The sequence below is a fragment of the Mercenaria mercenaria genome, chromosome 9 (assembly GCF_021730395.1).
Source record: "Mercenaria mercenaria strain notata chromosome 9, MADL_Memer_1, whole genome shotgun sequence".
Lineage (NCBI taxonomy): Eukaryota > Metazoa > Mollusca > Bivalvia > Venerida > Veneridae > Mercenaria > Mercenaria mercenaria.
The window spans coordinates 27,836,254-27,941,842 of NC_069369.1; the positions used below are offsets into that span (position 1 = coordinate 27,836,254).

General features: G+C 36.1%; 3 protein-coding genes across 4 annotated transcripts; all 3 read right to left on the reverse strand.

The window, feature by feature from the left end:
* Nucleotides 1-6,600: 6,600 nt before the first annotated feature.
* Nucleotides 6,601-51,491, reverse strand: LOC123546789 (zinc finger protein Xfin-like). Of its 2 annotated transcripts, none has more exons than XM_045333349.2 (5): nucleotides 51,392-51,491; nucleotides 30,580-34,285; nucleotides 25,316-25,477; nucleotides 21,760-21,958; nucleotides 6,601-9,014 (listed from the first exon to the last, which is right to left on the reverse strand). In XM_045333349.2, exons 2-5 carry the CDS (start codon nucleotides 34,169-34,171, stop codon nucleotides 7,202-7,204), a joined length of 5,766 nt encoding a protein of 1,921 aa, XP_045189284.2. In that variant the 5' UTR covers nucleotides 34,172-34,285; nucleotides 51,392-51,491; the 3' UTR covers nucleotides 6,601-7,201. The 2 variants fall into 2 exon arrangements, with proteins under 2 accessions (XP_045189284.2, XP_045189283.2); XM_045333348.2 differs by lacking the exon at nucleotides 51,392-51,491 and adding an exon at nucleotides 47,295-47,454.
* Nucleotides 51,492-58,103: 6,612 nt separating this feature from the next.
* On the reverse strand, nucleotides 58,104-80,860 carry LOC123546791 (zinc finger protein 521-like). The gene is made up of 5 exons (XM_045333351.2): nucleotides 80,827-80,860; nucleotides 71,915-75,109; nucleotides 70,083-70,229; nucleotides 65,424-65,631; nucleotides 58,104-63,759 (listed from the first exon to the last, which is right to left on the reverse strand). Exons 2-5 carry the CDS (start codon nucleotides 74,925-74,927, stop codon nucleotides 61,962-61,964), a joined length of 5,166 nt encoding a protein of 1,721 aa, XP_045189286.2. The 5' UTR covers nucleotides 74,928-75,109; nucleotides 80,827-80,860; the 3' UTR covers nucleotides 58,104-61,961.
* An 11,307-nt stretch (nucleotides 80,861-92,167) lies between these two features.
* LOC128559442 (uncharacterized) lies at nucleotides 92,168-100,182 on the reverse strand. The gene is made up of 3 exons (XM_053551102.1): nucleotides 100,084-100,182; nucleotides 94,735-94,998; nucleotides 92,168-92,354 (listed from the first exon to the last, which is right to left on the reverse strand). Exons 2-3 carry the CDS (start codon nucleotides 94,983-94,985, stop codon nucleotides 92,195-92,197), a joined length of 411 nt encoding a protein of 136 aa, XP_053407077.1. The 5' UTR covers nucleotides 94,986-94,998; nucleotides 100,084-100,182; the 3' UTR covers nucleotides 92,168-92,194.
* Nucleotides 100,183-105,589: the final 5,407 nt, after the last annotated feature.

Below are 105,589 nucleotides of genomic sequence, written 5' to 3' on the forward strand. Positions count from 1 at the left end.
AACCTATTTATTTAACAAAGATTGCAGAAAATATGCAAATATTCTTACAACATAGGTTAAGTATGTTCGATATAGCGCTTCAATAACTTCATACCAGTACTTGCGATTACATGGATTAGTGAAGGCTCCGATACTGCTATTACATGGATTAGCAAAGGCTTCCCGGACTTCATGCCGCTATTCGCGATTACATGTTGTAGTAAGTTTTCCTGGACTTCATACCAGTACTCGCAATTACATGGATTAGCAAAGTCTTCCTGAACTCCTGACCAGTACTTGCGATTACAAGGATTATCATAGGCTTTCATGACTCCTGACCAGTACTCTCGATTACATGGACTATCAAAGGCTTCCAGGACTCCTGACTAGTACTTTGGATTACATGGATTATCAAAGACTTCCAGGATTTCTGACTAGTACTTGCAATAACATGGATTAGCAAAGGCTTCTAGGATCCTGACCAGTACTTGCAATTACATGGATTAGCAAAGGCATCCATGACTCCTGACCAGTACTCTCGATTACATGGATTATCAAAAGCTTCCAGGACTCCTGGCCAGTATTTGCAATTACTTGGATAAGCAAAGGCTTCCAGGACTCCTGACCAGTACTTGCGATTACATGGATTATCAAAGGCTTCCAAGACTCCTGGCCAGTACGTGCATAAGCAAAGGCTTCCAGGACTCCTGACCAGTACTTGCGATTACATGGATTATCAAAAGCTTCCAGGACTCCTGGCCAGTATTTGCAGTTACTTGGATAAGCAACGGCTTCCAAGACGTCTGACCAGTACTTGCGATTACATGGATTATCAAAAGCTTCCAGGACTCATGGCCAGTACTTGCAATTACTTGGATAAGCAAAGGCTTCCAGGACTCCTGACTAGCACTTGCAATTACACGGATTAACAAAGGCTTCCAGGACTCCTGGCCAGTACTTGCGATTACATGGATTAGCAAAGGCTTTCAGGACTCCTGACCAGTACTCTCGATTACATGGATTAGCAAACTTTAAGGCTTCCGGGACTCCTTGCCAGCACTTGCGATTACATGGATTAGTATAGGCTTCCAGGACTGCATACCGGCACTCACATTTATTCGCGATTAGTTGGACTGCGGTCAAATTCCACTCTCAGTGCGATCTCGGGCTCGAGCTTCACGCGCGCTGTCACTTTACCACCGTGCCGTGTCGTAATTAATTATATAAAATTATTGTCTTAAAACAACTTGGTACTTAGATTTTAGCAATTTATAATACTCAGATCTTTTTAAAGTATGCCGGAACTTTCTTTGGTGTGTCCTTCGTAAAAAATGGATCACCAATTTGTGAATTTCTGTTCTGAGAAAAAGAAGAAATTGTATTATGAACTAAACTCTTAGGCATCTCATTCATAACAGATTGAACTTCTTTATTTTTTTCTGTTCTTCATTAATGTATTATCTGGTTGACAGCTATACATTCACAAATAAATTAAGCTTCTTGACCACGAAAATTGGTTATGTTTATCTGGAGAAAATAACCCTGTAATTCGGGTTACATCAACCAAAACACCCAAAAGCCTTGGATAACCATATTAGAATTATCCAGAGACTAAATTGGTGGCCTGGCTTTCTTATTAGAAGTGTTACGACAAACACGTGTCATATAAAATTCATCAAATAGACGTTTTATATTTGGACTTTTAAATTATTTTTGGCATCTGATATAGCTTACAACTTTAAATAAAAAATGTAAAATGTAAAATGTTTCAGTTTCCTTACCAAGGTTTTTCTGATTTTTTTTAAACCAAGTGGAATTAACATAGTTACGAACGTCCTAGATTTTAAACAAACATTCAAAGCTCTAAGAAGATAGAGACAGAAAATTAGACTTTTCCGAGTGTCAACAATTGGCATCAGACTACGCAGTTCCCATTGAGGAAAAATATTTTCAAAAAGTGTAATGAAGAAAAGGTAAAAAAGTGGCCTCTACAGTGTTTAACAATGTTTCTCTACGATTTTACCTAGTTATTTATATATATAACCCTGGTGTAAACTCGTTCGTGATTTATAGGGCTGGACATTCTGACCAAGTTTTATGCACAAGTTATGACCTCGTGTTAAGACGCCAACCAGAACTTCTCACCATAAACGCGTTTTGTTCAGGCGAGTTTATTTGTCGAAAGTTGGTTGTTTACATATTTATCCACATATCCAACAGTGTCCGAAACGGACATGCACTTCTTGCACTAATATCTGAAGTAAAGTTTTGCTTATTCGTGTTTCACTTCTATGTAAATCCCGTCTTATCCAGAGGCCAATACCGATTTTTCCCAGGAAAAACGGCTTCGCAAGTATCGGTTCTGTTTAAAAAGGCAGGTTATAAAGAACCAAAGAGCTAGACTAAGTTAGCTAGACATGTCTGTGCTAAAAGACTATGGGGTCTTTCTCTCGTTTTCCACCCCCACCCTGTGTCTGCTCTGGTAGATGAACTGGCGCCCCGAGTGGCTGCCTCTGTATGTAAAGCCGATTTGAACGCGTTTGTCTTGATTAGGGATAAATAACTTTAATCAAGATTTCATGAAAGGTTTGCTTGACGAGAGCAGTCAAATGTCATTTCAAGTGACATACTGGGTTTCTAGGAAAAGATCAACCCGAATTGCGGTTAACACCAAGACCAAACTATTTAGAGATACACCGCATGTCACGAGTTTGCAACAGGACGCTACCGGGAACTGATAGAGAACTTGTGATAGGCTGTTGTCAGAATCAACCTGGATTGTGTTTGGAATTTACCTGATGAGTGTACCTTCTTTACCTATATATTTCTACTATTTATTTATTATGTACACATCCATACAGGTTTCCTTAAGTGGCAACGTCCTTGACAGGCAATTGTTACGGATCATTGTCCTTTTCTCGTCGTATTCTTTAATATTTGCAAAGAAAGCTACTCTTATAATTAAAACATTTTCCTCATGCCGAAATATGCAAACAAGTCACACCGAACATTGTATTTAGATTTACTGGTGAAGTAAGCTTTCAGTAGTTTTTCAAAAATTGCATGTAGGTCCATAGAACTCGATGGCCTACTTGCATAAACTTTAGGTAATTATCAGCGATGAGGTTAGCTTTCCATCTTAATCATACATGTACGTGTAGCCACAACCCTTTGTACAGGACAGTACATTATCGTATTATAGACGATAGTCCAAGAGCACCACCTGCTGCATATACGCTTGTCTGCAAGAGCTTGACATTTGGCAATAGGAACGTTCCTACTAAAATGTAGTATTTTAACTGTAGCAGACCTTAAAAGGGACAAAGAACCTCCATCTGAACAGACCTTACAATGATGCTTTAGACAAAGTTTTATGAAGATCTATCAAGCGGTTCATAATAGGACATTTAAAGACATTTCTGTTTTAGCTCAAGTGGTCCCTAAAAGCCGCTACGTGACTCCATTTGAACTATTTGGGAGTAGATCTTAAAATGATACTACAGTCTAAATATGATGAAGATCCACGAAGTTGTTCATGAAGTTGTTAAAGGCCTCTACAAGGGGCCATGCATGCCTTTAAAAACAAGAGCTTTCCATAAGACAGAAAATGCTCGACTATTCGAATTGTTGTCCCAGAAGCAGGAATATTACCCTTAATGTTAAAGTATCTATAGAGTTTCAATCCAGTATCTGCATTAGTTTTGGAGATAGTAAATTGCATGCAAAACTTTAACCAGAAGTTTTAAGTTCACAGAGGACATAATTTGGCCAAAATGCATGTCAGAGTTATGGGACTTGATGTTATAACCTATTTTTTTTATTGCCCTGAAGATACAGTCAAGTTTCAATTCAATATCTGCATTTGATTTGGAAACAGCAACTTGCATGCAAACTTTAACCAGGATTTTCTAAGTCCAGAAGGAGGCATAATTTGCCAAAAATGCATGTCAGAGTTATGGGACTTGACCCAGTTGGTAACTGACCTAGAAAAGAAAATATAAGTTACAGAGCTATATGCCTTTAAGTAACAGCTATATGTACTTGAATGTAAAACTTTAACTAGGTTTTTGTAAGTCCAAAAAAGGGCATAATTTGGCCAAAATATATGTCAGAGTTATAGAACTTGACCCAGTGAGGTTGTTAATTGACCTAGAAAAAGAAACAATGAGTTTTAAAGCCATATGCCTTTAAATGATAGCCATATGTACTTGCACGCAAAACTTTAACCTATGTGTGACGCCGACGCTGAAGCCAAGGTGAGTAAAATAGCTAACAAGAGGGACACAGACCCTAAAGCGCTCACCTGTGTACAAGGCTTCAAGTGTGTTTGTATAACATAATGGGACAAGTACAGAGTTAGGTTTCTTTTATGTTAGCCTATATTATATACATGTCACATACTTTTTTGAACCTAGGGCAATAATTACTACTTATGGATTCAGAGAAAAGATTTTCAAAGTTTTTTATATATAAGTCTGTAGTAAGTACATGTCATACACAGGGGCGTGGCCATTTTTGACCTTTGGGCAATAATTTGGACAATTATGGTAGAAAGTCAAACCCTTATATCACATGCCAAATAACATGCGAAATCACAGGACAAATATCAAAGCTCTAGAGAAAAAGATTTTTAAAGTCTGATAGCTGAAAACCTATTTCTAACCAAAAAGACCAATATGCTGGATGAACCGGAACCATTTGAACAACATTAAAAAAGGGCTACCCAGAGATCATTTGTGTAAAGTTTCATCAAAATCCATTCAGTGGTTTTGGAGATGTTGTTTAAAGAAATTGTTCATCAAAAGTAACCACGCCTTCTGGCGGCCATGCTTTTTGACTAATCCGAAAAATTTGAACACAATTTGTAGAAGGTTACACAAAGACAATTTGTGTGAAATTAGTTCAAGTTTCTACAATATACATATAGGGAAAAGTGACCATGCCCCCTAGCAGCCATGTTTTTTGACGAATCAGAATAATTTGAACAATCTTGGTAGAGGGTCACACAAGGACCATTAATTTTGTGTAAAATTATTTTAAAATTGTGCTAGCAGTTTCACACAAGAAGATTTTTAAAGTTTCCACTATATACATATAGGGAAAAGTGACCACACCCCCTGGCTGCCATTTTTTTTCACGAATCAAAATAATCTGAACAACCTTGGTAGAGGGTGACACAAGGATCATTTGTGTAACATTACTTTAAAATCAGGCCAGCATTTTCACACAAGAAGATTTTTAAAGTTTCTTCTATATACATACAGGAAAAAGTGACCACACCACCTGGCGGCCATGTTTTTTGAAAAATCTGTATAATTTTAATAATTTTGGTAGAGGGTGACATAAGAACTATTTTTGTGAAAATATTTCTAAATTGGACCATCGGTTTAGGAGGAGATGTCGCTTGAAGATTTTTCTATTTTTAGCTCTAACTGCCCCTATGTGCAACCAAGCAGAACCGTTTGAACAATTTTGGTAGAGGACCACCCAAGAAACATCCAGGCCAAGTTTCATCAAAATCCATTCAGTGGTTTTGGGGGAGATGTTGTTTAAACATAATTGTTGACGACGGACGACGGACACAGCGTGATCACAATACCTCACCATGAGCACTTGGTGCTCAGTAGAGCTAAAAATGAGAGACCTTATAAGTGTGCTACAGGCCAAGTTTGATGAAGATCCATGAAGTATTTATGAGAAAAAGCTATTTAAGGATTTTTTTCTATTTTTAACTCTAGTAGCCTCTATATTAGGCCAAATTCTACCATCTGAAGAAGTTAGGGAAAGGACATTATAATGGTGCAATAGACCAAGTTTGATGAAAATTACTAGTAATCAAACATTTCATGAGAAGTGGTTCTTGAAAGGTTTTTCTATTCTTAGCTCTAGTGGCATCTAAAAGCGGCCATGCACACCCATTTGAACAAACTTGGGAGAGAACCTTATAATGGTGCTGCAGATCAAAGACACCGCCATCTGAATGAAGTTAGGGGAAGTGTTATATAATAATCCTACAGACCAAGTCTAATGAAGATCCACCAAGAAGTTCATGAGAAAGCTGTTTAAAGGGTTTTCTATTGTTAGTTTTAGTAACATCGAAAAGTGGCCATGCACCCCTCAAACCCACCATTAAAAAAAATTGGGGAGAACCTTAAATGATGAAAACCTATCAAGTGGTTCATGAAATGATGTCTGAAGCCTTTTTTTCTATTTTAAGTTCAACCTGGCCCTTTTTATTTGAACAATTTTGACAAAATTGATTTTGGATCATGCCTGCAAGATACTGACCAAGCTTGGTGTTATTCTGACAAGTAGTTTCAGAGAAGATGTTAAAGTTAAAATGTTGACACAGGATGATGGATGCAGGATAACAGACCACACACCTATACTTTTAGCTCACCCCGAACAAAGTTCAAGTCCAACTCTTCATGGCAACAAGAATTCTGCAATAAATGGAATTCTTTGAACAAGTTTGGTAGAGGATCATCGGACAAGATTCATCAATCTCCAACAAATGCTTTTAGAAGATATATGTTTGAAGAAAAGTGTTTCACCATCCCTAATATAGGTACATGTAAGAAGCAGTCTTAATTGTTTATGAAATACAACAATACATAAAAAAATATTTCTTAGAATTGTAAACATTTTTTACATAATAATATACATAGATTCATTAAAATCAAACCAATTTTAACATCTTTTTCAGTTACTTGCGTCAGAACGCTTTAGAATATGTCAGGTATATCAATGAAAATCAAAAACAAAACTAAAATTTAATACATTTAACATTAACATAACAATACTATACAAAACAGATAAAGTACAGTAACAAGTCTAGATACATCACCCTAATCAAAGTCAATACCTGACCACAAGCTGGTACTTGAAAATGTATCCAGAAGAAGTTAGAATTTTAAGCAATTCCTGGTGCAGCAATTAATACTGATATCCAAATTACCTAAGCAACTTGTTTATGAGATCATATATGTATGCATACCTCAAGTATGCACATGTTTAGGTAGCTTCACACAAACTGATAAAAGAACAAGCTGTAATTTGCACTGTTTAAATCATCTAACATATATCAGTATTTCTTGAAACAACAGGAAGGAGAATTTCCTTGTAATTTTCTGTCACTCCAAATACTACTAACTGAATTTGAACTGACAAGGAATTTGTCATTTAGCTGTTTATCATACCAGTTGAACTTTGCCCTGTGTTACTATTTGGTTGGTTTTATTACACAGACATGGATAAGAGACCCATCAGCAGTCTGGTATGTTTGTGTTTTACCCATTTCTTGACTCTGAACATTTTGAGCCACTAATGAAGCTAGTTCGTCAAGATCAGTTTCTGTCTCCCTGCGAGTTGTTACATTCTCCGTCTCGATTGCTTCAACATTTTTGGAACCCACAACAGTTGTAACTGGCACATCTGACTGTGCATTTAAATCGGCCAATTCAACGACATACTCCACTTGGTTCTGTTGCCCATAATCATATACTTGTTCTTTTTCCTCCTTATCAGAATCATGTTCCTCTTCAACAATGTCCATCATGCTCTGAATCACATTATTTTGAAACAATGAAAGCGCATCCTTTGCAGATTCATCTTGACTATCTAACAAATTGTTTGGTATCTCAATTTCAACACAACCTTCTTCTTCAAAAACCACTTTTTCAGACTGCTGATCATTTTCTCCAGGTGCTTTGTCTAAACTTGCAGTGGCAAGAGCAGTTTCTCTGTTTATATCCTTGGCTTTTGTAGCTTTACTTCTTCTGTTAAATTTCCCTCTAAACATTCGTCCTGGAGTTAGCAAATCATTATTAGCCTCTTTGAATTCAGACTCAGTGAAATGCTTGTTCTGGTCTTTGTGTGTGTACATCTCACGAAATGATGAAAATTTCTTTTGACAAATAGTGCAATGAAACGGGTCTTTAATGAAATGGGTTTGAAAATGCTTCAATAGATAATGAATATTTGGAAACGGCTGTTTACAGTAACTGCATATTAATCCCTTTTTTTCAATGTTTTTATCATACTTGTCCATATGTCGTTTCAGATCACCAGTAGTTGTGTAACCTCTCTGACAGAAAGGACACTTATACGGTCGAAGCTTATCATGATGAATAACATGTGCCATTAGGGCGCCATTTTGAAGAAATTTGTTTCCACAGTATCCACAAGTGTACTGTGGTGCCTCTCCATCTGTATGAATACGAGTATGTTCCTTCAAGTGAGATGTCGTTTTAAACGCCTTTTTACAAATGTTGCACTGATGGGGCCGTATTCCAATGTGACGTTTACAATGCTGTTTCAGTGAACTTGATCTATTAAAAGTCATTTTACAAACTTTACAACGAAAGCGTTTGCTTTCAGCACTTGCATGTTTTCTTCGAACATGTTCGTACATATACTTCGGGACCCTGAAGGATCTACGACAGATAAGACAAGTGTACGGAAGGTTAGAGCTGCTATTATATTCTAAAAAGTTTTCTTTTATGTCCTCTGCACTAATATTTGCTGATAGCAACACTTTATCATTCATATCAAACTCACTCTCCGACATTTCTGTCCGTTTCCCATCCTCTTCAAGTTTTAGGGTTCTATGGCTTTTATCACAGTGATGACTATGCAACTGTAGACTGCTTTGACTTTCAAATATCATATCACATCCAATACACTTGAATTCTTCACTGCCTTTCTCTCCATCACTGTTGTGTTTATCTTGTTTAGTATTATTTTGCATACCATGTTCCTTTTTCTGATGTGCAGTCAGAAAGAAGTTTGTACAAAATACTCTACTGCAGAGATTACACATCAAAGGTGTAACTCCAGCTGGAGCTTTCTGTGTGGTACATATATCACACTCACATGTGATATGGTTGGCATGGTAACGAAGAAGATGTCTTCTAAAGCTTTGTCTTCTGATTTCAGTTCCACAATGTTGACACAGCATTCTTGCACCTTTTGTGCCATCTGCACCCGGCTCGTGCCCACGCATATGCCTGAGAAAATCTTTGTGAGACCAAAACCTGAAATTGAATGTACTTATCCATTGAGTTCCTTTCTATTTTGGTTTCTATTCATCTTTAATGTCCCAATCTGATAGATTTAACATTCACAGCTGTCAGCAAGAAAATATCTGACTATATTCCGGAGAAAAAAGTTTAAGCTTATAGGATACGGAACCTCTACATCTACAGGTCACTCCAAAACAATGTTTCGAATTATGTCTGGGAGGTGCTAGTCTAGAATATAGATTAATTTAATACAAGCCCTTATAAGGAGCCTATAGGGAGACCAAGTGTTGAAGCAAAAAGAGAAAACTGGGCTCATCTTAAACTTAAGTAACTGAAACTAAGTAACAATAAACAGAAGAAACTAAATGTAAACTAGATGTGTGTCAAAAGGACACTGGTACACCCCACTTCATGTAAATGTTTTGTCTTATAAATGTTACTTGTTGACAATGCAAGACTTTATAAACTTCTTTATTTCTTTGGGATGGGATGGGATGCTAAGAGATAATATCAAGAAACGTAAGAAATTCAAACAAGAGGGTCATGATGACTCTCTATCAAGGGCCATAACTCCGGAACCTATGACTGGATCTGATGGATCTATCATGGAATCCAAGATCTATAGTCGTTTAAGATATTTTGCACGTCTGTATCCAATCAAACCATAAATGAAGTCTCTATATGGCTGCAAACGCTAAAATAGCAATTTTTGGATCTTTAAGGGGCCATAACTCTGAAACCCATCATGGAATCTGGCCAATGGGCGATCACAAAAGCTCGCCTTGTCACTACGTGGCAGGTGAGCTAAAAATACTGGAATTATGTTATTGCCCAAAATCATCCAGTTTTGGCCAGAATTGGTACATTTGAATTTTGCCATTATTGATCGATGATTAAGCATTTTTGAACTGATTTATAAATATGGAAATTTTTACTAATTCCCGACAGTAGTAAATAACAAAATTTATTCAAGTAAGACAAAAGAAACAGAAGCTTGAAATTTATATTTTTACAAAAACATGGTAATGTACAACAAGAGGCCCAAATGGGCCGAAGTCGCTCACCTGAAGAAAACCTTAATCATCTGACTTTACTTCTAACTAGGTTTGGTGAAAATCCTTTAAGCTGTTCTTTAAACAAGTTATTTCTAAAAAAAATTCTTTATTTTGCTGTCAAACAAAGACCGCATAACCATCAGAAGAAATCATTTAAAGGTATTTCTATTTCAACTTTAGTGGCCCCAAATAGGGTCCAAGCGCCCAAATTTGAAATAAAACCTTATAATGATGTTACAGACCAAGTTTGATGAAGATCCATCAAACAGTTTATGAGAAGAAGTACTTTACTGGTTTTTCTATTTTTAAGGTAGTTCTGCACGTTTGGATCAAAATTTTTTCTACAATGTAGAATTTGATTAAACTCCAATTTTTCAAAACTTCAAAGTATACCTAGAAAATTCAGCAAATAAAAAAGATAGGGTCGTGTGCTTGATTATTTGCTAGGCTGGTTTGAAAAATTTGGACCTCACGCAATATTTCATAATGGGAGTCTATGGGAAAATCATAACTTTCATAACATTTTCGCGAATAGAATTTTTTCTACAATGTAGATTTTGATGAAACTTCTCACAATTGTAAATAAACACATGGCCTATAATTTGGTGAAATAAAATGTATAGGTCCGTGTGCTTACTTTTGAGATATTTTACCATGATTAAAGGGAACTGGGCATTTCACGTTAATTTTAGGAAATTATTTTGATTTTTTTAACGTGCCATATGTTTTAATATCATATTTTGACTTTAGAAATATAGCAACAGTGCCATTATAACAAATTTACTGACAGGTTTCGATTAATTCATAAATTGATTTTCATTTCCGTACGCCGAATCCAGGCTTTATTCTACGTTTACCGGATAAATGACGTTACGCCATCACTTCCGGTTTTTCAAACGTGCAGAACTACCTTAAATTATGCTCTAGAGGCCCCTAAAAGGGGGCAAGTGCCCTCAAACAAATATGGTTTAATAAAGAACAATCCAGGAGTTAATGAGAAGTTACCGAAAGGTATCTCTGCTTTTAACTCTTAACTACTCGTAAAAGGGACCAAGTGTCTTTAATTTAACAAATTTGTTAAAGGACCTTATAATAATGCTACAAATCAAGTTTAATGAAAATCCATCAAGCAGTTCATGAGAAGAAGTCATTTAAAGGCATTTCAAGTTTTAACTTTAGTGGTCCCTAAAAGGGGCCAAATGTCTTCAATTTAAACAAGGATCTGGGTTTAATGAACGCTTGATGCCCCCGGTGGCATCCTTGTTGATAGATTTTGCAACCCAAGTCCAAAACGAGGTCAAGGTCAAACTGAGGTCAGGTGATGTTTGAAGATGAGGAATGGTCACAGTTTACATCTGTATTAGTATCAATTTATTCTTGTAAGGGGTATTGATGCTAGACGAAACGCTCCCATTTGGCTAACCAAGATATGGCCCATATAAAGCAACTTTAGTCCAAAATGATGTCAAGGTCAAGGTCAAACTGAGGTCAGGTGATGTCTGAAGATGAGGAATGGTCACAGGTTACATCTGCATTAGTATCAAGTCATTCTAGTAAGGGGTATTGATGCTAGACGAAATGGTCCCATTTGGTTAACCTTGTATGGACGGATGGACGAACGGACGGATGGACAAGACAATCACAGGGGTGTAAAATTCTTTTTCACACCACTCGCCCTGCAGGACTAGTAGCTAGTAAAATCTACTCGCCCTTAGTGGACAGTCACTCGCCCCAATAATTGACATTTTTAATACTGTCACGTTTTATGGAAGGAGTATTATGTACAAGACAACAAGCAAATTCCAGACATAACACATAGCTCGTACACTACGTTTCCTTTTTGATTATTCATTTTTGTTTCTTTTTAATTTTTTATTTTTAACCCCTACGTAGTTTCCCAAAGTGTCAGGAAAGTATTAAACATCAGTTATTTTCATTTTCTCAAAACTTACTTCCCGAAAAATAATTATTTTGAAAAGTGCCCTAAAAATATGGAAACAATAATCATCATCCACCTACCCGTCTTGAAAGCGAAAAAAAAATGTTGACGATCATCGGTAACTATTCTGTTGATAAACTACGTAATTGGCCTGTTTTCATCATCAATTAACATCCTCTCAAAGAGCTAAAAGAAGTGTGTCGGTATCATGACCTCTGAAGCGGAGATCAAAGCGGTATTGTTGCACGAGATTGTCATGGCATTACGTCATATTACAGTTTTCGCGTCATGTGACCTATTTGCCCTCAAAGAATTTACATTATCGTTTAAGAAGAATATTAAAAAAAAACACATGTACAAAGATTCATTTGAAACTTATTAAAAACTGCAACAACATCATTTTGCTTTATTTTAAAACCACATTTCTATTTACGTCCACGAGGTCACGTAACGTATTCCGCCGCACTAACAGAAACCTTTTTACCAAAAGAAATCGTTTGACTCAATGTATTTAAATTACTGCCGCTTTTTCATTATTTAAGATTTTTTAATTCTGTTTTTTGTTCTTTCTGATCAAAAGTCCTAACTTTATGCCCATAGTATGTATCACTTATTTTCTCTTAGAAAGAAATCAGTAATTAAGATCGCGCTGTTTGAAATTTAACAAATGATTATATGAAAATTCGACCGTTTTCATACAAATTTGCTTACATTTCCGTCGATATTTTATTAAAATCTTAGTAGAACTCAAATTATATTACTTCTCAAGCGATGTTGAAAAACTGAAGCGATAATGTTAAAAAATGAATGCACTACGCGCGTTTTTTTTTGTGTGTGTGTACGTGTCGATAAACAAAAGTAACGGAGATGTAAATTTGATATTACGATAGGTCGCACGTGCTCTCGGAATGGAAAATTACCGGCATGACGTTTTGATATCTTTACGATTCGCGGGTAAATTCCAGTCAATCAAAGTAGCAACTGAACTATCTCAAAGTTTGTTGACGTTTTTCAAGATGTAATTTCTGAATTTCATTAAAGCTACGACGTAAAAACCACTCGCCCGATCGGTCGAGTATACAGCGAGATCCACTCGTCCTACCAAGACTTAAACTCGCCAATGCGAGCGGGCGAGTGGAATTTTACACCCCTGCAATCACTATATGCCTCCCGCATCAGTAGATGCCGGGGGAATAAAAATTTGTTAAAGGACCTTATAATGATGCTACAAATCAAGTTTAATGAAAACCCATCAAGCGATTCATGAGAAGAAGTCATTTAAAGGCATTTCTAGTTTTATCTCGAATGGTCCCTAAAAGTGGTTAAGCATCCCCCCACCACCATTGAATAATTTTTTGAGAGGGCCTTACAATGATGCTACAGGCCAAGTTTGATGAAAATCTATTGAGCAGGTCATGATAAGTAGTTGTTGAAGGGTATTTTTATTTTAAGCCCTAGTGGCCCCTAAAAGGGGCGAAGTGCCCCCATTTGAAAAAACAAGAGCTGTCGGAGGACAGCAATGTTCGACTTTTCAACAGCCTTGTCAACTGAATGAATATGAAAGTTGAAAAAGGGGCATAATTTTGTAAAAATGCGAATCATGGTTATGGAATCTGCACAGTGCTTATCAGCTCATGACAGTGGACAAATGTGTGAAGTTTCAATCCATTCCCATAAGCTTACATATAAGAATTTAACCAAAAACTGCGAAGTTGAAAAAGGGGCATAATTTTGTAAAAATGCAAAGTAGATTTATTAAACCTTTGCAATATCATGACAGTGAACAAGTGTGTAAAGTTTCAATCCTTTCCCATAAGTGGATATTAAGATACCAGCTTACATACAAAAACTTAATCAGTAACTGCCAAGTCGAACAAGAGCACCGCCTTGCGGGTGCTGATGCTCATCTGATTTTTTTTTTGTATAACAGAAAATTGTCCTACCCATGATTTTCCAAAAAGGGCCATAATTCTTGCAAAAAGCAGGATGGAGTTATGTTTCTTGATGTACATAGTCAGCTTATGATGGTGAACAAGTGTTGCAAGTTTCAAAGCAATAGCTTGAATAGTTTAGGAGAAAAGCTGACCTAAACATAACACTTAACCAATAAATCTGATAATTTCTAAGTCCAAAAGGGGCCATAAGTCTTGCAAAAAGCAGGACAGAGTTATGTTTCTTGCTGTACATGGTCAGCTTATGATGGTGAACAAGTGTAGCAAGTTTTAAAGCAATAGCTTTGATAGTTTAGGAGAAAAGCTGACTTAAACGTATTACTCAACCAAGAAAACTGATTTTCTAAGTCCAAAAGGGGAAAAATTCTTGAGAAAAGCAGGATGGAGTTATGCTTCTTGATGTACAGGGTCAGCTTATGATGGTGAACAAGTGTTGCAAGTTTCAAAGCAATAGCTTGAATAGTTTAAAAGAAAAGCTGACCTAAACATAAAACTTAACCAATAAATCTGATATTTTCTAAGTCCAAAAGGGGCCATAAGTCTTGCAAAAAGCAGGACAGAGTTATGTTTCTTGCTGTACATGGTCAGCTTATGATGGTGAACAAGTGTTGCAAGTTTTAAAGCAATAGCTTTGATAGTTTAGGAGAAAAGCTGACAAACATATTACTCAACCAAGGAAACTGATTTTCTTAGTCCAAAAGGGGCCATAATTCTTGCAAAAAGCAGGATGGAGTTATGTTTCTTGATGTACAGGGTCAGCTTATGATGGTGAACAAGTGTTGCAAGTTTCAAAGCAATAGCTTTGACAGTTTAGGAGAAAAGTTGACCTAAACATAAAACTTAACCAAGAAATCTGATATTTTCTAAGTCCAAAAGGGGCCATAATTCTTGCAGAAAGCAGGATGGAGTTATGTTTCTTGCTGTACAGTGTCAGCTTATGATGGTGAACAAGTGTTGCAAGTTTTAAAGCAATATCTTTGATAGTTTAGGAGAAAAGCTGACCTAAATATAAAACTTAACCAAGCAACGCCGACACCAATCAAGTGATGACAATAACTCTTTTTTTCCCCAAAAATCAGATGAGCTATAAAGGGGCATAATTTTGTAAAAATGCAAAGCAGAGTTATGGGACCTGTGCATTACATGTCAGATATGACAGTGAGCAAGTATGTGAAGTTTCAATCTATTATGGAGTTATGGAACCAGTGCAATGTAAGTCAGTTTATCACAGTGAATAAGTGTATGAAATATGCGTATAGGGAAAAGTGACTATGCCCCTGGCGGCCATGTTTTTTGATCAATCAGTATTATTTGATCAATCTTGGTAGAGGGTCACACAAGGACCATTTGTGTAAAATTATTCTAAAATTGGACCAGCAGTTTTCACACAAGATTTTTAAAGTTTCCACTATATACATAATTATAAGGAAAAGTGACCACGCCCTCTGGCGGCCACGTTTTTTTGACAAATCAGTATAATTTGAATAATTTTGGTAAAAGGTGACATAAGGACCATTTGTGTAAAATTTCAAAATCGGACCATCGATTTAGCAAGAGATGTTGTTTGAAGGTTTTTCTATTTTTAGCTCTGGCACCCCTATGTGCAACCAAGCAGAACCGTTTGAACAACTTTGGTAGAGGACCATCCTAGGAACATCCATGCCAAGTTTCATAACAAGAGCTGTCAGAGGACAGCAATGCTTGACTATTAAATAGCCTTGTCAATTGAATGAAGACAAAAGTCAAAAAAGGGGGAATAATCTTGTAAAAATGCAAAACATGGTTATGGAACGTACACAGTGCATGTCAGTTGAAAAAGGGGCATACTTTTGTAAAAATGCAAAGTAGAGTTATGGGACCTGCGCATTACATGTCAGATCATGACAGTGAACAAGTGTGTAAAGTTTCAATCCATTCTCATTAGAGAATACTGAGATACCAGCTTACATACAAAAAACTTAACCAAACAAGAGGGCCAAAATGGCCCTATATCGCTCACCTGTTATCATTGCACTTAAGGCGAGAAAGGTCAAAAAATCATAATCAAGATCAATCAAAAGAATTATGAGAAAATATAGTTGAAATTTTCTTAAAGTTACTTCAAATAAAATTATTTTCAAATCAGGCCAGTAGTTTCATGCCTGAAGGATTACATCAGAGGAGGTTAGGAGCAAAATTTTGATTGATGAAGCCCAAAGGACAGGAACAACAAAGGGAAGAAATTAAAAATAAATCTAAGTCCTCAGAAAAAAATCTAAGTCCAAAGGTCAGGAACAACAAAGGGAAGAATTTAACCAAAATTTAAAAAAATTCTTACAAGGTACAGATATGTCAAAATACACCTAAAAATTGGAGGTATACAGTAACCATCCATGTTGTACCACAGAAAAGTAGTCTCGGTTTTTCCCTACGGCCAATAATAAAAAAATTCTTAAATAAGCTATTTATAGTAACATAAAAGGGAAGTAATTAAAATTTTTTATTGTAAGTGAACAAAAGAAGGATCTGCCAAATAAAAACAAGAGCACTGCAATCGACGCAAATGCAGAGCAATATACACACAAAACAAAGTCATATGACCTTTGGCCCCTAAGTTTGACCTTGACCTTGAAGTGAGCCATCCAATACATGCGCTCTGCACATTGTTTCGATGAGGTGAACATTTGTGTCAGGTTTCTTTGAAATCCTTCAAGGGGTTCAAGAGTTAAAGAGCGGAAGGGAAATTGCTAACCGGCAGACATACAGACAGACGGACACCGAGGCGATAACATAATATGTCCCTTCAGGCGAATAAAAAGGAATCGAGATCTTATGGTGATACAAGTTGTGTGCAAGTTTGGTTAAAATCAAATCATAAATGAAGCTGCTATTGTGCAGACAAGGTCAAAATAGCTAATTTTGGCCCTTTCAGGGGCCATAACTCTGGAACCCATAATGGAATCTGGTTCAAGAGAGGAACCCAGACCTTATGGTGACATAAGTTTTGTACAAGTTTGATTAAATTCAAATCATAAATGAAGCTGCTATTGTGCAGACAAGGTCAAAATAGCTAATTCTGGTCCTATCAGGGGCCATAACTCTGGAGCCTATAAAGGAATCTGGCTAGTTGAAGAAAGAAACCAAGATCTTGTGGTGATACAAGTTGTGTGCAGGTTTGGTTAAAATCAAATCATAAATTAAGCTGCTATTGTGCAGACAAGGTCAAAAAAGCTAATTTTGGCCCTTTTAGGGGCCATAACTCTGGAACCCATTATGGGATCTGATTGTTTAAATAAAGGAATCAAGATCTTATGGTGACACAAGTTTTGTGCAAGTTTGGTTAAATTTAAATCATAAATGAAGCTGGTATTGTGCAGACAAGGTCAAAATAGCTAATTCTGGCCCTTTCAGGGGCCATAACTCTGGAACCTGTACTGGAATCTGGCCAGTTCAAGAAAGGAACTAAGATCTTATGGTGATACAAGTTGTGTGCAAGTTTGGTAAAAATCATGTCATAAATAAAACTGCTATTGTGCAGACAAGGTCAAAATAGCTCATTTTGGCTCTTCAGGGGCTATAACTCTGGAACCCATAACGAGATATGGCCAGTTCAAGAAAGGAACCAAGATATTATGGTGATACAAGTTGTGTGTAAGTTTGGTTAAAATAAAATCATAAATGAAACCACTATCGTGCAGACAAGAAATTGTTGACGCACAAAAATAGCAAATTCTGGCCCTTTAAGGGGCAATAACTCTAGAACCCATGATGGGATCTGGCCAGTTTTCGACAGGAACTGACAAATCATGCCAATACAAGTTTTATACAAGTCTGATCAAAATTGCTTGCAAAATGTGGTCTCTATCTTGTTCACAAGAAATTGTGGACGGACGAAGGGCGATCACAAAAGCTCACCCTGTCACTATGTGACAGGTGAGCTAAAAATGCTAAGTGGAAAAAGGGGCATAATTTTGAAAAAAAGTAGAGTTATGGGACCTGCTTAGTGCATGTCAATTCATGACAGTCAACAAGTGTGTAAAGTTTAAATCCATTCCCATTAGCAAGTACTGAGATACCAGCTTACATAAAATTTCTAAGTCAAAAAAGGGGCATAATTTTGTAAAAAAGCAAAACAGAGTTATGGAACCTGTGCAATGTAAGTCAGTTTATCACAGGGAATAAGTGTGTGAAGTTTCAATTCATTCCCACAAATGGTTACTTAGAAACCAGCTTACATACAAAAACTAAACCAAATCGGGACGCGGATGCGGATGCAGATGCGGACGCATGGACGAGTCCAATTGCTCTACTATTCTTTGAATAGTCAAGCTAAAAATCCATTCAGTGGTTTTGGAGGAGATGCCATTTAAACACAATTGTTGTTGACGGATGGGAGGATGCATGCATTCAACACGGACACAAGTGTGATCAAAATAGCTCAGGTGAGTTAATGATGCTACAAATCACGTTTGGTAATGATCTATCCAGCAGGTCATGAGAAGAAGTTGTTTAAAGTGGAATTATGCACATTTTTCAAGTAAAAATCTAGTTGGAATAGATGTATGAGTGAAAAGGGTGGAGGAATTATAGCTTTTAACCCAATATATCAAACTCTTTCTGTTACCGGTACGAAATAAAAACTTTCCAAATACTGTGAAATGATTTAAATTTGCTAGCATGAAATTTCGTGCAAACGGCAAAAAAGACAGTTTCGCGCAGCCTTTAATATGCACATTTTCAATTTAAGATAAGATTTTTTTAAGAAATCGTCAACACTGCACATGTCACTATCATGTACTGCCTGTTAATCTGTTCTGTGCTGAATGGCGTTCATCCATTTACTCTAAAAACAATGGCAAGTACAAATAATTACAAAGCTGTGCCGTTACATTCAATAACAGGGTGACAAACTTGAAATTTGTGGACAACGAATGGATTTGTACACATATGAATTCAAATACTTACATAGTTTTCTGTCAAGGATTATATGATAAATATTTCATAGCATTTTCAAGACGATGACAATGATATAAAACTAGGGTAAGTAACAGAAGCATTCGTAAAGAATAACCAATTAATACAAATACTTTAATTAGATTTCATAATCCATTTTGGTAGAAACAAATAAATTCCTATCAAGACAAGCTTTAACTAACCGACGGTTTATGAAAAATTTGAAATACACGGGTCTTATAACATACCTATATTTCGGACAAGAAATCAGTTTGGATAACTATATACTAAATGGTTAAATAATAGCGCAGTCTTAAACTTGCGCATCATTTATAGCGCGAAATACGCGAAAATTCATCCTGTACGAACAAAAATGATGTCACAGTATGACTTTTCTTATTTTGACTGGGGCAGTCTTTTTGAGAAAACTCGAACTGCACACAGGAGTTTCTCCCCTTCAACCTAAGAAATCTCTAAAAATAGGTAAGGGAGGTCACTGCATAGAAGACTGAAAAAAAGAACTATTATTTTATTAGTCTGATTTTTTTATTTCTAGCATCAACTTCAAATACTTATGCAGCATTATCGTTAATTTAACCATTTAAATGCAAAGCAACCGAAAATTGCTTTTAAAAAACATTCTCTAAAAACATAATTTATGTGCAGTAAGATGCGCATAATACCACTTTAAAGGTATTTTTAACTAAAGCTCTAGCGGCCCCTAAAAGGGGCCAAGACTCCCCATATGTATAAGATTGGAAAAGGACCTTTAAATAATGCTACAGACCAAGTTTGATGAAGATCTATTGAGCAGTTCTGTAGAAGAAATCTTTTACAGGTTTTTCTATCTTCAGCTCTAGTGGCCCTTAAATGGGGCCAAGTGCCTCCATATGAAAAGAATTGGGAGAGGACCTGATAATGATACTAAAGACCAAGTTTGATAAAGATCCATCAAGTGGTTCATGAGAAGTTCTTTAAAGACTTTCTATTTTTAGCTCTGGCAGCCCCTAAAAGGGACCAAGGTGAACTATTTGATCAAATTTGTGAGAGGACCTTATACTGATGCTATAGACCAAATCTGATGCAGATCCATCAAGCAGTTTGTGAGAAGAAGTCATTTAATGGTAAGTACATCTCCTATTACGCTATGCTTAGGATCTGAACACGAGCTATTGATAGCCTTGTTCTGACGACCCTTCCGCCAGCCAATCAAAAGCTAACTTACAACATTCTGCAAGCTTAAAAAAGCCTTGGTTTTTGATATCTACAATTCTTATGTCGTAATATGTCAGATTGCCGGTTAGCTCAGTCGGTAGGGCACTTGCTCTGTAAGCGAGGGGTCTCAGGTTTGAACCCTGGATTGACTGCAAATTTTTCTTACTCTTTGACATTCGAACAAGTCGTCTGATTGGTTCAAATAAAAATAGATTTGTGAAAATTAAAATAGCAATATTGGAAATCCAAAATATACAGAAGACGAATGTGAATGGGTCATTCTCAGATCTTCATTTAGAAGATCATGTACATTAGTCAGATTGCCTTAAAAGGGACCCCCATTTGAATAAAATTGGGATAAGACCTTATAATGATGCTAGGGTCCAAGTTTGATGAAGATCCATCCAGCAGTTCATTAGAATAATTCTGTAAAGGTTTTTCTATTTTTAGCTCTGGCAGCCCCAAAAAGGGGCCAAGGTGAACCATTTGAACAAATTTGAAAGAGGTCCATTGCCAGAATGCTACTGACCAAGTTTGGTGTTATTCTGACCAGTAGATTCAGAGGAGAAGATGTTTAAGTAAAAATGTTGAGGCAGGACAATGGACAACAGACCATCCACCTATACCAATAGCTCACCCTGAAGAAAGTTCAATAAAGTGGTATTATGATGGAAAAGCATGTATGAAGTTTCATTCTGTTGTGATGAGTAATTACTGAGATGCGAGCTTGCTGAGAATCATTCAAGACGTTTTCCAGTTCTAATTATGGTTTATTGAAAAACAGGGAACCATGCCTTAGATATTACTCTGGACAGACAAAAGGAATATAACTCTACAATATACCTGATATAATTACATAGTAAAATGGTAAAAGAATGGTAAAGAAATTTTTAACCTATGGCAGCTTCTTATGCAGCAAAGTGGAATATACTAAACACTTCAGAGAGGTCCACACAACAGTGATACTTTTAAGATCAGTAACCATCTTTCAACTGATCCATGAGAAGTTTTTAACCCTTGCCCTGCTAAATTTCTACAATGAACTTGTCTGTCTTTCAATTTGGACAGTACCATTTACTGCTGAAAGGGGTGCATACCAAAAAGATACTGACCTAATGGTGAACAGTGTAGATTATTATGATTTACACTGGTCACAAGACAGAATCAACTGTGTCCAGCATGAGATTTTTTAAGAAAAAGTTTGATGATAATGGCTGACAAACCATCCATCCATACCATTATTTTATCTTGAAAGATTTGCTGAGCTAAAAAAAAAAGAAGTGAAATGAAACCATCAATGTGGATATTGGCAAAGTTACATTCCTTGCTGTTTTAAGGACATTATAAGTGCCATTTTCAATAGCATTTCAGTTTGCAATGGTGTGCAGATAACCTGTGTTCCTGAACTGTTCCAGTAATAACAGTTCTTTGCATGTGGGGAGGAATGATACAAGGCAAAATGTCTTTAGTCAAACTGTCATGGAGAAAATAATTATGCCCCTCTCGGACATTGAACTCGCAGTCTGAGGACCTGTGCTCTCCATATTGAGCAAAGCAGACCAGCTACAATGTTACCTTGGCTGTGACAATTAGGCAAGCTCTCTTTAAATTTTACAAAGTTCATCTAAAATGCCTGATCGATAACTTAATGTTACTCAACTTACAATTTTCCACAAATATTACACATTTCAGTAGATTTTGAATGTACTCCAGCAATATGTGTGGCCACCTCTTCTTTCGTATGAAAAAGTATGCCACATGTTGGGCAGTGGATCTTGAACTTGTTAAGATGCAGCAGAAGATGCCTCCTCAATGCGAAATCATCACTGAAACCTGCGTCGCATATCTCACACTCACTCTCAGCTGTTAAAAAACAAAATGAGATAGCTAGTTAGTGTAAAATTCAGATATTTTTGCAAAGGCTATAAGTTTTCTGTATGATACCTATTGCAGAACACTTGCCATAATTTGATAACCTTGTGAGACATTAAGGGCTATATGTAAAAATAGTAACACTTTCCCAAACATTAGTGAACAAGAGATTTTGTAAAACACATATGCCCCCCCCCCCCCCACCCCCACCCATGATGGTCTGTTAAAAGACAAATGGGTATATAACTGTGAATGTCATCTTGACCTTTGTCCAAAACATGAGTACCATGATGGCCCTAGACCACTCACCTAAGTTTCACAACTAGCTTGAACAGTTTTGGTAGAGGGTCAGGCAAGGAAATGAGCTACGATACCTGTGTGGAATTATAGGATTTTGTCTAGAATCAGCCAGGATACCTGTGTGGAATTATTTTGAAATCAGGCCGACAGTTTCAGAGAAAATTTTTTAATTTCCCATAGCATAATAATACTGTAAAAGCAGAAATTTTCACAAGGGTTTAATTTTCGCTATATTCATGAAGCCCTACATCTTGTGAAAATTAATCCTCGCATAAATATTCCCCATTAGTATAATTTAAATTCAAGCATGATACAGTTTTTACAATTACGCGAATATTAAACATCGCGAACATACCATACTCAAACTTTAAAATTCACAAAATTTTGACACAGCGAAAATATGTGCTTTTAAAAGTTATACAGAAACTAGAATGTGTCTTTAGGACACAGTGTGTGCCCACACTGGTACATTTGTCACAAATAAGGGGCAATAATTCAAATGTTTGAAGTCTCAAGGGGGTAAAGCCTCAGTAAACATTTTATAAATTTAAGGATTCATTACTCTAGGCCATATACTTTTTGAGCTATGAGCATTACAAACAAAATATCCACTATTTTGGCTATTTCAAGGGTCATAACTCTGTAATAAGCACTAAGATTCTCAAGAAGAATGCCAAGCGTGCGAGGTCACATAATAATAAAGACTCATGCAAGGTTTTATGAATTTACATCAAATACTTTTTGAGCTAGGCACATTATTAGGTGAAAATGTGCTTTTTTGACTATTTCACGGGCCATAACTTTAAAAATACGGGGTGGAGCCAGCCAAAAAATAAGAGGTGTGCATATCATGATATAAACTCATGGAAGTTTTCATCAATTTATATCAAATACTTTTTGAGCCAGTGAAAATGTGCATTTTTGACTATTTCAGGGGCAATCACTCTGAAAATAGGTCGAAGGCAGACGAAAAATAGGAGATTCACAAGTTGATATCATGACAAAGACTCATGCAAGGTTTTATCAATTTATTTGAAATTACTTTTTGAGCTAGGCATGTCACAAGGTGAAAATGTGCATTTTTGACTATTTCAGGGGCCACAACTCTGGAAATAGGGGGTGGAGCCAGATGAAAAATAGGAGGTGTGCAAGTTCATATCATGATAAAGACTAATGCAAGGTTTAATCTATTTATATTAAACACTTTTTGAGCTAGGCGCGTTACAAGGTGAAAATGTGTATTTTTGACTATTTCAGGGGCAATAACTCTGGAAATAGGGGGCGGAGCCAGATGAAAAAATAGGAGGTGCGCAAGTTCATATCATGATTAAGACTTATGGAAGGTCTCATCTATTTAATATATCAAATACTTTTTGAGCTAGGCGTGTCACAAGGTGAAAATGTGCTTTTTTTACTATTCCTGGGGACATAACTCTAAAAATAGGGAGCGGAGCCAGACGTAAAATAGGAAGTGCACAAGTTCAAATCATGATAAAGACTCAGCAAGGTTTCATCAATTTATATCAAATACTTTTTGAGCTAGGCGTGTCACGAACTTCAAACGGACAGACAAGACCAAATTTATATGCCCCCACCACTCATCAGGGGGGAGGACGTATGGTGGTATGCTGTAAGGATTAAGTGAGCAGAATGTATAGCTGTAACAACAAGAGCTGTCCGTAAGACAGCCAAGCTCGACTATTCGAAAAATTGTCCCAGAATGAGGAAAATATTACCCAAAAAGGTTAAATATCAAAAGAGTTTTAAGTTCAAAAGGGGGAATAATTTGACCAAAATGCATATCAGTTATGGGACTTGCTGCTATCAACTAGTTTTATAGCCCCGAAGGCACATGTGAAGTTTCAATTCAATATCTGCATTAGTTTTAGAGATAGAAACTTGCATGTAAAACTTTAACCAGAATTTTCAAAGTCCAAAAGGGGGCATAATTTGCCCAAAATACATGTCAGAGTTATGGGACTTGACCCAGTGAGGTTGGAATGAAGAGAAAAATAATTACCCTTAAAAACGGTTTAAAATTAACAGATTTTTAAGTCCAAAAGGGGAATAATTTGACCAAAATGAAGTCAGTTATGGGACTTGCTGCTATCAACTAGATTTATAGCCCCGAAGCACATGTGAAGTTTCAATTCAATATCTGCATTAGTTTTGGAGATAGTAACTTGCATGTAAAACTTTAACCAAAATTTTCAAAGTCCAAAAGGGGGCATAATTTGCCCAAAATACATGTCAGAGTTATGGGACTTGACCCAGTGAGGTTGGTAATTGATCTAGAAAAAGAAAAAATAAGTTTCAAATCTATATGCCTTTTAGAAATAGCTGTATGTACTTGCACGCAAAACTTTAACCAGAATTTTCTAAGTCCAAAAAGGGGCATAATTTGGCCAAAATGAAAGTCAGAGTTATGGGACTTGCTGCTATCAACTAGTTTTATAACCCCGAAGACACATGTGAAGTTTCAAAACAATATCTGCATTAGTTTTGGAGATAGTTACTTGCATGTAAAACTTTAACCAAAATTTTCTAAGTCCAAAAGGGGGCATAATTTGCTCAAAATACATGTCAGAGTTATGGAACTTGTCCCAGAGAGGTTGGTAATTGACCTAGAAAAAGAAAAAATAAGTTTCAAAGCTATAGGCCTTTAATTGATGGCTGTATGTACTTGCATGCAAAAACTTAACCAAGGTGTGACGCCGACGCCGACGCCGACGCCAGGGTGAGTAGAATAGCTAGACTATTCTTCGAATAGTCGAGCTAAAAATGGCAGAAAATACACTTTGCAGACATATTTTTGACAGGTAAGTGGGTTTTTGCTTCACATTTCACAAAATAAATATGCCAATGCTGTGGCACAAAGCCTGTTCTTTAGCTATAAAGTCTTTACAGTCGGATAAGTATAAAGACACAAAAGTTTTACACAAGGTTTTGCGCTTGGGTGTAATGTTTACAAATTAATGTCTTTAATGATTTAGGTCAACAGACAAGACTGACAAGCACACATTTCTGAGGAGGCAAGAAAGTACAAACCTGTCAAATTTTGCTTATTTTTCATATTTGGCTTATTATTCAACTGACCAATCAGCTCACTGACTTTATCTGGATATCTAGCCTTGAAGTGGTCTACCAGATCTTGTTCACTTTCCATTGTTTCACTACACATTAGGCATAAATATCTCTTACTTTCTTTATCTGAAATCATATAAACAGAACATAACAAGCAAACTGGATGAAATGACTATGAGGGAAAATTCCTGACTTAAGTTATTTAGCTAAAACAGTTCACTTATAGAATTTAATAACTGCTAACTGAAATTATGATGACCCTATATCACTCATCTGTTAACAGTGGCCTTGGAATCATCAAGATAAACATTCTAAAAAGTTTCATGAAGATAGGGTCAATGACTCATAAATGTGGCCTCTATAGTGTTAACAAGCTTTTCCTTTGATTTGAGCAGGTGACCTCGTTTTTCACCCACGTGACTAAGTTTCGAACTTGGCCTAGGAATCATCAAGATGAACATTCTGACTTAATTTCATGAGGATAGGATCATAAAGCTTTCCCTTTGATTTGACCTGGTGAGCTAGTGTTTGAACCCACATGACCCAGTTTAAATCTTGGCCTAGGGATATGAATTCTGTGCAGGATGTATCAAATCAAAGCATAAATGAAATTTCTATACGGCTGAAAGGGCAAGAATAGAAAATTCTGCCCCTGAACCCATGAAGCAATCTAGCCGGTTTTCAAATATCTTATTGCGACTTAATTTGTGTGCAAGTGTGGTTTAAATGAAATGTAAAATGTCACTTCTATTGTGTTCACAAGATCAAAATTAATAAATTTTGGCTCATTCAGGAATCAATCAGGGGCAATAACTCTGGAACCTATGATTGGATCTGATGGATTCATCTTGGAATCCAAGATGTATTATTGTTAAAGATATTTTGCAACTTTGTATCAAATCAAACCATAAATGAAGTTTCTATATGGCTGCAAAACCAAAATAGCAAATATTGGCTCTTTAATGGGCCATAACTCTGGAACCCATGAAGGAATCTTGCCAGTTTTTGATAGGATTCGAGATGTTATGCCAATATAAGTTGTGTGTAAGTTTGATTAAAATCTATTGCAAAATGTGGTCTCCATTGTGTTCAGAAGCCAAAATAGCAAATTTTGGCCCTTTAAGGGACCATAACTCTGGAACCAATGACAGGATCTGGCCAGTTTTCCAGAGGAACCAAGATATTACGCCAGTACAAGTTGTTTGCAAGTTTGTTTAAGATCGGTTGCAAAATGTTGTCTCTATCATGTCCACAAGAAATTGTGAACAGACGGACAAAGGGTGATCACAAAAGCTCGCCTTGTCACTACGTGACAGGTGAGCTAAAAAGCGTTATTATGATTTATTTATTTATTTGGGTTTTACGGCGCACCAACACAGTATAGGTTATATGGCGCCAAACAGGACTACAAATTTTGGTTCCACATCTCATTTACATCGAAATAAAAACAAGAGGTATGGAATCAAAATTTGCATACCTGCTGGAATCACAGAGTTACTGCAAAACCAAGTGTTAAGACCCTATTAGTCGCCTCTTACGATCATGCAAGGGTAAGGCAGTGGTTCCAATTCTTTTCATACACAGATCGTCCCAGAACCACATGGGGCGACTTTGACTAAAAGTTATGTAAAAAGGTCAACATGTCTCATTCCTTAGTGAAGATTATATATTGCAAGAAATTTTTTTCTGTTCTTAATAAGGTGACCTACACCTTGACCAAAGCATTCACCAAGGGGGTCATGATGGCCCTAGATAGGTCACCTGAGTGAACTATTTTGGTAGAGGGTCAAACATGTGAAATTATTTTGAAATTAGGCCAGTGTTTTCTGACAAGAAGATTATTTTATTAAAGTATCTATTTCATGCACGAAATACTGTATACTGTTATTACATATACATGCATAAGTAACCATTCATGTTGGCAGTTATGTTTTCAACAAACTGGCATAATTTGAACAAACTTAGTATACTTTTTCAATGATTTAACCTAATGACCTAAATTTTGATTTCAGGCATCTCACTTTTCAACTTTATATAGTAGATTTAATGGCAACAAACATTCTGAAAAAAAGATTTATGATGATCAAGCAGAAAATGTGGCCTCTAGAATGTAAACAAGATTTTTCTATGGTTTGACCTAGTGACCTTGTATACATTCTAGCAAAGTTTTGTGAACATATAAAATAACAAAATGTGTTCTCTAGAGTGTATGTAATTGTAAACCAGGTGATCTGACATAGCAAATTTAAGATCTCAGATTCCCCAGTTTTGCGCTTGACCTAAACATTTTATGAAGATCAATTATTAGACAATGTGGCCTCTAAATTGTTATCAAAAGTTTTCCATGACCTAAGTACCTAGCTCCAGACATTAGGCAACTCAGTTTTAAAACTGACCTATGTTTTTTTTTTTTTTGAGACAAACATGATAAAAAATAATGATGATCAAGTAGAAAATGTGACCCCAGCTACTAAGGTCCATTCAGGGCTTTTCAGCCTTATATAACAGAGGCCTATAAAAGGCCTCTTCCCAATCCCAATATATACTATTTTTTCCCAACTGTGACAGAGATATTTCCCAAAATTAATGCAAGGTAAAATTTCCCCAAATCATGCAACAGATGGTTAAGATTTTGTTTACATTTTAGTATTTCCAGAGGAAGCGTTTGTCTGGTATCGATTTTTTGTCTTACAGTTTAATACATTATGTTCCATGGCCTGGATTTTAATCCAAGTTTCAGGGGAGATAAATTTGCTTCGTCTTTCGATGTTTACTTCCGGTTAATAATTTTTCCCAAAATGAACAAGAAGCCTAAAAAAAAATTCTTTGTTTCCCGTAACATGCTAAAAACAAGAGCTGTCCCCATAGGATGACACATGCCCCAGATGGCACTTTGAATGAATATATAGTTATAGCCAATGTTAGAGTTTAGGACCTTTGACCTATGGAACTGGGTCTTACGCTCAACATGTCGTCTTACCGTGTCACACATTCATGCGTAGTTATTTTAAAATCCATGCATGAATGACAAAGATATGGACCGGACACGCCCATCAATGCACTATCATGAAAAATGACCTTTAACATTTAAGTGTGACCTTGACCTTTGAGCTACGGACCTGGGTCTTGCGTGCTACACATCGTCTTACTGTGGTACACATTTGTGCCAAGTTATTTGAAAATCCATCCATGGATGACAAAGATATGGACCGGACATGCCCATCAATGCACTATCTTTTAACGTCTAAGTGTGACCTTGACCTTTGAGCTACGGACCTGGGTCTTGCGCACGACACGTCGTCTTACTGTGGTACACATTCAAGCCAAGTTATTTGAAAATCCATCCATTGATGACAAAGATATGGACCCGACACGCCCATCAATGCACTATCCTTTAACGTCTAAGTGTGACCTTGACCTTTGAGCTACGGACCTGGGTTTTGCGCACGACATGTCGTCTTACTGTGGTACACATTCATGCCAAGTTATTTGAAAATCCATCCATCGATGACAAAGATATGAACCGGACACGCCCATCAATGCACTATCCTTTAATGTCTAAGTGTGACCTTGACCTTTGAGCTACGGACCTGGGTCTTGCGCGTGACACGTCGTCTTACTGTGGTACACATTCATGCCAAACTACTTGAAAATCCATCCATCGATGACAAAGATATAGACCAGACACGAAAATTGCGGACAGACCGACAGACGGTTCAAAAACTATATGCCTCCCTTCGGGGGCATAAAAAATAGGGTAGGTAGGTCGGAAAATTTTTTTATTAAGGGAGACTTTTCAGAAATTTTTTTTTTGTCAAAAAAATGATTACAAATAAGGGGGTTACGCCTTTAGAGCATCAGTAAGTTGATTTCTAACATCACTGGCCATGTTTAAAGCATAAAAAGTGCAGTTTTGCATCTTTTTGTTAAAAAGTTGAAAAAAATATTCTCCAAGGCCATAACAACATTTAGGGTCGGGCCAAAAATTTAGGGTAGGTCGGGATACCGGAAACAATTTTTTTTACGCCTTATCGCACATAAATTTCCCAATGTGAAAGGCTAAGGCCTCTTCCCAATTTCCTGATGAAAAGCTCTGCCATTGATTTCTAACATTTATAATTCACATTGCTTCCATTCGCTCCAGCATCTGCTTCCTAACATAATTTACATAAATTCCATTAACTCATCATCTGCTTTTTAACATAATTTACATACCTTCCATTAGCTCCAGCATCTGCTTCCTTACATAATTTACATACCTTCCATTAACTCTAGCATCTGCTTCCTAACATTATTTACATACCTTCCATGAGCACCAGCATCTGCTTCCTGGCATAATTTACATACCTTCCATGAGCTCCAGCATCTGCTTTCTGATAATTTACATACTTTCCATGAGCTCATGCATCTGCTTTCTGACATAATTTACATACCTACCATAAGCTCCAGCATCTGCTTTCTGACATAATTTACATACCTTCCATGAGCTCCAGCATCTGCTTCCTGGCATAATTTACATACCTTCCATGAGCTCCAGCATCTGCTTTCTGACATAATTTACATACCTTCCATGAGCTCCAGCATCTGCTTTCTTAAATAATTTACATACCTTCCATGAGCTCCAGCATCTGCTTCCTGACATAATTTACATACCTTCCATGAGCTCCAGCATCTGCTTTCTGACATAATTTACATACCTTCCATGAGTTCCAGCATCTGCTTTCTGACATAATTTACATACCTTCCATGAGCACCCGCATCTGCTTCCTGACATAATTTACATACCTTCCATGAGTTCCAGCATCTGCTTTCTGACATAAATTACATATATTCCATGAGCTCCAGCATCTGCTTTCTAACATAATTTACATATATTCCATGAGCTCCAGCATCTGCTTTCTAACATAATTTACATGCATTCCATGAGCTCCAGCATCTGCTTTCTAACATAATTTACATACATTCCATGAGCTCCAGCATCTGCTTCCTAACATAATTTACATACCTTCCATGAGCTCCAGCATCTGCTTTCCAACATATTTACATATATTCTATGAGCTCCAGCATATACTTTCTAATATAATTGACATAATTATATTCCATGAGCTCCAGCATCTGCTTTCTAACATAATTTACATACCTTCCATTACCTCCAGCATCTACTTTCTAATATAATTTACATACATTCCATGAGCTCCAGCATCTGCTTCCATATATAATTAACATACCTTCCATTAGCTCTAGAATCTGATTCATAGCTTCCCCGACTTCACATAGAATGGCATCTTCATGTTGAGTTATCATGTGTTTCCTGTAGCCCTTCCTCGTCTTAAACAAATAGTAGGGATCACATGACCAACATTTATATAATGCATCACTATTTCCATATTCTGTACTTGGACATGAAACAATATCAAACAATGGATTAAGCTTTGGTTCTACTGTATCTGTATCCTGAACATCTTCCTGATTTGAAAATTCAATCCCATATTCCATGTTAGATTGAATGATTTCCAGGTTTGAATTTTCCATCCCATATTCAATGTCTTTTCCTATGTCAATTCTATGTTTTTTACTGTGTTTCACAGCATCAGTAATAATAACTGATGAAAAAGTACAAGATCTACATCCAAAGCTGAATGTTGTATTTTTATTAACAGTCATATCTGTTTTATTTCCCTCTAGAAAAATAAATGGCACAATATACATAATATCAATCTCTGATATTTTGCTTTTATGATTATCTTCAACATGTCTGACTGCAATCTCTTTGGAAAATGTTTTAAAGTGATCACATACTGGACAAATGTATGTACCAGCAACTAGTTTTGACTTATCATGAGAAATATTCACATTTGTGTCAACCTTAATCTCATTATGTTTTAGGTTCAAATAATTTTCTTTGCCTCTGATTTTAATATCAGTTGATAAAACTTTTCCAGTTTCGAATTCTGCATTTTCTTTTCCCTGAGCACTTTTTGTCTGCTCATGTGTCTTTCTAGCAGGGTCATTTGTAACATTCCCATTTTCTTCATTAGTATGCTTAGCATGTTCAGACCTTGTGGTTTTATTACTAAATGGTAATGCTGACTCTTGTTTGATCACAACACATTTTATTGATGGGGACTCACTTCGCTCTTTCATTCGTTCTTCATGAGTGTTCAGGTGAAAGTGGTAGCTATCTTTACGCTTGAAAACACAATCACAATATGGACAAAGGAAACATGTCAGTTTTTTAAATGGCTGTTTTCCCATTGTGTCGGGTTCAGGCAAAGAAGTATGGAATGAAATGTTCATACCCTTGCCTGACACGTGTTCCCTGAGATGCTTTTGTAAATTTTCCTTTCCTTCAGTAACAGCCTGACAAAGTGGACATAACAACTTAGCAGAAAGAGAATACCTATCGACCCAATTACCTGGTAATATACAAGGTATGTTATTTGGAAGATTTTCACCAGGATGATGGTAAATACAATGAGACTTCAAATCTGCCTTCCATCTACTAATAAAGTCACAATGTGGGCAATGGAAGCATTCCCTATTTATTTCACTTTTCTTTGTTGTAACTGGCTCTTTTACAATATCACCTAGTGTGAAGTGCAGAACTTCAGAATGAGCTCTCTCTATATGACTGAAAACATACTCTCTGTGGTGTAAAGAAAACGCACAAAATGGACATTTATACCTAAAACACAATTCATTATCTTTTCTTTTTGTATAATACTTTTTCTCCTCCTTAGTATTCACCTGCATAATACCTGGATGCTTTAGTTTTATGTGTCTAACTAGGGTTTTCCTTTGGGTATATTCTTTACCCTCACAGTGTTCACATTTAAACATTTTGAGCCTGGGAGATGTCTTCTCTTCTGAATCAGAAAGTTCAGAATTACTTTCTTCTTCTGGTTTATAATCATCATCAGAGTCACCTTCCAAATGTTCATCAATAGCTTCTGTCAAAAGAGTTTCTTTCATCTGGTTATCAGTTTCTGTCGTTAATGTTTCGTCCATTGGGTCATCAGTCTCGTTCATTATGGTTTCTTCCTTTTGGTAATCTGTTGCTGGACTTTTATATTGGTTTTGTTCATATATTTTTGCCTTGTCCTTAGCCGTTATTGTATCACAACCCGGATGTTTTTCTCTTATATGTCGATTGAGTGATTTCATTCGTGGATATTCTTTACCTTCACAGTATGGGCATTTGAACAACTCTCCTTCCTGACTTCCATTCTTTCCCAAATAAGAATTGTTTTCATCTTCTGGTCTGTAGTCATCATAAGACAAACCTGAAAAATTCTGGTCTGATTTTCTTTTGTTAAAGTCTTTAATCTTTAACAGTTCATCATCTGGATGCTTAACCTTAATATGTCGATTGAGTGATTTTAACCACGGATACTGTTTACTTTCACAGTATGGGCATTTGAATATTTCTGGTTCTGGAACTCTTCTTTGTTTCATTCCAGAATTGCTTTTGTCTTCAGGTCTATAACCACTATCAGAATTACAGTCCATGTGTTCATCTATATCTTCTGTTATAAGTGATTCTTCATTATAATCAGTTATTGTTAAACTTTTGTTCTGGTCAAGTGGGTCTTGCAATTTTTCACCTGCTTGTCTGGACATTCCATCTTTTATAAAATAATCATGATCCAATTCACTTGCTTCTTTTCTTTGACCTTCATTTTTGTCTGCATTTTGATTATGACTAAAGGAAGAAAAATTGCTATCTTGCACTGTTTTGTTAGAAAATTCAAGGGCACTTTGCACAGTTACATTTCTGTTTCCAGACGATCCACCATCTACATCAAATTCAATGTTTTCCAGAACAACTATAGGAGATAAATCCACAGGAAGGTTTTGAACGACTTTTTTCTTTGGGGAATTGTTTCTGCTGCGACTCTTCCTGCTATTTAAATCATTTCTTATCTTTTTAATTTGGCTTCTCTCATCTTCCTCGTACTCTTGAAGCCATTTTGGCAAGGTCCTTTTTCTTGTTTGTCTTTCGGTCATGTTATGTTTCTCCGATACATGTTGTATGATATCGTTTAGGGCATGAAAAGATTCATTACAGTATTTACATTTGAAAACTGCTATCACACATTTCTGTCCTTGGTTTTCTGCTTCGTCTTCTTCCTCAGTTTTTATCTTCATAACGTCTATCTGGCCGCAGTGCACATCTCCTACATGTTTATAAATCTGTTCAATTTCTTGAAATGAAGTAAAACAGTATGGACATGGCAGATTGCAAACATCTGTAATAATATCACTGTCACCCGAATCAAAACAATCCAACTGGGAAACACTTAAATTTTCTGTGTTATGTTTCTTGTTATGATTTACAAGTTCACCTAGGTTTTGACACAGACTATCACAATGGGTGCATTTGAAACATATTTTCATATTTCTGTGATCCTCTGTTGATAAATGCACAATATAGCTCATTAGATTATCAAACTTTTTCTTACAAAATGTGCATAAGATAGAATTTTCTTGAATCAGATTTCTTTTGTGAGAAGATTTGGAAATGTTTTTGTCCTTTTCAGTCTCTATATTTTTCTCTTTCTGAGGTAAATATGCAGGCTTCTGACTTCCACGTTTAAGATCTTTTAATGATCTCTTTTTGTCAAGTGACATTCCAATATGCCTTTCATATCTTCTGTCTATCCTCACTGGAATTACCACTTTTAGCCCCTTTTTGACAGGATGCTGTGCATGTTCATGTACTAAATGTGTTTTTACTGCTGAAGAGTACTTAGAAACAGCATGGCAGCATGAACACATGCTCATATACATGTACTTCTTCCTTTTTGCTTGAAGACACATTTTGGTAATTTAGATTAAAATCTTCTCATCTAGGGTTCTTTCAATGTGGGTTTTATGTGCGTTTTGGTCCACCTTCATATATCAGTCTTGAATTCTTTAATCTTAAACCATGATCTAAAAAAGAAGACGAAATTATAACGTTATAATACCATAAGCAGATTTTTCAAAATTCTGCTGATACAAACACATGAATTCTGATGCTAGTGTTTGCATGCTGTAATGTGTCTAACAGTGTTCTTGTGATATCATTGTAAATTGTTTCTTTCCATGAAAATGACAAGAAAAACCCACTCACTTGAACATCACCTTAGTAAGTAGATTCCACTTAAGTCTTGTAAGTTTGATCAAAGCTCAATCAGGTTTATTCTTACAAAATGATAACAACAGCAACAATGTCAGCCTTTTATATCAAATGATACAAAGTATCCATTAATCAGCCATTTTTATCAAATAATACAAAGTATCCATTAAGTCAATTGAAATTATCACTTTCTCATGTTTTTTTTATAAGTTCACATGTACTAAAATTAATGTTACTTGACGCCTAGTGTGTCCTCGTTTTGGAATAGTGTAATGAATAAATTTAATTAATCATTTTCTGTTTGCCTAAGAAAGCAAAATTTACCTGTAAACAAATCCTAGCTTGAATTCAAACCTTAATCACGTAGATGTCGACAGTCAAACAAAAATGGAAATGTGACACGGTTTATAAAGAAATAAATTAAACAAAGAAATAAGTTGCCAAAGTTTTAAAACTTTTCTGTAAAGTGAATGTTTTAGGTGTAACTGACATTTAAAAACACAAGTTTAATAATCATTTGTAGACACATGATGCCAAAATATTTTTGCATAATATATACTTTGAGGAAGTTTTGCACATTTGATTATACACTGACTAGATAAAGAAACGCCTCATTCAAACTCGGTATACAATTTTTCATTAACCGTGATTCAAAATTAGAAAAGAACAATTCCATTCGCAAATTAGATGCTTTACAAGAATTTATGGTCAATAAGAAATCATTTCATTGTCGCATTAAGCTTAAATCTTGAATTTTAATAGCCCGGTCGGAGAAATTGCATTAGAAAAATCAGTAGCGCGTGTGGCCACCTCTGCTAGCAACCACAGCAGCAAGGTGACGCCTCACAGAGCCGCATCAGTTGCGTAACAGATACCGTGGGATTCTGGCCCACTCCTGGTGCAACGCTGCTACCAGTTCCGGTATGTTTTCTGGCTGGGGTTGACGTTGGGGTAACCGCCGTCCGAGATAATCCCACGCGTGTTCAATCGGATTGCAGTCCGGTGAACACGCCTGCCAAGGTAAAACATTAATGTTTCTAGCCTGTAGAAAGTCCCTGATGATGCGTGCAACGTGAGGTCGCGCGTTGTCGTGCTGATAGACTAATCCTTGACGTTGACGGAATAAAGGGACAACTACATGACGTAATATCTGGTCGATGTAACGCCTGGCTGTGAGATTACCTTGGCAAACGACGAGTTGGGACTTAAACCTATGGTTGATTGCTGCCCACACCATTACTCCACCTCCACCGTAACCATTGTGCTCCAAAACGCAATTGTTTGCGTAGCGTTCATGGCGTCGTCTATAGACACGGATACGTCCGTCGGCGTTCCACAAGTTGAAACGCGACTCGTCACTGAACACTACGTTCTGCCAACGCTGGCCGCGATGGTTGCGGGCCCAAATAAGACGTTGGTGACGGTGGCGTAACCTTAGAATTAGACCGCGGTAGGGCCTACGACAGGTAATTCCGCATTCTCTGAGTCGATTTCTCACTGTTTGTCGACTAATTGGACGTCCACGGTTACCTACAACTATACGTGACGTAGATTGTGCCGTCACAAATCTGTCACTTAAATGACGTTGACGTATATAATTATCCTGTCGTATTGACGTTACACGCGGTCTACCTGAACGTGGTCTATCGATAGACGTTCCCGTGTCTCTAACACGTCGGGTAAGACGCACAATTGTCGAACGAGAGACGTTAAAACGTCTAGCAACTTGTTCCTGCGTTCGCCCACATTCAAGCATAGCCAAAACCTGAGCCCTCTCTTAGAATTCAGCCTCGGCATTACGAAAACTAATGTTTTTTTCAGAGAATAGCTGAAAATATGGTTGTGTGTCGTATTACACATGTACATGTGCAAAAATCGTTCAATCAAACCACATGGTTTACATGCACGGACTGCACGAGGAAATCATGACCAGGTACATGAAGTGAACAAATGGCTGAATGAAATCGCGCGAGTTTTTGTTCACTGTGTTTGTCGGTCAGAGTACATGTAGATTTACTACGTTTCACAACAATTAAAAGCATTAGGAAAAAAATAACGCCAAATTCAATGAGGCGTTTCTTTATCTCGTCATATATATATATATGAGCCACATCATGAGAAAACCAACATAGTGGGTTTGCGACTAGCATGGATCCAGACCAGCCTGCCCATCCGCGCAGTCTGGTCAGGATCCATGTTGTTCGCTAACGGTTTCTATAACTGCAATAGGCTTTGAAAGCGAACAGCAAGGATCCTGACCAGACTGCGCAGATGTGCAGGCTGGTCTGGATCCATGCTGGTCGCAAAGCCACTATGTTGGTTTTCTCATGGCATGGCTCATATATATTTTGCATATATGGAAATGAAAATCATTTAATGAACTAATGGCAGTCCTTGTGTAAATTTATCAATGCTAATAAAGTCAAGGGCCATAACTCTGGTCTGCCTGTGTGAGATCCAAATTAAAATCCCTGTGAGGAAACACTTTTTGGGATATATATGCATGAAACCAATTCTACAAGGGCAACTCCTTAGTTTCCCTCACCCCTTCCTCCAAACCCCAGCAAAAAATTTTGGGGGCACAAAAACTTACTTTAATTATCCTGTTTATGTTATAAGATTAGGCTGTTAAAAGAAGAGTTTTTAATATTTCTAAGAAAATTCTTATTACTTCCTGTGCAACATATCCTGTAACATAACATTTTATCTTTGCCCATCTTCTTTGTCAATTACTAATGTTTGTCTCAGCACAGCTACTGCGCACAACAACAAAATTTTAATCTGACAGCAACAGTAACTTCACAACTAGATAAGGAACAGCATTTTTAACACACATATTGATCAGATGTAGTTTATACCAACTTATTATGTAAAGTACAGTGTTTTAGGGTATAGAGGATAGGTAACTGACTTTTCCTGCATTATATTTCAAAGGAAGTAAGTTTACTATTTAGTAGTTTTTCCTTTTATATAGGAGAAGTAAAATGTCTGTCCTTTCTAAAACATTCAGCATTTCATGAAAATGAGTGTTTTTTCTCGCCTTGCCATTTTTTACATTCACGCTATTATATTGCGTACAGGTTAGCTTTCAAAGGCATGTTTGTCGTGTGTTGATTAAATCTATTAGGTAAACAGTACTGCCTTAATCGACCATGCGGTTATTGGAAAACAATGGTCTCTATACACGGCTACTAAACGCTAGCGCCACCACCAAATTGTGGTGATAAGGAAAAGAGCTATCGACATTTCCGTGGTGCAGCTATCGCCCGTTTGAAAATGTAAACACGTGAGTAAAATTTATATTTTATCTTATATTTTTATTGATAGAACTTTTTTTCAAAAATCGGAGAATGTAGTTCCGTGTAACAACACTTTAACTAGCGGTTGGCTGTGATTTCATTAAAATGATATGCAAATTGTGGTGTCAGGAGCTTTTCTCCCGAATCTGACAGTGGCACATTTTCATATCGGCCAGTATTCGAACACCATTCCGATGATAAGACACACTGTAAGAACATACCTGCGCATGCAAATGGTGTAGAAATGATAAATAACAATATAGGCACACACCATGAATAATAGAATCTCGGGTTAGAAGAAATATTCCAGGATTTTTAAAAGTGGTGGCGCTATAACTCTAGTGATGGCGCTATACAGTAGTGGTGGCGCTGTTACGGCATTCAGTAATACGAACTGCTGACGCATCCGGAACAAAACAAACACCAACATTCTCTAACTGATAATATTCCTGCAAGGAATCATGTTATTAAAGAAAGAAAAAAACACGATCATAGTTTATTTACCTTTATGAAACATTCTCTATCCAAGAAAAAAAAAAGAACAAAATACTCACAGACCCTTGGGACTCTTGTAGTCTTGAAGTAAATTTCCTTTGTTTAAAATGTTAATGTAGAATTATTTCTAACCTTTAAATATTCTACCTAAATACAAACGTAAGTGTACTTTAAATTCAGGTCATGAAAAATAGTAGCAATACTTTTATTTCAAACAAAGATTTAGTAGAATTTAAATAGAATTTAGAATTTATTTGTTATATTAAGATTCTGAAAGTTACTTGCCTTTGTATTTTTACGTCGTTTGCATGCATTGTAAACAAAAACCCTACTTTCATAATTCTTTCTGAAAAGTACAATACATTTTCAATTCCAATTGATTAAATATGATTAGTCAATACAGCTTAGATGCACAATCTGAATCCATATACATGTAGATTATTTTGCGATCATGTACAGGTTACTACATGTATTTTGTTGAGTAACTTAATTTGGGTGTAGTGTGGGATAGGTTGATAGCATCAATTATTGTAGAAATTTCCGTGGCTTGCAGTCAGACATTTTCATATTTTAAAATTGAATATATCAGCCACTAATCATATACAACAGCGCCACCACTACTGTATAGCGCCACCAGTTGGGTGATAGCGCCACCATTTTCAAAAATAGTCGTGTTTTAACTTTTTACTGTGTTTTTCGTAATTCTTTGGTGTATGGGAATACGTGTTATTCAGTTCTACACGATTTGCATGTGCAGATATGTTTTTACAGTGCGTCTTATCATCGGAATGGTGTTCGAATACTAGCCGATATGAAAATATGCCACTGTCAAATTCGGGAGAAAAGCTCCTGGCACCACAATTTGCATAATATTTTAATGAAATTACAGCCAACCTCTAGTAAAATTGTTGTTACACGGAACTACATTCTCCGATTTTCGAAAAAAGTTTTATCAATAAAAATATAAGATAAAATATAATTTTTACTCACGTGTTTACAAGTAGAAACGGGCGATAGCTGCACCACGGAAATGTCGATAGCTCTTTTCCTTATCACCACAATTTGGTGGTGGCGCTAGCATTTAGTAGCCGTGCTATAATTGGTTGAGAGCGCAAAGCAGCCACCGCAAACTACATGCATCTGATTGACCTTTTTTTCGCATCCTGTGGACTCGCGGTTGGAATATTTTGGCATCCAAAAATTTCCAAAAAGTATGCATACAAATACAGAATTAAGCATTCCCAGAGAAACCTGCTTTGGTCATTTTTTAATTATTAAATAGTGATATCAAGAGCTGTCTATTGACAGCGCGCTCAACTATTTGAAGAAATGATGGAAGTGTGGGGTCAATTTTAGTATTACCAGAGATTTTCAGACAAAAGAAGAACAAGTAGGCCAAGACGGCCCTAGGTCGCTCACCTGTGTAACACACCATAACAATGTAAACAGGTTTTACCTAGTGAATATATGGAAACAAATATTCTGACCAGTTTTCAGTAAGATTGGACCAAAAAAATGTGGCATCTTGAGTGTAAACAAACATTCTCTTTGATTTGACCTAGTGACCTAGTTTTTGACCCCACATGACCCAGACATGATCTTGTCCAAGACTTGATGATAGCAAACATTCTGACCAAAATTTATGAAGATAGAATAAAACAAGTGAATGAAGTATTGCCATGCAATACAAAGTCCCCTACTGGAAGGCACCTAATTTTCTCTACTGCAGTATAACATAATGAACTGATATCTGTCAATGATGTATAAACAATATTGTACTACATATACAATATGTTATAACAACACACTTGGATTAAAATGTGCATATATAAAAACCCACAGTTGTTTTCATATTGAATTTTTTTGGCTGATTATAAAAATGTTATCATGTAAGTTATTTATAGTAACAACAAGGGAAATTAATCTTTAAAAAAAAAAAAAAAAAAAAAAAAAAAAAAAAAAAAAAATAATATAAGTCCACAAGAAACTCTTTACCAGGTAGAGATAGGTCAAAATACACCTAAAATTGGATGTAACATGCATGCTGTACCACAGAAAAGTGGTCTCGATTTTTCTCTACCGCCAGTAATAAAAAAGTTACATTAAAATCTATTTATAGTAACAACAAAGGGACGTAATTCTAAAAACAAGGGTGCCTCATGGTGGTGAACATTTGGTCCAAGTTACATCAAAATCCCTCCATGCATGAAAAAGAAATGTTCCATACAAAGTCATTCTTGAATTTGACCTTTGACCTCTAAATATGACCTTGACCTTAGACCTAGGGACCTGGTTCTTGCGCATGACATGTTGTCTCATCCAGGGGAATATTTGTGCCAACTGATATCTAAATCCTGCTTTGCATGACAAAGTTATAGACCGGACAGGAAAAAAATCCTCTTGACCTTTGATCTCAAAGTGTGACCTTGACCTTTAAGCTAGGGTACTGGGTGTCGTCTCATCATGGGAAACATTTGTGCCAAGTAATATTAAAATCCCTTCATGGATGGCAGAGTTATGGACAGGACAGGAAAAAAAACTGTTGACCTTTGACCCCTAATTGTGACCTTGACCTTTGAGCTAGGGGTCCGGGATTTGCGCATGACACGTCGTCTCATCATGGGGAACACTTGTGCTAAGTGATATTAAAATCCCTTAATGAACGTCAGAGTTATGGACCGGACCCGAAACAGACCCTGTTCATGCTATGTTAACATTTGACTGCTAAGTGTGACCTTGACCTTTGAGCTAGGGGACTGAAAGTTGTGCATGACACATCGTCTTATTATAAGGTACATTTGTGCCAAGTAATATTAAAATCTCTTCATAGATGGGAGAGTTATGGACCGGACAGGAAAAAAGCCTTGTTGACCTTTGACCTCCAATTGTGACCTTGACCTTTAAGCTAGGGGTCCAGGTTTTGCGCAGGACACGTCGTCTCCTCATGGGGAACATTTGTGCCAAGTAATATTAAAATCTCTTCATGGATGGGAGAGTTATGGACCGGACAGGAAAAAAGCCCTGTTGACCTTTGACCTCCAATTGTGACCTTGACCTTTGAGCTAGGGGTCCGGGATTTGCGCATGACACATCATCTCATCATGGGGAACATTTGTGCCAAGTAATACTAAAATCCCTTCAAGGATGGGAGAGTTGTGGACCGGACAGGAAAAAAGCCCTGTTGACCTTTGACCTCCAACTGTGACCTTGACCTTTGAGCTAGGGGTCCGGGTTTTGCGCATGACACGTCGTCTCATCATGGGGAACATTTGTGCCAAGTAATATTAAAATCCCTTCATGGATGACAGAGTTATGGACCGGACACGAAATTGTGGACGGACGGAATGACAGAATGACGGAAAGACGGAATGACGGAAAAGTGCATTCCTATAGTCCCCGAAACTGGTTTTCAACCAGTAGGGGACTAAAAATGTGCCCCCTAGGGTGTAAACAAGCTTATTTTTTTATTAGCCCTGGTGACCTTGTTTTTGATCCCACATGACCCAGATAAAAATTCATACAATATTTCATGCAGACAAACAATCTGACCAAGTTTCATGCACATCAAATGAACAATAGTGTTAACACGCTTTTCCTTGGATTTGACTGGGTGACCTAGTTTCTGATCCCATATGACCCAGTTTCAAATTTGGCCTAGGAACAATTAAGATAAACATTCTGACCAAGTTTTATGAAGATAGGGTCATAAATGGGGCCTCTAGGTTCTTTACAAGCTTTTCCTTTGATTTGACCTGATGACCTAGTTTTTGATCCGACATGACCTAGTTTCGATCCAGGCCTAGAGATCATCAAGATAATCATTCTGTGCAAGTTTGTCTCAAACCAAAGCATAAATGAAACCTCTATATGGCTGAAAAGGCCAAAATAGGCAATAACTCTAGAACCCATGAGGAATCTAGCCGGTTTTCAAAAGGAACCGAGATCTTATTGTGACTTAAATTGTGTGTAAGTATGGTTAAAATCAAATACAAAATGTCACTTCTATCGTGTTCACAAGGTAACAAGAGCTGTCAGTGGACAGCGCGCTCGACTATTCTCAGTGCTTGATAGTATAATATAAGCAATGAGTAGAACTTTAACATTACAATAAGCATATTCTAAGTCGAAAAGGGGCCATAATTCAGTCAAAATGCTTGACAGAGTTGCCTCCTCCTTTTTACAGACTGGGGTCATGATGGTAAACAAGTATGCAAAATATGAAAGCAATATCTCAATGGACTTTGAAAATATTTGGGGTGGTACGCAAACTTTAACATTTATTCTAAGTCGAAAAGGGGCCATAATTCAGTCAAAATGCTTGATAAGAGTTGCCTCCTCCTTTTTACAGACTGGGGTCATGATGGGAAACAAGTATGCAAAATATGAAAGCAATATCTCAATGGACTTTGAAAATATTTGGGGTGGTACGCAAACTTTAACATTTGTGTGACGCTCACGCTCACGCCGACGCCGGGGCGAGTAGGATAGCTCCCCTATTCTTCGAATAGTCAAGCTAAAAATTACCAACTTTTGGCTCTTTTAGGGGTCAATCAGGGGCCGTAACTCTAGAATCTATGATTGGATCTGACAGATTCACCATGGAATCCAAAATTTATTGTTGTTGAAGACATTTTGTAAGTTTGTATCAAATCAAACCATAAAGTCTCTATATATGGCTGCAAAAGCCTAAATAGCAAAGTTTGGACTTTTAAGGGGCCATAACTCTGGAACTCATGAAGGGATCTGGCCAGTTTTTGAAAGGAACCGAGATATTATGCTAATACAAGTTGTGTACAAGTCTGATTAAAGTTGATTGCAAAATGTTGTCTCTATAGTGTTCACAAGCCAAAAATAGCATATTTTGACCCTTTAAGGGGCCATACCTCTGGAACCGATGATGGGATCTGGCCACTTTTCGAAAGGAACTGAGATATTATGCCAATACAGGTTGCGTGTTAGTTGATTAAAGTTGATTGCAAAATGTGGTATCTATCGTGTTCATAAGTAAACAAGAGGGCCATGATGGCCCTATATCGCTCACCTGTTATCATTGCACTTGAGGACAAGAAGGTCCTCAGAAAAAATATCTAAGTCCAAATGACAGTAACAACAAAAAGGGAAGAAATTTAACCAAAAAGAAAATAAAAATTCTTACAAGGTACAGATATGTCAAAATACACCTACAAATTGGAGGTACCATCCATGTTGTACCACAGAAAAGTGGTCTCGGTTTTTCCCTACCGCCAATAATAAAAAAGTTACTAAAAATAAGCTATTTATAGTAACATAAAAGGGAAGTAATTAAAAAAAAATATTGTAAGTGAAGAAAAGAAGGATCTGCCAAATAAATCTGTTGACATAAATGAAATTTCAGATCAGTATCTTCATTAGTTACAGAGATATACCCATTTTAATTTGAAATAAAGGGAGGTAATTTGACATAAAATCAGTCCATAGTTATCTACCCTGATTGGCTCAGTCCAACTAATGACAATAATGAAATTTCAAATAAGTACTATAAGTACTTACTGATATAAATCCATTTTGATTACAATCAGGGGAGGTAATCAGATATAAAATAACTCTGAACCTACGCTTGGATCTGATTTGTCATGGAATACAAGCATTATTGTTGTTGAAGTTATTTTGGAAGTTTGTATCAAATAAAACCATAAATGAAGTCTCAATATGGCTGCAAAATCCAAAATAGCCAATTTTGGACCTTTAAGGGGCCATAACTCTGGAACCCATGAAGAAATCTGGCCAGTTCAAGAAAGGAACCAAGATCTTATGGTGATACAAGTTGTATGCAAGTTTGGTTAAAATCGAATCATAAATGAAGCTGCTATTGTGCAGACAAGGTCAAAATAGCCAATTTTGGCCCTTTCAGGGGCCATAACTCTGGAACCCATAATGGGATCTGGCCAGTTCAAGAAAGGAACCGAGATCTTATGGTGATACAAGTTGTGTGCCAGTTTGGTAAAAATCAAGTCATAAATAAAGCTACTACTGTGCAGACAAGGTCAAAATAGCTAATTTTGGCCCTTTCAGGGGCCATAACTCTGGAACCCATAATGGAATCTCACCAGTTCAAGAAAGGAACCAAGATCTTATGGTGATACAAGTTGTATGCCAGTTTGGTTAAAATCAAATCATAAATGAAGCTGCTATTGTGCAGACAAGGTCAAAATAGCTAATTTTGACCCTTTCAGGGGCCATAACTCTTGAACCCATAATGGAATCTAGCCAGTTCAAGAAAGGAACCAAGATCTTATGGTGATACAAGTTGTGTGCCAGTTTGGTAAAAATCAAATCATAAATAAAGCTGCTACTGTGCAGACAAGGTCAAAATAGCTAATTTTGGCCCTTTCAGGGGCCACAACTCTGGAACCCATAATGGAATCTGGCCAGTTCAAGAAAGGAACCGAGATCTTATGGTGATACAAGTTGTGTGCAAGTTTGGTAAAAATTAAATCATAAAATAAAGTTGCTATTGTGCAGACAAGGTCAAAATAGCTAATTTTGGCCCTTTCAGGGGCCATAACTCTGGAACCCATAATGGGATCTGGTCAGTTCAAGAAAGGAACCAAGATCTTATGATGATACAAGTTGTGTGCCAGTTTGGTTAAAATAAAACATAAATGAAACCTCTATTGTGCAGACAAGAGATTGTGGACGGACGACGGACGAAGGGCGATCACAAAAGCTCACTCTGTCACTACTTGACAGGTGAGCCAAAAATAGCAAATTTTGGCCCTTTAAGGGGCCATAACTCTAGAACCCATGATGGGATCTGGCCAGTTTTCGAAAGGAACCGAGATATTATGCCAATACAGGTTTTGTGCAAGTTTTATTAAAACTGATTGCAAAATGTGGTCTCTATCATGTTCACAAGCCAAATATGGCAAATTTTGCCCCTTTATAACTCTAGAACCCATGATGGGATCTGGCCAGTTTTCGAAAGGAATTGAGATATTATGCCTATACAAGTTGTGTGCAAATTTGATTAAAATCAAATACAAAATGTGGTCTCTATCGTGTTCACAAGGAAATTGTGAACGGACGGACAAACGGACCACGGGTGATCACAAAAGCTCATCCTGTCACGTGAGCTAAAAATAAACAATGTACCTGTATTTGTGGATTTGAATAAGTCTTGCACTATATATATGGCAATGTGTTACGATGACGGTAAGCAAGTGTCCAAAGTTTCAAAGCCATAATATGATATATCAAACAGTTTAGACAAAATATGGAATGGTATGTGAAACTTAACTATATGTCAAACAAGAGCTGTCACTGTTAGTGACAAATGCCCCCGAAGCATGCCCAAGAATGCTAAAGTTGTCTGCGCAAAATATGCCAGAACAGTTTAGGTAAGAATTATTTTGTGACCTTGACCTCGATCTCAATACGTTTAACATGCCAAGTAATATTAAAATCCCTTGATAAATGGCAGAGTTATGGACCAGACAAGAAACAGACCATGTTGACCTTTGACTTCTAAGTGTGACCTTGACCTTGGAGCAAGGGGTCTGGGTCTTGTGCATGACACGTCATTTCATTATAAGAAACATTTATGCCAAAAAATTTTAAAATCCCTTCATGGATGGCAGAGTTATGGACTGGACAAGAAAAAGACCATGTTAACCTTTAACCTCTAAGTGTGACCTTGACCTTAGAGCTAGGGATTTGGATTTTGCACATGACACGTCGTCTCATTATGAAGAAAATTTATGTCAAGTAATTTCAAAATACATTGTTGAATGGCATGGCAGAGTTATGAACCGGGCACGAAACAGACTCTGTTAACCTTTGACTTCTAAATGTGATCTTGACCTTGGAGCTAGGGGTCTGGGTCTTGCATATGACTAATTATGGTAAAGTACATTTATGCCAAGTTATTTTAAAATCCCTTCATGGATGGCAGAGTATTGGATCGGACACGAAACATACCCTATTATTAACCTTTGACCTCTAAGTGTGACCTTGATGGATGTCAGAGTTACAGCCCGGACAAGAATATACATAAACGCACACATGGAGACGGACGGACAGTATTATAACTCAAGCTAAATTCCATGTCCTAGTTATACAGTCTTGCCTACATGTATACACCTGTAGACTGCTTTTGTTTTGTTTTGGGTTTAACGCCATTTTTCAACAGTATTTCAGTCATATAACGGCGCGCAGTTAACCTAACCAGTGTTCCTGGATTCTGTACCAGTACAAAACTGTTCTCCGCAAGTAACTGCCAACTTCTCTACATGAATCAGAGAACATGTAGACTGTGGTGGTAAACAAGAGCACTGCAATGCTTTAAAATCCTTCATGCAGTTCAAGAGTTACAGAGAGGACACAAAAACAAAGTCATGTGACCTTTGACCCCTAAGTGTGACCTTGACCTTGAAGTGAGCCATCCAAAACATGCGCTCTGCACGTCATTTCGATGTGGTGAACATATGTGTCAAGTTTCTTCGAAATCCTTCAAGCGGTTCAAGAGTTAAAGAGCAGACAAGAAATTGGTAACAGACGGACAGACAGACACCGGCGTCATAACATAATATATCCTGACCCGCATTCTTGTGAACCGTTTAGATATTTAAGTTTTAGGTGAATATAAATTAAATTGTATCTTAACAAATTTTAAGATGTATAAACATATGAATAACCCTGAATATCTTCGAAAAGTAGATTCGTACCTAAGGATGTAACGATATATCGAAATTCAACGTATCACGATACAGTTTTCTGGCGATACGCATATCGTATCATAGGCCTTTTCCACAATACAGAAACGATACAGTGAAAAGTAGAAACATTGAATGAAAACTTTTATACAGTCAGTGTTTAAGACAGTCACTAAACAAATGTATCAATTATATCAGTTTCTTAAACTTTAAAGCAAAATTTCAAGTACTTTCCAAGTGTAGGAATATTGATTTTTTTATTTTGTCACATGAATTTGCACTTATGGTACTGAATTTGTATCGTGATATGTATTGTATCCTTACACCCCTATTCGTACCCCTTGACACCTAACAGGCTTGTCTGGACATGCTGGAGGTATGAATCCGTGCCTCTAGAATCAGCTTCTCAGATGGAAGTGGCTAGGGGTCCGGTAACCAGACATCTAGACCCGGAGTTGGACCTCTTGACAACCCGTACAGGGCAGGCTAGAGGTCCAGTAATCAATATGAATACTGAGAATTACAAAGAGCAGGCTAAATTATTTTATCTATAAAAACGCGAGATGATTTCAAAAGTTTTTGTTTGTTTTGGGTTTAACGCTGTTTTCAACAGTACTTCAGTCATGTAACGGCGGGCAGTTAACCTAACCAGTGTTCCTGGATTCTGTACCAGGACAAACTTGTTCTCCACAGGTAACTGCCAACTTCCCCACATGAATCAAAGGTGGAGAACTAATGATTTCAGACACAATGTTGTTTATCAAATAGTCACGGAGAACATACGCCCTGCCCGAGGATCGAACTCACGACCCCGCAATCCGTAGACCAACGCTCTACCTACTGAGCAAAGGAGGCGGGCTTATTTCAAAAGTTTGTTTTCGTATTTTTGTCATTGTTTTGAGTTTTAGATATATGGTAAGTCACAGGAAACAGAAGTATTTATCCCGGGAAAATAGGATCGCATAGGATTCCTGGGACTTATAAATAAAAATAATAAACTCAAGCAGTAAAACGTAATTCAACAAATCATGAGCATAATACATGCCCATATAGCCCTTAGTTTTCATTTTTGCACTTTTGAAGAAAGTGACCAGGGGTTACTAAAAGGTACCAAGTGGTTACTAGGTTAATAGAAATATAACCATTATTTTTCAGTTTTGCTAGAGATATAACTACATGTTTAGTTGTTCAATATATATAATTGTAAACCATTGCTGAATAGCATGAGTAAAAAGATTAGTTACCAAAGTTACCATAGACACAGTGTGGTAACAAATACAGAGCTTTGCACGGAGGTGCTGTTTTTGGGCCATGTCTGAAATACTAAAGAAAAACAAGAGGGCCTTGAAGGCCCTGTATTGCTCACCTGACCTTTTGACTTAAAGATCATCAAGATTAACATTCTGACCAAGTTTCATTAAGATATGGTCATAAATGTGGCCTCTACAGTGTTAACTAATTTTTCCTTTAATTTGACCTAGTGACCTAGTTTTTGACCCCACATGACCCAGATTCAAACTTGACCTAATGATCATCAAGATTAACATTCTGACCAAGTTTCATGAACATAGTCATAAATGTGGCTTCTAGAGTGTTAACAAGCTTTACTTTTGATTTGACCTGGTGACCTAGTTTTTGACCCCACCTAACCCTGATTGGAACCTAATCTTGAGATCATTAAGATTAACATTCTGACCAAGTTTTATAAAGATATGGTCATAAATGTGGTCTCTAGGGTGTTCATTAGCTTTTCCTTTGATTTGACCTGGTGACCTAGTTTTTGAACCCCATGACCCAGATTCAAACTTGGGCTAAAACTCATCAACATTAACATTCTGACCAAGTTTCATGAAGATACAGTCCTAAATTTGACCTCTAGATTGTAAACAAGCTTTACCTTTGATTTGACCTTGTGACCTAGTTTCTGACCCCACCTGACCCAGATTCCAACCAGACGGAGACCTAGGGGTCATCAAGACAATCATTCTGATTAATTCCCATGAGTTTCAAATTTAAAATTAGGTCTGTAGAGTGTTAACAAGCTTTACCTTTGATTTGACCTGGTGACCTTGTTTTTGACCCCACCTGACCCAGATTGAAACTTGATCTAAAGATCTTCAATTAACATTCTGACCAAGTTTCATTAAGATATGGTCATAAATGTGGCCTCTAGAGTGTTAACACGCTTTTCCTTTGATTTGACCTGGTGACCTAGATTTTGACCCCAACTGACACAGATTTAAGCTTGACCTAAAGATCATCAAGATTAACATTCTGACCAAGTTTCATTATGATATGGTCATAAATGTGGCTTATATAGTGTTAACTAGCTTTTCCTTTGATTTGACCTGGTGACCTAGTTTTTAAACCCACCTGACCCAAATTAAAACTAGACCTAAAGATCATCAATGTTAACATTCTGACCAAGTTTCATTAAGATTTAGTCATAAATGTGGCCTCTAGAGGGTTAACAAGCTTTACCTTTGATTTGACCTGGTGACTTAGTTTCTTATTCCACTTGATCTAGATCTGAACCGGACCTAAAGCTCATCAAGATTAACATTCTGACCAAGTTTCATAGAGATATTGTCATAAATATGGCCTCTAGAGTGTTAACAAACTTTACATTTGATTTGACCTGATGATCTAGTTTTTGACCCCACCAGACCCAGATTTAAACTTGACCTAGAGATCATCAAGATTAACATTCTGACCATGTTTCATAGAGATATTATCATAAAAGTGGCCTCTAGAGTGTTAACAAGCTTTACATTTGATTTTACCTGGTGACTAGTTTTTGACCCCACCTGACCCAGATTTGACCTTGATCTAAAGATCATCAAGATTAACATTCTGACCAAGTTTCATTAAGATATGGTCATGAATGTGGCCTCTAGAGTGTTAACTAGCTTTTTCTTTTATTTGACCTGGTGACCTAGTTTTTTACCACACCTGACCAAGATTTAAAGTTGATCTAAAGATTATCAAGATTAACATTCTGACTAAGCTATTAAGATATGGTCATAAATGTGGCCTCTAGAGTGTTAACTAGCTTTTTCCTTGATTTAAGCTGGTAACCTAGTTTTTGACCCCACATGACACAGATTCAAACTTGGCCTTAAGATTTTCAAGATTAACATTCTGACTAAGTTTCATGAAGATACAGTCATAAATGTGGCCTCTAGAATGTTAACAAGCTTTACCTTTTATCTGACCTGGTGACCTAGATTTTGACCCCACCTGACCCAGATTGAAACTTGATCTAAAGATCATCAATATTAACATTCTGACCAAGTTTCATTAAGATATAGTCATCAATGTGGCCTCTAGAATGTTACAAAGCATTTCCTTTGATTTGACCTGGTGACCTAGTTTTTGACCCCACATGATCCAGATTTGAACTTGATAGATCTAAAGATCATCATGATTAACATTCTAAGTTTCATGAAGTTACAGTCATAAATGTGGCCTCTAGAGTGTTAACAAGCTTTTCCTTTGATTTGACCTGGTGACCTAGTTTTTGACCCCAGATGACCCAATATTGAACTCAAGTTTCATTAAGACTGGGCCAAAATTGTGACCTCTAGATCGAGTGTTAACAGTCAAATTGCCGACAACGACAGATGGACGGACACAGGGTGATCACAAAAGTTCACCTTGAACACTTTGTGCTCAGGTGAAAAAAAAATTGGATTCCAAAAACTAAGTGTATTATTTTAATTCATCAGTGACTGTCCCCGAGAAAAACAAGAAAAAAAAAAGCTTCCGATCACGGCGCACAAATTGCTATTAATTAATTGTCGAATTTACGATCGTATTTTTCCCGGGATTAAAAAGATATAAATACTTCTATTTCCTGTGACTTGTCATGTATGTTAAACAAGGAGAAAAATACGAAAATAAATTTTTGAAATAGCTAATTATCTCCCATTCTTACAGATAATATAGTCTCCTAGCTCTTTGCAAATACCGTTCTTAGTATTCATATTGATTACCGGACTTCTACGCTGCACTGTACGGGTTGTCTAGAGGTCCAGTACCTTGATCTTCGGGCCGTAATATTAGCTATACTATCCTGGCCCATAAGTGGACCTCTAGACTCCAGGTCTAAGGGTCCTGTCCGTTACCGGACCCCAGCCATTTTGATTTTCATGTATATGTAATGATAGTTTTGGTAAAACTTGTTGACGCAAGCTCAGCTTTTAAGGAGTCAAATTTCTATATTATTTACGAATGAACGAATGAATCTGCTGAGCCCCGGGGCTGGGTACCAATCTTAAGCACAACAAATTGACGTTCTGGTCCTCCAAAGGAATACACCGAACCGTCGCCGTCAAAATTTTCACAGACCAAGCAATGCTATGGCACTGACAATACTTCTGAACAATGTGTCATTAAAAAGAAATTAACTACATTGCTGAAAGGAAATATATACTTGATCGAATCGGTTCCAAATGAAATATCTTGGGCGGTTTTGTTTTCTTCCTCCTTCTTGCTCTAACGCTAGACGGCGCGTGTGTGAAGGAGAGTTTAAAATCCGTACGACAACGTTATCCGGTAGTCTGGCTACCGGCTCTAGCGCTCTAGCTCTCTGGTTGGTCGGTAGATGTCGACTTTTATACTGTATCGTCAACTTACCTGTTTTTAAACCTAATCTGTTTTCAAACCCTAAACTTATGCTGCCATGAATGATGCCATCATTGATAGTTGCAGATACTTGGTACCTGCTACAACTGTTGAAATAAAAATAAAAAATGTATAAAACAAATATTTTATTTTATTAATTTCCAGATGATACATGTGCAAAAATGGCGTTTTTCATGTAATGTCATTTTGCTTTTGTTTCAGTTAAGAAAATATGTTTCTAAGTAATTGGATACTTTTTGCTGATTAAAGTACCACTAAAAGATAATAGTTAAATTACGGCGTTACTCTTAAATTTCCTGTCATTTGTTATTTCATTTTGCTTTGAGAAAAAGACAGGCATTTCATTATTTATAAAAAAAAGTGTTGAATATCAAGAACTACATTAAAATACCAATAAAAGATAATAGTTTTACGACTTTAATCTTAAATTTTCTGTCATTTGTTAGTTCATATCAAGAACTACATTAAAACAAGAGGACCATGATGGCCCTATCGCTCATCTGAGTTAAGTTGCTTGCTTAAAAAAATTGGTAAAGCTTCAAAAACAATAACTGAGTAGGTCATGGTGAAGATCTAATTATTCAAGACAACTACTGAAATCTGTTAAAAAATTATACAGGTGGTCCATATTTCTTTGCTGTAGCTTCAAAAACAAGAAAGTAGGTCAGGAGGTCAATGTTAAGACTATTCTAGATACAAGATACAAGAAGATTTATTTAACGTCGGATAAGTATAAACATATAACACTAGCTTAAAGCTATTTTCCGACAAACACATGTAAATAAGCTCAACATAAGTAAAACAGCTGTAATAAAATGCATATATGTTAAAGCACATTAAAGCAAATAAAGCATCTGGCTCTAAGTAGATAAGAAACAAAACACAAATTATCACATACATGTTACAGCACATTAAAACAAAAAAGCACATAGGTACTAGCAAATAAAAGGAAAAAAGCAATTTACCACAAACAGATTGAAGCATATTCAAAGCAACATAAAAGAAGAAATCATATACATGCTAAAGGGAACATAAGAACTACTTAAAGCAGCTGAAGAAAACATTTGCATCACTAGCAAATAGCATTCTGTAACTAAAACTAAAAAAGAAAAAACAATGGTTACACACACAGACTAAAAGTACATTTAAAACCATTGGTATTATACAATACATGCATTACAGATGACAAAGCAAGCAAATTACAAAACAGAAACTAAAACAAAACAAACAAAAAAACTAAGACACACAGGGGAAGCAACTAAAGCAGAGCTAAAACACATGGCACATTTGCATTTGAGGCCAGTCCAGGTGCGGATCAGTCTGACAAATTCCTTGTAGTTATCAGTGGTCCTGATTTCATTTGGCAGACTGTTCCACACCCTGACAGCCTCAAACCTAAATGTATTTTGTCATACCTGACAGTCTTCACCCTGGGGACTTCTAACATATTTACATACCTGAAATTATAAGAAGAATCTTTAACATTTATTAGAGATCTTAAATTTTCTGGTGACATATCAATTTAAATGTTTCTGTGGCAATAGTTCTGAGCCTACATAAATGAAGTGATGTCATATTAACTTTGTTCAGTAATGTGTCGTATGAGGAAGAAAAATCATCAAAAACAATCCTAAGTGCTCTATATTGAATTTTTTCCATTTTTACTTTGTGTTACTTTTGCTACAGAAGTGCCAAATTATCAGACAGTTATTAAAGTTGGATTTGATAAAAAAACTTTGAAAATAACTAATTTAGTATCAAAATTTAAAAATTTACATAACCTTTGCAGGACATTAGTTGTTTTGCTGCCTTCTGAATAAATTAATAACTTGACTGTCAAAATTTAAGAGGTAATCAAGATATATTCCTGAAAGTTTAACTTCATCTTCACACATTATTTCATTTTGGTCAATTTGAAAGGATTTTATTAACTTATTTGTTTTGCTTTCTACACATATAGACTGAAATTTTTCTGGATTTGCCTGCATCTGGTTGATGTCAAACCAGTTTATTAAATATTTACTTTCTGTTTCTAAGGTGTATTTGAAGGTGTTTGGATCTGCATGACTGAAGGACAGAGTATTGTCATTTGCATAGTTATATAGAGTAGATTGCTGAACAAAATGAAAAATGTCATTTATAAAAATATTAAAAATAAGAGGTCCTAAAATCGATCCTTGGGGCACTCCTTTAATGATTTCTAACCAGTCACTTTTAACATTATTAAGACGAGTATTGAAGTCTATAAAAATTACACAGGTGGTCCAAATTTCTATGGTGTAACTTAAAAAAAAAACAAGAAAGTCGGTCAGCAGGTCATGATTAAGACTATTCAAGGTGAGTATTGAAATCTGTATTAAACATTATACATGTGGTCCAAATTTCTTTGCTGTAACTTCAAAAACAAGAAAGTAGGCCAGTAGGTCACAATTAAAACTATCAAAGATGAGTATTGAAATCTGTATCAAACAGTATATAGGTGGTCCAAATCTCTTTGCTGTTGCTTTAAAAACAAAAAAGGAGATCAGTAGCTCAGGGTTAGGAATATTAAAGATGAGCATTTAAATCTGTATTAAAATTACAAATGCGGTCCAAATCCTATGCTGTAACTTCAAAAACAAAAATGTAGGTCAGTAGGTCACGAATAAGACTATTCGAGACGAGTATATAAATTTGTATCAACCATACTTGTGGTCCAAATATCTTTGCCATTGCTTCAAAAAGAAAAAAGTCTATGTCATAGGTACCGTAGTTACGGCCAATGATGACCCATGAAAGAGCCAAAATTTACTTCTTTACCTTTGAACACAATAGAAGTAACATTTAACTTTCAATCTAAACACACACAACTTAAGTCACAATAAGATTTCGGTTTTTTTCGAAAACCGGCTATATATTCCATCATGGATTCCTGAGTTACTGCCCCTGAAAGGGGTAACATTTTCTATTTTGGCCGTTTCAGCCATATAGAGGTTTCATTTATGCTTTGATTTGATACAAACTTGCACAGCATGTTTATCTTGATGATCTCTAGGCCAAGTTCGAAATTTCAAATCATGACCATGTATCAATATATGCCACGTTCGGGTGGTCCCTTGTTTTACATTAGCTTATACACGGAAACCTTCAAGAAAATATCTTTTCTGAAACCATAAGGCCCAGAGCTAAGATATTTGGTAGGTGACATGCTCTAGTGGTTCTCTACCAATATTGTTCAAATCATGACCCTTGGGGTCATTATAGGCCACGCCCAGGTGGTCCCTTGTTTAACATAGACTTATTTGTTTTTGAAGCCATGGCAAAGAAATTTGAACCCCATTATACAGATTTTAATACTCATCTTGAATAGTCTTAATCTTGACCTACTAACCTACGTTTTTTGTTTTTAAAGTTACAGCAAAGAAATTTGGACCAAATGTATAATGTTTGATACAGAGTTCAACACTCATCTCGAATAGTCCTGATCGTGACCTACTTTAGTGTTTTTGAAGTAACAGCATAGAAATTTGGACCACCTGAATATTTTTTGATACAGATTTCAATACTCGTCTTTGATCTTTTTACAGATTTTATTGAATAGTCTTAATATTGACCTACTGACCTACTTTCTTGCTTTTGAAGGTACAGCATAGAAATTTGGACCACATGTATTATTTTTGTTACAGATTTCAATACTCATCTTTAATATTCTTAAACCTGATCTACTTTCTTGTTTTTGAAGCTACAGCAAAAAGGTTGGTACCACCTGCATAATATTTTAACAGATTTCAGTAGTTATCTTGAATAATCTTTACCATGACCTTCTTGTGTAGAATTTTGTTTTGTTGAAGCTTTAGGGAAGAAATTTGTTCAAGTAAGCAACTATACTCAGGTGAGCGATATAGCACCATCATGACCCTCTTATTTTCTATATTTAGCAGTGATGTCCCAAAATGCATGACCATTAGAACAAATAACCTTTATGATACAGTTTTTCTAATGTTAGGTATGATGTCCCAAATAATACAATGGTACAATGATACTACGGACAAAGTTTGATGAAGATCCATTAAGGGGTTTAGAAGTTGTCATTTAAAAGTTTTTGTTTCTAATCTCTAGTCGCCCCTAAAGGAGGCCAATTTAAGTGTCCCCATTTGAACAAACTAAGGAGAGGACCTTACACTGACACTACAATCCAAGTCCCATAAAGATCCATTCAGCAGTTCATCAGAAGAAGTCATTTACAGTTTTTTTTTAATATTTCAAACTTAAGAAGATCCTAAAAAGGCAAAATACTACCACTAACAAATTATGGCGAGGACCTTTCAATGATGCTACAAGTTTGATGAAGATCCACAAGATCCAAGTTGTTAATGAGAAGAAATCATTTTAAATTATCTTGATTCTTAGCTCTAGTGGCCCCCAGGTGGGACCAAGCATCCCCATTTAACAATACTGGTAAGAGACATACAATTATGCTACAGACCAAGCAGTTCATAGAGAAGTCATTTCAAGGCATTTCCTTCTTAGCTCTAGCGGTCTCTAAAAGGGGCCAATTGCTCCCACTTGAAAACAAGAGCTGTCAGTGGACAGCACGCTCGACTATTCTCAGTGCTTGATAGTATAATATAAGCTATGAGTAAAACTTTAACATTACAATCAGCATATTCTAAGTCGAAAAGGGGCCATAATTCAGTCAAAATGCTTGATAGAGTTGCCTCCTCTGTTTTACAGACTGGGGTCATGATGGTAAACAAGTATGCAAAATATGAAAGCAATATCTCAATGGACTTTGAAAATATTTGGGGTGGTACGCAAACTTTAACATTATTCTAAGTCCAAAAGGGGCCATAATTCAGTCAAAATGCTTGATAGAGATGCCTCCTCCTTTTTGCAGACTGGGGTCATGACGGTAAACAAGTATCCAAAATATGAAAGCAATATCTCAATGGACTTAGAAAATATTTGGGGTGGTACGCAAACTTTAACATTATTCTTAGTCGAAAAGGGGCCATAATTAAGTCAAAATGCTTGATAGAGTTGCCTCCTCCTTTGTACAGACTGGGGTCATGATGGTAAACAAGTATGCAAAATATGAAAGCAATATCTCAATGGACTTTGAAAATATTTGGGGTGGTACGCAAATTTTAACATTATTCTAAGTGGAATAGGGGCCATAATTCAGTCAAAATGCTTGATTGAGTTGCCTCCTCCTTTTTACAGACTGGGGTCATGATGGTTAACAAGTATGCAAAATATGAAAGCAATATCTCAATGGACTTTGAAAATGTTTGGGGTGGTACACAAACTAACATTTGTGTGATGCTCACGCTCACGCTGGGGCGAGTAGGATAGCTCCCCTATTCTTCGAATAGTCGAGCTAAAAATTAGGAGAGGACTTTATAATGATGTACAGACCAGGTTTGATGAAGATCCACCCAGCTGTTCATGATTAAAGACATTCAAAGGCATTCCTATACCTAACTCTAGCAGACCCTAAAAGGGACCAAGTGTCCACAATTTATTTATTTTGCTGGGTTTAATTTCGCACCAACACAATTATAGCTCATATGACAACTTTCCAGCTTTGATGGTGGAGGAAGACCCACCTTCCGTGCATTATTTCATCACAAGCGGGCACCTGGGTAGAACCAACAACCTTTTGTAAGCCAGCTGGATGGCTTCCTCACATGAAGAATTCAACGCCCCGAATGAGGCTCGAACCTACATCGATGAGGGGCAAGTGACTTGAAGTCAGTAACCTTAACCACTCGGCCACGGAGGCCCCAACCCACAATTAAACAAAGTTGGTAAAGGACCTTAAAATGATGTTACAAATCAAGTTTGACCCACCCAGTGGTTCATGAGAAAGATTCATTTAAAGGCATTTCTCTTTTTAACCCCAGCAGCCCGAAGACCCCCATCTGAACACATTTGAGAAAAGATTTTATAATGCTGCTATTGACAAAATTTGATGAAGTTTCATCCAAAGGTTCGCGAGTTGTGTTTTTAGTTATTTCTATTTTTAATTTGATTAAATATGGAAGAAGACCTTATAATGATGCTACAAACCAAGTTTGATGAAGATCCATCAAGTGGTTCATTAGAAGGAACTGTTAAAATGTATTTTCATTTTTATCTCTAACAGCTCCTAAAGGGTACAACTTACCCCATTTGAACAAAATTGAAAGCAGCTTATAATGATGCTACAGACCAAGTTTGATAAAGAACCATCAAGCTGTTCCAAGACGAAGTTATTCAAAGGTTTTTTTCTTTTTTCAGCTTTGGCAATCCCTAAAAGGAGCCGAGGTGAACCATTTGAAAAAAGCTTGATAGAGGTAAATGCAAGGATGCTACTGACCAAGTTCAATGTAATTCTGGCCAGTAAATTCAGAGGAGAAAATGTTTTAGTAGAAATGTTGATGCAGGATGCAGAACACAAGACAATGGACGTCAGACCATCCACCTATACTATTAGCTTACCCTGAACAAAGTTCAAGTGAGTTAAAACCAACAACATGTTTTTACTTAAACATTTATTTTCATAAACCTTAACAAAATGAAATTTAACATGCTATAAAATCAACATTATATACATCAATATAATAGTTACTTCTACTCACAAACAACAGGGAAATGATGGCCCTGTGTTGCTCAGCTGAGTAAACAAGATGGTCCACTTTTGCACCTGTTATAGATACCATAATGATAAACATCCAAACTAGGTTTCATGATGATCAGGGAGTTCCTGGAGTGTAAACAAGATTTTACCATAATTTGACCTTGTGAGCTGCTTTTTATTTCCACAAAATATAGTATGTTAGATCTACTACATAACCTAAATTTCATCTAGAAAAACATTTTGACCAAAATGTAAGTTTTGACCCTATAAAACCTCAACAAAATAAATAATCATATTCAACAGATAACAGGTTTCATCAACTCCAGTACAAAATTCAACCCTCTGGATTGTAAACAATTTTTTACATAATTTTACCAGGTGACCTTATTCCAGGTGACAAAGTTTCAATCTTGACCTAGATTCTATCAGGACATACATGCTCACTAGGTTTCAGGCAAATCAAACAGAAATTAACCCAATATCTGACTTGGACTTCAAGAAAAAGATTCTATACTCTAAGTAAATCAGGTACAAAATGCAGCCTCAAGTGTTAAAAGTTTTCTAGAAACTAAACTAGTGACCTAGTTTCTTAACAGGTGATCCAATTTTGAAACTGACCTAGATTACTTCAAGACAAACATTCTGATTAAATTGCATGTAGATAAGGTAGGAAATTAAACCTCCAGTAGATTTTTTTCCCCTGATCTGACCCACTGACAAAGTTTTAGTCACACGGTGACTTTCTAGCTTTTAATGGCTTGGGAAAACCCCTGCAAGTATTATTTCAGGCAAGAATAGGCACCTGGGTTACAACCACTGATATCCCGCTAGCCAGCTGGATGACTTCCTAACATGAAAGAATTCTGCACACTTAGGCTCGGTTTTAAACCCACACTGGTGAGGGGAAAATGATTTAAAATTAGAAACCTTAACCACTCGACCACAGAGACCCTCTCATCTGAGAAGGGCCTTTACCTTTTTACCTTCTAAGTCTTAACCTTTAGCCTGCTGGTAGCAATTGCTTTTGCCTTTGCGACCAGTGCAGACCAAGATCAGCCTGCACATCCGTCGCTTTCAAAGCCTATTGCAATTAAAAAAACTTTTAGCGAACAGCATGGCTCCTGACCAGTCTGCGCGGATGCGCAGGCTGGTCTGGATCCATGCTGGTCGCAAAGCCACTATGTTGGTTTTCTCATGGCGCTGCTCAAATTTAAAGCCTTATGGAACTAAGTTAAAATTAGAACAAAAAGTCAATTTAAGAAGTTAGCTGACTGGCTGTTTTTGGCAAGTGGCTGCCTACGTAAACTGGTGGTACAGGCAGGCTCAGCTGTAAATAAAAACACTTGAAAGAAATCAATACAATGTTGTTATTTTCATAAACAATCCTTTGGTAGACAGAATCATTTTCCAACTGGATTTAAAGGGACTCACCAACACATTTTAGGCCAACATTTTTTCTCTCAAAATCCATAAAAAGTGAGTATTCTAAAAGTGACTAGTGATACAAACATATTGACATACTATTTTTGCTAGATATCCTTTTAAATAACCAAAAATATTGTGCTGAAGGTAGTAAATCTTTGCATCCCTTTTAAAATTATGCAGAAATTTTACATTCTTCTTGCATTTTTACAAATATCTAACTCTTATTTTCACTCTCATCGTCATTTTTCAGTGTCACATATACATTCTATGACAAATTTGGTGGAAATGAACATGTTGAAAAATTTCATCCAATCTGTGGGCTAGTAGCCTTAATCAGTGCAGGTCAAAATGTACCCAAACCAAACAAGAGCTCCACCAAGTGGGGCAATATATGCCTGAAGGGTTACATCAGAGGGTGGCAGCAAAATTTAAAGAACTTGACTGTGGAAGCTCGAAGGACAGGAACAACAAAGCGCAGAAACTCCAAAAAACAATATTGCAAGTTCACAAAAAATCTTTACCAGGTACAGATATGTCAAAATACACCTAAAAATTGGAGGTACCATCCATGTTGTACAACAGGAAAGTGGTCTCAGTTTTCCCCTATGGCCAATAATAAAAAATTTCAAAATAATCTATTGATAGTAACATAAAAGGGAGATAATTCAAATTTTTTATATTGTAAGTGAACAAGAAAGGGATTTGCCAAAAAAAAAAAAAAAAAGAGCATTGCAATGCAGAGCAATATACACAAAGCAGTCATATATAACATTTGACCCCTTAGTGTGACCTTGACATTGAAGCGAGTCACCAAAACATGCGCTCTGCATGCCGTCTTGGTGTGGTGAACATTTGTGCCAAGTTTCTTTGAAATCCTTCAAGCAGTTCAAGAGTTACAGAATGGACACGAAACAAACTCATATGACCTTTGACCCCTTAGTGTGACCTTGACCTTGATCTTGAAGCAAGACATCCAAAACATGCGCTCGGCACGTCGTCTTGGTGTGGTGAACATTTGTGTCAAGTTTCTTTGAAATCCTTCAAGGGGTTCAAGAGTTACAGAGCGGACACGAAATTGCTAATTAACGGACAGACGGACACCGGGGGTATAGCATAATATGTCCCTTCGGGCGTATAAAAATATCCACATGTAAAGTCAAAATGTTTCCCCAAAAATGTCACAATGTACCCATTTTAAAAATATTTAATACATTGTATCTATGTATCCTGTTTAGTACTTATTAATATTTTCTAGTTTCAATTCATTGGTATAACTTTATAGATCAAAACAGAATCCTACTTAACAAGCTAAAATCTTAAGATTGCACATATAGAATTTTTACACAACTTGAACAAAAATCAGCACTCATGTGGAATGCCTGAATTTTTAATACTGAAAATGGTAAACTAATAGATAATATACCAAGATTTTATTTGAAAAACCTTGTTCCTTTTCTATTTTTGCAGGTCAAAATACAATAAAAATTTGACTTTTTTTTGGGCACATTTTGACTATTATATTTTGGGTATATTTTGTTTAAGGTATGTTTTGACCATTTTTTGATTTAATACACTTCTGAATATCATTTTTTTATAAAGTGAAACAACATTTTTTTGAAGACACAAAAATATGAAATTAATAATAACTGTTCTGTTTCAGCCTGATAAAATACGTCTGTTAAACAAGAATTGCAGTTTTATTCCGCAAGATCTAGATATAAATTATATACCATTTAAAAGGTCTACAACATTTATAGTTGAAACTTTTCAAATTTTTAAAGTACCTTTAATAATGTTAACTTTATGACCAAAAATGTTTTTCCCCACTGTAAAAAACAGGCAAAACCACAAACAAAATCTGAATTTTACAAAATGCTTGCATTGAAATATTGCTTTTATGCTAACAAAAATACATTGAAAGTTTCAGAACAAGCCATTCACAAATAACGGCAAAATTGATGTCACAAATGGCTGAAATTTATAATGGAAAATAGCATCAAAATCGTTTTTTTGATCATGAATTCATAACAGACATTTTGAAAATTAACCCTTACCATGCTGGACATGATTGATTCCGCCTTTGTGAACAGTGTAGATCACTATCAGCCTGCACATCTGTGCAGTCTGATCATGATCTGCACTGTTCGCTATTCAGTCAGTATCTTTTTAGTTGGTAAGCACCCCTTTAAACAGTTAATCGTAGTTACTTTGAAATGGGAAGATGGACAAGCTCATTATTGAAATTCAACAGGGTAAGGGCTATATAAGACTATTAGCTCACATAAAGGATATGACAAGTATTTTCTAAATCACCATTCTTTGTCTTATGGGTTTATTTATCTGGTTTTATGACACACACATGTATAATAGAACCATCTGAGGCTTGGAATGTTTGTGCTTTACCAGGAACAGTTTCTCCCTGCTGTATATTCTTTGCTACCATGCTAGCAAATTTGTCTGAGTTGTCAGCAGTTGTTTTGTTCGGTGACTGCGGATGAGTGTCTGCATAAGCATCACGTCTAACCGATACATACATATCTTGCATAGTTAATCCATCAGGGATGTAACTATTGTCCCCTTGTATTTCAAAGTTATAACCATCTTGTACTAAACTGTTATCACTGAAATTCTGTGACTGTTTTTCTTTCCCTACAGTAGCATTCATGTCCTGAAAGTCTACAGAGTTTAGAGTTTCAGGATCTGCATCTAACATACTTCTAATAACATCTCTTTCGAATTCCTCTATGACTGCTTTGGTTTTTTCATCATTTTCTGTAACAGAACTACCTATTTCAATTTCAATAATATTTTCCTCATCATTTATAATGCTAAGTGTACTCTCAGGAACAGCGTCTTCTACAAAGGTATTGCCTTTCCGAGTCATTTCAGATTTAGACTTGGAGACCTGATATTTCCGAAACCTATTACCTGGAGCCTGCAGATCATTTCTACCCTCTTCTATTTCAACATCTGTAAAATGCATTTTCTTAGATTTATGAGTGTACATCTGACGAAACGTTGAGAACATCTCATGGCAAACTGAACACTTGAAAGGGTTTATCGGAATATGAATTTGAAAATGTTTTACAAGGGCATTATGGTTTGGAAATTCTTTCGAACAATAGTTACAGAAAGTGAGCTTCTTTGCTCCAGAAATCTTTGAGCCTTTATTGTAAGAATTCATATGTCTTTGAAGATCACCATGTGTTGTGTGCCCTTTCCCGCAATATAAACATTTAAATGGCTTAACTTTGTCATGATGTACAACATGCGCTAACACTGCTCCACGCTGCCTGAATTCTAATCCACAGAAGCCACAAGTGTACGTTTGTGAGGTATGTATTTCACTATGTTCTTTTAGATGGGCTGCAGTTTTGTACCTTTTCTGACATATGTTACACTGGTGTTGACGCAGGCCTATATGGGTAGTATGGCAATGAACTCCGAACTCCTTCTTACCAACAAATCCCATTTTACAAACTTTACAGCGATAGCGTTTAGTTTCATCTTTTGTATGCATTCGTCTTAAATGATTACAAATGTAAATCATTTTAGAAAACGCTTTCCCACATAACTTACAACTGAACGATTTTTCAGCTCCTTTGTCAACAGAGATATACTCTTGCTTAACCCGCGCTAATCCTTGTTCAAAGTCAATGTTTGCCTCTTCCGATACTGTTACTTCAGTGACATTTCCTCCATTTACTGCTAAATCGCTGTCATCAAAATTAGTTCCTGCCAGCGGCTGCGTAACAAGTTGCCCACACTTGTGTGAGTGGACAGATTGATCTCTTTTATTTGAGAAAGTTTCACTGCAATTTCCACACTTGTACACAATGCCTTTTGCTAGGTTATGCTCATCATATTTATGTTTCCTTAAAACGTACCATGTACAGAAAACTGCATTACACTGATCACAGGAGACACTTTTCTTTGATTCAGGAGCTTCCTGGGTGGTACATATATCACATTCGCATGAGATAAGTTCAATATGTTTGTCCACAAGATGCTTTTTCATATTTTTCCCAATCACAGATGTTCCGCAATACTGACACAGCTGCTTTATTGAGTTTGCTTCACCTGCTTCATGTGACTTGACATGTCTATTAAGTTCTACAACGTTGGAGAACCTGTAATTATAATATAAAACAAATCTGCAGATCTTTGCACTATGAATAAAACCAGATGATCCACTTTTACATTTAGATTTTAAAACAACAACAACAACATCTGACCAGGTTTCATGCAGATCAGGTTGAAAATGTTGCTAAGGTTTTACTTTGATTAGACATAGAGTGGCCTAGTTTTGACCCCAGATGGCCCAGCTTGAAACTTAAGCTTGATTTCTTAAAACAAACAACGGTTTGACCTAGTGACCTAATTTTAGATTTTGATTTTTAACTTAAGATGACTAACCATCATAGAGATTTTTATTGAGGGGAACATTCTGACCTAGGTTGAAGAATGAAGATCAGAGGTTAACAAGAGCTCGTAGAACACAAAATGCCTCCGTTGATGCATTCAGGAACTGCACAAAGAACAGAATTTATTTGGTCACTGTGCACTGGATGTTTGAGGTACTGACCTTAAATCAATAATCATGGGTCATTTACCAGTCATAAGTGACCTCTGTATCAAATGTGATCTTAGACCAAAGCATTCTCTAGTGATCTCAAATCCAATAGGGGTCATCTGATGATCAACTTCCCTATTAAATTTTGTGATCCTTGGCCCAAGTGTTCTCAAGTTATCGTCCGGAAATGGTTTAACAATGTGACCTTGATCTTTGACCTACTGATCTCAAAATCAATAGGGGTCATTTACTGGTCATGATAAACCTCCCTATTAAGTTTTGTGATCCCAGGCCCAAACTTTCTCAAGTTATGTCCAAAATTGGTTTAACTGTTCCAGTTCACTGTGACCTTGACCTTTGACCTACTGATTTCAAAGTCTTTAGGGGTCAACTGCTGGATCAACCTCCCTTTCAAGTTTCGTGATCCTAGGCCCAAGTGTTCTTAAGTTATCGTCCGGAAATGGTTTAATAATGTGACCTTGACCTTTGACCTATTGACCTCAAAATCAATAGGGGTCACTTGCAGGTCATTATCAACCTCCCTATCAAGTTCTGTGATCCTAGACCCCAAGCTTTCTCAAGATAGTGTCCAAAAAACGTTTAACTTTTCCAGGTCACTGTGACCTTGCCCTTTGACATACTAATCTCAAAATCAAATTCAATAAAGGTCATCTGATGGACATGACCAACCTCCGTATCAACTTTCATGATCCTTGGCCCAAGTGTTCTTGAGTTATCATCCGGAAACCATAGACCTGTTCTGGGTCAATGTGACCTTGACCTTTGACATACTGACCTCAAAATCAATAGCAGTCATCTGCTGGTCATGATCAACCTCCCTATTACATTTTGTGATCCTAGGCCAAAGCATTTTCAAGTTATCTATCATCCAGAAACTGTTTAGCTGTTCCGAATCACTGTGACCTTGACCTTTGACCTACTGATCTCAAAATCAATAGGGGTCATCTGCTGGTCATGACCAATCTCCCTATCAACTTTCATGATCCTAGGCTGAAGCGTTCTTGAGTTATCATCCGGAAACCAATTGGTCTACATACCCACCGACCGACAAACATCTGCAAAACAATATACCCCTCCTTCTTCAAAGGGGGGCATAATAAATCAGTTCTTCTTTAATATGGAGAGCTAAATCATGCCACTTACAAGCAACAGTTTATATTGAGAAGCTACATCAAACAAACATGAGAAAGGTTGACTTACATTGCCCCACATTTATAACACATCTCGCCAGATTTGGAATGGACCTCCATGTTGTGACATTCCAGCTCTGCACTATTGGTGAAACACAAGTCACAGAGATAGCAAGTTGGTTTTAGTTTGTTCACATGGAGAATCAGGTGGTGTTTCAGACTCTTCTCATCCGTAAACTGCTTGCAGCAAACCTCACAGTTTGGTTGTGCACTACTTCCTGTAAATAAATGCAAGGCCTAATGATGGTTTGTGTGGCAGACAAATTTCACCTCTACCCAATCCATCTTTGTTTTGAAGCAATATTTTCAATACTTTAACTGGCAATTTTGCTTTAATGGAGCTATAATTTTGTATACTTCTGTTAACAAGATAGGCCTAAGCCATTCACATGAGGAAGACCTTGAGCATTTATCCCTGCTTCTGATCTAGTTTAGTGAACATTCTTTAACCTTTAACCTGATGGTGGCAAGTGATTCTGCCTTTGCGACCAGTGCAGACCAAGATCAGCCTGCATATCTGTGCAAGGTGATCATGGTCTGCACTGTTCACTATTCAGTCAGTAAATTTTTAGTGAACACCTCTTCGAATAATAAAATTTAATGGCATTACCCAAACTGAATGATGGACCAGTCCATTTTAGAAATTTAGCAGGCTAAAGGTTAAGCAGACAACCCTCCAGAAAGGAGTAACTATAAGAAACAGAGAGTCATAGTAGCCCTATGTAGCTCACCTGACACTGAATATATCATTATATATGTATGACACACTCTATCATGAATTGTAACAAGTGTGTTTAGAATAAATTACTGGAAACTAAAAGGGGCAAGTTACCCCCATTTGAACAAACTTGGGCAAGGACTTCATGAACAAATATGGGTGAGGTCCTTACAACCATGTTACAGGCCAAGTTTCGTGAAGATTTACCAAGCATTCCATGAAAGGAAGTAATTTGAAGATATTTCTATTTTTAGGTCAAGTGTAGTAGGAGAGGACATATGATAATTTGATAAAGATATATCTAGTGCTTCAGGAGAAGAAGTTTAAAGATATTCTATCTTAAATATCTCCAAATTAAATAAAAATAGTGAGAGGACATTATAATGATGCTAAAAACCAAGTCTGATGAATATTCATGAAGCACTTCATGAGGAGATGTCTTCTATTTTCAGCTTTAATGGCATCTAAACGGTAACTCCATTCAAACAAACAAGACAGAGGACCATATACTGATGCTATAGATCAAGTTTGATGAAAATCTATCCAGGTTGGTGAGTAGAAGTTATTTCAAGATTTTTCTATTTTTAGCTCTAGGTGCCCCTAAAGCAGCTAAGCTGAGCCTCTGAATAAACTTGACAGAGGTTCACGCAAGGATGACACTGACCAAGCTCGGTAAATTTCTGACGTAAACATGTTGATGCAGGATGAGAGACCATCCACCTATACCTCACCCCAAACAAAATCAAGGTGCACTGAAATTGAATAGGATAAGTGTGCCATTCATTTAGCATTCCATTTAACACTGTATCATATGTATTAAACATTTATTTTCCCATTACCGGTATATGACATTTTTTCTGGACTTTCCGCATTAACTTGTACGCTACAGTTCTTTGCATGATCAGACCGAGATTGTTTTTCTCACCACAAAGGTAATATGACAGAGAACATTTTCCATACAAGAGAAATGCAGTTTTTGTGGTCCATAGTTAAATTTTGAGCCATCAAATCAGCACAGTCAATTTACACAAACACAAAGTAAATTTATTTACTGTGTTGTTGCCATTTGATTTTACTGGCATACAACTTTGTGGCTACAGTCAAAATAGCATTGAAGTTAACCCTTATCATGCTGGACACGACTGATTCTGCCTTTGTAACCAGTGTAGATCATGATCAGCCTGCACATCCATGCAGTCTGATCATGATCTGCACTGTTTGCCATTCAGTCAGTATCTTTTTGGTAAGCATCCCTTTTAACAGTCTATGGTACTGTCCAAACTGAAAGATGGACAAGTTCATTACAGAAATTTAGCAGAATAAAGGATAAAACACATGTTTGTTGGGATTTACGTTTTTTGGACTGCTTCAATCAAGAAATCTAAAAAAATTAGTCCCTGAGGCCTAAAAAAAGAATTGTTTGTTTTCAGTAACATGCTAAAAAATTACGGTAGGTAGGTCGGTAATTTTTTTTATCATTAAGTGGGACTTTTCGGAAATTATTTTTGATTTTTGTGTCAGAAAACGAATACAAATAAGGGGGTTATGCCTTTAGAGCATCAGCAAGTTGATTTCTAAAATCACTGACTATGTTAAAAACAGAAAAAAAGTGCAGTTTTACAACTTTTTGTTAAAAAGTTGAAAACAAATTTCTTCAAGGCCATAAAAATATTTAGGGTCAGGCCTAAAATTTAGGGTACATCGGGCTACCGGAAACAATCTTTTTTTATGCCTTATGCATAATATTGGTTTCACAGAGTTACATTGATATTTTGTGTAGTGTGAATGTACAAACAAAGCTTTACTGTTGGGCAAGAACCCTCGATCATTCAAGAAAGGCACCATGGCAAGATGGTTCAAACAACATTTAGTGAGCCAAATGAATTGCTTCTTACCATGAAATTTTCTTTTGAATTTATTTATATTTTTGACACTGATACAGTTTAAAAACAATGATTTAAAAGAATGGTCTAAACCACTAGGCTACAGCTAATCTCAGTTAGAAATGCAAAACAGTGGAAACTCTTTCAACCAGAACATTTGAACAGCAGAAACCCTGTAAAACTGAACAATGTCAAGATTACTTCACAATTGTTTATGATCTATACCTAGAAGAGAGCCATTGTAACTAAATTTGACTGTTTGAACTTGAATATATATGTACGACACACTGAATCACAAATGCCGTAACAACTTTGTTTAGTGAAAGCTAGTGGCCCCTAATAGGGGCCATGTGCCACCACTTAACAAATTTTTGAGAGGATCTCAAAACAGACCAAGTTTCATGAAGATTCACCACGCAGTTCTGAGAAGAAGTAGTTTAAAAGTCTTTAATTTTTAGCCCTAGCGACCCCTAATAAGTCTTGATGAAGATCCATAAAGCGGTTCATGAAAAGAAGTTCTTTAAAGATATTTCTATGTTTAGCTCTAGTAACCCCTAAGAGGGGCCACTAAGCACCGTCATTTGAGCATTGTTGGAAAGAAACTTATAATTATGTTACAGACCAAGTTTGATGATGATCTATCAAGCCGTTCATGTGAAAAAGTTGTCTGAAGGTGTATCTATTTTTATAGCTATATGCCCTAAAAGGGGTCTGAGTGCTCCCATTTGAATAAAATTGGGAGAGACCGTTATAATGATACAGACCAAGTTTGATGAAGATCCATCAAGTGGTTCATAAGTTGTTTGGATAGCTGTAGCCTCTTGGCCTGCTGTTTCTGACAAGAATATTTTTTGCAATATATACATACAGGGAAAATGACCATGCCCCCTTGTGACCATGTTTTTTGACCAATTGAAATAATTTGAAAAATCTTTGTAGAGGTTCACACAAGGACAACACATTTAGAGAAAAGTGACTATGCCCTGTCGCAGCTATGTTTTTGGACAAATAGGAAACTGAACAAAGTTGGTAGAGGGTCACAAAAGGACCATTTGTGTAAAATTATTTCAAAATGTTTTGTTTTCACTATATACACACAGGGAAAAGTGACTACGCCCCGTGGTGGCCATGGTTGTTGTTTTTGTTTTCTTTGAGAAATTGGAAATTGAACAATCTTGGTAGAGGGTCACACAAGGACCATTTGAATGTGTGAAATTATTTTAAATTTGCGTTAGCAGTTTCATACTTGTCACGAAGATTTTTATAAGTTTCCACTATATACATATAGAGAAAAGTTACTATGTATTTTGATGAATTGAAATAATTTGCACAATCTTGGTAGAGGGCTATATAAGGACCATTAATTTTTGTGAAATTATTTCAAAACTGGACTAGCCGTTTAGGAGAAGATGTTGTTTAAAGACTTTTCTATTTTTAGGTCTTTGCAAACGAAGGGACCCGTTTGAAAAATTTTGGAAGAAGACCACCCGAGGAAAAGTTTCATCAACTTCTACCAAACGGTTTCAGAGGAGATGTTTTTAGAAGGCAAGAGGGCCATCATGGCTCTATATCGCTCTACTGAGTTACGCTGCTTGCTTAAACAGTTTTGGTAGATGGTTATGCAAGGAAAATTTCAGTGAAATTATTTAGAAGTAGTGCCAGTATTTTCTGACAAGAATATTTTACCACCATCCAATATTAAGACCACCCAAGGAACATCCAGGGCAAGTTGCATCAACTTCCATTTCATGGATTCAGAGATGTTGTTTGAAGAAAAGTGTGGAAAGATGGACGCCGGATTATTAGTGATCACAATAGCTCAGCCCAAGTACTTTGTGCTTAGGTGAGCTAACAAGTGTGGAGGAACAGACAGTCCCATCCTCACCCAAGCACTTTGTGGAACCTTAAGTACAATAATGTAACAGACCCTAGAGACATTAATGCTGACACCAAACTTAAAGAGTAGACTTTATAAGATAAAGCAGCTGGTATTTTTAGTGCTAGACAACCAGCATCATATAGCACGGGTTTCTTATTCAGAGAAGTAAGTCTGGAAAGGTTAATATACCGTCACTTCCGCCAAATAAAGTGTTTAGTTTGTGCATCATTTCATCATATTTTTCTGAGTGGTCAGCATTGAAGTGGCTAATCAGGTCCAGCTTGCTTGGTAATCCTTCTTTGCATATGCAGCAAAGATATATGTGCCGTGTGTCACCTACAATTACATAATGAGTTATAGGTTTCCAACATAAAATGCAAATATATATCAAATGCATCCATATTATCTGTCAATTTCAAAACTGAATTGACTTTTGAACATTACATATACTTTGAGGATAAATAACTTACAGGATGTGTTGTCTTAGTTATTAAACTGCCTAGTTTACCTTTACTAAGAATGTGTACTTGTCTTAGTATAAAGCCTTTAAACAGAAAGGTTTGACAACATGTTGCATTACTGATTTAATATCATATCATACAAAATTTATACAGCACCCTTTCATGATAAGTTGATAACACATTCAAAGGTGCTTTACAAACAGACAGACAAACAATGCCACGTCTAGTGGATGGGAAATTCATCCTCTACTAGTGCAGCTGCTAACTTAGCCTAGCTCTTAGTGAATAGATAGCCTGTTTCCGTGCCAGAACAACATAGATACACGCAACACTACTCCACCTCTGATTCTCTGACTGATGTGAAGAAGTTGTACTTTTTCTTGCAGAAATAATCAGTACTGCTTTAGAACACATGTACGGTGGTTCATGTGCTGTTACATGTAACACAACCATAATACTGTTTAACAAGATCACCGCCTTGCAGGTGCAGATGCTCATCTGGTTTTTGTTTGTCTCTGTTTATTGTCCTACCATGATTTTCTAAGTCCAAAAAGGACCATAATTCTTGTAAAAAGCAATGTAGAGTTATGGTACTTGTTGTACAGAGTCAGCTTTTAATGGCGAATAAGGCTGCTCCAAGTTTTAAAGCAACAGCTTTGACCATTAAGGAGAAAAGTTGACCTAAACATAAAACTTAACCATGAAATCTGATATTTTCTAAGTCCAAAAGGGGCCATAATTCTTGCAAAAAGCAGGATGAAGTTATGTTTCTTGCTGTACAGAGTCAGTTATTGATGGTGAACAAGTGTTGCAAGTTTTAAAGCAATAGCTTTGATAGTTTAGGAGAAAAGTTGACCAAAACATAAAACTTAACCAGGCAACACCAACGCCGATCAAGTGATAACAATAACTTATAATTTTTTTTTTCAAAAAAGCAAATGAGCTTAAAATGGCATTAAACCAAATCAACAAAGAAACATTCATAGGAGTGCTCAACACAGCACAATGATACTGAGGTAAATAGATGGTTACCTTAACCAATTTCCACACTGTTATTACGATTATGACAAAGTCAAAAGCAAACCTCAGTATTTGTTTGTCAATATACATGAAAGGTAAAAATAACCAAGTGCATGCTAATGCTTGTAAACATGTTTAAATAATACAGATAACATTTTCATAACGGGTAAGTGCAAAGGCAGAACCCTGTATGATTCTTTCACTGGTTGTAGGTGCAGATGGGAATATCCAGTACCAGGATAACTGTTTACATGGTAACGATGCTCTGAATTACATACAATCTCTATAAAATAATTTTTGCTGATATGAAAGTTTGTGGATTTTGGCAAAAATGGCTATTCTGCAGAGATATGAATTTGTACATTTCAAATTTCGAAAATAAAGTTGAAATTTCATTTGCTTTTTTTAAACTTAATTTCATAGACTGATCAATGCAACCACAGAAATTAGTTCAACAGTCCACAATAACTGGCAACCAGGCTATATGTGTAAGCAAAAAATAGCTTAATAATTAATACAATTTCATTTTCATATACTTACAAGAATCCGATACAAGGTCCAGCATCTTATACATCGTCTCATATACTGCAGGTGTTTCACTGTTGGTATGACGTGTTTTCATGTGCAGCTGAAGACCCTTCCTTGTTTTGAAGATATGACCAGGAGAACATGCTGTACACTTGTATTTCTGTCTCTCATACTTTTCTTTTACACCTTCAATCTGTAAATTCAATATCTCAAACAAAGGTCCAGAAATATCAGCACTCAATTCTTGCTCCTTGACTGTAATATCCTTGTGGCAATCAAGGACATGCCGGAATGCTAATGTTAAATTTACATCCTCAAAGTCACATAACTGACATTTAAAGCATTGTTTGCTGTCTTGTTCCATCTTGATCCAGGTATCTGGGATTGTGTAAATAGAATCTACGTCTTCATCAGTTTGACTGTTGTGTCCATTCATGTGTAACTTAATTTCTTTCTTTACGCAAGTCTTAAAATTATCACACAGTGGACATATGTACATTCCAACCGGTATAGGTGATTGAATATATACAGTTTCAGCTTGTTCTTTTTCTTCTGATATTTCTTTATTAGTATCATATTCCCTGTTTGTACCTGGAACCTTGGTACGGGAATTCTGTAAGAGAAATGTCTGTGAAGCACTTTCACAGTCTTTATCAGAACTGACTGATTCCGCTAACCCAGCTTCATCTGATCTCATTTTAAGCTCCTCATCACTAATCCCATCTCTCTCAGTCTCTGTTATTTTTTCATCATTCATATTTGTGACTGTGTCAGAGTTTCCAATTTTGTTCCAAATTAAGTTAGTTTGTTTTGTATCTCTAATTATCAATGTTGCCTTTTCTTTAACTGAACTTTGGTTTGTCAGAATACAGGTTATCACAGTATCAGTACCAATTTCATTTGAGTGAAAACGTTTAAAGTGTTTACTCAGCTGAGCCTTTTGTGTCGTTACAATTTCACAGTAAGGACACATAGTGCATTCTAATTCAGGACACTTATCTTTCTTTAATTGCAAGGTGGGCAAAGCGTTGTTGAGCTGAACTTCAAACGTTTTACCAGAATAATGCTCTTTCAAATGATTCTCAAAGTTAACTTTTCCTTGTTGAACTATATCACAATATGGACAGATCAAACTAACTGACATTTCAAGTTTATCCATCCAAGACATTGGCAAGGTACACATGATTTTCTCCTTTTTGAACTTTCCTTTTCCACAACCAGCAATGTGATCTATTACTGCTTGTTTCTTTTTACACAGAAAATCACAGTTTGGATTTGGACATTTAAATAATTCCCAGTCTTCTTCACACAAACTTTCTTTCACCATTTCTTTCGTGTTTATCCTAAAATTGGTAACTTCTGGATGTGACTGACAGATATGACTCCTTATATATTCATAGTGGTGTAGACGGAGCTCACAGAAAGGACACTTATATCTAGCTACAAATTTCTCACCTTCCTTTGATTCTTCAGCTTCAACTTCTAAAGTCTTTTTCTTAGGTCTATCTTTCTTTTCACTTTTTATGATATTTTTCTTAACACTAATGTCATTTTTTACCTTTGATTTGTGCTTCCTTCTGATATGTGTATTAAGAGACTTTTCTGATGTGAAGGAATGGTTACAGAACATACAACTGTTTGATTCCTTCAAGCTTTCTTCAGAATCACTACCACTGTAATCTGGTTCATAGTCGTCGTCAGAGTCTCCAAAATTTGCATTGTCGTTTTCACCGAGATCAAATTCAGTATCATTCATACCATTATTTGTTTCTTCTTCAACATCAAGATTTTCATTCTCAGCATTGCCCTTTTCTTTATCAACTTTTGACAAACCTTCTATAAAAGAATGGCCTATTTCAGGATTTGATTCCTTAACTTTCTTCTGTGCTCCCTCAGTTTCAGAAAAACTTTCTTTTATCTTTCTCTTTCTTTTTGTTGAACTTTTGTTTACGTCTTGTTTGGAATCAAAGTGTTTTGTTTTGATATGTCTGACTACAGCTAAATCAGTTTTGGCAATATAACCACAATAATCATATGAATTTTTCTTTCCTGTTAGTGTGTCATTTGTCATTTTTTCTTCATCTACCACCATCTTTTCAGCATTTCTACTTGAACTTGTGGTCTTTGTTTTTTTAACAGTCATAGTTTCAGTGTCATTTTCTAGCCATTTTGGTGGTTTTCGTTTCCTTGCAGGTTTACTATTTGCTATATTTTTTGCATGTTTTGCATGAACATGCTCCCCGAGGTCTTGTACGGTATGAAAAGATTTTTGACAAGATCGGCAATTGTATACAGGCAGAATAGTGTCTTCCTGCTTCTCAACATTTTCCGCATTAATAGTGATCATCTCAATATGATCAGAATGTGTTTCTCTTACATGATCATGAAGTTGCTGATGCTCTTCAGACTGTAAATTACAATAAGGACACTGCCGGCAGACTGGAGAAAAAGCTGAGGTTACATCTATATCAATGCACTCCAAGTAAGATAATGGTGAACTTGTTTCAATGTGGTCCTTTTCAAAGTGCTTTTGTATATCCTTAAGACATTGGAAGGCACAATCACAAAATGGGCATATGAAGCGTACTTTTACATTCAGGTTGCTATGTGAAGAGACTAAATGGTTTAGATATCTAAAATGGTCACTGAATTCATCATTACAGACAGAACATTTTACGGCCTTTATGACACAACTGCTATTTTTCCTTTCTTTTTTCCTTTCTGCCTCAACAACTGCTGACTTGTCCTTCAGAGAAAGAGGATTTTTCCTGTTTTCCAAAGAGAGATTTTTCTGCTTTCTTTTTAAACTTTGTAGAGAACTATCTCTATCAAGTGTTCGTCTAATCTTTTTCTCAAAACGGTTCTCAAGTCTGATGGGAATCACAAAAGACTCGGACTCTTTCAAAGACACTCCCTTATGTTGTCTTTGTAAATGTTTCTTTACTACTGAAGAGTATTTAGAAACTACATTACAGCATGAACACATACTTAAGTAGGTGTACTTCTTTTTCACTTGAACACACATTCTGTCTGTTTCTTTTCTGTACCAATGTTTTTTTTTAACTAAATGAACAGTAGCATAATCATTTCTCTAACAGTTTTTTATTATCCCATTATACAATCTTCTCTAATTTTTACTAGTTTTTAACCAACAATTAAAGAAACTGGAAATGCTGAGTGAATGCTTTCATTTCATGTTTGATGACTCTGAAATTAAAGAAAAAAAACTGATATAAAATTTAAAATATCAAAACTACTAAGCTTTTAAACAAGAGCTGTCTGATGACAGCGCGCTCGACTATTCAAAGAATTGATTGAAGAATGGTGTCAAAATATTTCCACGGATATTCAGACAAAAGAAATAAATAGATTAGACAAACAATGTTCCTGTATTACTTTGATTTTGATAAGTCTTGCACTAAACGGCAATATATGAGCCAATTTCAAAGTCCAAAAAGGGCCATAATTCAGTCAAAATAGTTATGTACTCTTGCCTACAGATGGAAATCATAATGATAAACAAGTGTTCAAAGTTTAAAAGCCATATGTCAAATAGTTTTGACAAAACATGGGCTTGTATGAAAACAGAACCAATTTCAAAGTCCAAAAAGGGCCATAATTCAGCCAAAATAGATGACAGAGTTATGTTCTCTTTCCTACAGATAGAGACTATTATACTAAACAAGTGATAAAAGTTTCAAAGCCATATGTCAAACACTTTACAAAAAATATGAACTGGTACGAAAAACTTAACCAAGATTTCTAAGTCAAAAGGGGCCATGGGGCCTCCGTGGCCGAGTGGTTAGAGTCGTTGACTTCAAACCATTTGCCCCTCATCGATGTGGGTTCGAAACCTCATTTGGGGCGTAGAATTCTTCACGTGAGGAAGCCATCCAGCTGGCTTACGGAAGGTCGGTGGTTCTACCCGGGTGCCCGCTCGTGATGAAATAGTGCACGGAGGGCATCTGGGGTCTTCCTCCACCATTAAAGCTGGAAAGTCGCCATATGACCTAAAATTGTGTCGGTGCGACGTTAAACTCTACAAAATAAAATAAATAAACAAAAGGGGCCATAATTCAGCCAAAATCCTTGATGGAGTTATACATGTACTCTTGCCTATAACTGGACATGGTGATGGTAAACAGGTGTTGAAAGTTTCAAAGCTTTACCTCAAAAGACTTTGTCAAAATATGAACTGGTATGAAATATTAACCCAGATTTGACTTAAGCTTTTTCTCAAAAGACTTTGTCTAAATATGAACTGGTACAAAAAACTTAACCAAGATTTCTAAGTCAGAAGGGGCCATAATTCAGCCAAAATCCCTGATGGAGTTATGTACTCTTGCCTATAACTGGCCATAGTGATGGTAAACAAGTGTTGAAAGTTTCAAAGCTTTATCTTAAAAGACTTTGTCAAAATATGAACTGGTACAAAAAACTTAACCATGATTTCTAACTCAAAAGGGGCCATAATTCAGCCAAAATCCTTGATGGAGTTATGTGCTCTTGCCTATAACTGGCCATGATGATGGTAAACAAGTGTTGAAAGTTTCAGAGCTTTATCTCAAAAACTTTGTCAAAATGTGGACTAGTACGAAAAACTTAACCAAGGTGTGACGCCGACACCGTGGTGAGTAGGATAGCTCTACTTATTCTTCGAATAGTCGAGCTAAAAAAATCAAATCCTTACTAAATGAAACACTGATTCTGCGTCACTTCAAACTAAAACCATTATCAATATTATAATAAACATATAGTTAAAAGTAAAAACAAAATTGTTCTTTAGGACTATGTTGAGAAGGGGGAATTACAAAAATTTAAAAGTAACCAGCTATAGGACACTTGTGGCCCACTTTCCTGTCACTGTACACTGTTCCATGACTCTCAGTGAAATAAGTTTTTAAATAAATGCAACATAAAATTTTTAAACGTTTCATGTTAATCTTTCACTAAATCAAGGACCATAACTCTAGTCTAGCTGAGTGACATGTCATCTCATCATGGGGAACATTTATGCCAAGTAATATTGTAATCCCTTGATGGCTGACAGAGTTATGGACTGTAAAGGAAAAATAACCTGTTGACCTTTGACCTCCAATTGTGACCTTGATCTTTGAGCCAGGGATCTGGGTTTTGCGCACGACATGTCGTCTCGTCATGGGGAATATTTGTGCCAAGTAATATTAAAATCCCTTAATGAATGACAGTTATAGACAGGACACGAAACAGACCATGTTCATGCCAGGTAAACATCTGACTGCCATGTGTGACCTTGACCTTTGAGCTAACGGTCTGAAAGTTGTGCATGACACATCATCTTATTATGAGGTACATTTGTGCCATGTAATTTTAAGATTCATGTAAAGCGTTTGAGAACACCCTTTGGGTAAATATTCATTTTGGAAATTATACCCGACAGACCCATAATATTTATAATGTATATATATATATACGGAGTTGTATAGAATAAGTAGAAAATACTTTCTATAGAAGTCACCTTGTTTGGGGATATGTATTTTGTCTTACAAAACATGTACTTCAACTGTCCAAATTATATTTTGTACAAAATATCAAACTTCTTTTTCAAACAAATTTTTTCTCTAAGTTTGTTTTTGTTGTGTCTTACATACTTATCTAGGTACTCTGGGAAATGAAAAATAGTTTACTTTTATATTTGTTGAAATACTGCATTTTTTTGTCAATTTGACAGCTCTACTTTCACTTTCATTTTGCAATGTTTGCATTTTTCTGAAATGCACATGGTTTGTAATACTTTCAACTCCCGGAGTACCTGGACAAGAATGTTAGACGCACAATGATAATAAAAGTAATGACAAAATACTTTTGAAAAAGAAGTTTGATATCTTCTACAAAATAGAACATGAACAGTCAAAGCACATGTGATATAAGACAAAATGTGTTGTCCATAAGGGAATAAGCTGTCTTCTAAACAATTTGGTGTATTCTTTATGATAGACCAAGGCCTACACATGTATGTGGTGTAAAAAACTAAAAACAAAAATTCACCCGAGGTGTGGTTTCAAAAGACTTTACATGAACCTTAAAATCCCTTCATGGATGGCAGAGTTATGGATCAGACAGGAAAAAAGCCCTGTTGACCTTTGACCTCCGATTGTGACCTAGACCTTTGAGCCAGGGGTCCGGGTTTTGTGCATGACACGTTGTGTCATCATGGGGAACATTTGTGCAAAGTAATAGAGTCAAGTTACCTATGCTCAGCCATTTTCATTACATTATTGCTAATACTGTTTTACTCAAGTCCTTCAGATTTGACCAGATTCGAGTGTTAAACAGTACACCATTGTAGAAAGTAGGTCAAGTAATCAAGCGTCTGATTGATCACAGATTTTGGAGTAAAATATGTCCGGTGCAACTAAGGTCAAACACCACTAATTTCACTAGATATGAACTAATGCTCGGCCACCCATTTATAAAGCTTGTTAAAGTCAAGTGCTTTGTTTTTATTATATTTTCATGTTATTAAACATGTTTCCAAAACAAATTATGAACAAGAAGCTGCGTTCAATAAACACTTGATGCCCCCGGTGGCATCCTTGTCCATACAAAGCAACCTAAGTCCAAAACGAGGTCAAGGTCAAGGTCAAACTGAGGTCAGGTGATGTTTGAAGATGAGGAATGGTCACAGGTTACATCTGCATTAGTATCAAGTCATTCTAGTAAGGGGTATTGATGCTAGAGGAAACGGTCCCATTTGGTGAACCAGGAGATGGCCCATATAAAGCAACCTAAGTCCAAAACGAGGTCAAGGTCAAACTGAGGTCAGGTGATGTTTGAAGATGAGGAATGGTCACAGGTTGCATCTGCATTAGTATCAAGACATTCTAGTAAGGGGTATTGATGCTAGACGAAATGGTCCCATTTGGTTAACCAAGAGATGGCCCTTATTTACGCAGCACCACCGATGGTGCCGATGATAGAAGGCAATTTTTGCAGTAAAAACATATAACTTTTGCATACTATGTATATAAATCAATAGAACATACATTTTTTGCAAATATATATATAAAAGTTACACAGTTGAACATTTTTATCACATACATGCCATATTTTCAGATGGGTCAATACAGGAGATTTGCCTCAACAGGGCTTTTTTAAGGGAGATTTGGGTAAAAGTAAGGGAGACTTTAATACGCTCATTTTTTACGTGCTAAATAGCCATTTTCATGAAAAAATCATCAAGTTTCCTATACTGAACTGATGAGTGGAGCCAACAGTTGTGTACAGAATGCATGATTATTACTTATAGCACTTTACTTAATCCAAAGAAATTCAGAATTCCATGAAAGATTAATTGAACAAGGAACTTTGTTTTTGCTTTAATTTTATGTGTTGATGCTTCTGCATCTGGAGAGAGTGGTCTTTTGACATGTTTAAGCATACAATACTCAAAGGATTGCGGAGATATCATGTCAAAACAGTCTTTTAAGAGCAGTCATTTCTTTTCAGAAATGAAGTTGTTAAAAACAAAAATGAAAGTCGTCCTTTTGATGGATTGTCCATATAATTATGTATTTAGATTAAAACTACATGTATTTAAACTGGGAATTCTTCTTCCGTTAATTACTGCAACATGACAAGGAATGGCAGTCAATTCTTTGGGCAGTATGAATTGCAATTTATTTCTTAAATTTCACTTATCCGAATTCATGTTTGTCTGAAATTCTGTGTAGTTTCCGGCATTAACTCGCAAGTTTTTGTTAAATCGTGGTTGACTTTTTGCAAGTTGTGCAAGTATCTAAATTGAGAAGCATAAACTCGGTGTTAGCACTAAACTGTCTAATCCTCTGATGGCTCGATAAACATAGAGGTCAGCGAAAAGGAAAGTACACTTTGGCAGGTGGCGGTAAAATGACGTAATTTTAAGACTGGTTGTCATATTGTTTTGAAAACTACCGATCAGCGACTTTGATGTTATTGAACATGTTGAATCAGTCTAAAATCTCGCATACACATGTTTACAATTGCCTACAGGTAAGATTAAATGGTTAATTGTTTGCAGATGGTGACAGTAGGTGGTAAGTTAATTAATGCCTCAGGCGTGTATCTCTTGATAAACAATTAAGCTAGGGATTATAGATACAACTATCAAAATTATGTTTGAAGAGTATTTCCAGGCTACTCGATACTGAATTTCAAGTATTTTCTAAAGGTCTACACTGGGTCCGAGACGATTTTTTCGACAGAGGACTTTTTTTCTGAATTTATTTTTTTACGCGTGGTTTTCATGTCCCGGCGGGAGACCGGGAGATATACTGAAAATACAGGAGAAAAAGTCTCCTGGCGGGAGATATGGCATGTATGTTATCATATAGTGCAAATTATCAAAACTCCAAAAATCGACAAATGACAGTTGTCATTACTGATCGTTTTCGACTGCAACAGATAAGCAAGCGCCTGGCCGACATAGATTCGACCCCATTTTGAATTGGCGTCCATAACCCGAAAAGTAAACAAACACTGAAAGCATGGTTTTCCTGTTACATTTTTGATTAACAATAAAGAATATTATGTGGCAGAGCATAGGTAACTTGACTTTCAAATCCCTTCACGAATGCGAGTTATGGAGCGGATAAGAAATTACAGACAGACAGACGGATGGAAAAGCGCATTCCTATAGTTCCCGAAACCGCTTTCAATCAGTAGGTGATTAATAACTTGTAAGTTTAGAAAACTGCACAATCAACATTATAATTTAGAAATATCCGAATTTTTGTTGTATACGAGTAATATACAAATAGTCAACTTCTAAATCTTCAACATTCCGAAAGATGGGTTACAATGACACATTTTAGACGGAGAGAATAAATAAAATTGTAATTGAGAATGAAATTTAAAAGTTTAAATACACAAATTTATTTCTAATTTATCGATATTTGCAGAACCTTGTTACTGTTGTTGTTGTTGGCAATGTTTAACCCAACTGACTTTTTTTTATAGGAAAGCGCTTTTATATACCACTAAGGACCACTAATGACTGCTGGGAGGACTACTCAGTGGGCACTAAGGACCACTAAGGGGATAAGGACGCAGGTGCGCGTCTGTGCGAGAAATGTAAAAGAAGAAATGTACAGGAGGGTAAAAGCAATACTAATGTATTTGTGGTGTTGAAAAATCAAGACGACAGTGTTATTAAAAAGAAGAGTATAAACAGTTAAGGTAGTTCTGCACGTTTGGATCGAAATTTTTTCTACAATGTAGAATTTGATTAAACTCTATTTTTTCAAAACTTCAGAATATACATAGAAAATTCAGTAAATAAAAAATATATGGTCGTGTGCTTGATTTTCTGCAAGACTGATTTGAAAAATCTGGACCGCGCGCAATATTTCATAATGGGAGTCTATGGGAAAATCATAACTTTCATAACATTTTCTCGAAAAGAATTTTTTCTACAATGTAGATTTTGATGAAACTTCTCACAGTTGTAAATAATCACATGACCTATAATTTGGTGAAATAAAATTTATAGGTCCGTGTGCTTATTTTTGAGATATTTGACCATGATTAAAGGGAACCGGACATTTCACGTTAATTTTAAGACATTATTTTGAATTTGTTAACGTCCAATATGTTTTAATATCATATTTTGACTTTAGAAATGTACAAAACATTGCCATTGTAATACATTTACTCACAGGTTTCAATTAATTTATAAAATGATTTTCATTTCCGTACGCCGAATCCAGGCTTTATTCAACGTTTTCCGGATAAATGACGTTACGCCATCACTTCCGGTTTTTCAAACGTGCAGAACTACCTTAAAGAGATTAAAAACAGCCATCATCAAAGATAAGATAAGATAAATTTTATTTTAAGTCGGTAAGACAGCAAAACAGTACAACATAAGCGGCTAGCGCTTTTTAACCGGCTATATATAACAAGGATAAACATTTAAAACATATAGTAAGAAAGGTGTAAAATAAGAGACAATGTTATAGAACATTACATGTAGCAGCACAAAAATGGAGTTTAACCTGTGAAAGATCTGCTGCTCTTGACCAGAGGCCTAAGAACTCTTTAAGATATACAAGAGTAAAAAACTGATGGGCAAAACAGACGCAAAAAGCTGAATAAAAACTAGCTAAACGAGGATATCACCTCAGATCAGATCTGAAGTGAACTGAGCAGCAGCTCCTTCACAGTAGCACATGAAACATAGCATAATAATTAAATGTCATAATGACAAAAGCACATTCAAAGCATATTATGCATGCAATTTACTAAATAATAAAAAGCAAGGTATGCAACTAAAACAACTAAACAAAAGCAGGATAAATAGCTAAAGCAGCCAAACATGGAGAACAATTAAGACATACATCCGTGTCAACTAAACAAGGAAAGCAAGGTATACATACTAAAGGCAGCTATAACATGAAGAACAAGTCATATATTCAAAGCAACTGAACAAAAAAAGCACAGCAAATAATCACATTACATCATGTGAGAACATTTGGTCACTCCCTGTTGGAACAGTTCCAGGGTAGGGACCTGCACAACCTCGGCTGGAAGAGAGTTCCATAGGACTATAGTAGCTGGAAAGGAGAATTTATAATAATTACAGGGTGTAATGATCTGCTTGTAAGACAAGGGGTGCATGTGTCTTGTGAAGCGGGTAGGTGGTATAACATATAAGGGGACATGGGCACTGCAACCAGTCCATTTACAATTTTGTAGAACATTGATAACCTGGCATCAGTTTATTTAACATTTGGGGGACACTACTGTATGTGGAGTAATCGTTTGAAACCATCGCGCGGCCCTGTGCTGAACCATTTCAATTTTATGGATGTTTTGTTTGAAATATGGACTCCAAAGAGAGCTGGAGTATTCAAGTTGGGGTCTGACTAGAGTGTTTGTTCTAATTAAGGTTTGAGGAGATAGTGACTCGAAGATATTTGGCATCATTTACTGGTTCAAGGATTTGGCCATGGAGTGAGTATTTGGACCTAAATGGGTTTTTGACCTAGTTATATTAATCACTGTGCATTTTGATGGGTCAAACTCTATGTCCCATTTGCTCTCCCAGACCTGTAACCTGTTAAGGTCTTGTTGAAGGATACTTTCATGGGAAGAGTTTTTGACGGTGATGTAAACAGCAGTGTCGTCAGCAAATAACTGGACCTGTGAAGCTAGATTTTCAGGAAGGTCATTTATATAGAGTAAGAATAGAAGAGGGCCTAAAACAGAACCTTGGTGTACTCCGGATGTTACTAGGACTTTATCAGAAGTCTCCCCATCAACTAAGACTGACTGGCGCCGGCCTATCAGGATACATTTGACCCATTTAAAGTGTTGCCCTGGACACAGTTGGTGCAGTTTAAAGTTTTGTAGAAAATATAAGGGGGAAAAAATGCTAAAATAAGAAATAATTGAATAAATTATTTCGAGTAAATTTCCACTAAGTCAGCTGGGAGATAATTGCATGTGATCAGCAGATGGCCCATCGGTAGATCAAAGGTCAAGGTCACAGTGACCTTGAGACCGCAAATGGTTTCCGCTCTATAACTTAAGAATATTTTTGTCTACAGTCATTAAACTTCATGGAATGATTGCCTGTGGTCAGTAGACGACTCCAATTATTTTATTTTTGGGCCGACAGGTCCAAGTCACAATGACTTAAAGGGGGATGTTCGTAGCGGTAGGTGGTCATAGCATGTGTCTTACTGTCAGGTTATTAAGAATCATCGTTTCATTTGTTTTATTACCCAGGGATTACTGGAAGCAAACATGACCATCCATTTCCAGCTTGACCACCTGGTCTGCTGTGATTATCTCTTAGTCAAGAATATGTACTATACATATATGCTATATATTTGCAATGAACAACAAAAGTACATTGATATACCATCTGGTAATTGCCAAAGTAGCCAGCATGTATCCAGCCAGAACGCATGGGATCAAGGACCAAACTGTTCACTAATATGCGAGATATTTCCTTTTTATTTTATGGATTTCAAGAACAATTTCTACAGAGCGATCTGACCAGAGGGACAGAGTGAGACAAAGCCCCCACGACAGAGAGATCAGAAATCAGATACAGGCTTGTCCGGCTAACTTAGCCTAGCTCGTTGCGAATAGACAGCCTGGTTCTTTAACGTGCCCAGTGTATAGCACTGATACATGCAATGATTACCTGGGTTCCTGACCAGTACACCTCTAGTTGGATGGGAAACACTTAAAAACGTTTCTGAAAATTCCCGAGTAGCTGCCGGGGATCGAACCCCCGACCTCAGAATTGGAAGGCTAGTGTGCAAACCACTGAGCTATCCGTCCACCAATCAATACAGCTACAAGAATAAAATGTGAAATTACACTATTTTGAGAGCAAGAATATGTGATTGTTACATCAGTCTTTTACATTTTCAAGTACGGTTCAGTACATTGTAATTACTTAGTATATAGTATAACTGTAATTTACCAGAGTCTGAGTGCAGAATGTGACTCTCAGTTCAAACAATTACATCTAGATACCTCATGACTAGTAAACCAAGCAAAAAGGTATCAGATTTTATTTTCAATACAATTATAACATTTCCATAGGTGTCTCTTATCTACATTTGCAATAGCGCATTTTATATTTGAAATTCGAGTGTTGAGTGAGAGTATTTATTGTAATCCCAGGCCAGAATACATATCAACATATTACACTTTGAGTGTACAATGTATTGAATTCATTCTATGGATTTTATACTGCAAATTTATTCTAAAATAAAATTCATAAGAACTCACTTAATTATAAAGATACAAAATTTGCCGTCATAATATATTGTAAAAAGGAATAGCATTGCATTCTTTACATGGACACGGAATCAAATGTCTACCAGTTGGCGTGATTCCAGTTCAAAGGTTGAACCGCCCCGTCTCATCCTCAAAAGTATACGTCGACTTATGATCTAGTAGGATATTTTGATCTAACTTAAAAAATGGTGTATACGGAACATTTGCAGACAGCGCACATAACATTTACGATTTGATATTGACCAGCGTATACATACAGTAATCTCATAATTAGTTTATATAATTAATCATTGATTACATCATGCTATTTTTTATTTTATGAAATGCATCCATACTAAATTGAACTTTAACCAACTTGGTGCTTGCATTTTGTTTCAGTAGTTATACACTATTGACGAAATAAAGTTTACTAACCGTGACTACACGACCTCAAAGAATTAAGAGCGAGAATGGTTTTGCAAAAAAAATAATACTACAGCAGCAAAAAGCATCGTTTCCACAATCTCTTTTTTATCTTGAAAAAAGTACTGATAACACCAAGCCAAACCATAAAACACATGCGATGGTAACTAATATGCAAGATAAATATATCTGGCTGACCACTAACTGAGTATCCAATTTGCTGATGACAATTAATTATTGACATGCTGGAGTGTTAATATGTTTCCCTGGGAAATGAACATCCCCCTATAATTTAAGGACTGAAAACGGGCTCTGCTCAATTACTGAAGTATTCTTTGGTATATAGTCGTCATTTTCACAGAAGGAATGCCTGTTCTTAGTTGATGGTCCCTTTTTTTGGAATAGACATGTCAAAGGTCAACTTCACAGTGACTTCGAGACTGAAAGCAGGTTTCACTTTTAGACTTAAAGACTTCTTTGGCCTACAGTCGTCAAACACCGTAGGATGACTGCCAACATGTGGTCTTTTGTAATGGAGTTCGGTTTATTTTTCCATGTTGAAACAAAAAATCTAAACATTTTTCTTGACATTTTGAAATCCTGTAGTAAACCTCAGAGAAGAGAGGGATACTGCAATTATGTAGAAGTAGCGATAAATCAGCCTACTTGTAAAAAGTCTTAAATAATATAACACAGTTGTTATAGTATGCTACGTATTAGTAATTGTATTGTACATTAGTCTAGTTGGTATGTTATATGATGTAAAAATCGCATGTGGTCAGCATTTAATCAAACAATTGATATTGTCAGTTGATATTTTGTATATATTTAGGAAAATTAAAGAAATCTTTCATGCGTTCATATAAACAATCATAATTGAAGTCCATTTGGTACGAAAGAACATGTTGTTGTTTCTTGGCAGTAGATTATGGTTCAAAACATTAAACTCACTTTTCGTGTATGTATTCATCAGAACGGGCAAATCAATAGTCAATTATTTCTTAACATTCAGTTTCTATTGCTGTCTAATAGCAAAGTGAATTCATAGACATACCCCATTAAAACTCCCCGGAAAAGTGTTGTTAAGTTAAGTTAGAAGTCCATCACGAAAATTAAAGAAACAAGATACACCGCAATGCGTTGCAATTGTATCCACTGCCACTGCGTTGGAATCACTTTTTGGTTGATTATCTTATATGCCTGCAATAAGAATTCACCGATTACTAAGAAATAGCTTTTGCTTGACTGTGCCTTACTTACTATTTGATGCAAACGTGCTCAGGGGTCGCTTTGTACAATAATTTACCATTTTTGATGGAAATTCTACAAAAACGGCAGTCCCTCGTCAAACTGTACTGAAGTGTTTACATTGGGCGCGTTCGGCATACATACTCGAGCTAACCCGAGTCACCCTGGGTATTACTCGAGAATAACTCGTGTAACGCGGACGATGGTAGTTGTGTCACCCTAATTCTACCCACCTGCTGAAGCTTGGAAAGGCGGGTGATCTATCCGAATGCATTAACACTTTAAACGTGGCGTCGTTGGAAACTGGTAAAGTTTTGGGTGCAATTACTATCAAGGCTTTATCTCAATAACCGCAGAAGATATTGAATTGAAACTTTGATGAGTCTTTCAACTCACCAGATCTACCAAAATAATCAAGTTAGATATCTCTTGATTGAATCTAATGTAAATTATGGGTCTCATTTATAGACATATTGCTTTGAAACCTAATTTTATTTTTTAAGGTCATTTACTGACCGCAGATGATCAAGTCCCGTTACTCTAATATGCATTTTGACAAAATTATGCCCATTTTGGACTTAGAAGATGCAGTTTTAAGTTTTACATGCAAGTTAGTATATCCAAACTAATGCAGATGTTTGGTTAAAACTTCACACATTTCTTAGGGTCTATAAATTAAGGTCATATCATCATATCGCAAGCCTCATAACTCTTACTTGAGTCAGATTTTGCATGCAAGTTATATTTCTTTTAAACTAATGCAGATATTGGGTTGAAACTTTACACATGTCTTCCATTTTGTAAAGAACATAACACCAACTTCAATAACTTTTACTTGAACTTTGGTCAGGTTATGCCCCACTGTTTAAACTTAGAAAAAGCTGGTTAAAGTTTTGCATGCAAGTTACTATCTCGGAAACTAATGCAGATATTGGATTGACACTTCCATACATGTCTCCAGTGTTGTAAAGGAAGGTCAAAGCATCAATTTCCATAACCTAAATAAATCATTTTGGACAAGTTATGCCCTCTTCCTCGTGCATAGATATTATTGGGTTTGCAAGCAAGTTGCTATCTCCATTGGGTTGAAATTTCTTACATGTCTTCAGGATTGTAAAGTAAGGTAAAAACATGAAGTCACATAACATTTGCTTTAATTTTGGCAAAGTTGTGTCCCTTTTTTGTAGTCAAGTTGCTCTTGCCAAAACTAAGAGCGGTACTGGGTTGAAAACTGTATACAGAGTTTTAAAGCCAGATCATAGAATCAAGTCAAATACTCCTTGAATAATTATTTCAGTTCTAGAACCGAAAATCATTTATATTGACAATTGCCTTCGAATAGTGGACCGTGCTGTCATTGTTCTTTTAAAACGTTTTACTTTCTTCTAAATGCAGAGTAACTTTAAAATGCTCTTTTGTCATTCATGCCCTCCTCTGTAAATACTGTTGAATAGGACAAAGGTTGAGAAATCTGCTTCTTACAGCAACATCCATGTCAAGCATATTTCGAGCGTTCTCGATCTGTTTCTTAAAGGTTGTAAGTTTTCTTTCTAAGTTCACAAGGGGCATCTTTGAGAAAAAACATCTAGACTTAAGAACACATTATGGGTGATAAGGACAAATAATCCACAACAGAAGCCAAACATTGATGTTGAAGTTATAAGTAAAATATTCAACATCCCTACTTGTCGACAAACCTTCTTTCCACAGACACATATGGTACTGTTGTCTAGTTTTCTCAGTAGTTGATGCACTGTACTGCCAATCCAAAGGTCACGGGTTTGATCCGGCTAGCGAAGAAATTCCTTCCATGGCTATTTGCAGTCTACCTCAGTTCATGCGAATGTAGAGTTGTCAGTTCCTTATGAAAGTGCACTTAGGTTGCTAAGCTTGCCATGCTAAGCTTGCCAGGGAGAGTGAACATTTGTTACCATTTTATTGACTGTCAGTCATATATGGCAATAAGTTTGAAGGAAATGGTGTTGGACCCAATTGAACAACATGAAGAACTGGTGCTTGGTCTTTTAAAAGTCAAACTAGCATTTAGCACATTTCATGGCTGTACTAAGTATAAAGTTTGAAAAAGCATACTGTTTGTAATGTGCTATTTGTGGGCAAGGTGAATTCAGTTATGTCATTTTAAACAAAGACATTTTCATTAAAAAAAAGAAAAAAAATTGTATTGAATTAGTGGTCCACAAGTATAATTATGTTTTATGTATGCGGTATAGTGCTGTTAGTTGATTGCATTGTCGCTGCGTGTATCTTAAATAATGTTTGCATTTTCAATGACAGTGAAATAAATGATATTTGTGAAGAGCCTAATATAGGTATGTTTGTTGACCATAATGAGGACAGACAGTCTGGTATCATTAGAGAGTTTGAGATTTCAAACTTCGCCTTCCCCTTCAACGTCTCTCATATATATTTTGGGTAAAACGTCACCGACATGCGTGTATTTTATTTAAATCACACGTTGCTACTAAAGTTTTCCATGTAATATCACGTAAGCCAAAGACTTCGCTTTATTACTATGCGAAATAAAAAGCTTAGTTTCAGGATTTCTGCTTATTAACTTATTTGATTATCCATAGATATAATTAGACTAAATTTGATGCGAAACACTATCAATAGGTATAAGAATAATGAAGTTTTGTATTGCTAATGATTTTAACTAAATACATTGAATTGAACCTGGAAGTATAAAGTTATCAACTGATTTTGAGAAACTTTGAGATTTTATTCAAACTTTAACTTCTACGGCATATTTGTGTCCCCAGGCGGATTCGATTATACCAGATGGGCCTTTTTGTCGTATGAAGTGAAGTTTTGAACGTCTGAAGATGTTATATCACGAAAGTCGAAACTTCATTCTTTTTACATCTACTCTGTCCACATACTCGGCATCAAAGACTGAAATCTGGATGGAGGCACATGGCATGACAGTCATTTTACTTGAAAAATAAATAATTACGCGCGATTATCATTTGGTGGAACATTTTATTTTCAAATCCAAGTAAAATCAATCTGTTTCTGTCGGACACTTAATACGATAATTGCGTTTTAATTATAAACATAAAATTGTACTAATAAGACGGAAAATTCTTTGAAGTATCATACAATTTCAGATTTATGATATCATGATGAGGCTTTTCCTGTTAGCCGTATGGGATAACTCCATTTTTTAAATGCACGGAACCAGAGCCTGGCAGAGAGACATTGTGGGTTAATTCCCCCTTTGATTCTTACATTTTACAAAGAAAGTCAGTCTTGAAACTCGGTGTGACCCTACCCTTCCCCTACCCTCATCCCCCTCCCCCCCCCCCCCACCCCCGAAATGGGTGACCCCCTCTTTAATGTTGGTGTCCCTCTAACAAAAAGTCCTGGATCCGCTGATGCTTTACTTATAAAATAGTACCGGTATATTAAAATCATATTGTGCTGTCTGAGAGTTTGGCATTATACAGAGTCATACCGAGTGTCATTATCACTTTGATATGATTATAATAGGCTATTAACTTTGTATGTGGATATATGCACGAGTTCTGCAGTGGTAATATTGCGCGACTTTATGAGCGCAATATTGTCCGAGAAAGAACGAGTGCATATACATGTATCCACATACAAAGTTGATAACCTTTTAATTACATATCCACTATCAAATGATTAATTTATATCTAAATTATCGTTCTGTCAAGAAAGACAGGAAAAAATACGGAAAAAATTTCTCCGAAAATGCAATAAACAAATCAAACTGACGCGCATTAATAATTTCCGCGAAAATGGCGTCAACTTGTTGTCGCAACGTGCGCGTGGACGCCATGGACGTCACGCGATTCTTTCCATTACAACGTTAAGAAAACATTCCACGTCCTATATTAGTCCAACTCATGACGTAATTATAACTTTCATTTCATTTCAGTCTGATAAATTACTACGTGCCAGTATATAATAGGTCAGATTAATCAAAGTGTAAAAGTAAACAAAATGTTGCATAAATTACAAATTAAACAAATACACAATAGCAACAAAAATCTAAAGAAACGAGATTCGCAATGGACGGACCGTCAGGGGAGGTAACTAGAGACACGGATTGGGACTAGTCCGATATGAAAGCATTCAACGTCATGATATGGAAAAATATTGCACGATCGCGGTCCATTGAAACCCAATGGAAAATAATTTTAGGTATGTAATAGTCATTTTTATTTCCTTTCGTGTATGATTTACAATCGTGCATTGTATACTGACTATACTGACACAATTTTATATAAAACCTAAAAGTTTGGAGCAACACTAACGAGTTTTTACATTGTTCACATTGTGAAATGTTGTTTTTTTTTATTTAATTTTCATTCTTTTCATTTTTAAAACCTCTTGTAAAATTCCTGCCCTTTCGGTATCAAAATGCACGGAAAAAAAAAACGATCATAATTACGGATAAATTGAATGGGCGGATTAAAAGAAGTAAGGTTCATTCTAATGTTTGAAATCTCAAGGAATTTTAATCGAACTTCAACTTCATACGTTAACTTCGCAAGAGACGTTGAAGGGGAAGGCGAAGGTTTAAATCTCAAACTCTCTATTGTTAGAGATGAACTGGTACGTCTTCTGTCAGAGTGAAAAATCAGCCTGGATTAATATCAGTCTACGTTTTAGATTCTGGGATCAAGTAACACTTGGAAAAAAAATGTCCAGCACATAATGTTTAATCGACTAGAAATTTATATTTTATGTTAATTTATACTTTATTTCATTTCTGAAGCAAGAACTACAACTTATATTAATCCTCTTATGTCTAAACATGACTCTACTACCTCGAACCATTTCAAATTAAAAGAGTGTTTGGTATCATTATTTCTTTTTTTTTTCATTGTTGTGACTGAAATTCATTTAAGGAAACAGTGGAGACACTGATCACATGATCTGTTTTGCGGTGTCAGCTTAGTCTGCACTGTTTGCCAATACCCATGTATAGGACGAGGGATACTGACTCGTCTGATCAGCTGTTTATTTTGGAAAATGAAGTCATTATGTGTCAAAAGTAGCAACCATTCTTTGTTATTGTTACAGCTCAGAAGCTTTTGAACTGTTAGCATATAGGTAACTTTCTCCATCATTTCAGTTACCCGATAAAGCGTTCGGACTACAATTGTCACGGCCTAGACTAGATTCTAGTACATCAAGTGAGATTTTTCTCTTTTTCATTAGGTTTGAATATAGAATAGACATTACTTTTCATTTGATAAGAAACGACTTACGAATAATTACATTAGTTATGGAGAAAAAAATTCTTAAGAACCAGTCTCTGTTGTTAGATTTCAGATTTCTACCTATTATTTTAAGTTATAAAAATTAAATTATCCATTATGAAATTGCACCAAGACCTACATGAAATCTGATACATGTATATTTCATACACATATATCAAGTAAATTAACACCTTTGTCGATAGATTTCTTAAGAAATAGCAATTATTTCATTTACTATCTTAAGTCAATTACACGCAAAATTGAACCAGTTGACAGCCTCACTTTAAAAATCGCCGATGTTTCTCAAAGTAGATACGAAAAGGCAGAAAAAAATCCGTATTTTAGCTTTTGTATTGCATGTTTCCGGACTACATCTATTAACAGATTATGTATAGAAAACAAGTGTTTTAACGTTCATACTACTCGAAACACATGAGATGTTGTAATATAAATACGAGAAAGTCTGTTTAAAGGGAAATAACTCCCTGCCTTACAATAAAAATTAACTTCATAGTTCTGTCCCTTGATGCAGATATAATAACTCATCATTTTTTTTCAAAAAATCAGATGAGCTAATAAAATGCCTTATCTTCACAGTCCTGCCCCTTGATCAAAATATAACACATCTTACCTTCACAGTTCTATCCCTTGAACCAGATATAATACATCTATCATGAAAATCTACAGTCTGTGTATCTGTCATGTGGATTTTGTACAATGATTCCAAACATCTGCCACTATCACAGTCAAATACATATAAGCTGCCATCTCTGTATACAAGGAAATTGTATGATTTTTAATCAAATGTCACTCTACCTCTTCACATGGAAAACAAGAGAAAAGTTTAACACTTCAGGGTTTTTTTTTAGTTAATAGGTTGTCCCAGAAAATCATGAACTTTATTTATCATTTCAAAAATAAGTGACGCATCAAATAATTATTTTAACTGATGTTATTTCATTGTATACTATACAGGACTATAGATTTTAACATAAAATACTGTATAGCGGGATATTTTCACGGTGCCAAATGTTCGCGTTTTTTTCAAGAGGTTTAAAATCACGGTGTCTTAATTTCGCTGAAACTACTTCGACTGCAAAATATAAACCTTGGTTGTATACAACAGAAAGGGAGGTCACTATATTAATATAATATAGGCACAATATTAACCAAATTCACATACATATTAGTTATAAGCAATATTTACACAAATAAAATGTATGCTTTTAACACTGATATTGAAGTCCTGTGCGCTAGGATAAAAACATGTCTTCTTTTTTCTATAACTGCTATAATCATAAATAGATAATACTATGAATAGAAAGATGTTTGTTAAAGCAGTACGGTGATTGTATTAAGCGGTGTATAATAGCGTAAGTTGCAATTATCAAAAATCGATTTGTAAAGTATAAATGCTATATAACAATTCTATATTTTTCACAGCTTTATTTCCCATGTGCATAATTTATATATGTCCATGTTAAGATATGTTGACAAAGCTATCATCCAGTATTTGACCACATCCACAAAGAGGAAGATCTGCCTATCCGCCAAAAAACTTGGTGCATTTTTTATGTTTATAAAGCACACAGAGGGAAACCGCTTCTAAATTTGTTAGAAAAGAATGCCGTCAAGGTTGCGCATGTGTTTGGAGCCTGCACAGATCGTCAGCAACCTCTAGATCTGATCCCCTAATAACATCTTTAAACAATACTTAAAATCCGAATTTCATACATACTACTCTGGAGAAATTCAAAAGGAACTGAAGGCCAGCGTCGAACTTTCGAACATTACGGCTGACATGTTGGTCAGTGGTCAAGCCACTCCATGCACAATGGCCCGAAATGCAGTGGAGAGTTAGGCTAACAAACAAGACATTTAAGTGGAATCATGGGATAAAGCTGGACTGTAGTTATCTAATTTTTTACCTATGCGTGTACAAATGTCTTCATTTGATAATGAAAATAAAAGACAAACTGACTTGTACCAGTATCACATATTGATTTTTCTTATCAATAAAATCAACAGTTTATAATTTGTGAGAATGTTTGTTTGTCAGGGTAAGTAACAATGTAAGAATAGGAAAAGTTTGTAAGAGTGGTCCCCTTGGTGAAATGTACATATATTCGCGGTAACAAAAAATCACAGTGTTTAGATTTCGCGCTGTCAATGTTGACCGCGAATATAGCAAAAATTAAACCTCCGCGAATATAACCTACTATACAGTATCAGTCATATTATTTGAATATTTTTGAAATAATGGACAGCAGTCAGTGCTAGTTGGCGCATGCTCAATTTTCCTCCTACAAAAAGAAACAGCTTCCTTTGACAGGGTAAAAGGATTAACCAAATTACTTTTTAAGATAAATGCAACACACTATTTGGCCCTTTAAGCAAATTTTGAAAAAGTCAATGGCTCTGGTACAGCTGAGTGAAATCCCAAACAAAACCCCAGGTGAACAAACACACATGCTGAATAACATTCATATAATGTTTCATTACCCTAGCTCAATTGCTTTTGAGATAGGTACACTGCAAACTTTAAGGCCCTTTTATACATATATTTTACTATGTCAATGGCCATAACTCTGGTCTAGCTAAGTCAAATCGCAAACAAAACCCAAAGTTCACAATTGCACATGTTGACGAATATTTCTTAAATATTTCATGTCCATTGAAGTGTATTTTTGACTAAGTCATGGGCCATAATTATGGTCTGGCTGACTGAAATCCCAAACAAAGGTGCACAACTTAACACATGCTAAATAGCAATTTTATGTGATTCTAAAACTCTAGTTCAAATACTTGTTGAGATATGTACAACACAAATTCTGACAATTGGACATGGGCAAATATAATCTGGGGAGAGTGTGTGTGTGTTGTCGGGTTGAACATCTTTTTCAACTATTTTTCAGTTGTATACATGTAACGATGATGTCTATTTGCAGCAGTGTGCACAATGCCAAACTTTATAGTGCTGCCACAATACTGACACCAGGCTGACCATTCCAAGCACTATTTTTTTACGTCTTTGGTATGACGCGGCCAGGGATCGAACCCATGACCACCTGCACTCGAAGCTGGTGCTCTACCACTAGGCTACCGAGGCGGTGTAAATTGGGGAGAGGGAGGGCAACAAAAAAGTCTTACCTGCAACCACTAACAGTAACATTATCTTTCACAACAAATCTGCTAACATCTTTGTTTATTAAGTTTGGGTGCTTGTTATTCTCTGCTGAAAAATTTGCCCTTCTTCTACGCTGCTGTCTCCCATGCTGTTTCGGGTCTTGCAATGTCAGGTGCTGCTTCTTATCTTCTCGTATTCTGCCATCACTCTGAATCCTATAGCATCGTATCGTGTTACTGACTGAGAACCAAATAGTGCCTCCTGTGTACTGCATCCATGGCAACTGCCTATGATGAAATATTTAACATAATTGTTGACCTACCAAACCCATAAGGTCTTTTTATGAACATCAGCTTTAACCCTTAGCCTGCTGCAGGCGAATTTAACAGCCTTTGCAAACAGCTTGGAACCAGATCAGACGCCGATTAAATCGGCGTCTGATCAGGTTCCAAGCTGTTTGCTACTCTGACAATATTTCTTCCAATTTTGGAGCAAATTGAATGAACTTAACAATTTTAGCAGACGACATTTCCAGCAGACGACAATTTACCTAGCATGCTAAAGGTTAATTTACAAGATACAGCTATAAAATATAAGTCAAGCTGAAGGTCTCCTCTAGGTGGTAAAGATATCTTTAGTAATGTAGTTTCATGGCCAAAAATGTATTTTTCCAAGTTGAAAAAAAATAAGAAAAATCACAAATTTGGAAAAAAATACCTGAAATTTTATAACCATTCATAAAGTGACAAAAGCTACGTAAAGCTGGCCAATATATGCCCGAAGTTTTAGATCAGAGAAAGAGGTTGTAAAATTAAGAAAAAACATCAGGATGTGTGTGTAAGCGGTGTGGATAATGTGGTCGTGGGATGGGATAGAGGGGGTGATGAGATACTTTGGCAAAAGAAACTAAAAGCGGCTGGAAGGCGGAGAAGTAATTTCAACTGTTGCACTCTGCACATTGTCTCATCATCACCTACAGTACCTATACTTTAATTTCGCATCAACACCTCAAATAGTTTTTAAGTTGTGTTTCAGACAGGAAATATGAAGGATAGATTTGACCTTTAAGCTCAATTTTAGATAGTGACCTACAAACCCTTGTCCACGTGTTCTTTACATCATCACATTGCCATCAACCTATATTCCAAGTTTGAAGACCATTATCTTGAACTGTTTTTAGTTAAGCTCACGACGCAGTGTTTGAAGAACAGATCTGACCTTACTGTCACAGTTCATGCATTCTGCACATCATCTGGGCCAGAGTTTTTTTATTTTTCGTTTTACGGGAGCGCCGGTCCTAAATATTGCAAAAGTGGAATAAAATTAAAATTCATTTTCCCGAGTTTTATTTTATTTTTTCCGCCGGTCGGTTGTTTACAGCCCCAAAGAAAATAAAATTAGTGTATTTTCACCTGGACGTAATTTCACAGGAAGGGAGTTTAACGCGTGCAAAATATCGTGTTTTGCCGTACATTTATCGGTATTAACAGGGTGTAAAATTCCACTCGCCTGCTCGCATTAGCGAGTTAAGTCTGAGTAGGACGAGTGGACCTCGCTGTGTACTCGACCGATCGGGCGAGTGTTTTTTTTATTACGTCCTTACTAATAAACTTTGATAATGTGGCAGTTGACCTAAATACAATCGACACTGTTTATTTTCCAATACAGGTAAATCCAATAATTGCTTTACAATAAATCTGTGACGGATTATCTTTGAAAACCCCTGGACTTATTGGACTCAACTGCCACATTATCAAAGCTTATTAGTACTTTACCAAAATTCAGAAATTACATCTACAAAACGTCAACAAACTTTGAGATGGTTCAGTCGCTACCTGGATTGACTGGAAACAGATAAAGATATCAAAACGTCATGCCGGTAATTTTCCATTCCACAAGCACGTGTGACCTATCGTAACATCTAATTTACATCGACACGTACACAAAAACCGTGCGTAGTGAATTCATTTTTTAATATTTTCGCTTCAAGTTTTCAACACCCCTTGAGAAATAATACTTTTTGAATTCTATAATGATTTTAATAAGATATCGACAGAAATGTAGGCAAAATTCTATAAAAACGGTCGAATTTTCATATATTCATTTGTAAAAATTCAAACAGCGCGATCTTAGTTACTTATTTCTTTCTAAAAGTAAATAAATGATGAATACTATGGGCTTAAAATTCAGACTTTTGACCAGAAAGTACAAAAAAACAGAATAAAAAAATCTTAAATAATGAAAAAGCGGCTGCGATTACAATACATGGAGTAAGACGATTTTTGGCAAACAGATTTCTGTTAGTGCGGCAGAATAGGTTACGTGACCTCGTGAACGTAAGTAGAAATGCGATTTTAAAATAAAGCAATGTGATGTCACTGCGGTTTTTAATAAGTTTTAAATGAATCTTTGTACATGTATTTTTTGACCAACAATTTAAAAGTTTTTCTTGTCAAACAATAATGTAAATTCCTTGAGGGCAAATAGGTCACAGAGGTAGGATATCCACTATAGTAACTATCGTTTGAGACATTTACCTTTTATACGGGATATAGCACATTCGCTTTTGATAACAAATTAAAGAAGAAATTTTTTATTGATTTCTATTTCTCAGCAATTTTAAGAACCGATGCGGTACGATCAGACAGTGATGTGTCACTTGGCGCGAAAACATGACGTAATGCCATGACAATCTCGAGCAAAAATACCGCTTTGATCTCCGCTTCAGATGTCAAGATACTGAAACACTTCTTTTAGCTCTTAGAGGGGGTGTAAATTGATCATGAAAACAAGGTCAACATTACTTCGTTTATCACTGAATAATTACCGATAATCTTTAACGTTGTTTTTTCTCTCTTTCTACACGGATGGATGGACGATGATTGTGTCCAAATTTTTTAGACACTTTTCAAAATATATATTTTTCGGGAAATAATACTATTGTACATAATACTCCTTTCATAAAAGTGACAGTATTAAAAGTATTAAATTGTCTAAAGATTGTCTTACTCACATTTTGTTTTCAATAGATTCAACTTACAAGTTTGCCATAGAAAGGTAATACAATATCAAAGGTGCTTTGACATTAAATTTTATTCAAAACATCAGTTGTTTGCAGAACAAATAAATGTTTGTAACAGTAGATTGTTCTTACATTTTTATTTCAATGGTGACCCCTCACACTTTACACAGGCTTGGGACTGTCTGGCATTAAGCAGCTGGTAGTGTTGGCAAAATCTCAGACAGATGGTCCATTTCTTTTGTAACTTCTATAGAATTCATAAGTGTATAAAGAATAATAAAGAATACTTTTTATTGGAGACAATATTTTGACAAAAAGTGATGCAACTTCAGTACTTGAACTTAGTGTAGTATAAAAAGGTGCAAATTACAGAAGCAACTTCAGTACTTGCACTAAGTGTATTATAAAAAGGTGCAAATCACAGAGTTAAATGAGGTAAATTTTCAGATTACTTTTTGCTAGATTATCTTTCGTTTTTCATCACTGAAAAAAAAATCTTGCCCTCTGCACTGTGACGGTTATTCAAAGTTATTAAATACTTTATTTTGCTGATAAAATTCAGTATATTATGAGCTGGCATAAACTGTAAAGTTAGCGCATTAAAGATGATATTGGTGAAAGATACAATAAGTAAATATTATGTATAAAAAGCAGAGGTTACACAGCAGAAGATGCAAGCAAACCAAACCACCAAAACTACTACACTACTAATTAAGCCACTTTATACCAGACGTGTTTAGTTTCTACTTGCTGTCACTGAAATTTACTGTGGCTGTTGTAACAGATAAAATAATTTTTGTCTTCCACTTAAATTAAGTAAAACAAGCTTTCTGAATTTTAAAGACTTGCCAGTGTGAGTTACAGTGCCTGAAGCAGTTTATTCACAAGCATGCATGAAAATTTTATTCAATGTTCATCCTGTATAAATGGCTTTTATAGTCTTAAAACATAACAATACATCACAATATTAAATATTGGACACAAACGCAAGTAAACAAAACTTGAAACGAAAGTTCATCAAAATAAAAAAAATCTTAAAAAATTCTATTTTATTTTTATTTTTTTCCGAGATGCTCACTTTCAAGCTTTTTATTTTTATTTTTATTCTCTCCTCCCCTGCTCATTTTTCAAAAATCTCCCGTAAAACGAAAGATAAAAAAACTCTGGCCCTGTTTATAATCGACACTGCTGTATGTCTGTGCCAAGTTTAAAGTCAATACCTTGAACTGTTTGGGTACGAAATACGACAGCAACATTTGACCTTTAAACTCAATTTTTGACATTGACCAACTCATGTCCTCTGTACATCGTCACACTGACACCTACCTTTATGCCAAATTTAAAGTAAACACCTTATGGATATTAAGTTATGCTCTGGATAATACATACGGGAGACAGATTTTACCTTAAAGCACCACTGATCTACAGGGCTTAAGCTAGGCTAAGATTTTAGGGAGAAGTCACTTCTCCCTCAGCTAAAATTAGGGAGGAGTGGAGAGATTTTAGGGAAAATGGGAAAGATTTAAGAACCATGACATGCAAGTTGAAAAAGGAACTAATTATGCTTAATATAAGTTACTATTTTTATTATTTCCTGTCTTTGTTTATTAATTTAAAGTAAATAACAAATTCACTGAAAATGTCAGTGATTTTGTTTTCTTATCATTTTTAAACCTTGTGAATCTAATGTGCTTAAACTGCAAATTCAAGTTTTTTTTCACCCTTGCAATGCTTGCCCAAACCAAGAAAACCCTTTAAATATGAAAAGAATTTAAAAAAAAAAGTAAATTCCATATCAGCAAAAAATAAATCAAGCCCCCTAAGTCAGTGACTTTAAATAACAAGTGTACAGTATGAATTAAATACATGTCAATAGCAGTGACATCACTATGACATCACAAAGAATACACGTCTTCTTTGATCTGCTGGTGTCTCTTTGATATGCTGGTGTCGGCACACATTAAAAGAAACAGTTGTCAAACTGGTTTAACCCAGTTTCTGATGGCAGGTGTCAAAATTCTACCAACTTGGTTTATGCAATTCACACATTGTCTACCAAGTTTAAAAAATTCCTTGAATGGTTATTAAGTCAAACTCCATACACAAAATATGAGGGTCAAAACTGACCTTTAAGCTCCATCTGTCATCTTAACCTTTGACCTACAAATTTGGTCTATGCACCAGGCATATCATCTCATCACCATTTTATTCAACCTACATACCAAGTTTTAAATCAATACCTTGAATTGTTATCAAGTTATGCCATGGACAGGCAATATGACATCACATAATATGTCTTAAAAAGAATTTTTGGAGACATGTAAAAAGAAGAATACAATCTAATACAAACCTCGGATTAAGCCTGCATAAAACCTTTTCATGGTATTTCTTCTCAACCCAATTATGGGAGAGCCTTAACTGCTCTTTTACACATGGACTGTTTATCGGTCTGCAATAATAAAGACATTATTATTTTAAAAAAGGAAACTTCAAAAACTGACATGTTTTGTCAGTAATTTTGTAAAACTATTATAAAACTTAATACTAGATTGATGCCCATGGGCACCATGTCGTGCCTGCCAGCTGTCAACTTAGTGTCAAGATAAAACATGACCTTTGACCTCAAACTGTGACCTTGACCTTTGAGATACATGTAGGAACCTCAGGTTTGCGTATGACACTCAGTCTCCAGGCTTGGGGTAATAAAAAAATATAGTTATGGTAATCACATGTAACTGATTACTCAAATACAAGTATTCAAATGTATCTGATTACTCACCTCAATCTGATTACATGTAATGTAATGCTAATCAATAAATGAATTTTCTGCCTGTAATTATGATTACTTTTGATTACTCTCTGATTATTGGAGGAATAGTATGACACCAGGGTATAAATATATAAATTTACAATGTAAGTGATTATCTAATATGGTTGCTTCACTTCATCTGGAGAATATTTCTAATTAGTTCAGTGTAGTCAAAAACATTTCAGTTCATTATCCCTAAACAATTGAGAGGTATGATATATAATACAAGTTATTTATAGTAACAACAACCCTTTGACTTTAAAGTGTGACCTTGACCTTTCAGCTAAGGGTCCGGGTTTTGTGCAAGACACATTGTCTCATCCAGGGGAACATTTGTGCCAAATGATATTTTAATCCCTTGAGGGATGTACTAACTAATTTCAGCTAGTCAATAATATACCAAGCAAATGTCTTCAAAGCTTTAATAAAGTTGGTTCTGCAGTTATACATTTTTCAGATGTAATGCTTGATTGCAGCTGGCATTAAGTTAACATGGAAGGCTTTGACTTTAGCTTGTAAGTGGATAAAAATGACACTAGCTATTTTAAGCTAATAGAATTTTTTTGTGAGACTTGCTACTTACAGAGATTAATCAGTAGGTTTTGGCCAGTTAAATATTAATAAAGAATTAAATATTATTGTTTAACGTTAGCTAGTATCTTTTCATTTTAGCTAGTGAACAAAAGAAGCACTAGCTACTTTTAGCTAGTAGGAAATGTTGCTAAATTTGACCCCTGTGGTAGTAAAATAAAGCCATTATTGATTATATAAATTTGGTATACACTATTCTAATGTAATAAAGCTTTAAGTCGATATTGGTTTAAGTATAGGAGACGTTGGTAGAGTTACTTGTTCTATAGTAGGTAAAGAAAGAAGAAATTTTGATGTTTCTGCAGGAAAAGCTTACATGTGATAAAAAGAATATTCATAACTTTATCATAACATCAGGCATTGTAACTGACCAACCAGAGAGCTGCATTTTCAAGCACCTGCCAGTTTCCACTTGGGAAAAACAAAGTATTTTAACAATGAACATATACTGGTTTCGAAGCAGTTTCAATCGGCTAATAGTATCCGTCAACGCGTTATTTTACGTTTCGTGACATTCTTCAGAGTCGAGATTGTTTTCAGACACTGCAATCCAGAGCTCTGTGAAATTTCAGCTACAAAGGGTAAAAACTTTCCAAAAAAACTCGAATTGTTTATTCCATAATTGTTTTGTTTACATTCCGCACATGGGGGATTTCACATGCAGCTTAGATGCGCAAAGAATAACTCTGTAGTCCCCAGCTAAGTTGAAGGTTCCTCCGTTTGGCAGTCGAAACCAGATGATTTACCAAAAATACATAATAAAGATAACAAGAGCACCGCCTTGCGGGTGCTGACGCTCATCTGATTTTTTTTGTATAATAGAAATATTGTCCTACCCATGATTTTCTAAGTCTAAAAAGGGCCATCATTCTTGCAAAAAGCAGGATAGAGTTATGTTTCTTGATGTACAGTGTCCACTTATGATGGTGAAAAACTGTTGCAAGTTTTAAAGCAATAGCTTTGATAGTTTATGAGAAAAGTATACTTAAACATAATACTCAACCAAGAAAATGATTTTCTAAGTCCAAAAGGGGCAATAATTATTGCAAAAAGCAGGATGGAGTTATGTTGCTTGCTGTACAGGGTCAGCTTATGATGGTGAACAAGTGTTGCAAGTTTCAAAGCAATAGCTTTGATAGTTTAAGAGAAAAAGTTCACCTAAACATAAAACTTAACCAAGAAATCTGATATTTTCTAAGTTCAAAAGGGGCCATAAATCTTGCAAAAAGCAGGATGGAGTTATGTTTCTTGATGTACAGGGTCAGCTTATGATGGTGAACAAGTATTGCAAGTTTTAAAGCAAAAGCTTTGACAGTTTAGGATAAAAGCTGACCTAAACATAAAACTTAACCAAGAAAACTGATTTTCTAAGTCCAAAAGGGGCAATAATTCTTGCAAAAAGCAAGATGGAGTTATGTGTCTTGATGTACATGGTCTGCTTATGATGGTAAACAAGTATTCCAAGTTTCAAAGCAATAGCTTTGATAGTTTAGGAGAAAAGTTGACCTAAACATAAAACTTAACCAAGAAATCTGATATTTTCTAAGTACAAAAGGGGCCATAAATCTTGCAAAAAGCAAGATGGAGTTATGTTTCTTGCTATACAGGGTCAGCTTATGATGGTGAACAAGTATTCCAAGTTTCAAAGCAATAGCTTTTATAGTTTAGGAGAAAAGCTGACCTAAACATAAAACTTAACCAGGCAACGCCGACGCCGACAACCGCTCAAGTGATGACAATAACTCATCATTTTTTTTCAAAAAATCAGATGAGCTAAAAATGAGTCATTTCTGTGCATCTGCAATAAAAAAAAATTTCACAATTAAGAAAGCAAAAACCAATATGAAATATAGATGATTAGGTTACCCCTGCCAGATTTTCTTATCGAAGGGGGGTAACTGGTCACATACTATGTGCTATACAAAGTGACGGTTGTATCCTTTACGTAGTATAAATTGTCACCATGATGTCAACTGGCCGAATAGCTCAATCAGTAGAACATTGGCTTCACAAGCATGAGATCGCTAGTTCGAGTCTCAGGTTTTGCTTATTTTTTTTTTACCTCCTATTTTCAACAAGCCTAATTTAACACTTGAACCTTCAAACTTCTTAAAATTGTATTTATTTATTTCATCAGAAAGATTAAAAAACCACGGATGGTGCTTTTCTAGTTGTATTCTGAATATGGTATTCACTGTAAAAAATGTACATATTATAAATATTAAAACAAAAATTGATGACGGAAACTGCTTCTGTAGTCAACCAATTCAGCTCTTAGTTTATTCACCCCTTTCGGAGCCCCTGTGTGTGTTATCACGTGCACCAGACACTATTGACATTTATGTTTTCGTAAAGCAGAAGAGTTAAGGTGTTCTCCTTGGGAGCATTTTATGGAACTGAAACGTTCAAGAAAAAAGATATTTTAAAAACATTCATTTTATGATGGAAACTGCTTCGATACCAGTAGTGACTTTAGAAATAAATATCACATTTTTTTCAGAAGTCAAATAAGATTTATGATTTCACATGCCCAAGACCATGCTACAAAGTACAAAACTGCTAAGTTTCACTGAAAAAATATGTGGATTTAATACTTTGATTGATTTTAGTACAAAGTTTGAGATTTTACATAAGGAGTCTATGATAAAGTCCGAGTAAAATGTAATCTTTACCCAAGTGAAATTAAAAGTATCATTCCGCAATGTTTTGGACATGTTAAAATTATGAATAACCTCTCGTTTAATAAATTCAATATGAAGGCATACAGACACTAAATAGAACAAGAGCTGTCGGAGGACAGCAACGCTCGACTATTCAACAGCCTTGTCGACTGAATGAATAAGAAAGTCGAAAAAGGGGCATAATTTAGTGAAACAAGAGCTATCGGAGGACAGCAACGCTCGACTATTCAACAGCCTTGTCAATTGAATGAATACAAAAGTTGAAAAAGGGGCATAATTTTGTAAAATGCAAAGTAGAGGTATTGAACCTCTGTACTGCATGTCATATCATGACAGTGAACAAGTGTGTGAAGTTTCAATCCTTTCAATTTGTGGATACTGAGATACCAGCTTACATACAAAAACTTAACAAAAAACTGCTAAGTCAAAGGGGCATAATTTTGGTAAAATGCCAGTAAGTATTTTTGGTTAAATTTTTCCCTTCAACAAAACTTTTCCTGGTCTGGCAACAGAAACTTGTTCAAAACCAGAAGAATCATTTATAGTGACTTGACTCTCAACCATATTTGTCTCATTATCAGCTACTGTAGCTGCAGTGGTAGCAATAGTTATTAAGCCCTGAGAAGCGTTTTCACCTTGTGCCATGTTCTGGGAATCCAGAGGTTCCTCATTTCCAATGCTTTGCAATCCTTGCTCAGTTGCAAATAAATGAGTTGGAGTCCTGGTAGTTTCATCCAAGGGCTCAATATTTCCTGTCAGATGTCTGGCTAACTGACTTCTACGGATAAGATCTTCATGACTCTCAGGAGTTTCTTTAACTAATAATTCTTGTGGTTTAATAGTAATAACAGAATTTTCATAATTTGGTTCAACTATGCTATAGTCTTGGCTTTGAACTTCTTCAACAGCACTGTTATCGATTGGGTTTGCAACAATAATTTGCTGTTCATTAGTGACATTTATAACTTGTTCATTTGTGACAATATTTGCCATCTGTATTTCCTTCGATTCCAAAGGTTCAACTTCATCAGTTTCCATTTGTTCATTTACACAAAAATCTTTTTCATCTGTATGTGTTGCATGATCATCATTTATTACTTTAGTCTGTGGTATTTCTTCTGCATCTGCTTGTTCAATAGCAGGAATCTGTACATTAACTGCATTTGTCTCCAATGGATGTTCTTCCCTTTCTGCTGTTACAGTATCGACCATAACTTGATTTTCATCAGGAACTGTTTCGTTTGCTTCTTCATAGAGCTCTTCAGCATTTTCATTGCACTCCATATTAAATTCTGAGCTTTCAGTTTCTTGAATGACAGTCTCAGAGTTGTCTCCAACCACACCTGACTCTCCTGTTGTTTCTTCTGCAACCACCTCTTCTGTTTTAATACCTTGATTATCTGGTAAACAGACATAAATCACTGTTCCATCTTCGCTCTGATAAGCCATTACTTGTTCATTGTTACCAACTAAGGAGTTTTGCGAAACAAGTGACACAAGTTCCTCCATGTTAGTTGGGATAGACTTATTAGAAATATTTATTTGACCACCGTCTTCCATCATGTACCTAGACTCTTCATGACCAGCCACTGATACAACTGTTGAAGAATCATTCTCTATTTCTGGCATATAATCATAATCTTCCTCTTCTGAATCTTTTTGTTCATCTACTTGTTCTGTTCTTTCAAATGCCTTTCTTCTATCTCTTTCATTAACAGACATTTTATTTCCAACACTCTGTTTACTCAAATTAGCTAAAACATCATCATCTGCAT

Excerpts from the sequence above, each read along its gene's own strand:
- LOC123546791 (XM_045333351.2), bottom strand. The coding sequence starts at position 74,927 with ATGTGTGTTCAAGTGAAAAAGAAGTACACCTACTTAAGTATGTGTTCA. Across the intron at positions 65,632-70,082 it reads TTTATTTGGCGGAAGTGACG|GAAGTAGTGCACAACCAAAC; the intron begins GTATATTAACCT and ends ATTTATTTACAG. Across the intron at positions 63,760-65,423 it reads TGTTATAAATGTGGGGCAAT|GTTCTCCAACGTTGTAGAAC; the intron begins GTAAGTCAACCT and ends TTATAATTACAG.
- LOC128559442 (XM_053551102.1), bottom strand. The coding sequence starts at position 94,985 with ATGCAGTACACAGGAGGCACTATTTGGTTCTCAGTCAGTAACACGATA. Across the intron at positions 92,355-94,734 it reads GTTACTGTTAGTGGTTGCAG|AGATGGCAGCTTATATGTAT; the intron begins GTAAGACTTTTT and ends CCTTGTATACAG.
- LOC123546789 (XM_045333349.2), bottom strand. The coding sequence starts at position 34,171 with ATGTGTCTTCAAGCAAAAAGGAAGAAGTACATGTATATGAGCATGTGT. Across the intron at positions 21,959-25,315 it reads AAATAAGCAAAATTTGACAG|CTGAGAGTGAGTGTGAGATA; the intron begins GTTTGTACTTTC and ends GTTTTTTAACAG. Across the intron at positions 9,015-21,759 it reads TGTAATATTTGTGGAAAATT|GTTTTGGTCTCACAAAGATT; the intron begins GTAAGTTGAGTA and ends ATTCAATTTCAG.